The following is a 119822-nucleotide window of genomic DNA, read 5'->3' as shown; positions in this document are numbered from 1 at the left end:
ATATTGAAATGCTTGAAGATATGACAACCGATGCCTTCATCAATGCCTTGAGATGCTTTGTAGCTATCCGTGGAGCCGTTAGACATATAAGATCTGATCAAGGCACTAATTTTGTGGGAGCAAGAAATGAGATGGCAAAGGCGCTAAAAGAATTAAATCAAGAAAGATTAGCCTCCTACCTTGCAGACAAACGATGTGATTTTCAGATGAACACGCCACACTCTAGTCACACTGGCGGGGTATGGGAACGTCAAATCAGGACAGTGAGAAGTGTACTGAGCACTGTCTTGGCCCAAAGCGCTGGAAGGTTAAATGACTTCCCTAAGGACTTTCTTTTATGAAGCTATGTCCATTGTAAACAACCGGCCCTTAACTGTTGACAACATCAGTGATCCCACAAGTTTGGAACCTCTCACGCCAAATCATTTGATTACAATGAAGTCTTCTTTACCACTTCCCCGACCTGGCAAGTTAATCCAGGAAGATCTCTACGCCAAAAAACGGTGGAGAAGGATTCAATATCTTTCCGAACAATTCTGGCACAGGTGGAGGAAGGAATACCTTGCAAACCTTACCCTGAGGCAACGATGGCTTACACCAAGGCGCAACATGGTAGTTGGTGATGTTGTGATCATCAAAGAGGATGATGTCCCTCGCAACGAATGGAAACTTGCTAAGGTTATTGAAGCAAATCAAGATGATGACGGACTGGTGCGAAAAGTAACCGTACAGATAGGAGAACGAAAGTTAGGGAGAAAGGGAGAGCGCTTCAATAAGTCTTCTGTCGTTCAAAGAGCCGTACAGAAGTTAGTGGTTCTAGTTGAAGGCAACTAGGGAGAAAGCATCAGATGCTGTAAGTTAAGGTGTCAAATATTCAATCTAGAATAGGTCAATTTTTTGGAATATGTAAATTCCATTGTTTGTTTGAATGACATTAAATTTGTCTCGTTTAAGGACACATCAGAACAAGGGTGAAATTACTGTTGATTATTTTCAAGGGTGTAAAGTATTTTTTCATTTACAAATGTTACTCCAACAGTAATTTGGTGGGAGTGTAACTGGCGCCAAGACTGAGTTGTTGGTTGCCATGACAACAAAAATTAATTTATTTTAGGCTTGTTGTTTTGCTAAAGTATTTCATATTTCTATGTGAACTTTCATATTTGTTTTTTCCTTAAATCCTCTGAATATGTTATTCGGAATGTTTGTTAAAAATCACTTCCGGGTCAAGTGCCGTGTATAGCGAGGAATGAGAGAAAGATCGAGATGACAACGGGAGACAGAGAGAGTAGTGATGGGAATTCCGGCTCCTTTTGGAGAGCCGGCTCTTTTGGATCGGCTCCCTAAAAAGAGCCGGCTCTTTCGGCTCCCAAATGGCTCCCAATGGCTCCTCAGTTTTTTTGTTGCTTAAATTAATTTACTACCAAAAATAACGTAATATTATGTGTAAAATGAATTACTAATGCAAAAAATAGAGAGTATATCAAATATTTATTTATACTCAACATGGAGTACAACATGGAGTGCTGCAAAAATAAAAACAAAGTACAAAGACCCACCTCAAAACAAGGTCAACAAAAAGTTCCAATCTCTGAATATTTATATTTATAAGCTTTTAACTGTTTACAGTAAAACAACAAGTAAGCATTGAATACAACACAACAAATTATAACTTAAAATTTGTAAAACAAAAAGAAAAAAGCAGCATCCAGGTAAAAGTTTTAATATGTCTTTAGTGAAGATTGGCATTTAGAAAAACCAAGTGTCTCAGCTTTGAGGGGTTGATCCTGTTTCTCCTTTCTGTTAACATTTGCCCTGTTTTGGAAAAGATTCTTTCTGAGGGCACAGATGTTGCGACAACACACAGCCTCCGTGTCATCACATGTGTAAGACATGGGTACAGTGAATCCTTGGCCTCCCACCAGCTCAAAGGCTCTGCACTTCTCTGGAAAAGGGGCTCCTCAAGATAGGATCTCACTTCCAGAATTGCATCTGATGAAGGATTCCGTCTTGTAGTGCTTCCAGTTACTCGTTCTTCAAAGAACCTCCAAACAGCAGATGCTTGTGGCTCTTCTTGTTGTTGCTCTGCTCCCTCTTCGCCTCCTGGCAGTGCAGTTGTCTGGCTGGCTCTTGCTGCTGCTGCAGTTATTCTTTGAAGAGCTTCATCAACCGCTCTATTGTCAGTGAAGGCCAGCTTCTTGAATCTTGGGTCTAGAATGGTGGTTTCTGACAGAACAGTGTTCCATTCCATTCTGTGGAATTTTCTGTCCATGGATGCACAGAGAGCATCCACTAACTCTTTCACTTTCCCTGTGGTTACGCTGGTCTGATGCTCAGCTGTCACTTTCTGAAGACCCTTGCATGGATTGAGCTCTGGGTTGTACTTCTAGGCAGTTGTTGTGACATTGGAGCAGCAGCAACAGTTGCAGACACACTAGCACCTTCATTAACATCTGGTTCCCTTGCTTGTCTTTTCTCTCGCAATTGTACTGATGGGTGGACTTTTCTTATGTGCCTGTGCAGGTTATTTGTGGAGCCTGATTTATGGGATATTTTAACTTTGCAGAGTCTACACGCTGCCTTTGAACTATCAATAACATTGAAATGAGTCCAAATTTCACTGCGTTTTCTATCCATTTCTCACCTTTTCGCTTTCCACCGTGTTCTTTTTTTGCTAACTAGCTCTGTCGTCTCCTCGTCTGTCTCGTTCGCGCGCTGCTGTGTCTCTTCTCCTCTAACCCCTCCCCCCTCTCTAAACTGTAGCGCAGTTGTCACCAACATGGTGCCCGCGGGCACCAGGTAGCCCGTGAAGACCACTTGAGTAGCCCGCCAGTGCCTGGACATTGTGATTTGCTAGTAGAAATTATGATTTAAAAATGCAAACATTGGCAGTACTGTGAGACATTTCGAAACACGATCAAAGTCTGACAATTTAAATCATCAAGTATTAAAAATAACACATCCTCATATTATTGAAGGTATTTTGGACAAATATGTTATTTCAGACGTGTATCAATTTGGTAGCCCTTCACACAATCGGTACACATGAAGTTGCTCTCACCCTCAAAAATGTTGGTGACACCTGCTGTAGCGTGTGCGCGTGTGTGCGCGTGTGTGCGCGCGCGTGTGAGTGTGTGTGTGTGTGTGAACCCCCCCTCCCCCGTCTACCACAGATCTTGACCAATCACGTGCGGCTTTAACCGAAGGGGGGGGGGGGAAACAACTGGAGAAACAAAAATGGCGGCTCTAAGAGCCGGCTCGTTCACGAACGACACATCACTATAACCCTCCCGTTCCGGCTCCCGATGAGGTGGGAGCCGGCTCCCATCGTCACTTCAAAGAGCCGGCTCTGGGAGCCGGATCGTTAGCGAACGACACATCACTAAGAGAGAGAGAGTCGGAGAACTACGATGCCGTGTGATCTACGTGATTTATCGTAACTTGATCTACTTTCGGTTTACCAAGGTGCACACGGTATGTCATTTTATGTTATTTATTTAATGTCCTGTTCAAGATATTATAATTTTGATTGTTGTTCGAAATGTGTTTTAGTTTTCACGGTGTTCCATGATTAAACGTTTTGGACATCAGTACGAGGCGTCATCCTTGACCGGGGTAGATACAGTAGTTAAATAGGAAACAAAAAACAAAAACGTCGGTGCTCGTACAGTACATTGGGTTAAAGCTGAATATTTAAGTACACTTACATGTACAGTATATTTAAAAGTACAGTATAGTGATATAATCTGATTGTTAGTCAGACGACGGTGCCGTTAGCATTTGCCATCAACAATTTTTGTTGTTGTTTTAGCGATTCTGAATTCTTTAACTCACGCAAATGGAGTTACACAGTGTTTTGAAACACTTCTTATACTCAATTTGAATGAATATCAAGTTTTATAAAGGATCGTCGGAGATAGGCACTCAGAAATAACGACAAGACACTTCTGGCTAAAAACAATAGGCACTTTATTGGTCCCACACAGAAATGATAACACAGTTCAAACAAGTTGTATGAAGCTAAAGAACTCTTACCGTGTGCCAGTAGGGTGGAGAGCCAACACCCTCAGCAGAATGAGCTTCAATACGAGCTAGGCGTTCGTACGTAAACCCGTAGCCGACTCTGCTGAGGAGCATCGCTCCCCTCCTTTTATCCTCTAAAGTGTGTGCATCGGGAGAGGTGAGTGGCCATTCTCATCCCTCCCTACGCCACACTGTTTGTTGTGTAACCAAGTGGCACGGACTTGTAATTATTTACTTGCAATTATTCCAAAGCAGGTTCAAGAGTTTATCTCACTTGTGATCATTTAAAAGCATTCCAAAGGGTTTATCTCACTTGCAATCATTCCAAAGCAGGTTCAAGAGTTTACCTCTGAGAAGATATACATTGGTTAAAGAAAACATCACAAAATATCTTAATATACCATTCCACTCTTGGTGTTTACCTTAACCAATTTTATATAACAATAAAAATTATCAATTAGTTCTTCGGGCCAAGTCATTCTTAGCACTTCTCTCCAAACCATCCCCAATAACATTGTGATTTTCATTTTCATTCAATAATATGATACTTGTTTTATTTTCTTAAGTTCTTTCCGAATTCTTCGTACATAAAAACAAGATCCTACATTACACAGTGTTAGCACGCATATAGCAATTAGCACAATGATCAAGGGTGGCACAAAAACGGTACGCGCGGTTGAAGACATTCCCGAAAAAATATCCCACCAATGATGAGCCGAAGCCTGCTGTACCATTTTAGCAGCATGCACTACTTTCCCCTTTACCACCATGGTAGACACCATGAGACTGGAGATGTTAGACGTATGTGACTTAATGAGGTTTTGTATGTCCGTAGAACTTTCCAATGCGCATTTGAAACGTTCCAGAGACACTTTCCAGGGGGAGTGAAGCACTTCCCACTGCACCGTAGTTAACCTACGGGACTCGGTGTAATTGGTCAAACGATACGTTATGTTACCCCAGTGCCATATGTGTACGTTACCAAGGCATCCTACAAAAGGAACCGAAGGTACCTGCGAGTTATTTCGAGTTGTAGCCACACAGAGTGTGCGGTCCAACCTGCCACATCATCTCTCTGATTGGCTCCCTTGTCCAGTCGCAAAGTACGGCCTCTGAGTCGGTTAAACACGGGTTCGAATACGCATGTTGCAGTCTACAAGCCATCCCTTGATCTGTCATGTCGCACAAATTTGATTTAAAGGTCATGTTCGTTTTTGGTTCAAACCAGTCTCCATCCATATGGAGAAACCAGTAGCTATCCCGTGTTATGACGGGTAAAACTTGGTATTTACACACCGTTTTCATCGTGGCCACTTTATACTGGGTCCAATACCCTGTACACTTCGTTCGGTCACATTTGGTGTATTCTTGATGTAATTTAAGCCACAGGGAATCAGTTATATTCCAGATCTTACGCCACTCTTGAAAATTCCCTGAAGTTACCACTCTCAAAAAATATTCTTTTTGTGCCGCAGCATGTAGGGTTTGAATGCTGCATACCGTCCAACTGCTTTGTTTAGTCAAATTCTGCAACACGTTTTGTGCCTCTCCCCATAGGTTGATTTCCCAATTAAACACTGTTTTCCATAATTCCGCGTTTTCTTTTTGCCCCACCAAAGAAGTGGGAAGCCAAACCCCCACTTGATGTAATGCTCTAGCAGAGTGTTCCCCGGTGTTAGACAACATTGTTCTAATCACTTCGTTATCAGCCGCATTTGCAAATCCCAATACAGTCCCCGTTGCCCCTAACAAGGTGTCATACCACGCTCTTTTCTTTCGTCCACACTTCGGAATCGGGGGAAAGTGTATTGTCCAAAACACTCTCGTTTCGATTGTTGCCTGTGCAAGGTGTGTGCAGGTATCCAAAATGGGGGACAAGTGTGTCAAAGTTATGGTCGGCGGTAGCTTTCGAGGAATCACTTTCACCGGATACCCACGGGCATTGTGCCCAATAGGTTTTGCTGTCTCCGATGATGAAGTCTTCATCCGCCACTATTGTCCAGTTTGATCCCTGATGATTAGGGTCGCATTCGGCTTTTTCATCGTAGTACCAGTCCCCATCATGAAAGAACACCGTGGCATTCAGTTTACATGACATGTCCAGGGCGGTGACTGTCACCACGCTTCCCTTGATCACTTCAAGGATGTCGGGGTCGCACATCACTATCGGCTGATTACAGGTGATGTTTACCATGTTCGCCGAAAGGGATGTATATCGTTCAGGTCCCCTCCTGCAGGTTTGACCCTCGGTCATCCCCCAGGAGGGCTGGACCATGGCACCAACGGCAAGGAGGCAGATGACCCAGCAGACGACACCTCCAGTGTCTCGGCGCCCAATGAGGTCCATGGTCTCGTCCGGTTTTAGCAGGTCCCCCGATCAGCATCTCCCACCAAGGCATCAATTCTCCAAGCTGTAACAAATTTGGTTAAACACTAAATAACAAGAAAAAACATGATTACCGTATTTTCACGACTATAAGGCGCCATTAAAAGTCTTAAATTTTCTCCAAAATGGACAGGACGCCTTATGGTGCGGAGCGTCCTTTGTATGCACTGAGTTCCAAAATCTGACTGACAGCCGACACGCTGTTTATATAGAGAAAAGGCGGAAGTGACTGTGAAAGAAGTCGGCCAATCAGGGAAGGGTGGGCGTGTATATATACATATATGGAAGGGAGAGAGGGAGAGAGAGGACAGACAAGCTAGTCCGCCAATGGTGAAGGGTGGGCGTGTAAGTGGACGCCTCAAGCCAGTACCAACACTTGTATAGCGTGTGGCAATGTGCATTGTTGCAAAACAACTCCGGTTTTGGTTTCTAAGAACCCCTGAAAATAAATTCGACAAAAAGACACGCCTACGAAGCTCAGTTCAAACTTAAAGCCACCGGTTATGCTTTTGGCATGCGTGCCCATCTCACAGCAGCGGTGAAAAAACAAGTCAAGCAAATGAACTCTGAGCTTGCCGTTATTCCCGGAGGCTTGACTAAAGAACTCCAACCGCTGGACATTGGCATCAACCGGGCGTTCAAAGTAAAGTTGCAAACGGCATGGGAACAATGGATGATCGGTGGCAAACACAACTTTACAAAGAGTGAGAGGCAGCGCTTGGCAAGTTACGCCACAATACGCAACAACGAGAGGGAACGCGGCGTTTTTGATGGATTACGGTACTTGCACAATTGTTCAATTCTTTCTACACACACACGCGCTGCCACCATGTTTCGCTCTGTTCTTTACTTTCAAATGTGGGAAAGCTTCACACGAGAGAAATGTTGACTTTGCTGTTGCTACTCCTTCTTTCCGCTCGGCAATGCGTAGCAACTCACACTAGCATGTGATGCATTCAATGACAACTGAGATGTACAGTCCTCTGCTTCTGATACAGAGGATGAGGACTGTGATGGATTTCTGGGTGATGATTGATCGAAAAACGTGAGAACATTGTACGATGGCTAAATAAAATACACCCGAACTCAGTTCTGCTTTCGTTGCCTTTTTAAAAACGTGTTTTTATCTTATCTGTATGTCTTGGCATGCTACCGTATGCTTCAAGCTAACGTGTTAGAGTGCGCGCATGCATGCCGTATGTTTAAGCTGGCGTATGTTTTACCACTGTAAAACTGCGGCTATTGGTACGATGCGTCCTGTGTATGTGTAAAATACAGAAATGTCACGCATTAATGAGACTGCGGCCATTAGTACGATGCGTCGAATAGTCGTGAAAATACGGTAGTTCTCTCGCATATAGCATTTGTTTATGGGTACATTTACCCACTTTTCTTCTCCTTGGTATAGGACGCTGACCGTTGCGTCAGTTCCCTGGGCTATAATTTCCGCAGCCCTGGGAGGTCCGTTCTGTTGTTTTACCCAAACTTTGGCTACCTGGTTTATCTGTTGATCCAAACCCTCCATCACCTCGACTAGTTTGAAGTACAGGTTTGGGAATTTCCTGTACTGAAGTCATATTGCATGGTTTGATGACCAATTGTGCTATTTTAGCTCCTTTTTCCAAGACCAAGGGTTGGTCTGAGAGTAGTCTGCACACTACTCCCAGTTCTCCTTGATAGTCTGCATCTATCACTCCTGCCTGGATGGTCAGGCCTTTCAGTGACAGGCCACTCCGAGGAAGGATGTGACCGTAAGTGCCTTTCGGGCACTGCAGACCCAACCCTGTTTTAACCATTTGAATTTCATGAGGGAGGAGTGTTACAGGTGCCAAAGTTCGCAAATCAAGTACGGCAGAGCCAGGCGTGGCTCTGGCGGGAATTTCAGCCTCTGGGTCAATTTTCCACATTTTAATACTTTCTGTGACCATTACAGGTTCTTGATTTGAAATCATTCGAATCAAAGGAGTCACTCCTGACCCCACAGGTCGGTTGTTCAATTGTCCCACGGACAATTCCAAATAGTCCCTCCATTTGTTCAAAGTTCGATCGGAAGCGTTTTTCCGAAGCGTTTCTTTCAGCAAGCCATTCATTCTTTCAATCAATCCGGCTGCTTGTGGGTGGTATGGAATATGGTAAATCCATTCCACATGATTTTCTTTTGCCCATTCTTTCACCACATTCCCAGTGAAATGTGTTCCATTGTCTGATTGAATTTGGGAAAGTGGCATTGGTCCAACGAAATCGATTTGCCAAATTTGTCCTGAACTCTTTCCTCTATGCAGTTGTCCCTGCATATATTGTGGAACACCTCGTTTTTTATGCTGGCATTCCTCGCAATCCATGATTGCTGTTTTCACGTCGTCTAATTTTAAATCAATTCCGCGATCACGCGCCCATTGTATGGTTCCCTGAATTCCCCAATGTCCAGCCTTATAGTGTGCCCACCTTGCAAGGCCTGGACTTGATTCTCTTTTGTTTGTCATGATTTTTACCAGTGTGTCAGCTGCTTGATTGTACAATGCTTCCGTGTCTGTTCTGTTGGTGTGTGCATCGACATGTGATACAGTAATGGGAATTTCTTTTGCTTTCTCCCAAATCTGGTCTTTCCCCCACACCTCCTTTTTATGTATCATCCAATTGGTAGCATGCCATGTAGGCATCCAAGTCAACAATCCCTGAACCACTGTCCATGAATCAGAATACAGGTGAACTCCCATGGGTCCACTCTGCATTATTACCATGTGTACAGCTTTCAATTCTGCCGACTGAATGCTTTTTCCCTCTCCCATTTCTTCTATGGATTGTCCCACATGGGGATTGAATGCTCCTGCTTTCCATTTCCGTTTTCCGGCATGATACTGACAAGAGCCGTCACAGCAGCTCATAACTTTGCTGCTGTGAATTGGGAATTCTCCATTGTGAGACTAATAAAGGTTTTCTTATCTTATCTTAAACCAAACATTTTGTTTTTCGTCATCTGTCAACTCATCCCACCTCCTTCCGGCTTTCACCGGCGATTCCTCCAGAGGTTTCACCTCAAAATGAACTTCATCCTGTTCCGGGACTTCCACAACCTGTTCGTGTAGCATTGACAAACCTTTCAACACTGGTTTCACTCGCTCTGAAGTGTACCATTTCCATTTAATGACGCTAGCTTCCTGTGCTGTTCCTATCCTATGAGTGGTAGGATTGCTCATTACCCATGTCAATAAAGGAATGTGAGTCCTCATCATTACTTCATGACCGACCGCCTGTGCCTCAGTCTCCACCAAGGCCCAATAACAGGCAAGCAGTTGTTTTTCAAAGGGAGTGTATCTCACTCCGGCGTCTGTTAATTTCCTGGACCAGAATCCCAAAGGTTTTCTGGTTCTGTTGTGCATTTGCCACAGACTCCAGTTAGCATAGTCATTTAGGGCTGACACCTGTAATTCTACAGGGCCCGATTGCATTTTTCCTAAAGAGACGGCCTGTTGAATGGCCTCTTTAGCTAATTCGAAGGATGCCTGTTGTTCAGGTCCCCACTCAAAATTTTCTTTCTTTCGAGTGCATTTGTACAAAGGCTGGAGGATTTGTCCCAAATGAGGAATGTGGTGTCTCCAAAATCCAAACAAGCCGATGTATTTTTGGGCATCCTTTTTGTTATGTGGGACTGGGAAGTTCGCTACTTTTTCTTTAGCTTTTTCGGTGATTTCTCTTTCACCTTTATTCCAGATTACGCCCAAAAATTTGACAGTTTGGGCGGGTCCTTGAATTTTTGCCGGGTTAATTTCCCACCCGTGATCTTTCATGTGTTCCACAATTTTGTTTAACCACTCTTTCACTTCCTGCTCTGAGTTTCCTTGCACCATGATATCATCGATGTAATGTGACACCAACAAGTGTCTGGGTACCGGCAGTTCCACCAAGTGTTCAGCCACAATCCTGTGACATATGGTCGGGCTGTGCAAATACCCTTGAGGTAGACGAGTAAAAGTATACTCTCTCCCTTCCCACGTGAAAGCAAACTGCTCCATTCTGTTCTCAGGAATCGGTATGGTGAAGAAGGCGTTAGCCAAATCAATCACTCCATACCAAGTTCCACTGTGATGCTGCACCCTTTCGATGATGCTGACAGCATCTGGTACAGCAGAAGTCAAGGCTGGTGTCATTTTGTTCAATCGTCGGTAATCAACGGTCATTCGCCATGTATCGTCTGATTTCCTTACCGGCCACAAGGGGTTGTTCCACTTTGTGGTCACCGGCTTCAGCACACCTGCTTCCAAATATTCTTTGATGGTAGCAGTGATCTCTTCTTGTCCCCCCGGAATTCGATATTGTTTAAGGGAGACTGTTTCTGTGGCTTCAGGTATGGGAAATGGTGTCATTTTTACCTTTCCTACCAAAATCGTTCGTATCTCAGTTTCTGTTACTGTTCCGAATTGGAATTTTCCCATTTTCAAATGCAAAGTCATTCCAGCCAGAATGTTCATTCCAACTATCCACTCTGGGATAGGTGTCACAACAACCTCAAATTTTTGTATCGGCATCTTTCCGATTTTTAATGGGAGGACAACTGCTTTTCCTTTCACCACTTGTCCTCCCAATCCCCTTAAAGGAATTATTTCACCCTTCATTTTGTCAGGGTTTCCATGAATCAATGAGGCCTCCGCTCCTGTGTCAACCAGTGCCATCACTTTTTGTACCGAATTGTTCCAATAAATTTCAAGTTGGACGTGGGGTCGGATATCCCCTACTGACCAACGGTGGACGATTTGACTCTGTTTGGTTGACTGAGTTTGGCCTTCATTCTAGTTGAGGAGATTAAAAGTTTGTGATTTCCTGTCCTTATTCTTTCTCGTGTTTTTAGGCTTTGTTCGCCCTTTCTTTACTGCTGCGACAAAGCTGGGGCCTCTTACGTCCACCAGCATGTCTTCATCTGAGTCTGTACTTTCTTCCTCATCCTCTTCCTCTCTGTAAGTTTCAAGGGGAGGGGCTGTTGCCTGCACTCCCGGCGATACCATTTCTTTTAAGAGGGTCGCTAGTTGTGCTATGTCTGATTTTCTTTCTTTTTTATTTGTTCCCATACTCAAGCAGTTTACTTTCAATCCGCGTTGTTTACATTTCGCGGCTAGGGCACTAGTGGGTAGCCCGTCAATTTCGTCTGCCGGGACTCCCGCTGCTATCAGTGCCCTCCACATTTCCCGTCGGTTCCCTCCCCCTTCAGATGACTTTGTCTTTTTCTCCTCTTTTTCTGACCTATAATTTTTTGGTTCAGGTTGGGGAGGGCGTGTTGCGTCTCCCCAGTCTCCCAAAGTCGCCAATTCCATTAGGCGCGTTTTAACATCACTGAAACTGTTCTCAGCTGCTCCTAGCAAGATGGTGAGTACTGCTGATCTGTAATGAGAAGGAGCATCTCTAATCATTGCATCTCGCACCACTTCTGGTATGGGTGAGTCATCAATAAAAGCATGGCCTGCCCGTGAGATGGCTTCGCGAGTGCACAATCTTCCCATACGATGTATCGCATCACGCATAGTTGACCATTGGCCTTTGACCTCAGGCCAGTCATGCCAAGTGGGATACACCGCCTGCGCAGCCATTGCATACAGGGTAAACAGTGTCATTCGGTCTACGTCTCGCAATTCTCGGCCCAATGCTCGATATTCAGTGTTCAAGCGCGAGTCATTGTTAAGGCCACCGAAGCGCAAAGTCCCCTGCATGAAGCCCTACAGAATCTGCTCCTTCTTCAAACATTCGCCTTATCCAGGCGTCAGTAGGTTCTCCCTGTTTTTGTCTATATTTTGTTGTCAAATGAGCAATTTCTTCTTGTGAAAAATCCTCCATTGTTATTGTTATTCGCGGTGGGGGCTGTGGCTGCGGAGTTGCTCGCACAATGGGGTTTCCTTCCCCATCCACTATCACCACACCATTTGCATCTCTTTCTTCCTGAAATATAGGAGGAACAACCCGTTTCTCTTCCCGCCTGCGGGTGATGGGTTGTATTTTTACATGGTTCAAATTTGGATACAACTGCTGAGGTTTCATCTCGCCGCCGTATGTCATTTCTCCATCGCCATCTCCCCACAAGTCTCCGCTCCACCCTTCTGGTTCCCAACTCTCGGGCAACTCCATGGTAAAAGAGCGGACCTGTTTCGGGTGAGCGTGCCGTGGTTTTTTGTTACCTTTTTCCCGTGCCAATTGAGAAATGTAAGAAACTGATTTTTCTAACATTCCTTGCGCTTTTTCTCTGTCTGATTCAAGCGTTTTAATTTTTTCCTCTAATTCAGTTATCTTTTTATCTTTTAATAACTCTGAAGCACATTCTTTATTCAAAGCCTCTGATCTTTCTTTCCAAGCTTCAGCACAAATCCACAACATCTCACGAATCCCCTTCAGCGGGGCTTTCTCTTTTATCTCCACCTGGCTGAATATATCCTTAATCAGCGGTGGAGAAGCCACAGGAAATGCTCCCATCCACGGCTTGGGGCGTCCCCCGTACCGTCTGAGGAGTTTCCCTATTTCCCTAAACTCATTGCTTTCCCATCCGGAAACGCAATCCTCCTTAGGAGACACTTCCTCTCCTTTCACAGTTTTTCTAACAAAACAATCCTCCTTAGGAGACACTTCCTCTCCTTTCAAAGTTGTTCTAACAAAACAACAAGCCATTTCTGAATGTATTCTCCAGTGATCCTGCCGACAACGCCAAAAATGTTTTGAAACACTTCTGATACTCAATTTGAATGAATATCAAGTTTTATAAAGGATCGTCGGAGATAGGCACTCAGAAATAACGACAAGACACTTCTGGCTACCAACAATAGGCACTTTATTGGTCCCACACAGAAATGATAACACAGTTCAAACAAGTTGTACGAAGCTAAAGAACTCTTACCGTGTGCCAGTAGGGTGGAGAGCCAACACCCTCAGCAGAGTGAGCTTCAATACGAGCTAGGCGTTCGTACGTAAACCCGTAGCCGACTCTGCTGAGGAGCATCGCTCCCCTCCTTTTATCCTCTAAAGTGTGTGCATCGGGAGAGGTGAGTGGCCATTCTCATCCCTCCCTACGCCACACTGTTTGTTGTGTAACCAAGTGGCACGGACTTGTAATTATTTACTTGCAATTATTCCAAAGCAGGTTCAAGAGTTTATCTCACTTGTGATCATTTAAAAGCATTCCAAAGGGTTTATCTCACTTGCAATCATTCCAAAGCAGGTTCAAGAGTTTACCTCTGAGAAGATATACATTGGTTAAAGAAAACATCACAAAATATCTTAATATACCACACGGAATGCGACTTTGTCGAGTAGATCCTTTCCGATGTCACACAAGACACGAAAACAGAAACTCAGCTGAAACAATTACATTGGCGAACATTTCGAAAACACAACCGCCTCCGTTTTTGAACATAAACAAACTTCACCGTACTTCTGCTTAGAGTCTGCGAGCAACCAATCAGAAACGACTACAGTTGGTTAATTTAGGCTGATTCCAGAGTTTGTTTGGTAGGTAGATGCTCGCCTCCCGTTTCATGTCACTAGTTTAACCAGTTCACTTCTACGGATTAATGAATGTAGAAAATACTTTTACCAGACTCTAACGACGATGCAATGTCCAGCATATACTTGAGCCCAAAGTATGTCCGCTAAAGCACCGATGAGAGATGACAACCGTACAATACAATACAATACATTCATTCATTCATTCATTCATCTTCCTAACCGCTTGATCCTCACCAGGGTCGCGGGGGGTGCTGGAGCCTATCCCAGCTGTCTCCGGGCAGTAGGCGGGGGACACCCTGAATCGGTTGCCAGCCAATCGCAGGGCACACAGAGACGAACAACCATCCAAGCCCACACTCACACCTAGGGACAATTTAGAGTGTTCAATCAGCCTGCCATGCATATTTTTGGAATGCGGGAGGAAACCGGAGCACCCGGAGAAAACCCACGCAGGCCCGGGGAGAACACGCAAACTCCACACAGGGAGGCCGGAGCTGGAATCGAACCCGGTACCGCTGCACTGTGAAGCCGACGTGCTAACCACTGGACTACCGGGCCGCCCCAATACAATACATGCTGATTTATATAGCGCTTTCACAACAGCGGCAGCTGTAACAAAGCGCTTAACAAAAGAGTAAAGTAAAATAATAAACACAACACATAACATAAAACACGGACAGTCATGCAGTTCTAACCACTTTTCCATCACACGCTTTGTTGTTTGAAGCAGTTTGAGATGAAAGAGGAGAGGAGCAAAGTGTCTTTTAACCAGTGGATCAGAGACTTCATGCTCAAAATGTGCACACGTCGGCTACAAGCTAAGTTTCAAAGTCAACAAGAAGCCGTAGCATCCATTGACGAAAAAAGAGATTGGTTCACTTCTCCGTAGTTAAGATTCATATAGCTACACATCGTGAGTGAATGCTGCTATAAACTACTGTTGTGTCTTGAAATGACGAGGCACACACACGTGTTTTCTATAATGTATTCGACCGTCGAGTTGCACCATTAACCTCGTGGGGATTGGGGCTTAGACCTCCCAGGTAACATTTCACACATGCGCAGTAGATGGCAATACAAAGTACGGTAAGTCAATGCGTCCAAACAACATACAAATCTATGATGGTTAATACACCACATTACCTCCCCCCTTAGTTTAAAGATACATAACAAATTCACATCTCCTTATCCATCATACTGCATAACATTTCATCAATAATAAACAAGTGAACATCTTTCAATTACGACATCACAATCAATCCCTGTAACGTAAAGGGCGTTGTGCTTTACGTCCTGAACGTCTCAAAGCTACTGTCTCTGGCACAAGTGGTTCAGGCGGGTCTGGTGCAAAAGCTGGTGATGTAGGAATTGTGGACTCCAGTTCGTCAAAGTCTTTCTCCTGCTCAGCTGACTGAGTCACACTTTCAGGTCCAGGATCTAAAATGTCAGGTGGGTATTGAAGACGCAGCTGGTCTCCATGGCGCCTGTATACCTGATCAGTTTCACCTTGCACATGGTATGACACTGGTCCGGTCCGTTGTGTCACTACTCCAGGGATCCATTTGGGATGTTCTCCTGCTGTGTTGCGGAGATAAACGGGGTCATCCACATCAAACTGTCTTTCGGCAGCCTGACGATCATGTTCCTCCTTCTGTTAAACCGAGCATTAAACCGAGCATTAAACCGAGCATCTCAGAGATTAAGGAAATCCAGCCGTGTTCGTACATGTCTCTTTAAGAACTAGTCTGCTGGTGACTCTCCAGTTATACTATTTGGTGTTGTGCGATAACGCAGTAAAAAGTGTGAAATCTTATCCTCAACACTCAGGATCTCTTTTGCAAGCTTCTTCATGCCCGCCTTGAATGTTGCAATGCATCTCTCAGCGAGTCCGTTTGTAGCAGGATGCTTCGGTGCTCCAGTAGTGTGCAAGATTCCGTTCCTTTTCATGAAGAGTTGGAACTCATCCGACATGAAGGTTGTGGCGTTGTCAGTGACGATTTGTTCGGGTACTCCTTGTGCTGCAAACAGCCTTTTAAGCCTTGTGATGGTGGCTGCTGAGGTTATCTGTGACATCTTGAAGACCTCTAGCCACTTGGAGTACGCATCAACCACTATCATAAACATGTAACTCATGAATGGACCTGCAAAATCAATGTGAATCCTCCATACCCCTCCAGGAAACTCCCATGGGTGCAGTGGAACATGGCGTGGCATGCGTTGTTCTAGCTGGCACGTCTCACACTGCTTGCAGACCTTCTCGACGTCCATTTCAATATTTGGCCACCAAACATATTGTCGTGCAATTGTCTTCATTTTTACGACAATATGTCTGGATCCGTCGTGGATCTCTATTAACATTGCTCTTCTCATTTTCTTTGGCACCACTACTCTTGTTCCCCACGGAACACATCCCTGTTCTACAGAAAGTTCATCTTTCTGTGAAATACCCTGAAATTTTCGGGAATTTCAGTTGGCCACCCTAACTGGATGTATCTGTGTAGTAGTGAGAGCTCAGTGTCTTTGCGTGTAGCCTTTGATATTTGTTTTGCACTTAAGGGCGCCTCCTCCAGGTGCTCACAAATCAGTGCGTTGAGAGAAGCAGTTATTGTCTTTGTTCCATCGTCTATTGCAGGGGTGCCCAAACTTTTTGGACCGAAGATCTACTTTTCGATCAACTAACCTCCCGGGATCTACCCTTACCGGCACGCACGCGGACACACACGCACACATGCACGCCATGATGAGAAACAGCCTGAAACTGAGGCATGCGATGCACTTTTGCAGCCTGTTAACTATCGTAGCTCACACGTACAGTTTTAAAGTGCTTCCCTAGGCCCTCCTAGATTCCTATTCTTTGCCCATGCCCTCGGTGAATTGTACACGAAGCAAACTCTGAATGAGAATAATGACGATAAAAGATAGAGCGCAGCAGCTCTGATTACAAGCTGCAATTGCAGACTGCTGAGCGCAAACAACTTCCGGTGATGTAATCACGCGCCACCGTAAATTCAAGATTCACCTGGTTTATTTTATTTTTTATTTTTTTGTGAAAATGAGACTGATAGGATGATTAGGGTGCAATGTACATTAACACAAAAACATATATATTACTAACATGTACAAAGAGACACAAATGTTTTTTTTTTTTCCTCCTCGACACTCCTCGGCTCTACTTGGGACCCGTCTTAGATCTACCGGTAGATCAGGATCTACCTAATGGGCACCCCTGTTTTACTGGATTCCAATGCTCCACAGTTGGTTCACTGAAATGCTGAGATAGTTTGCTGACAACAGTTGATTTCAGGTCTTGTACATGTAGATAAGTACTGTATATTGAACTTCCCACTGTTTCCCTGTACTGTCTCGGCTGTTTTAGCTTTTACTTGTATTCTAGTTTTTGTTCACAAGGGGTCCGTCTTGGTTGACAGTTTTGCATTTCAAACCTTTCTAGAATCTTTTTCACATATCTTTCCTGTGACATTTTAATTCTTTCATCTATTTGTTCAAAATCGATTCCTAGGAAATGTCCTTCATTTAGAATCTCTGAGTGAGTATTTGTTTTACATCATCCATTACTTGTTCCCATTTTGCTGTCAGCATACAGGGAATAAACTGCTGTCACCACAACCTTGGTCAGCTCCTGTGATTTTGTTTCTGTGAAGATATTGTCACGTTTGCGTGCGAGCCGAAGCAGGTTTTGGATCCCAATAATCGCAGACGTCAACAAGATATCCGTGAAAAACAAAATAGTTTAATATTTACAATAAGAATGGCTAACAAAAAAAACGCTTGCATCCAAAAGGCAAGGGAACAGAAATAGAACGAGTATGCGAAAGCAAAACAACAACGTATCGGAAAACACGCGAGAAAAATCCAATGTTTAAAATAAAGGTCTGCCGAGCAGAGAAAATAGTACAGAGAAACTCGAACGAGAAACACGACGAGAACGATGGCAAATAACAGGTCAACGAGCGTGGCAGTGGCAACTGGCAAAACAGGGAGCCAGAGAAAGGAGAACGAGAACAGAGTGTAAAGTGCTTGCCAATTAAAAGCAGAGAATGGTTTTCGAGAACATAAAACAATAGAGGTTAGGACAATAAACAAAATCAGGTGCTAGTAATGGGTCCAGCGACACCGATGCATCGATGCATGCGCCGGGCTCACAGAGCAAACCACGTGTCGGTGCATGTGCCGCTTCATTACGTCACATGATTAATACATGAACTGCACCGGCGCAGTTTAGACTGCATCGGCTGCGTTGACACAGTCCCGGCTGCTAATTGACACATCGGCTGCGTTGACACAGTCCAAGCTGCTAATTGACACATCGGCTGCGTTGACACAGTCCAGGCTGCTAATTGACACGTGAACTGCATCGGTGCAGTTTAGACTGTTGGCACAGTCCAAGCTGCGGCACTTAGTCCAGGGGGCGTCGACTCAGTGCAGACGGCGTTGACGCAGCAAAAGCCTGCACAGTGTATCCTAAGGAAGTGCGTCTGGCGACACGATGCCGATTGCCGAAACAAGCTAGACCCCACCCTCGCTCGAATAAAAATATATGTTTGGGCAACACGGAAAACACACTGATTATCAGAAAAAATGTGTCCGTCTGACTTCTAGCGTCATGCCGGCTGTCATATAATAGGCTATTATTATATGAGAAGTGTTTTATGAACGTTTGTACTGTACATCATACTCCAGTTGATTGAGAGGTCTCGCCTCTAAGGGGGAGTTCCAGAAAGTGACTGCAAGTGAACACACCGCATGTTTGATGACTCTGCCACGTTGCTATTAAAAGTCACATAAAACGTAAACCTTGTCTGCTGACCATCATTACATCGGCTAGGCTAGTTTAGCTGTTGTCGTAGTTCAAAGCTTAATATGTGGCGTGGGTTGGGTCGGCGCCGCAAGTACGTGCTCGCGCGCACAGCTGAGAGCAGCAGACTATCAACTGCTGAGTGCTGAGACGCGCTTCACTCGAGTGACGTTGCTCCAGTACGTGCATATTATGGAGCAGCTTCCGGACAAATACAAATTGTCCGCTGCGTAGAGCCATTTTGATCTCCTTTTGGAGAAAAAGGTATTCATTAAAATCTCCTTGTCTCACCAAGTGCCTCTCGTATTTTTGACATGTCTTATTCCATTGTGTGTGTGTCTTCTCCACAACAGGGGGAATAGCATGCATTAAATGCAACAGACTGAAATGTAAAACACTGGAGCATCTTATTTTTCTAAATCAAAAATGGGGAAGACAAAGCCCACAAGCATCCTCATTCACATGATTTTCACATTATTGAAACACATTGAATGATACAATCTGAATGCATGGATGTGAATGATATTGTCAAGGGTCAATGTCATCTTTATTGTCAAATATGCTTTATGTATGACATGCAGCATAGATGAAATTTCTTCCTCTCAATCCTCAGTGCATACATGCATGTAAACATGCTGTGCATTAAACACACGCAGCTAAAAAAGGATAGCAGCTACACTATAAAAAAAGGCATGTAATCTGAACAGTATAGACAATATAAACGGCATAAACAACATCATAAGCAATGGCGCTTGTGGCTACACTGAGCTTTTAACTCATTCAGTACCAGTCATTGGGTAGAGTGAGGTGGTGCATTGTATACACGTCATCATCAAATCAGTTTGTTCAGTCTGTCAAGTGGGTTGACTGCAGGGATTTTGAAGGTCCAGCAGGTGGCAGTGGTCAGCAACACAGTATCGGTACAGTATCTACACAGTGTGTCGTTGTGTCGACACGCCTCATGAGGCCTCATGGACCCATCACTACCAGGTGCAATACCAAGACAAAGCAAATACTAGTGATGGGTCCAGCGACACCGATACATTGACACATGCGCCGGGCTCACAGAGCAAACCACGTGTCGATGCATGTGCTGGCTCATTACGTCACGTGATTGTCACGTGAACTGCGTTGACACAGTCCAGGCTTCTAATTGACACACCGGCTGCGTTGACACAGTCCAGGCTGCTAATTGACACATCGACTGTGTTGACACAGTCCAGGCTGCTAATTGACACGTGAACTGCACCTGCATCGGCTGCTTGGCACAGTACAGGCTGCGCCACTTAGTCCAGGGGGCGTCGACTCAGTGCAGAGGGCGTTGACGCAGCAAAAGCCCGCCACACAGTGTTTATAAGGAACACCTGCCGAAACAAGCCAGACCTCACTCACGCTCGCTTGTCGAAGCTCGTGTCAGTGCAGACTTCGTGTTTGTGCCTTGCCTTCCTTGCCGATTATGGAGCAGAGACGCAAATCATCCGCCGTGTGGGACCATTTTGATGTCCTGGAGAATAAGGTATTATTTATTTATTTATTCAAATCGCCTTCTGTCGCCGAGAGCCTCTCGGCGAGAGGCACTCGCCGAGTGCCTCTCAGATTATTGACGTGTTGTACCATTCTAATCCGAATACATTTCAAGGTAACTCTTAGTTACTTCTTATTCACATTTCATTACAGGTGAAATGTCGAATTTGCCAAGTCAATTCGCCAACAGAAGCACCTCCACCATGCTGAGGCATTATCGGGCCAAGCATGAGAATGAAGTTCGCGATACACCCGGTATTACGCCAGGTATACAAACGTTCACTCATCTTTTCACGGTTGCTATGTTGATGATTAATTGACAATCAGTAATTATTGGTTGACTCTCCACTCCATGTTTGACAATCAAGGTTCCAGGAAGCAGCTGTACTGGAAGGACCAACACACTTCTTTCCCAAACCTCTCCCACCTCGCAAAGGAGTTCCTTTGTACGCCAGCCACATCCATCCCTTGTGAGCGTGTGTTCTTCACAGCAGGAGAAATTGCTTGTAAAAGACGCAACAGGCTGAAGTTTAAAACATTGGAGCATCTTATTTTTCTCAATAAAAATGTGAAATCAAAGCCCACAAGCATCCTCATTCAAATGATCTTCACATTATTTGAACACATTGAATGTTGCAAAATGAATGAATGCATGGATGTGAATGATATTGTATACACTTCATCAAATCGATGAATGACCTTATGAAAATGTCTTGGAACAGTTGTAGATGCAAAACTGTGCTGGCAGCTACATAATAGATAATAAAAGAAAAATATCCCAAACCATAGGGATCCTCCCAAAACTAAGGATGTGCTGAATAAGAAATCCTTGTACACACTTTTATTACTTCCATATTTGACCTATTGTGTGGAAATATGGGGAAATGCCAGTAAAACACTGTTTTAAAACTACAATACAAAGCAATCAGAACAATCACTGGCTCCAAATAGACGGAACCCACAAATCCACTGTTTATCAAATTAAACAATGAAATCTCATGACCTGGTTGACTTCAAAATCGCCCAATCAATGTACAAAGCACACAATAACCTCCTTTGCCAAAACATCCAGAAGCTTTTTAAAATTCGAGAAAGTTGTCATAATTTAAGGGGTACTAACCTATACAGAAAAATCCAAAACACGAACAAACCTCACGCAAAGGAGTGTATCTGTAATAGGTGTAAATCTGTGGAATGATTCTGAAACGGACCAGTAAAATGAGTAACTCTCTTGCTGAGATTAAAAATGAATTTGAGAGTAGTACAAGACAACTACACAAATCAGAATTAAGCTTATAAATTCGATGAAATATAGAAATATAGAAATATAGCAATACATCAGGAATACATTGATGAGATTATTTAATATATTAATGAAATGTAGCATCCATTATGAATATGAGAAAATCGACATATACTTGTGCTCCAATGAGTATGTACTGTATATACAAACCTAAAGTTGTAAAAATGTATAAGTACAGCATACATAAGGGTAAAAGCATTTGTTGATATGTAGACTTTCTTTTCTATTTTGAAAAATGATCAATTCATATATAAGAAGGGGTAGGACTCTAGGGTTTTTTTTACTTCTTTCTACTCCTTTGAACACATATTTGTGATGATGACTATTTTCTTTTCCTTTTTTTATATCTTACCTTCACTTTTTGCCAATTTATTACCGAATTGTATATTATATTATATGTTCAATATACAAAAAAATTATCAGTCAGTTCAGTCTGTTGAGTGGGTTGGATGCAGGGATCTTGAAGGTCCAGCAGGTGGCAGTGGTCAGTGACACAGTATCAGCACAGTATCAACACAGTGTGTCAGTGTGTCGACACGCCTCATGAGGCCTCATGGACCCATCACTAGCAAATACTCACAAACCCAAACGACGAGTAGGGCGACTACAAGCATGAACGAGAAATAAAGCACATGGACAAAGCGGTGAACAAGAGCAATAGTCCAACGAAGGAGACAGATGGTCGGTGTCTTAAGTAGGCAGCACAGATTGCCTGATTCAGCACAGGTGCACCGCTCTAGAAATGAGGACATTTCTCTGGTGGGAGGGGGAAGAATGTAAGCTTTTGTTAATTATCATCATTTTATATTTAAGCATTATATTATTTTATGTTGGTTACCTTAATTATACTCTGTTTAATATGTCCTGAAATATTCTTATGGTGCTTACATGTGATTGGGGAAGAAAAGCAGGAAGGTGGGTCGTTACCGAAAGGGGGAGTGTTCGTTCGAGAGTTAGGAGGCAACAGTTGGGGGGGGGGGGGGGGGGGAAAGAAAGAAAGAAAGAGTGTGTTCAAACGAAGTCGTCCTCTCCTTTTTGCCCATTCTAAACGTAGAGCAATCCATCTAAAACCTACGAACCCCTCAACTTACAAAAGTATGCACGGAAGCTAGTCCCCCAACATCACCCCCTCCTTCATACATTCCCTTGTTTCACAGTCTTCATTGTTTATGTCTTGTGACCACTGTCATATGCCTGTGCGGGAGTTTTCTTGCCTAATTCAAATCATCCTCAAAATGAGGGTAGTTCGAGCGTGTTTTTTCTCCCCCTCTCCCTCCCTTGTGGTTTCTTTCTGACTTCTAGGTTGAGTGAACGCTGGCGCGTTTTGGCTGCCACTGCTCAACCCGTATAGTTTTGTGTTTTTTGTTATTGTAAAGTGTCCTTGTGTTTCCTGAAAGGCGCTTATTCATAAAATGTATGATTATTTACACGAACCGTGGCCATGAGCATGGCGTCTGCTGACTGAAAGCGGAAGTTTTGTTCATATGTACATCCGGCATGCCTCTCCACAACAAAAGCGAAGAGCAAGAGCGCTACACATAACATGAAACTCCGACACCCACAACGCTGTTAGCTCACTGGGCAAAACAACAAAATTGCATAACTACACATTCACATTTCAACTAGTGATGGGATTCCGGCTCCTTTTAGAGAGCCGACTTTTTGGTTCGGCTCCCTAAAAAGAGCCGGCTCATTCGGCTCCCAAATGGCTCCTCAGTTTTTTTTTTGTTGCTTAAATAAATTTAATACCAAAAATAACGTAATATTATGTGTAAAATGAATGACTAATGCAAAAAATAGACATTATATCAAATATTTATTATTTATATGGCTTTATTTATATTCTTCTGAACATACTCAACATGGACTGCTACAAAAATAAAAACAAAGTACAAAGACCCATCTCAAAACAAGGTCGTCAAAAAGTTCCAATCTCTTAATGTGTATATTTATAAGCTTTTAACTATTTACAGTAAAACAACATAAGTAAGCGTTGAATACCACACAACAAATTATAAATTAAAATTTGTAAAAGAAAAAAACGGCATCCAGGTAAAGGTTTTAGCTTGTCTTTAGCGAAGATTGGCATGAAGAAAAACCAAGTGCCTCAGCTTTGAGGGGTTCATCCTGTTTCTCCTGTCTGTTAATATTTGCCCTATTTTGGAGAAGATTCTCTCTGAGGGGACAGATGTTGCTACAACACACAGCCAACACAAAATGGCTGTATATCCCTTGCAATCATTTTATAAGATATCCTTTATTTGTCCCACACTGGGGAAATTTACAGTTCCTCGTCAATTGTGTTCTGTTTTGCTGGTTTTATAGCTTTTTGCATAAAGTGGCTCATAGAGCTCTGGGTTGTACATCTAGGCAGTTGTGACATTGCAGCTGCAGCAACAGTTGCAAACACACTAGCACCTTCATTAATAGCTGGTTCCCTTGCTTGTCTTTTCTCTTCAAATTGTACTGATGGGTGGACTTTTCTACGGAGCCCCGAAGGGGACATGGAGGGGAAAAAAAAACTTTGCGAGATCTCGCAAAGTAATGCGAGATCTTGCAAAGTAATGCGAGATCTCGCAATGAAAGATTGCGAGATCTCGCAAAGTAATGCGAGATCTCGCAAAGAAGGATTGCGAGATCTCGCATTACTTTGCGAGATCTCGCAAAGAAGGATTGCGAGATCTCGCAATACTTTATTTATTTATTTTTAATGGTCGTTGACTTGCTTCCGGGTCATCGTACGTGCTTCCGGGTCATCGTACGTGCTTTCGGGTCATCGTACGTGTAAACGCAGACAACAGTTATGGAGTGTGTTCTTTTCCTGCGCGTTGATCTACTTCCGGGTCAGCTTGGCGAATGTTGACTGTCGTGCGCGGCTAATTTGAGCGACTACACAAGACATCGGAGGGGGAGAGAATAATGGAGGAGGACTTGGAAAACTTCTTGCGATCAAGAAATGTCGCTCAGGTGGACATTACGCGCATGAAAAGCGACAAGGTGGGCATACACCCATACACTAACATAATAAGCGTAGCAATAGCAAAATGGACACTGGCTCCGACACGCTCACTTTCTCTACTGTTAATTTTCTGTTTTGTAAATACACTACTGTAGTGCAAACCGTTTGATTCTTTTGAGAAGTAAGAAAAGCATTACATAAATTCTATTATTATTAATCCTAGTAGTAGTCATCGTAGTAGTAATTTGTCATGCAGGCCTCCAAATACAGTGAGAAACTAACTTGGCGGGGAAAGTGAAGCTAGCATTTCAGGGAAAGTGAAGCTAGCATTTCTATATACTCTACCTGTACTGTTAATGTTCTTAGTTCTTACAATAATGACTTTATGTAACACAATTCTAAAAAGACATCACAGTTAGTAAATGTGCTGCTGCTTCCTGATGTATTATTATTATTATATTATGTAATATTGAATACAAATAATGATGACTGCTCTGTACCATCACTCATGTTACATTTGTTAAAAGTTATTATTAATCAAGTCAAAATTTCAAGTATTCATTCTCACAATTTATCTTTGCAGGTTGACATGGAGGTAATTTCTCTGATGACTGAAGAGCAAATGGGCAAATATATCACTTCCTATGGTGATCGAATAGCTGTCCTTTGCTTTTGTCAACAAAAAATGTCCAGGGGTGATAATGAAATGCTCCTCCAAAGATTGAGAGACAAAATAAGATCGATTAAAAAAGGTGTACTGGGTGGATCTCGAAATGTGCTCCAAAACCTTGATGAGAGAATGGCAAGATTTAAAAATTTTATTGGCTCTTGGCACTTTTGAGATGTAAAACATCTGGCATAGTTAACCACGTGAAGGGCAGTCTGCAATTGTTTTCCATTTGTGTATTGTGCATTATTAAAATGCAATCGATTCTGTGTTAGTTCTCCATTCCTTCCATTTTCTGCACCACTTATTCTCATGATGGTTTCAGGCAAGATGGGAGTTTTCAGTTTTACCCAAAGGTCTGAAGTTGTACATTCCATTTAAAATGTTGAGATTAATGTTTGTAAGATTTTGTCAATGTGAATAAAATTTGTTCCAAATCATTCTTAACAGTTTTTTTTAAACACAAGAAACCACCTGCTGACGAAAGTGAGGAGTGACAATTACGCAGTCATCATTTACATGCAGGTGAAAATTCAATTGGGATGATGTACAATTGTGTAGGAATACTCCCCAGCATCCACGTTGGTTAAGTATTTGTGAATAAAGTCAGGAACCAAGAAAGAATGTTTATTTACACCAATAATGCTTTGACAGACAAACATTTTATATTGTAGATCAAATATGTTGTCCTTATACTGTACAGGTATAAAAAACAGCAGATAAACAATGCTTTTAATTATGATGGGTATATATTATTTGTCATCAAAAGTGTTTCAATTATCCTTTGAAGGTGAAGTGATAAAAGAAATGACAATGGTCAAATTCAGGCTTCAATAAATGTTACTTCTCACACCAGTTGAGGAGCCGTAATATAGTTTGGTCCAAACACCAAGCAATACATAGATTGCTGTAATTTATAAAGTGTATGCAGAAAATTGGTGAAGATTGCACGGCTGTCTGTCCTATGTGTTGTGTTATTTTGACTTCAAAATGGCGCAGTGAGAGTGGCTGCCTTTCCAGCAGCCGTGAGAGTGGCCGCCTTTCCAGCAGCTCCTATATTTTGTATATTTTATATTCTTCCTTTCATAAATTTGCTGCTGTGAATTAGGAATTTCTCCATTGCGAGTCTAATAAAGGTTTTCTTATCTTAAAGAGTAGCGGTGAGGGCCTCTCTGAGGTGTAAATACAAGTTCACAGCCTGAAATGGATCTTTTGGTGGCATTAGATCGGACTGGGCCATTAAAAAAGCACACAATGCAAATACATCTGGATCACAAGGCATGGTCAAACGAAACACACACTGGCTTTTGCACAGTTGAACTTGTTCATTGTCAACCGGGGAGAGGAAGTCCGTTGTACCATAAAGTTCAGGTAACGTATACATCACGTTGGGCCGACCACTGGGGACATTCATGTTCTTTGAGGGCCTGATGAGATGGCTGTTCCAAACTAAGGCCGTGTCATCCAACTCATCCTGTTGAAAATAATATACAGCCAGATTAAATAAGAGTTGCACAGTCATATCGGCTTTTATGAGCAAGAACTTTTAGCGTGAAGCTGCTTTTTTGTCTCACTCCTCCCCTCTCATGTGTACCACATCTCCCCAACTTTTCCTTCACCACACACCATTATCCTCTTGGGTGTTCCTGTCCACTTTCCCATCAACTCACTCTCACATACAAAAATACACATTTAATTAACGAGTCTATCAGAATGTATGAACTCACCTGAATAAGTCCCATGCAACAAAATTGTAGGATGTTTTTGTCCAGAAATCCACCATCAAAGAAGCCATTGTCTCTGAGGTCTGTGAAGAGGGATAACCAGAACTCCATGCACTGGCTGCGAAGAAACCGCCACCAATATTCAATTCTTTGATTGGCGGTGCTGGCTCCATCCAAGTAACTGTCAAGAGTGCTGCCTGGCGGTATTGGCACGAGGAAACGCTGAAAGCCTTTGACGTGACCATTTTCAGTCCCAAGATCAGCTCGAACGATTCGAGGACAACCCCCCAAACGGTGCACAACGTCGATGTAGTAACCCCCAATCAACTTCGGGTCACTACTAGTTATGTAGGCATTGAGCCACATTATTTTCCTTGAAAAACCATCAATAGCCCCATTGATACAAATTCCAAATGGTTTCAGTTTGTCATAGGAGTCCATGTGCCATATAAAATTGGGCCCTTTGGAGAAGTAGTTTCGCCGTCTCAAACGTCTTGCTTGCCTTAACGACACTCCTCTCGGATCCAACTCTTTCAGGACCAGACGAACGTCCTCTTTCCTGACAAGAAGTCCATATTCTCTGCACTTACTGTACATCCACCTGTAACCGTGTAGTTGTCCGGAATGCTGCAATTGGTTGCGAATGAAGTCAACCAGGACTGCCAAGTCATTGAACGTTTTCCGACGAAATAGTCCTCTTTGGTTCAGCACTCGCTTCAAATGTCTTTCACTTATTTGGAAACCGTACTTAACATCAAGAACAGATTTAATGTCTTTGTATTTCAAGCCGATTTCAAAGTAAAATTCTATTAAACTCACGAACGGTTGAACACGCTCCATAACTGTTGTCTGCGTTTACACGTACGATGACCCGGAAGCACGTACGATGACCCGGAAGCAAGTCAACGACCATTAAAAATAAATAAATAAAGTATTGCGAGATCTCGCAATCCTTCTTTGCGAGATCTCGCAAAGTAATGCGAGATCTCGCAATCCTTCTTTGCGAGATCTCGCATTACTTTGCGAGATCTCGCAATCTTTCATTGCAAAGTAATGAGAGATCTCGCATTACTTTGCGAGATCTCGCATTACTTTGCGAGATCTCGCAAAGTTTTTTTTTTCCTTCCATGTCCCCTTAGGGGCTCCGTACTTTTCTGATGTGCCTGTGCAGGTTATTTATGGAGCCTGATCTATGGGATATTTTAACCTTGCACAGTCTACACGCTGCCTTTGAACTATGAATTAAATTGAAATGAGTCCATATTTCACAGCGTTTCCTATCCATTTTCTCACCTTTTCGCTTTCCACCATGTTGGTTTTTTTTCCACTAACTAGCTCTCTCGTCTAGTCTGTCTTGTTCGTGTGCTGCTGTGTGTGTCTCTTCTCTAACCCCTCCCCTTCTCTAAACTGCAGCGTGTGTGTGTGTGTGTGTGTGTGTGTGTGTGTGTGTGTGTGTGTGTGTGTGTGTGTGTGTGTGTGTGTGTGTATGCGTGTAACCCTCCCCTTCCGGCTCCCATCGTTCACTTCAAATAGCCAGCTCTAAAGAGCAAATGACACATCACTAATTTCTACTTTGATCACTTAATGTAGAATCCAGGTTACAACAAATTAACATTGCACAGGGGGGGTGGGGCATCAGAAACATACAATCACATCAGAACAAAGTCTTTGAAACGCGAAGGAAGTTGAACTTGCCGGTGGCCTGGGCGTGAAGAGGAACCGGTGTTTGAACCCAGTGCAGCAGGCAGAACGGTAGGCCTCTGGTCCACAGATGAGGGAACATGTAAGTCTGTATCAGTCGGCTGAGGCCTTTCCAATGGGCCAGACAAGGTGATAAAGGGCCAGGCAGGCATCTCCTAAGGGTCACTGAAGATCTGGAGGGCTGGAAAGGTAGAGCACCTGATAACGCTGATAGGGCCAGGGGTAGGTGAGGTGTGTGACCCACAGGTGCTGATGAAGTATCCAAAGGCACGGTCTTTACATCAGGGTGATAAGGACACAATCGGTTGTAGTGGACTGTTTGGACCTTATCAGGTGGATCCAACAGATACTTGATCTTGTAGGTCACACCAGATTCCTCTTCAGTCGATCCAAGACACTTCAGAACCACAAAAGGTCTCTTCCAGTGTGGAGACAGCTTTTGATGTGAAGTTGTAGGGTCACTCAACCATACATAATCCCCTGAGGTGTAAGGAGTGTGATGGACATGTTGGTCATAGTGATGTTTCTGTCGCACGTGAGCTTGATCCCTGTTCACAGTAGCAGACCTGAAGGCAGATTGCAGCTTTTGGGTTAGTTGTACTGCATAGCCAGCTGAAGTGCCGGGCGTGGAGATTGGAAACGGCACATCAGGGGGGAACAGGGCATTAACAGGCATCCGTGCCTCTCGACCATGGGTCAGGAAAAAGGGGGTGTATCCCGTAGAGGAGTTAGGGCTGGTGTTATAGGCCAAGGCCACCTGATTGAGGCAGTCGTCCCACTCACCAGACTGCTGGAGAAGAGTCTTAGCTAATTGGTCGTTGAGTGTCCGGTTAAATCGTTCCACCATACCGTCACATTGTGGATGATATGGGCTGGTCCTTGTCTTCTTCACTCCTAGTAGACCACAAAGATGTTTGACTTGGTCCGACTCGAACTGCCGTCCTTGGTCCGTGTGAAGACTCTCCGGGATTCCATGCTCTCTGATGAAGTTCTCAAAAATGCATTTGGCCACAGTTGTTGACCTTTGATCTGGAATGCCGTAGAGGTTGACATATTTAGAAAAGTAATCTTGAACCACCAGCACATAGTCAGCCATGGCTGGTGACTGGTAATTCCAAGATGTCAGCTGCCACTTTCTGGAATGGTGAGGTTGCAGTCACTGTCTTCATGGGTGCTCTCTGATGTGGGACAGGATTGCGTCGAGCATCACATGGCACACACTTCTTGCACCACTGACAAATATCCCGGGACATGAACGGCCAGTCGCACAATACCTGAGCATGTTGCAGAACCTTCTCCGCTGACAAATGGCCTGCCACCGGATTACCATGGAGCAGCTTGAAGACGTCTTCCTGCAACTCTTGAGGTATGATAACTTGATAGACTGCTGACTTGGATGTTCGGTTATGAACTTTCCTACAGAGCAGCTCATTGTGAAAGGTGAGCCTTCTGTATTCACGCCAGAGTGACTTCTCTGCAGCGGGTCTGTGTTTCATCCTCGAGAGTGGGGGTTTGTATCCTTTGGTCTTCCATCTGATGACCTCCGCCAGGATCGGGTCCTGCTGTTGCATCTCCTGCAGCTCCAATCCACTGGTGGAAAGCTGGAAAGTCGATGAGGGGCATCCTTCGGACTGGTTTGGAACCGGCTGATGGGGTATTGGTTCTGGTTCCGGCTGAAGATTGACGGTGCACACATAGCTGGGTTTTGTAATGACATGAAAAGGCAGTGGGATGACAGAAGGGTTTTCAGTGGTGGAAGGTGGACTTGTTACCTCTGGGCGCCTCGACAATGAGTCTGCATTATGATGCCGATATCCTTCTCTGTGGATCACAGTCCACTCAAATGGATCTTATTCCAGGGCCCAACGTGCACGCCGACCAGTCCTGTCGCTGTCGATGGGGATTCTTCTCAGGCCCAAGAGGGGTTTGTGATCTGTAATGATGACAAAAGGTTGCTTGTAGAGATAATGCCGAAAATGTCTGACAGATCAGACGATCGCCCACAGCTCTCTGTCATATGTCGACCATTTCCTCTCTGCTTTGGTGAGGACATGGCTGGCATAGGCAACGACCACTTCCCTCTCATCACGCTTCTGAGCTAACACTGCCCCAATGGCAGAGCAGGAGGTATCTGTGCATAGTTGAAACGGCTGGGTGAAGTTTGGGAAGGCCATTACAGGAGGACGTGATGGAGCTTGTTTCAAATAAGCGAATGCTTCTTCACAAGCTGGTGTCCACAGGAGTGGTGTATTCTTCTCTGTCAGTCCATACAAGGGTACTGCATGATGTGCAAAATTCTTAATGAACTTTCTGTAATAGGAACAAAGTCCGAGAAAGGCTCTCACTTCAGTTGGAGTGTGAAGGTGTGTGAAATCTTTCACACTTTGTACATTTTGGGGGTCCGGCTTCACACCGTCCTTTGAGACGATGTGCCCAAGAAAGAGTACATTGTCCTTGGCAAGGTAGCATTTGGCAGGATTTAACTTCAAACCGCTACACTGGAATCTGCAGAAGACCTCTTCCAAGATGTTCTTCAAAGGACCGGCTAAAGATCGGGACATCATCCAAATAGACGAGGCATGTCTGCCATGGGAGGCCATGGAGAACCATCTCCATCAGCCTGGGGCGTTGGTCAGTCCCATTGGCATCACTTTAAAGCAATAGACTCCACTCCCTGTCGTGAATGCGGTCTTCTCGCGATCTTCCTCTTTCATTTCCACCTGCCAATATCCGTGCTGGAGGTCCATGGTGGAAAACCAAGCGGAACCTGAGAGCGCATCCAAGGCATCGTCCACTCTTGGCAGAGGATGTGAGTCTTTGATGGTTACAGCGTTTTCTATAATCTAAACCAGGGGTGCCCATTAGGTCGATCCTGATCTACCGGTAGATCTGAGACAGGTCCCAAGTAGATCCGAGGAGTGTTCAGGAGAAAAAACAACAACAACCATTTGTGTATCTTTGTACATGTTAGTAGTATATTTTTTGTGTTAATGTACACTGCACCCCAATCATCTTATCAGTCTCATTTTCACCAAAGGTTTCAGGCTGTTTCTCATCAAGGTGTGCGTGTACGTGTGTGTGCCAGTGTGCGTGCGCGTGTGTGTGTGTGCACGCGTGCCAGTAAGAGTCGATCCCGGGAGGTTAGTTGATCGAAAAGTAGATCTTCGATCCAAAAAGTTTGGGCACCCCTGATCTAAACAGAAACGCCAAGATCCATTCTTCTTGCGTACCAGAACGACAGGCGCGGCCCAAGGACTGTAGCTCTCTTCGATAACGTCTGCTTTCAGAAGCTTGTCGACTGGGCGCTGGATTTCCTGTCGCTGGTCTGGTGTCACGGTACGCTCTCTGCTTGATTGGTGATGCATCACCTGTGCGAATGCAATGCTTGATGATACCTGTTCTACCTTGGTCGTCTTGGTGTTTGCTGAACACGACGGAGTACTTGGACAGTAAGGCTTTCAGTGACTGAGCTTGTGTTGGAGTCAGACAGGTTTCATCTATCTCAACAGGAGGCGCAGTCATATCAGAAACATGCGAAGCAGCACAGCTCTCAGACAGTTTGCTCTAAGTCATCTCTCTTGCCCAGACATGTGCATCTCTGAGTCGTTCCTGGTGTACGGTAAGCCAGTTGACTGTATCATCTTTGACTTGTTGCTCTTGGCCCAGTAAGGCATCCACAGGAAGGTGAGGATGGACGCCAAACAACAAGTAATGGGGTGAATGTCCCGTTGTTGAGTGTGGAGTCACATTATATGCATAGACCAATTCGGACAGGTGTTCCGGCCAACAGCGTTTCTTTTCAGGGGGAAGCGTACGCAGAAGATCATGTAGGGTTCGGTTGAACCTTTCACACTGTGGGTTGCCTTCGGGGTGATAGGGTGTGGTTCGGGTCTTCTTAACTCCTTAGAGCTTGCACAACTCAGCCACGACAGCACTTTCAAAATTCCGGCCTTGGTCTGAGTGCAGGCGTTCTGGCACCCCATACTTGAGAAACCACTTTCTCAGGATGACTTTTGCAGTAGTATCTGCCTTTTGATCTCGAACAGCAATTGCCTGACTGAACTTCGTGAATACATCCGTTATCACGAGAACACTTTCACACCCATCTGTTGCACATTCCAGTGTCGTGAAATCCACAACAATGGCCTCAAGTGGCCGAGTCGCCAAAAATGGAGTTTGAGGGGCCCGAATCTTTGGTTGTGGCATTTTGGTCAAAACACATCTCTGGCACTTCTTTATCCACTGCTCAACTTCTTCATGCATGCCTCCCCAGAAACACCTTTGCCGCAGCAGACCTAATGTTCGCTCTATACCCTGATGTCCCATCTGGTCATGGACGCTTCTGAGAACTTTATCTTTGAGACAGGCAGGTAGAACAACTGGTAGCATTCTCCCAGGTGAACATCGTTAATCACTCGGTGCAAGAGTCCATCTCTCTCTGAGGGGGCCACTGTTTTAGCAGAGCGTGCACTGGTTTTGAAAGGCCCCTTCTTTCTTAATAAGATGGTTGTCTCTAATGGCTCCAAAAATCTCGCACCACTTTGAGAGTCGGGTCGGCAGCCTGAAATCCTTGAAGTACTTATCCCGGCAGTGTGGGGGTTATTATCTTGAACCGTTTCATCATTTACTGTCTCATTGGCCTCTGACGCTTGCAGCTATCTGATCATATGGGTCTCAACTCCTGCCAAAACCAACTCTGGTTCTAAAACCGTCCCTGTCCTCAGTGAGCTACAAATTGCTACACTACCATCAAGCTCTGCATCTTCACTGGTCGGTTCTGGCTCATCATTCCGGTCGACGAGAAAGGGCATCAGCTACAGTATTACATCTGCCATGACGATACTTTAGATCAAAATCAAATATTGCTAACTTGGCCACCCAGTGCTGTTGAGTTGCTCCTAAGTCAGCATTATCTGTGAGGACTGTAAACTTGGACCCGAGCAGATAACTCCTACACACCGCCTACCACATTAGGCGACTGTTGGAGGGCTGAATTGAGAAGCTGTGAGAGAGCATGTGAAAATTTGCGCAATTCTTCTCCATCAAGTTGTCTGCGAGCATGAAAAGCGTGTAGGAATTGCAGTACAGTACGTTTTTCTCGAAATGCTTCACGCAAACAAGAAATCACATCACTGGGCGTCTTGGGTTGCCCTCGCATGCACAGTTTAACCTCCTCTAGGGCTGAACCTTTTAACAGTGAAAGAGTGAAGTCTACTTGGTCTTCCTCCTGTAGACCTCTCGTTCTTATTGCCCGTTGTACTTCCTCTATAAACTCATCAACAGTGTCAACATCGTCAATCTCACCAGAAAAATATGTTTTTCCCTTGGAATGTAAACAATTGATCTGGGCTGAACATTACCCAATTTTGCAAGGCTTGACATGACAGCCTCCTGTCTTCGACTGAGTTCGCTAATTTGCGACTGTAATGCGGTCACGCAGTTACCTTCATCACCCAAATGTAAGGAACTTGGGTCATCCTCGCTGTGGGTCCCTGCCAGGATGGCAGCTGCTTGCGCGTCGTCCGCTGACATTTTCAGGTCTCCGTTGCGATGTATTTAACGCAGCAGAGCGCAACAGTCACAAAAAGTCAATCCGTTTCTCTTCTGGCAGCTTTGAAGACTCCCTCGCGTCCAGTGATGCGTGTCGATGCGAGGCTGTTCCACATTCAGCCACACGAACCACAGGTTATACACGAAGGCCTTACTCCATCGACACTCCACACTATGGCGTCAGGACTGCTTCACTTCTCACCACTACTGTTGTCTATTATACTTAAACTCAAACTATCCACATAATCTCAGAATTTAATAGGGAATCCCACTTCTGACACCAAAATTGTGTAGCAGAGTCTCTGGAAGGACTAGACTGGACACAAAATAATTTTTATGTGGGCTTTATTCCAGACTGAACAATGAGAAATTGTACAGCTTTAAGATGAAAATCTGAGATGTAAACTGAATTTTAAAAGAGTTCGAAAAGGGATCTAAGAGATCAAAGAAAATCATCTAACAGATTAAAGACAATTACGCCACAATAGACAACAGCAGTGGCTTGTCGATATGTTCTGCTGTGTTGGGTGTGTACAAAGAACGTGGACAAACACAAATGATCTCCCCTGCTGTACAGCTGTTCACACGACTCACTAGTGGTAGAGTTCAAACTCCAAACCAAACCACTCCAGATATTGTGCTCTGGATATCGCCAGGGTTACGACGACGATCATGGGTGTATCAAGTTGGGACAAGCAGTGGACATACCGTATTTTCACGACTATAAGGCGCCATTAAAAGTCTTAAATTTTCTCCAAAATGGACAGTACGCCTTATGGTGCGGAGCGTCCTTTATATGCGCTGAGTTCCAAAATCTGACTGACAGCCGACACGCTGTTTATATAGAGAAAAGGCGGAAGTGACTGTGGCCAGGCATGCGGGAAAAAAGTCGGCCAATCAGGGAAGGGTGGGCGTGTATATATACATGTATGGAGAGGGAGAGAGAGAGAGAGAGAGAGAGAGAGAGAGGGAGAGAGAGGACAGGCGAGCTAGTCCGCCAATGGTGAAGGGTGGGCGTGTAAGTGGACGCCTCAAGCCAGTACCAACACTTGTATAGAGTGTGGCAATGTGCATTGTTGCAAAACAACTCCGGTTTTGGTTTCTAAGAACCCCTGAAAATAAATTCGACAAAAAGACACGCCTACGAAGCTCAGTTCAAACTTAAAGCCACCGGTTATGCTTTTGGCATGCGTGCCCATCTCACAGCAGCGGTGAAAAAAACAAGTCAAGCAAATGAACTCTGAGCTTGCCGTTATTCTCGGAGGGTTGACTAAAGAACTCCAACCGCTGGACATTGGCATCAACCGGGCGTTCAAAGTAAAGTTGCAAACGGCATGGGAACAATGGATGATCGGTGGCAAACACAACTTTACAAAGAGTGAGAGGCAGCGCTTGGCGAGTTACGCCACAATACGCAACAACGAGAGGGAACGCGGCGTTTTTGATGGATTACGGTACTTGCACAATTGTTCAATTCTTTCTACACACACACGCGCTGCCACCATGTTTCGCTCTGTTCTTTACTCTCAAATGTGGGAAAGCTTCACACGAGAGAAATGTTGACTTTGCTGTTGCTACTCCTTCTTTCCGCTCGGCAATGCGTAGCAACTCACACTAGCATGTGATGCATTCAATGACAACTGAGATGTGCAGTCCTCTGCTTCTGATACAGAGGATGAGGACTTTGATGGATTTCTGGGTGATGATTGATCGATAAACGTGAGAACATTGTACGATGGCTAAATAAAATACACCCGAACTCAGTTCTGCTTTCGTTGCCTTTTTAAAAACGTGTTTTTATCTTATCTGTATGTCTTGGCATGCTACCGTATGCTTCAAGCTAACGTGTTAGAGTGCGCGCATGCATGCCGTATGTTTAAGCTGGCGTATGTTTTACCACTGTAAAACTGCGGCCATGAGTACGATGCGTCCTGTGTATGTGTAAAATACAGAAATGTCACCCATTAATGAGACTGCGGCCATTAGTACGATGCGTCGAATAGTTGTGAAAATAGTTCAGCGACTACCCTCCTTCAGGTGCATTTCACCCTTACTGGTGTGATTCTCACACGCTGCATATGTTCCCGCGTGTTTTGATCTAGTGTGGCTCTTAATGTGACAGTGCTACATTTGTTAAACAAGGAAGCCTTCACTACAAGTAAGATTCACCTGGTTACATATGTCTCTTAGTGGCGTCGATCAACCAAATCCGTGATTTCAGTCAATATTTTAGCACGGGTTCCAGTTTCTCCAAGTTCTTGACCATCTTGCGGAGACACTCCAAAACCGCAACAGTTTGTGGTTGAGCACAGTCTGAGTCTGAGTGTTGGACATCCGCACTTTGCCATCCTTCGACCGGCAGCCTCTTCACTTCCAATAGAGCCGCTCCCTTCGGTTGTGTTACACCGTGCTGGCAAGTTGTTTTGGCAATAGAATAAATATGCCTGAACTGATCATCTAAACGTGTCTTATTATTACACGAGTTTACCGGCCATTCTTTGTGATTCGCACCTCCTTAACAACACACAGAAACGCCCGACTCATGTCTGCACTCGCAGTCTGCATGAACGCTGACTTGTCGCTGAGGGGGCGGGGCCGTTCTGAACAGTGACATTCACAATCACAATCAATCAAGTCGTGTATTGCTCTGATTGACGCCCACGTCGCAGCACCGCAGTGTGGTTCGTCATTATCTTGAATCCAACCAATTGACATATAATAAAGTAAATACATATTTAATCAGTACAACATTGTTGAACGCAATTTTATTGACATTTGTGGTGTGAAATAAATAAACAGAATTTAAAAGTAACATTTGTGTCCACACCGTTTAATTGAAGAACTCAAGCTGAAATAACTGCTTTGGAATACAGTAAAACTAAATCACCGTACATTTAAGGATAACTCAACAAACAATTTCACCCAAATAAAACGGCGCCCCAGGTCTGTCCAGCACCAGTCAATCGCGCCGACATTCCTCCCAATCAAAATCTGTGCTGGTACAAGCGTGCTGCCGAGAAGGCACAACCACCAAGCACAGATACTTCTCCTTTGACGAATGTTGTGGCCAAAAAAACGCTGAAAACAGTCCATATCAGGTCCACACGAAGAAACAACAAACAAAACACACAAAAAGACAAAAACAACAAAAAAGAACAAAATAGCAAGGCTCTTGAAGAGCACTTGCCGAAGGCTGCCTACTCGGGTGCCATCTTGGAAAAAAAAAAGTAACATCAGATCATCATGAAAGTACTGTACTGTGGGTAGATACTGGGTGGCATAGTATGCCCTAAATTTGGTCTGGCTGTGAAAAAACAAAATTTATTAATTCGTCAATTTATTTATTTTGAATGAGGTGACATTTTAGTGATTGATGGAGAGTTCACATTGCCTTTGTTTTCTGTTTCAACGTTAGAACACTTCTTGGTGCTATTCTGAGAGAGCTTTCATACTCTCAGGGTGAACTCGTCGTTACCTGAAGAAATTATTTGAAACATTTTTATTTTACAAGACTGTATATATTAAAACTCGCCACCCTAGGTGCAGCTACTAGTGGCACCCTTCTATTAAGTTGTCAGGGGAAAGAGTGTCAATTTATCAAATCTATTTGAGTTAGGGTGCACTACTTCAGGTCACAGTGAGATTGGCAAAAGCAGACTCTAGTTAGAGTCAAGTGGAAACCTCCAACAGGAAGAAAACACACTGAGTTTTTTTTTACAAAAAAATATATTGAGTAACTATTTACTCTGAACGAGAATACAAAAAGATGAACAAGGAAAAAAACACAAGTTAAATTGGTATCAGTTCTTATCAGTTGTTTTGGTATCAGATCTGATCCATGAAAAAACGACTGAGATCTCGGATTAAAAAAAATGCTGGTTTCGTCAGAAAAAAAAGGAAATCCTTTCTGTCCTACCACCCTCTAGGGGACGGGTGGCTTTGAAGTCCAAGATTTAAAACCACTTTCAAGCTCATAAACGGTCTGGTTTCTTCATATCAAAACTACAGTATTTGAAATCCAAACCACTCACGTGCATGCATAAATTTGGTGTGTTTTATTTTGAAGGTGGTCAACGGAGCTCTGTGTTGGGAGCTTTCCGTGTTGCAGAGTGTTCACAATCGCTGTCTTGTCCGCCAGCCAGGATTGATAAGCGAGGAGGGATCGACACTCTTGACTAAATTCTCCTTGATTTGTTGTTAACATGTTCAAACCTCCACTAGGGGCGTCCACCGTCATCTCGCTCGACCAAAACATCTTTCGTTGAAGTTTCGTGCCCGATTAAAGTCGTCCCGGTGGACATTGGTGTTTCTCGGCCTAGTTTAGCTTCGGTTAGCTTGCTCGCCGCAAACAAAGAGGCGCTCGTGCTCAACACATCGCTCTGCAGAAATCATAAACGTAAAATTGTTGTTGTAATTTCAGTGTGAACAATGTGCACAAGGACATCAGAATACGAAGATGAACGTTGTGGAGAAAAAGAGGACCACAAGGGACAACGTCAACTGCTGGACGCCATTGGCAGGATGCAGCCAAGAGTTCTTCACAGATTAGGTTTGGTCACAACGTTCGTTTCACTTGTCTTGTACTCGTTTTAAAAATGCTGTCCTGTCTTTCTTGTACGAAGTGAGGGTGTGTGCGTGTATATATATATATATATATATATATATATATATATAGGAGCTGATAAACGATAAAATATTTAATCTAATTAAAAATGCAACTGTCAAAATGAACTCAAATGAACTAAAAAATTAATCGTGATTACTCACACATTTTTTATCGTTTCTGAATTTCCTTTTACATTTTTTGTCCTATTTTTTCCCCATTTTAATGCTCTCATCAACTGGAAATCATGAATCAGTTTTCTATGTGCCAAATGCAAATATTTACTGAAATAATAATTTCAATTTTACATGAACATTTTTCACTTGGAGCAGTTATTCACACAATCTCTCACACAATATTACTCTCCATCAACAACAGTGAAAACAATATTTTGTCACAAAACGGCTGCTTTAACAGCTTTTTTAATGAAATCACAACAGAGCAATATAACATTATAAAGTGCACATCTAAGGTAAACTAGTACTCAGCCTATAGTGGATTTAAACCATGGTTGCATACTTCGTTTTTCTCAAGTTTGCTTGGAACACAGCAGTCAGGCTTTGTTGATTCTGTTGGTCCTTCTTGCACGCAAGTCTCTCTACAGTTTTGTGTAGATATTATTTCGGATGACTACAATTGGTTCGATGACAATCCTGGAGACGTTTTATTTTCAGTGTGGTCGCTACCACTGCACCGCTAAACTCTCGACGTGCATCAGCGCACAGTCAGTGTCAGACGAACACAGAGAAGCTCCACTCACTTTATTTATATGGACACTAGGGATGTGAATCTCAGCACTGAGGACGATTCGATACACATCTCGATGCGATACTTAAACGATACATGGAATTTTTTGGCGACACAATGCGATACGTTTCACCGTCTTCACGATGTGATACGACGCGATACACATTTAGTTCAAATCCATGCGACCCGATACGATACAGTGCAATTTGTGATATTGTGCAATTAAACATGATGCAAATATGTAAAGAAAAAAAGTTAAAAAAGATGGAATTCAGTATGGTATTGCAAAAAGTAGACCACTTTATTCCTTATAAACAGAAAAAAGTGTAAAACAACTTATTTAAGCCCTTTCACAATTGGGTTTTGTGCAAAGAAAATGTAAACAATTTGGCACCTGAGACTCATAGCTGTTGCTGTAGTGCAAACACAAACAGACTACTCACTGAGTATCTTATATAAAATATCCACCTCCATAGGACAGAAAAAAAAATACAATTGAAACAATGTGGCAGTCACAGCCTCAAGGCTGCTGTGTGTATTGTAGCGTACATAGACCACTCTCACTGATTGTCAAAATGAAAAGAGTCATCCATATATAGTTATTCCTTGCGCCGTCACAGTGAGCTGCAAGGGGACCCCCAAAATAAGAGGCGAATTTTTTTTTCTGACCCTGACCTGGTTTGCCAAGAGTTTCTCCGGTGTCCAACGAGGAACTAGACGGGGGGGCGGGAAACTTGTTGGTGATGTAGTGCCATCGTTTTAAGTGGTCTGCATATTTGTGGTGCTGCCGTTGTATGGCTTCGTAGTGCGACATTCTTTGCATATTACGGAGCTTTTATCAATCTTTCCGTCTTTCTTTTTGAAGCCATAGTATTTCCAAACATAAGTTCTGATTGTTGCGGAAGCATTAAATACAGTAGCTTCCTCACTGCTGCTGCTTGCGCAAACTTCCATAGTGTTTCGCTAGTTGTGTACTGGACTGTATGTGACGCACGGCCGTATTCAACACAAAACGCAAAACAATGATGGTGCATTCATTGCCCCTAGGAAAGGGCAGGTAGGTGACGTTTAACATGAATAAAACGGTGCTTGAATCGGATTTTACCGATACCCACCAATGCATCGCGATGAATCTCGATTTCACCCGTCAATCGCGTCGTACCCAGTGAATGAGCCGATGCACTCGCATCACGCGCGTGCGCATCGATGTATTGATTAATATTGATTATTTTCCACACCCTTAATGGACACAGAACACTGTAACCTTCCACTCAAAATGGTTCCAAACAAGTAGCAATCGCGTCAGTGCCATACATCAAACTCAATGTCATGCCTGCTCTTTATTCACCAGAGGCTCATCTACCTAGTCTCTTACTTCTCTCCCGAAATAGTGTCTTCTCCCGCTTAGTGTACCTTACTTAGCCTTCTCCGCTACGTACGATTTCTGTACACAGCTTGTAAAGTGGAGTTGTTAGATGCAATGCGGATGATTTCAGCTTGAGTCGAGCTGTGGACAATGTTGACAGCTTGCATGCAGTAGCCATACATTTAGCTATGGTTTCAGCAAATTAGTTTTTTGTCGTGTTATCCATTTTCTTCACTTTGAAATGATCCATTGCTGTCTGTCTGAGACGAGGGTGGAGTACTCACGTCAGCTGTGTGGCCATTAAGTGGTATTTCAGACTCGACGTGCTATGATGATAGCTCAGTTTACGACTGCAAAACATACAGGTAACTCTGGTCTTGTCAGTGGAACAATCTGGCAATTTATAGAGACACGTAATATCCGCTGAGACGTGTGCAGTGTTAATCTCACGAGAAAAAAATTAATAACGTTAAAATTCATTTAAATTAATGCCAACAAAAACGCGCTAAACTGACAGCTCTAATATATAATATATATATATATATATATATATATATATATATATAAATATACATGACTGCCTCTGAAAAATGTAAATTAACTATTACTGTACTTAAATGAAACAAAAATAATGCATCAGAACAGAAAATCAAGCGAGGAAATCACAAAATAAATTCTATATCCCCCGACAGAACTTATTTTGTGATTTTCTCGCTTGATTTTCTTTGTGATTTCATTGAATAAGAATTCATTTACGTTTTTCGTAGGTGGCCATGAACGCCTCTCGAGTGGAACGGAGGAAAGCACGGAGACGGACAAAGACGTACAGTACCGTATTTTCACGACTATAAGGCGCCATTAAAAGTCTTAAATTTTTCTCCAAAATGCCTTATGATGCGGAGCGTCTTTTGTATGCGCTGAGTTCCAAAATCTGACTGACGGCCTACACGCTGTTTATATAGAGAAAAGGCGGAAGTGACTGTGGACAGGCATGCGGGAAAGAAGTCGGCCAATCAGGGAAGGGTGGGCGTGTATATATACATATATGGAGAGGGAGAGAGAGAGAGAGAAGGCAGACGTGAGAGAGGAAAGGCATGCTGGGGAGCAGTCCGCCAATGGGTGAAGGGTGGGCGTGTAAGTGGACGCTAAAGTGATGCCGCAAGCAGGTACCAACACCTGTATAGAGTGTGACAATGTGCTTTGTTGCAAAACAACTTCGGTTTTGGTTTGTAAGAACCCCCGAAAATAACTTCGACAAAGAGACACGCCTACGAAGCTCAGTTCAAACTTCAAGCCATCGGTTATGCTTTTGGCATGCGTGCCCATCTCACAGCAGCGGTGAAAAACCAAGTCAAGCAAATGAACTCTGAGCTTGCCGTTATTCACGGAGGTCCTGACCAAAGAGCTCCAACCGCTCGCTGGACATCGGCATCAACCGGGCGTTCAAAGTAAAGTTGCAAACGGCATGGGAACAATGGATGATTGATGGCAAACACAACTTTACAAAGAGTGAGAGGCAGCGCTGGGCGAGTTACGCCACAATTTGCGAATGGATTGTGGCTGCTTGGACGAACGTGTCTGCTTGCACTGTTGTTCGAGTTTTTGGCAAAGCCAAGGCACATTTCTGTGGAGCCACATGGCAATGAGAGTGACTCTGACAACGAGAGGGAACGCGGCGTTTTTGATGGATTACGGTACTTGCACCATTGTTCAATTCTTTCTACACACACACGCGCTGCCACCATTTTTCGCTCTGTTCTTTACTTTCAAATGTGGGAAAGCTTCATACAAGAGAAATGTTGACTTTGCTGTTAATGCTTCTTCTTTCCGCTTGGCAATGCGTAGCAACTCACACTTTAGCATGTGATGCGTTCAATGACAACTGGGATGTGCAGTCCTCTGCTTCTGATACAGAGGATGAGGACTTTGATGGATTTCTGGGTGATGATTGATCGAAAAACGTGAGAACATTGTACTATGGCTAAATAAAATACACCCAAACTCAGTTCTGCTTTCGTTGCCTTTTTAAAAACTTGTTTTTCGCTTATATCTGTATGTCTTGGCATGCTACCGTATGCTTCAAGCTAAGGTGTTTTTAGCGTGCGCGCTTGCATGCCGTATGTTTATAAGGTGGCGTATGATTTACCACTTTAAAACTGCGGCAAATAATACAGTGCGGTTTGTCTGTGTGTAAAATACAAAAATGGCATCCATTAATGAGACTGCGCCCAACCGTACGGTGCGTCGAATGGTCGTGAAAATACGGTACCTGAACTTGCTGAGACTGTGAAAACCATTGATAAAATCTGCGTTTAAAAAAATAATAAAACCACAACCACAGCTCTCCTTTTTTTAACAAATACAGGTGAGTCTTTGTCTGTCTCCGTGCCTTCTCGTATTCCGTTCAACAGGAGATGCGTTCATAACCGCCTCCGAAAAACGCATTGGCATTTCCTGTATTGTAGCTCCACCAGTACGACCAGATAAGATAAGAAAACTTTTAATAGTCTCACAATGGAGAAATTCCCACTTCACAGCAGCAAAGTTATGAGAGGAAGAAGTAGAAAAACAAAATAGGAGCTGCTGGAAAGGCATCCACTCTCACGGCGCCATCTTGAAGTCAAAATAACACAACAAGATGTCAATTGTAGTTATTTATTCCTTTGTTGTGAATTCACAAATTATGAAATCACAATATAAATTCCTTGGGAGGGAGGGGGGGGGGCTGTAGAATTTATTGTGTGATATCCTCGCTTGCTTTTCAGTTTTGATTAAAATTTTCGTCATTTCATTGAAGTAATCGTTTGTTTACGTTTTTCGGGGGCGGTCTTGAACATCTCTCGAGTCGAATGGAAGAAGGCATGGAGACAGACAAAGACGTACCTGTATTTGTTGAGACTGAAAAAATTAACAACACAGCTCTCCTTTTTTCGGAGCTGCAACACAAACCTATTTAATAAAGTAGCGACACAGTTTACTGAACCAACAGCAAGTTATAACATTGGAAGCATAAGGTGCTCGGTGAGCTTTTAAGAATATGGAAGACTTTTTGGTGCGCTGTACAGTGCGGAAAATACGGTGTGTGTGTGTGTGTGTGTGTGTGTGTGTGTGTGTGTGTGTGTGTGTGTGTGTGTGTGTGTGTGTGTGTGTGTGTGTGTGTGTGTGTGTGTGTGTGTATACATATATATTAGAGCTGTCAAACGATTAAAATATTTAATCTACCGGTAATTAAAAATGCAACTGTCATAATTAACTCAAATGGACTAAAAATTAATTGTGATTACTCACACATTTGTTATCGTTTCTGAATTTCCCTTTACATTTTTTGTCCTATTTTCACCCCATTTTAATGCTCTCATCAACATGGAATCATGAATCAGTTTTCTATGTAGCAAATGCAAATATTTACTGAAATAACAATTTCGATTTTCAATTTTACCTGAACATTTTTCACTTGGAGCAGTTATTCACACAATCTCTCACACAATATTACTCTCCATCAACAACAGTGAAAACAATATTTTGTCACAAAACGGCTGCTTTAACAGCTTTTTTTATAAAATCAAAACAGAGCAATATAATATAATAAAGTTCACATCTAAGGTAAACTAGTACACAGCCAATAATGCATTTAAACCATGGTTGCATACTTTGTTTTTCTCAAGTTTGCTTTGAACACAGCAGTCTGTTTCTGTATGTTTGTTGAAGAATAACGAGACACCAGACACCAGTGTTCATTATGTGCCGCTGTATTCAAAACTGCCCGCAGTACAAAAAAGCGCACGCACTTCCCCTGTGCTGCTGGGGCATACCATTCTGAAAGAGGGGGGGTTTCACTCCCCCTAAGACAGTCAGGCTATGTTGATTGAGTTGGTCCTTTTGTGCGGAATTCTCTCTACGGTTATTGTGTAGACCTCATTTCGAATGACTACACTTGGTTCGATGACAACACTGGAGACCTTTTATTTTCGCTAGGTCGCTGCCACTGTCAGACAAACACAGAGAAGCTCCACCCGCTCTATTTATATGGACGCATAACACTGTAACCTTCCACACAAAATAGTTCCAAACAAGTAACAATCGTGTCAGTGGCATACATCGTATACCTGTATGATACAGAGGGAGAGAAGAACAGATAACTTTGGTCTTGTCAGTGGAGTAATCGGGCAACTTTTTAAAAGTAAACTTTCCATTCATAACCTCTTTAAGTATGCGTTTTCGATGTCTCGTGCTGCCGTGGCTGGCAAAATAGACATGGGCGTGCACTTCTGCAGTGCGCTTGTTGTTTTGTTCTGGTGTATTTATAGAGCAACGTAACATCCGCTTGTGACGTGTGCCGCGTGAATCTCGCAAGAAAATTTTTAATCCCGTTAAAATTCATTTAAATTAATGCCAATAAAAACGCACTAAACTGACAGCTCTAATATATATATACATACCGTATTTTCACGACTATTCGACGCATCGTACTAATGGCCGCAGTTTCATTAATGCGTGACATTTCTGTATTTTACACATACACAGGACGCATCGTACGAATAGCCGCAGTTTTACACTGGTAAAACATACGCCAGCTTAAACATACGGCATGCATGCGCGCACTCTAACACGTTAGCTTGAAGCATACGGTAGCATGCCAAAACATACAAATAAGATAAAAACACGTTTTTAAAAAGGCAACGAAAGCAGAACTGAGTTCGGGTGTACTTTATTTAGCCATCGTACAATGTTCTCACGTTTTTCGATCAATCATCACCTAGAAATCCATCAAAGTCCTCATCCTCTGTATCAGAAGCAGAGGACTGCACATCTCAGTTGTCATTGAATGCATCACATGCTAGTGTGAGTTGCTACGCATTGCCGAGCGGAAAGAAGGAGTAGCAACAGCAAAGTCAACATTTCTCTCGTGTGAAGCTTTCCCACATTTGAAAGTAAAGAACAGAGCGAAACATGGTGGCAGCGCGTGTGTGTAGAAAGAATTGAACAATTGTGCAAGTACCGTAATCCATCAAAAACGCCGCGTTCCCTCTCGTTGTTGCGTATTGTGGCGTAACTCGCCAAGCGCTGCCTCTCACTCTTTGTAAAGTTGTGTTTGCCACCGATCATCCATTGTTCCCATGCCGTTTGCAACTTTACTTTGAACGCCCGGTTGATGCCAATGTCCAGCGGTTGGAGTTCTTTAGTCAAGCCTCCGGGAATAACGGCAAGCTCAGAGTTCATTTGCTTGACTTTTTTTTTTCACCGCTGCTGTGAGATGGGCACGCATGCCAAAAGCATAACCGGTGGCTTTAAGTTTGAACTGAGCTTCGTAGGCGTGCGTGTCTTTTTGTCGAATTTATTTTCAGGGGGTCTTAGAAACCAAAACCGGAGTTGTTTTGCAACAAAGCACATTGCCACACTCTATACAAGTGTTGGTACTGGCTTGAGGCGTCCACTTACACGCCCACCCTTCACCATTGGCGGACTAGCTTGTCTGTCCTCTCTCTCCCTCTCTCTCTCTCTCTCTCTCCCTCTCCATATATGTATGTATACACGCCCACCCTTCCCTGATTGGCCGACTTCTTTCACAGTCACTTCCGCCTTTTCTCTATATAAACAGCGTGTCGGCAGTCAGTCAGATTTTGGAACTCAGCGCATATAAAGGACGCTCCGCACCATAAGGCGTACTGTCCATTTTGGAGAAAATTTAAGACTTTTAATGGCGCCTTATAGTCGTGAAAATACGGTACATTAGTGTTGTTTCCAAGGACCGGCAACCCAAGGCCAAGGACTTGACTCCGAGGCCAAGGACTTGGAAAATTTTCCGGGGCAAGGCCAAGGCGAAGGACCAAGGACTGATTTTGAAACTGAGGCCTAGACGAGGACATGTATAAAACAATGCTATCATACCACTTGGCAGGTCTTCATGATTTGCAACACCCCTCCATCATAACCCTTTGCACTCCCGAATGCTTGAATGAAGTGTTTTTATTCAAAGAGTAGAACAGTCAGGGTACGTGTTATTTATAAAGAGAAAAAAAATAAAATCACATGGTATACATTTATGAATGGATGTTTTAGTGCAGTTGTTTCTTAATATGAAGTAAATCAACACTCAACAGGCATGACAACACAAGTTGAGAAATTATTGCATAGAAGTCAATCACAGGCTGCAGAAAAAGCGGTGATCTCTGATAATTTTACAGTTTACCGGCAGCGAGTCCCAGGGACTCGTTGATCACTAAAGTATTAGTGCCATTATGGATTGAGAGTCCCAAATTTCAAATTCTGAAAGGGTCTACTTATTCAATTGCATATGATAATAACACAAACAACAACATATAAATACAATGATAAACAAATGCTGCAAAAACTTTAATAATTCAGGAGCGGGCCTGAGGATTTCTGAAATTCATGGTAACCATTTTTCGGTTCCGTCGGATTACTCAATGGGAAACCACGATAACAAATGTTGGGTTCTGTAAACATTCATCATGGGAACCCATTTTTCTATTTTGACTGACCGGCAATTTTGAGAATTCCGAAACTCAAAAGTATAATGCTTCATGGCTCAATGTTTGAAAACTGCATTAACAATGAATGAACATTACATCAGCAGCTGTGTACTCCAGGTTTATTCTAAAAAAATAAATGGATCAAAAACCGGTGTACTCATGTGGCATCATCAGAGTATTTTTTTCCAATCTCACACTGCAAAGATTAATTGACTGGTAATCATTAATACAGGTAAGTATTGATGTGGCTTGACATCCTCTTCCCAAAATGATGCATGTGTAATCTACGATAAATTTGACGAAATAATTTAACACGTCATCATTCGTTCTAGTCAAGTCAAGTCAAGTCAACAGTATTTATAGAGCACTTTCAAACAGCCATCGCTGCATACAAAGTGCTGTACAAGGAGCGATTTAACATATACAATAAACAGTAAGACGAATCAGTAATAAGTAATAAGTAATAAGGCGGTAGAAAGCACCAAGCAGTAAAATCAAGAGCAAATCTAAGTCATGCTGAGTCAAACGCCAAAGAATACAAGTGAGTTTTGAGGAGGGCTTTAAAGATGGGCAGCGAGGAGGCTTGCCGAATGTTCAGTGGGAGGTCATTCCAGAGAGATGGACCAGCAACAGAAAAGGCTCGATCCCCTCTGAGCCTCAGTTTAGTTCTTGGTACGTCTAGCAAAGACTGGTCCACAGACCTGAGGCGCCGGGCAGGGGTGTAGGGGCGTATGAGCTCAGAGAGGTAAGGTGGCGCGAGATTATTCAGAGATTTGAAAACAAAGAGGAGGATCTTAAAAATAATTCTAAAATGAATGGGGAGCCAGTGAAGGGATGCCAAAGTAGGAGTTATATGCTCCCTCTTACGAGTACCAGTCATGTTCTACCAACAGTTAACATTAGCATTACTACACCTTGTGACGAATATTTTATTCATAAAGTTACCATGCTACAACCAGTAAATTATAGAATAACCAATACTGATTCATAATATTTTTCACAGCGATTAGCCGACAATCTGTGCCAGCACAGATTTTGATTGGGAGGAATGTCGGCGTCATTGACTGTCGGTGCTGGACAGACCTGGAGTGCTTGTGTTTTTTCGTCTGTAATGGGGAGCATTTTTCACAACCCCGTTTTGTTCAGTGGCTGTGTCAGCGTTGTTGGACAGTCAGCGTTGTTGCGGCTGGATGGATGGCTGCTGAAGTCGAGGATGTGGAGAGAGGAGCGTTGGCGCAGGCGCAGAGCGCCGATGCGTATTTGGAACCGAGAGTTGCCGCTTGGAATTCAAATGGATTTCCATGGGACAGGAGAAGTGTACCAATCTCTTTTTTTGGTCAATGGATGCTACAGCTTCTTGTTGACTTTGACTTTGTTGACTTTGAAACTTAGCTTGTAGCCGACGTGTGCACATTTTGAGCATGATGTCTCTGATCCACTGGTTAAAGAACACTTTGATTCTCTCCTCTTTCATCTCAAACTGCTTCAAACAACAAAGCGTGTGACGGAAAAGTGGTTAGGACTGCACGACTGTCTGTGTTTTATGTTATGTGTTGTGTTTATTATTTTACTTTATGTTAACTGTTTTGTTAAGCCCTTTGTTACAGCCGCCGCTGTTGTGAAAGCGCTATATAAATCAGCATGTATTGTATTGTATTGTACAAATCTGATGACCAATTTGCCTTGTAATCGTGCCTCGCGTCGTATTTCGCTCTCGCGTTATGTGCATACGTCACAGGTGAGTTTAGTGATACGCCCTTTGGACGATTCATACGAAAAATCAGACAAGCATTCCCATTTCTTAAATATCGTAATTAGTAGACCTTGGTGAGTTTTTTTCGCCGCCAACTCAAACTTTCATCCGCGCGATTCCTCAGTTTGCGGACTAAAATAACAACCCGCATGCGCACTTAACGTCATCTGTTGTGTCCCCCCCCGGCCCCGAAAACAAAAAACAAAAGTAAATTAGAAGAAACACACTCACACACCACACCACATCACAAACACACATACAGGTGCAGTGAAATCGCGTGAATCACACAGTCAATTCAAGTGCGATGACTTTTAAATTTAAACAATTTTTTGGAAACGACTACCGGTAACGATTGTTACTTTGAAATCCTAAGGCTTTCCGTAGTTTTTTTTGTTCGTTTGTTTTGACTGTGAAATTTCTTTGCGTCCCAAAAATGCACATTGTCTGGAACTGTGCGTCCCGTGAGAAAATTATGCATCTAGGACGAGGGACGCAGAGGTAACGAGATGGTTGAATCTCGAACCATTCTCTGAGTAAGACTATTATTACCACTACCACTAATACTACATGAATTAATACCTTCAACTTCACAATAATAATAATAAATAATTAAATCAACCATGATTTTATACTATGTATTAGCAATATTCATTATTCCAAACATGAGAAAGCATTCAGGAAACAAAACTGGAATCAACCAAAAGGACTCCAAATCCCAACGGCCAAACCCGGAAGTGAACTGCTGACATTATTGACTCCAGCTGTAATGCAAATTACATGGTTCAAACAAACATTCTAGTGCAACTGCACAAACGTGACGACTATACAAAAATAACTAAATAAAAGACACCACTGTTACAGAAAGGCTTTACACGCTATTTAAACTGCCGAACACGAACGCAACAAACCGTGATTGAAACAAAGCGCCTACTGTTATCTGTCAGTGGCAGACCCGCCCCTCTTAAAGCGGCAGAGTTAATCCATCAATATGGGTTTCCTTGGAGGGGATTTAGTAGATTCCTTTGTAATTATTCGAGGCTCGAATCCCTCATTGTGTCCGAGGACCGGCAATCCGAGGCCAAGGCCAAGGACTTGACTCCCGAGGCCAAGGCCAAGGACCAAGGACTTGACTCCGAGGCCAAGGCCGAGGACCAAGGACCGCCCCCCGGTCCTCGAGCCGGTCCTCAAGGCCAAGGACCGGCTCAAGGAACACAAATCTGATATATATATATATATATATATATATATATATATATATATATACAGGGTGGCCCACTTAAAAGTAGCCCGGATTTTTTTTTTAATTAAAATATTTTTTTAATTTTTTTCAAAACATGTATTTAATTACGTGAATGTTACAAGTGACCTAAGGCTTTCCAAAACCTGTTTTTATTACTTACAGGTTACAAGAGATGCTGGAAGTGTCCCCCATTGACATCTATACATTTTTGAGCACGGCACAGGATGTTGGCTGATACTGACTGCAGCTCTGCTAAGGTGATGCTTCGGATAGTGTTGGTGATGTTCTGTTTGAGTTCGTTCAGGGTATGAGGATTATTTGCGTACACCTTTTCTTTTAAATTCCCCCATAGATAAAAATCGCATGAGGTCAGGTCCGGAGACCGTGGTGGCCATAACCCCTTGCTCACAGTTCGCTCTTCCGTAAAGACTTCATGAATGGATGCCAGTGACATGTGGGACGTGTGACATGTTGCACCATCTTGTTGGAAGAAGGAGTACATTCTTTCTTGTGGTGTTAGTTGCTCGTAAAACTGTTCCAAGATGCCCAGATAAACATCGGTATTCACTGTTGATTCAAAGAAAAATGGGCCCACTATCCGTGTTCCTGAAACTGCACACCAAACACCGATTTTCTGGTCATGTAGTGGTTTTTCGCGTGTCATGTGGGGATTCACAGAAGACCAGTACCGCGTATTCTGGGAATTTACGTATCCTGATAAGTGAAACCATGCTTCGTCCGACATAAAGTATAGCAGTGGGTCCAAAAGTCCGTCTGCAATGCTAGTCAGCAACCATGTACAGTAATTAATGCGTTTAGCTTTATCGGGCTGCTTTAGTTCCTGAACACATGAAATTCGGTATGGTTTCAGTTTCAGAGAATTCAGTACACGCTGACATGTCGTTCGTGATACACCAACTTGCTGGGATAGTCTCCGAGTTGACTTGTGAGGGCTATTTGTAATTCGCTGCTGAACATCACTGACAACTTCGGGCGTCCGGACTAATTTAGGTCTCTGCTTCTTCACGTTTGCGAGAGAGCCAGTGTCTCGCCATTTCTTAACCAGGCTCTGAACACAACGTTTAGCCGGTGGTTTTGTTTGTGGGTACTCGCGAGTGAAGGCCTCTTGTGTTTTCTTAATTGATCCGGTTCGCACATAGCCTTCCACAATCACTATTCTCTGCTGCAAGGAAAACACCATTTTCTTGAGGTATGGTACGCACCCGGAGAAGGTAGGAGCACTACTGTTCGTGTATAATCTAAAACAAACAAAAATTGGCTCAGCGCCAACGTGTATAACCGGAGCAGTTTTGGAACACTTCCAGCATCTCTTGTAACCTGTAAGTAATAAAAACAGGTTTTGGAAAGACTTGGGTCACTTGTAACATTCACGTAATTAAATACATGTTTTGAAAAAAATTAAAAAAATATTTTAATTTAAAAAAAAATCCGGGCTACTTTTAAGTGGGCCACCCTGTATATATATATATATATTAGAGCTGTCAGTTTAGTGTGTTTTTATTGGCATTAATTTAAATGAATTTTAACGGGATTAAAATTTTTCTTGCGCGATTAACGCGGCACACGTCACAAGCGGATGTTACGTTGCTCTATAAATACACCAGAAACAAAACAACAAGCGCGCTGCAGAAGTCCACGCCCATGTCTGTTTTGCCAGCCACGGCAGCGCGAGACACCAAAAACGGATACTTAAAGAGTTTATGAATGGGAAGTTTACTTTTAAAAAGTTGCCATATTGCTCCACTGACGAGACCAAAGTTATATGTTCTTCTCTCTCTCTCTGTATCATACAGGTATACGATGTATGCCACTGACGCGATTGTTACTTGTTTGGAACTATTTTGTGTGGAAGGTTACAGTGTTCTCATGTAAATAGAGCGGGTGGAGCTTCTCTGTGTTCGTCTGACAGTGACAGTGCGCTACAGTGGTAGCGACCTAGCGAAAGTAAAATGTCTCCAGTGTTGTCATCGAACCAAGTGTAGTCATTCGAAATGAGGTCTACACAAAACCGTAGAGAGACTTCCGCGCAAGAAGAACCAATACAATCAACATAGCCTGACTGTGTTAGGAGGAGTGAACCCATCCCCCCCCTTTCAGAATGGTTTGCCCCTGCACCACGGGGGAAGTGCGTGTGCTTGTTTGTACGGCCGGCAGTTTCCAATACAGCGGCACATAATGAACACTGGTGTCCGGTGTCTCGTTATTCTTCAACAAACATACAGAAACAGACTGCTGTGTCAAAGCAAACTTGAGAAAAATTAAGTATGCAACCATGGTTTAAATCATTTAAAATAAATAAATAAATGGTTTAAAAGGCTGAGTACTAGTGTGCCTTAATGTGCACTTTACAATGTTATATTACTCTGTTTTGATGTCTTAAAAAAAGCTGTTAAAGCAGCTGTTGTGTGACAAAATATTTTATTCACCGTTATTGATGGACAGTAATATTGTGTGAGAGATTATGTATGAATAAATGCTTATGTAAAATTGAAATATTTGCATTTGGCACATAGAAAACTGATTCATGATTCCATGTTGATTAGAGCATTAAAATGGGGAAAAAATAGGACAAAAATGTAAAAGGAAATTCAGAAACGATAAAAAATGTGTGAGTAACTACGATGAATTTTTTAGTTGATTTGAGTTAATTATGACAGTTGCATTTTTAATTAGATTAAATATTTTAATCGTTTGACAGCTCTAATATATATATATATATATATATATATATATATATATATATATATATATATATATATATATATATATATATATATATATATATACTAGCTGCTTCGCCGCCCTCCGGGCGTTCCTGCGGAAGGCTGGTAAGGTGGTGGTTCGCCGCCCTCCGGACGGCTCATCAGCTAGTTCCTGCGGAAGGCTGGTAAGGTGGGCCTTCGGCCCACAAAAGTGTTGTTGCTTGGTTCAACTTTTTGTTCATCTTCATTGCTTATCGCGAAAATAAAGAGATGTTTAGCTCTACTAAATAACTAACAATTTTATTGCAATGCTTGTGGGTAGACAACATTTTTTCGCTAAGATGCCCACGCGATCGTAGTGAGCCACTGCCTGAGCGGCGCAGTGGCGGCGCGGTGAAGAGGTACGTTTTGAAAAGGGACAGACGGAAGGACAGACCGCGTGCGGGACGACGCGCAATATATAATATATATATACCGTATTTTCACGACTATTCGACGCACCGTACTAATGGCCGCAGTCTCATTAATGGCATTTTACACATACACAGGACGCACCGTACTAATGGCCGCAGTTTTACAGTGGTAAAACATACGCTTAAACATACGGCATGCATGCATGCTAACACGTTCGCTAACACGTTAGCTTGAAGCACACACTGAAGCTCGAAGCTAAAACACGTTTTTAAAAAGGCAACGAACTGAGTTCGGGTGTATTTTATTTACAAGGTACTCACGTTTTTTGCTCAATCATCACTCAGAAAGCCATCAAAGTCGTCATCTTCTGTGTCCGAATTAAACAATTGTGCAAGTATCGGTAATCCATCCAAACCGCCGGGTTCCCTCTCGTTGTCAGAGTCACTCTCGTCGTCATGTGGCTCCACAGAAATGATGCCGGCTTTGCCAAAAGCTCGAATAACTGTACTAGCAGATACGTTCGTCCAGGCAGCTACAATCCATTCGCAGATTGTGGCGTAACTCGCCCGGCGCTGCCTCCCACTCTTCGTGAAGCTGTGTTCGCAATCGATCATCCATTTTTCCCATGCCGCTCGCAACTTCACTTTGAACGCCCGGTTGATGCCGATGTCCAGCGGTTGGAGTTCTTTAGTCAAGCCTCCGGGAATGACGGCAAGCTCGGAGTTCATTTGCTTGACTTTGTTTTTCACCGCTGGTGTGAGATGGGCACGCATGGAGTTGCAAATCAAGAGTGACGGCGAGGCATGGAAAAGCCATCCGGTCTCTTAACATACACCTCACTTAGCCACTCTCTCATCTTCTCCTCGTCCATCCAGCCCTTTTGGTTTGCTTTCACGATGACGCCGGCTGGAAACTTTTCTTTCGGCAGCTGTCCGTTGGCATGACAACCAAGAACGACAGTAAAAGCTGACTTCTCGTGCCCCGTTGTGCGTATCGCAACCGTGCTGGTCCCCTTCTTCTCCACAGTGTGGTTCACCGGGATGTCGAAAGTCAGCGGGACCTCGTCCATGTTGGTAATGTGGTTAGGCTGGATGCGTTTGTCGACAATCTTTTTACTGCAGTAAGTGCGGAAAACGGCCAGCTTTTCTTTGTGGTCCGCTGGAAGTTGCTGAGCCACGGTCGTCTTCACTCTCACGGATAGATGGCGCCGTTTCATAAAGCGAAAGCACCAAGACGGACCTCCTTGAAAATGTTCAATTTTCAATTCTTCGGCTAACGTTTTCGCCCTTAGTCGAAAGGTGACCGTGGAGACGCTTCTGCCGGCTGCTCTTTGATCAAGAATCCACCGCTCCAGTTGGTCTTCCAACTCGGGCCACCTCGCCTTTATTTCCACGGAAACTCCGCTTCGTCTTTTTGACTTGGCGAAGCTCGTTCTCCTGCTTCCTCCATTTGCGAACCATGGATTCGTTGACATTAAATTCTCTGACGGCTGCTCGATTCCCATGTTTCACTGCATAACCGATGGCTTGGAGTTTGAATTGCGCTTCGTAGGCGTGCCTCTTTGTGGAACTCATTTTCGGGGGTTCTTGGAAAACAAAACCGAAGTTGTTTTGCAATAATGCACATACTCACATTTTATACAGGTGCTGGTACCTGCTAGAGGCGTGCCTTTAGCGTCCACTTACATATGCGTGCGTGTCGTCACTCACGTACACATTTTCTCTCTCTCCAAATTTACATATAAGTGTGCGGACGCGCTTCACTGATTGGCCGACCTCTTCCCCGCACTTCACTGATTGGCCGACCTCACTTCCGCCTTTTCTCTATATAAACAGCGTGTCAGGTCTCAGCCAGATTTTGGAACTCAGCTCATATAAAAGAAGCATCGCATTATAAGGCGTCCTGTCCATTTTGGAGAAAATTTTAGACTTTTAATGGCGCCTTATAGTCGTGAAAATACGGTATATATAAATCCTCGTCTCACCCCTCGGGTGGTGTCCGTCCCTCATTCAGCTGAGGTCCTCTACCAAAGGCCAGGAAGCTTGAGGGTTCTGCGCAGTATCCTTGCTGTTCCCAGCACTGCACATTTCTGGACTGAGATGTCCGATGTTGTTCCCGGGATCTGTTGCAACCACTCATTTAGTTCGGGGGTCACTGCCCCGAATGCTCAGAACACCAAGGCACGACTCTTACCTTTACCTTCCAGGCTCTCTCCAGCTCCTCTCTGAGCCCTTGGTATTTCTCGAGTTTCTCGTGTTCCTTCTTTCTGATGTTTCCATCATTGGGGCCGCTACATCCACTACAACGGCTTTCTTCTGCCCTTTATCTATGATCACGATATCTGGTTGGTTCGCCATTACCATCTTGTCAGTCTGGATCTGGAAGTCCCACAGGATCTTCGCTCTGTCATTCTCCACCACCTTCTGAGGTATTTCCCATTTTGACCTTGGGGTTTCCAGTCCATACTCCGCACAGATGTTTCGGTAGACTATGCCAGCCACCTGGTTATGGCGTTCCATGTAGGCTTCCCAGCCAGATCTTACAACCTGCAGTTATGTGTTGGATCGTCTCAGGTGCCTCTTTGCACAACCTACACCTTGGGTCTTGTCTGGTGTAGTATAGCTGGGCCTCAATGGCTCTGGTGCTCGGGGCCTGCTCCTGAGCAGCCAGGATGAGAGCCTCTGTGCTGTCCTTCAGTGCGGACTACCTTTACTCTCGTAGTCACCATCCGACTACATTTCTCAAGCTCAAATGACATCCCGATGTCGCTGCTGTAGATCCTGGTTGTGTGGATCAGGGAGTCTATGTCCCTTTCGCTCTTAGCATACAGCTTTATGTCATCCATGTAGAGGAGGTGACTGATCGTAGCTCCATTTCTGAGGCGGTATCCATAGCCTGTCTGGTGATTACTTGGCTTTGGGGGTTCACTCCTATGCAGGACAGCAATGGGGAGAATGCATCGCCTTGGTATATGCCACATTTGATGGACACTTGGGTCAGTGGCTTGCCATTGGGTTCAAGTGTGGTTTTCCACATCCTCATTGAATTTGCAAAGAAGGCTCTTAGGGTTCTGTTCACCTGATACAACTCCGAGCATTCAGTGATCCATGTATGTGGCATCGAGTCATAGGCTTTCTTGTAATCAATACAGGCTGTGCACAGGTTGGTATGTCGGGACCTGCAGTCTTATGTGACTGTTCCGTGAACCCAGAGCTGTTGTTTGGCTCCTCTGGCATCTCCACCAATGCCCTTCTGTGCTTCGCTCATGTATTGATCCATGTGTCCACTTATCTTAGCCGCAATGATGCCTGACATGAGCTTCCATGTTGTGGAGAGAGAGGTTATTGGCCGATAGTTGGATGGGACTGCACCCTTTGAAGGATAGTTCGCCCTTCAGTTAGCCATCCTGGGTGAGTCCCATCCTTCAGCAGCTGGTTCATTTGTGCTAATAGGCGCTCATGGAGTGCTGAGTTTCTTTGGCCAGTAGGTGTGGACCATTTCCGGGGCTGGTGCCGTCCAGTTCCTCATATCTGAGACTCTTTCCTGTATGTCTGCCACTGTTATGTTAATTGGGTTCTGTTCAGGTAGGTTGCTGTGCTCCTCTCTCAGGGTCACAAGCCATTGAGCACTGCTGTTATGTGCAACCTCCTTCTCCCATATGCCTTTCCAGTACCTTTCAGTTTCCAGTCTTGGTGGGTCAGCTCTGTTGTTAGGACCCTGCCACTGAGCGTACACTTTGGCAGGTTGTGTTGCAAACAGCCTGTTTATTCGTCTGGCCTCATTCTCTTTCATGTACCGCTTTAGGCGGCTGGACAAGGAAGGCTTGGAGCCTTTGTTTGGCAGTTTCGAGTGCTTCAGGTATGGTCATCTGGATGTACCTCTCGGGTATCTGCCTTTTCATCACACCTCTCTGGGCCTCTGCCAGTTGACTCACATCTTTCCGCCTTAATCTTAGCCTCCAACCGTCTTTTCCATGGTAACCTGGTATGGCCTCCTTCTCTGATCTGGCAGCCTGGGGCCCTTCACCATGGAACCTGCGTTGTACCTCATCAATCTCGAGTTGTGACAGCAGTTGCTGTTTGTGGATGTTGGAACACTGAGCTACTAGTTGTTTTGTGGTCAACCGTGACTGTGGATTCCGAAGTAACCATTTAGCCCACATTCTCTGCATGTAACCCCTCTGACTAGGGTTGCTTGAGTAGTAGCATTCCAACAGAGCCATGTTATCGCATCTCGCCCATCTCCGCTTTGTTCCAGTAGCCCATTTTTCATCAAGGTGCTCTGACGCAGACCTTGTTTGGCCGGACGTCTGGAATGTCATTCGTTTTATTGACTCTCATCATTGTATTAGCGTAAAGGATCTTGCCCAAGGACCCACACTGGATGGTGGTATGTGCTAATTTTTTGCCCCAAGCGGGATTCGAACCATCGTCTCCCGTACGCCAAACCGATGCCTTACCAACTGAGGTATCCAGCCATATATATATAATATATGAATGAAGCACAGAAGGGCATTGGTAGAGATACCAGAGGAGCCAAACATCAGCTCCTGGTTGACAGAACAGTCGCACAAGACTGCAGGTCTCGACGTACCAACCTGTGCACAGCTTGGATTGATTACAAGAAAGCCTATGACTCGATGTCACATACATGGATCACTGAATGCTTGGAGGTGTATAAGGTGAACAGGACCCTAAGAGCCTTCGTTGCGAACTTGATGAGGATGTGGAAAACCACACTTAAAGGCAATGGCAAGCCACTGACCCAAGTGTCCATCAAATGTGGCATATACCAAGGTGATGCACTCTCCCCATTGCTGTTCTGCATAGGACTGAACCCCCTAAGCCAAGTAATCACCAAGACAGGCTATGGATACCGCCTCAGAAATGGAGCTACAATCAGTCACCTCCTCTAAATGGATGACATAAAGCTGTATGCTAAGATCGAAAGGGACATAGATTCCCTGATCCACACAACCAGGATCTACAGCAGCAACATTGGGATGTCATTCGGGCTTGAGCAATGTAGTCGGATGGTGACTAAGAGAGGAAAGGTATTCCGCACTGAAGGGGTCTCACTCCCTGAAGGAACAATAGCAGACATTGAGGACAGCTACAAGTACCTTGGCATACCACAAGCCAATGGCAACCTCGAACTGGCAACAAGGAAAGCGTCTACGGCCAAATACCTCCAGCGAGTGAGGCAAGTCCTAAGAAGCCAGCTCAATGGCAAGAATAAGACCCGGGCAATAAACAGCTATGCCCTGCCAGTGATCAGATACCCTGCAGTAATAATAAGGTGGCCAAAGGAAGAGATTCAGACCACGGACGTTAAGACCCGAAAGCTCCTAACCATGCATGGAGGGTTCCATCCCAAATCCAGCACCCTGAGACTGTACGCAAGCCGATATACATATATATATATATATATATATATATATATATATATATATATATATATATATATACATATATACACACACACACACATATATATTAGAGCTGTCAAACGATTAAAATTCATTCATTCATCTTCCTAACCGCTTGATCCTCACTAGGGTCGCGGGGGGTGCTGGAGCCTATCCCAGCTGTCTTCGGGCAGTAGGCGGGGGACACCCTGAATCGGTTGCCAGCCAATCGCAGGGCACACAGAAGCGAACAACCATTCGCACTCACACTCACACCTAGGGACAATTTAGAGTGTTCAATCAGCCTGCCAAGCATATTTTTGGAATGTGGGAGGAAACCGGAGCACCCGGAGAAAACCCACGCAGGCCCGGGGAGAACATGCAAACTCCACACAGGGAGGCCGGAGCTGGATTCGAACCCGGTACCTCTGCACTGTGAAGTCGACGTGCTAACCACTGGACTACCGGGCCGCCCAACGATTAAAATATTAAATCTAATTAAAAATGGAACTGTCATAATTAACTCAAATGAACTAAAACATTAATCGTGATTACTCACACATTTTTTATAATTTCTGAATTTCCTTTTACATTTACAGGCTCATTTCCCAAATTCCTCATTTGGGAAATGAGCATGATGTATGTCCTTTTTGAACCTGCAGTTATGTTGACAAAATGCACGTGTAACAACCCAATCAATAAAATGTAAAAATACTGTATACTGTCCAAAAACTGTTTATATCACAAAAACTGCAATACAGCTGTATCCAAAAAAATCACAACATTACAATACGTACAGTATTTTAATGTTTTTTTTTCTGTCTTGGGAAAAAATGCGTCTATTCTGGATTGTTTTGTTGGATGCATTCTTTGGTTTATGACAATGTTTGCCTGCGTGTCATAGAGTTTTCTTACTAGTTGCAAGTAACTGTCCCGTTGATCACCGCTGTGGACCAGACATTATCAGAAGTACCAAGAACTAAACTGAGGCTCAGAGGGGATCGAACCTTTTCTGTTGCTGGTCCCTCTCTCTGGAACGACCTCCCACTGAACATTCGGCAAGCCTCGTCGCTGACCATCTTTAAAACCCGCCTCAAAACTCACTTGTACTCTTTGGCAATATACTCAGCATGACTTAGATTTGTTCTTGGTTTTGCTGTTCGGTGCTTTCTACCATCTTTACGGATTTGCTTTACTGTTGTATATGTTAATTTCTCCATGTACAGCACTTTGCATGCAGCGATGGCTGTTTGAAAGTGCTCTATAAATACAGTTGAGTTGAGTTTCGTAGATTTGCCTCTTTCCGACTCCAGCCTCGCTCAAACGGATGCATTTCACTCGCTCCGCTGCAGTCATTACAGTTCTGTTTCAATGCCAAGATCTCCAGGACGCAAGTGAATAAAGTTAAAATCTTTCGCAATTACAGTAAAACGCACGCATATATAAACTTACTTACACGTCGTCGTTTCAGATCTGATCATAGAAAAAGGCGAAGTGAAAACGTGTCTTCTGTCGTGTCTTTCCATCGCATCGGGTGGGCTTTGCGTGTATTTAAGCTGGCTGCGGCCTTCCGTCTCCATCCGGGTTATGGCTCGTGGAGTAAGTTCCCATAACATGTAATATCGTAGTCAAAATGTTCATGCATAGGTTTTTATTCCGGGTGAAGGAAATTCCTTTTCATAGAATTCCGGGGATGGGAATGTTTACTGTACTTTTTGTCAAACACAAAATGTGTTTGTCTTGAAATGCTGGTGGCATTTTATTTATAAGACTCTTATTAACACGTTAAAGTCTGTGTGCATTGGCATCTGGTGATATGTATCTGTGTATGTTGTGGAGGGAGGAGAAGGGTCCTCCTTTTGTGTTGTAAATTTTTTTTTTTTAATTGCACTTTTCAGTTGCACTTTTATGTTTGAAAAGTGCTATCCAAATTCACTTTGATTGATTAATCTGGCTCTTCTAATAGCCTTCGTTCTAAATCTAAACCATAATTCTAAGATAAGATACCGTATTTTCACGACCATTCGCTGCACTGTATGGTTCGGCGCAGTCTCATTAATGGGTGCTATTTCTGTATTTTACACATAGACAAAATGCACTGTATTATTGGCCGCAGTTTTAAAGTGGTAAAACATACGCCAGCTTAAACGTACGGCATGCATGCGCGCACGCTAAAAACACGTTAGCTTGAAGCATACGGTAGCATGCCAAGACATACAGATACAAGCTAAAAAACGTTTTTAAAAAGGCAACAGAAGCAAAACTGAGTTCCGTTGTATTTAGCCATCGTACAATATACTCACGTTTTTTGATCAATCATCACCCAGAAATCCATCAAAGTCCTCATCCTCTGTATCAGACTCGAACAATTGTGCAAGTACCGGTAATCAATCAAAAACGGCGTGTTCCCTCTTGTTGTCAGAGTCACTCTCATTGCCATGTGGCTCCACAGAAATGTGCTGGCTTTGCCAAAAACTCGAACAACAGTGCAAGCAGACACGTTCGTCCAAGCAGCCACAATCCATTCGCAAATTGTGGCGTAACTCGCCCAGCGCTGCCTCTCACTCTTTGTAAAGTTGTTTGCCATCGATCATCCATTGTTCCCATGCCGTTCGCAACTTTACTTTGAACGCCCGGTTGATGCCGATGTCCAGCGAGCGGTTGGAGTTCTTTAGTCAAGCGTCCGGGAATAACAGCAAGCTCAGAGTTCATTTGCTTGACTTGGTTTTTCACCGCTGCTGTGAGATGGGCACGCATGCCAAAAGCATAACCGGTGGCTTGAAGTTTGAACTGAGGTTCGTAGGCGTGTCTCTTTGTAGAATTTATTTTCGGGGGTTCTTAGAAACCAAAACCGAAGTTGTTTTGCAACAATGCACATTGCCACACTCTATACAGGTGTTGGTACCTGCTTGGGGCGTCCCTTTAGCGTCCACTTACACGCCCACCCTTCACTCTCATTGGCGGTTTTCTCCCCCGCATGCCTTTCCTTTCTCACGTCTGCCTTCTCTCTCTCTCTCTCTCCCTCTCCATATATGTATATATACACGCCCACCCTTCACTGATTGGCCGACTTTTTTGCCGCATACCTGTCCACAGTCACTTCCGCCTTTTCTCTATATAAACAGCGTGTCGGCTGTCAGTCAGATTTTGGAACTCAGCGCATACACAAGACGCTCCGCATCATAAGGCGTCCTGTCCATTTTGGAGAAAATTTAAGACTTTTAATGACGCCTTATAGTCGTGAATATACGGTAACCTTTATTTGTCCCACACTGGGGAAATTTGCAGTCTGAAGTACTGTACATAGTTCAATATAAGTGTTATATAAAATATAGCATTAGCAATATATTTGTAGAATAAATGTGATAAATTAGCAATACCATAGAAAACACTGCATAAGGTGGGTGTGCTATTTAAAGTGGTTACAGGTTTCCATGTACCGTATTTTCACGACTATAAGGCGCCATTAAAAGTCTAAAATTTTCTCCAAAATGGACAGGACGCCTTATAATGCGATGCGTCTTTTATATGAGCTGAATTCCAAAATCTGACTGACGGCCTACACGCTGTTTATATAGAGAAAAGGCGGAAGTGAGGTCGGCCAATCAGTGAAGTGCGGAGAAGAGGTCGGCCAATCAGTGAAGCGCGTCCGCGCACTTATATGTAAATTATGGAGAGAGAGAAAATGTGTACGTGAGTGACGACACGCACGCATGCGGAGAAGAGGTCGGCCAATCAGTGAAGTGCGCAGAAGAGGTCGGCCAATCAGTGAAGCGCGTCCGTTCACTTATATGTAAAAGTGAGTATATGTAAAACTTATATGTAAAAGTTCGCAACTTCACAAAGTGAAGTTGTTTGTGAAGTTGCGAGCGGCATGGGAAAAATGCATGATCGATGGCGAACACAGCTTCACGAACAGTGGGAGGCAGCGCCGGGCTAGTTACGCCACAATCTGTGAATGGATTGTGGCTGCTTGGACGAACGTATCTGCTAGTACAGTTTTGGCAATCACAGTACAGTTTTCGGCATCATTTCTGTGGAGCCACATGACGACGAGAGTGACTCTGACAACGAGAGGGAACCCGGCGGTTTGGATGGATTACCGATACTTGCACAATTGTTCAATTCGGACACAGAAGATGACGACTTTGATGGCTTTCTGAGTGATGATTGAGCAAAAAACGTGAGTACCTTGTAAATAAAATGCACCCGAACTCAGTTCTGCTTTCATTGCCTTTTTAAAAACGTGTTTTAGCTTCGAGCGTCAGTGTGTGCTTCAAGCTAACGTGTTAGCGAACGTGTTAGCATGCATGCATGCCGTATGTTTAAGCGTATGTTTTACCACTGTAAAACTGCGGCCATTAGTACGGTGCGTCCTGTGTATGGGTAAAATACAGAAATGTCACCCATTAATGAGACTGCGCCCAACCGTACAGTACGTCGAATAGTCGTGAAAATACGGTATGTTTATTCAGCAGCCTGACAGCAGTCGGTAAGCATCAGCGGCGGGATCTCTCCTTCTTGCAGCACTGGTGTAGCAGTCACTGGCTGAAGGAGCTATGCAGTGCTGTCAGGGCGGGCTGGAGGGTGTGGGAGGGACTGTCCATCATAGCTTTTAGCTTAGCGAGCATCCTCCTGTTGCCCACCTCCTCCAGCCGCTCCCGTCGGTTGAATTTTGCGATAGAACAGAAAGCTGCTAATACCAAACAGCAGCATACCTGTTATCAGAAGGCCGATAATGTAGATGTCTTACACATCCTCAACGGACAGTATTGACAGGCACACCATTCTTCACTTTCTCCCTGGATCAAGGGCGTGTCCGGCAGCAAATGTCCCCGAGGGGCAAGCAGGCTCCCCACTGCCTGCTCTTTTCGTCGAAAAAATTTTGTCGATTGCATCAAGTGACCAGCCAACTAATTTCATGGTTAGTTCTTCGGATGAAAATAGGGTAGGAGGTTAGGAAAAGTTAGACAAAGACAGCACAAAGACTAAGTGGCGAGCAAGGGCAGGGTGGGGTTGAGGGCAGGAGCAGGAGCCTTCGTCAAGAGCCAAGCAGAAAAGAGGAAGAGGAGAAAAAAGAGGTATCCTACTTGAAAGAGGAAGTGTAGCAGCAGGCCCATTACATTAAAGAGGAGGAGCTCGAGCACCCTTGCACAAAAGCGGAGGTGGAGGAGCCTGGAGGTAAAATCTAAAGCCTGAGCCCGACTCGAGTTTAGGGCCTAAAATGTCCGTCATTGCTTCAGGTTGGGTCGGGCCTGGCTTCTCTCTCACTGACTTTAAAAAAAAAAATATATCACTGTGATGTTGCTTCCCAAACAACACAGTGCGCTGAGGCGTTTCGAGGCCGTGAATAGTTTTGGCCACGAGAGACTGTGTTTTGCAAAAAAACAGAAGTCACCTCATCACAACACGGACTGTATTCTTACAATGGCAATTCAAAGAACTCCTTCCTGTCTCTGTGATGGGCGTCATGAAGCGTGTTGACACAATGACACACTCTGTTGATCCTGTGTCGCTGACCACTGACACCTGCTGGACTTTCAAAATCCCTGAAGGCAACTGTTGGGGGAAGAGTGGCCTCCTCTTCCCCGTGTATTCATTGAATTTCGGATGAGGTGAATGTTGGTTCTTCATATAAAGTCTGGAATCGATGAACAGTTTCTTCAAAGCTTTTAATGACAGAATATTCCGGGGACCCGCGGTTACAGACAATGGCTGCGATGGTCACGAGTGCGAAGCAGGAAGAGAATCACATCATTTTTATATCAGAAGGGCGTTACCGGGATGCAAGGTGTGATATCATAACTTTCGTTTCTCCTAAACCGATTCTCAGCTTGGTTGCATTCCAAAGTTTGTGCGTCTTCAGCAGGAAGTATTCCAATTCTAGGTGAGGATTGTTACAAGTACGCCAAGCTGCACTGCGGGCATGTGAAAGTTATACAGCATGGCTAAATATGTGCAGAGTACAGACTAAATATGAGCAGAATACAGACTTCACAACCCACTTGACATACTGAACTGACTGATTTGAAAATGAAGAGTATACAATATCATTCACACCTATGCATTCATATTGTGTTGTTCAATATGTTTGAATAATGTGAAATGATGTAAATGAGGATGCTTGTGGGCTTTGTCTTCAATTTTTTATTCAGAAAAATAATTGCTCCAGTGTTTTGAATTTCAGTCTGTTGCATTTATTGCATGCTATTTCCCCTGCTGTGGAGAACACAAACTCGCATGGTAGTGGTGATGCCGGCGTACAGAGAAACTGCTTTGCGAGGTTGGAGAGGTTTGGAAAAGTCGTGTGTTGGTTCTTCGATGACAATAGAGGGTCTTAACTGAGTGCAATTTTCCCTCTGCCAGGTATCGCATCTGCTGTTGCACTTCTTCGCAGTCTCCCTACCTCATCATCCAAATGTTACCACAGGTCATCTAATAAACCAAACCTAACAACATTGGCATTTTGAACAGTTTCCAAAAAAAAACTAACTCATGGTGAGTAACATGCCAGATGTAGTTGCAGAGATGCTTTTGTTGGTATATGATATTTTTGTATGGCAAATTCAACATTACACCTGCGCCTCAGCAGTCGATAGTCAGCTGCTCTCTGCTGTGCGCGGGTGAGCGCGAGGACATACTCACCTGGTTCAACCAATCAGCGCCAACTCAAACTATGTCACATATCAAAGTAGCTTTGAACCACGACAACAGCTAAGATTGCCTAGCCGACACGACGCTGGAAGTCAGACGGACACGTTTTTCAGATAATCTGTATGTTTTCCTTTTTGCCCAAATATATGCAGTATTTTTGTTCGAGCGAGGGTGAGATCTGGCTTGCTTCGGCAGGCGGCATGGCATCGCTCGATGCACTTCCTTAGAAACACAGTTTGGCGGGCTTTTGCGCTATCGACTCCCGCTGGATTGAGTCGACGCACTTCATGTATTGGTGACGTGATCGTCTTGAAGTAGAACGTGCACCGAACCAGGGATTGCTCTGTAAGCTCGACCCGTGCGTCGACGCATCCGTGTTGCGGGAGCCATCACTACAAGACGGCCATCATTGCTTTATTGGACTGTAACATCAATATCTCAAGCTTCGGAGCCGAATTGAGCTGACTTCGCTCAACTTACTTGGCCTCGCTTGCTCGCCGCTGCGTTGCAAAACAGATCACGTGAGAATGTAAAGTGTTGTGATTTTTCCCTAAAAATGTGCACAACAAGAGTAAGGGTGGAGTACGAGGAGCAACTTTGTAGGGCAAAAGAGGACAGCGGGGCTGTTTTCAACAAGTCTTGATCTCGATTTGGCTCACGCAGAGCAGGTTTGGTCATTACTAGTTCTTTATCTGGAGGTCACGACCAACTTTTCTTCCTGTCATTATTAACCATTTTACGCGACGTCTTTGATACACTGGTGAAAGGACACTTTGATTCTTTCCTTTTACATCTCAAACTGCTTTAAACAATAAAGCGTGTGAGGGAAAAGTGGTTAGGATTGCACAACTGTCCGTGTTTTATGTGTTGTCTGTTATCTTACTTTATGTTAACTGTTTTGTTAGGCGCTTCGTTACAGCTGTTGTGAAAGTGCGATATAAATCAGCATGTATTGTATTCTGTCAAAAGCATTTAAGAGAGCCAAACTGACTTTTTATTTATTTTCTCCCAGTTGTCTTTCCTGAACTTGAGGACTGCGTTCTTACTTTTTGGAAACTATTTTATTTTTTTCTAGGAAGGGGCGTTGATTTGACGGACACGTCAGCTAGCTCCCATTGGTTGCTCTTCTCCTCGTGGTTCTTGAAGCCATCATTTATCTATTTGCATGTTTCGCTTGAACTACCATATTTTCACGACTATAAGGCGCCACTAAAAGTCTTAAATTTTCTCCAAAATGGACAGGACGCCTTATAATGCGAAGCGTCTCGTGTATGAGCCGAGTTTCAAAGCATGACTGAGAGCGCTTCTGGCCGACACGCTGTTTATATAGAGAACAGGCGGAGTGAGTGACGACAGGCATGCGGAAGTCCGCCAATGACTGAAGGGTGTGCGTGTAAGAGGACGCTAAAGGCACGCCCCGAGTACCAGTCGCCAATGAGTGAAGGGTGAAGGCGAAGAGAAATACGTGAGTACATTGTAAAGTGGCTAAATAAAGTACAACCGAACTCAGTATTGCTTCCGTTGCCTTTTTAGAAACATATTTTTGGCATGCGTGCATGCATGCCGTATGTTTAAGCTGGCATATGTTTTACCATGCCTGGCTGCGCCCAATAATATAGTGTGTTTTGTGTATGTGTCAAACACAGAAATAGCACCCGTTACGGTATATCAGAATTTGTTATCCGCAGGACAAAATCGGGGGATAGTCCTTATCGACTCCCCTGACTCACGGGCCCGAACCCCCGTTTACGTCTCGCCCCCTCCTCGCGGTAACGCGGGACGACTGGGGAGACGGGGGTTCTTTATTTCATGCGAGTCAATTATGAAAGAGATGCGGCTAGGTTACTGACCGCTTTTGATTTCACGAAGCCAACCCGAATCCGCCTACACTTATTTGAACTCTAATAAGTAACCGACAATTAAAGGTTAATAAGTGACCGTTTCGCATTAACGACGGCTCTCTTTCGATTTTTGTACTTCTGTAGCAAGTGGTACAGACCTAGTATTGATTTAATAATCCCGGTCAGGATCGTTCTGATTTGTTTCGTTACGCTGTAGTAAACTATTTTAATTAACTATTCAGTTTTCGAGACAGATCAAGCGGCCCGTTGTGAGCGAGGACACAACCTTTGATTAATCTACAAAGGTTGAATGGTGATAGGAATTAAATCATAAAAACAACTGTGGCAGATAGTGATGGGTCCATGAGGCCTCATGAGGCGTGTCGACACAATGACACACTGTGTTGATACTGTACCGATACTGTGTCGCTGACCACTGCCACCTGATGGACCTTCAAAATCCCTGCAGCCAACCCACTTGACAGACTGAACAAACTGATTTGATGATGACGTGTATACAATCCACTCCCCAATGACTGGTACTGAATGAGTTAAAGCTCAGTGTAGCCACAAGCGCCATTGTTTATGTTGTTGTTCATGCTGTTTATATTGTCTATACTGTTCAGATTACATGTCTTTTTTTATATAGTGTAGCTGCTATCCTTTCTTAGCTGTGTGTGTTTAATCCACAGCATGTTTACATGCATGGATGCACTGAGGATTGAGAGGAAGAAATTTCATCTATGCTGCATGTCATACATAAAGCATGTTTGACAATAAAGATGACATTGACCCTTGACAATATCATTCACATCCATGCATTCATATTGTATCATTCAATGCGTTTGTCAATAATGTGAAATTCATGTGAATGAGGATGCTTGTGGGCTTTGTCTTCACAATTTTTGATTTAGAAAAATAAGGTGCTCCAGTGTTTTAAATTTCAGTCTGTTGCATTTAATGCATGCTATTTCCTCTGTTGTGGAGAAGACACACACACAATGGAATAAGACATGTCAAAAATCCGATAGGCACTTGGTGAGACAAGGAGATTTTAATGAATACCTTATTCTCCAAAAGGAGATCAAAATGGCTCTACGCGGCGGACAATTTGTATTTGTCCGGAAGCTGCTCCATAATATGCACGTACTGTAGCAACGTCACTCGAGTGAAGCGCGTCTCAGCACTCAGCAGTCGATAGTCTGCTGCTCTCAGCTGTGCGCGCGAGCACGTACTTGCGGCGTCGACCCAAACCACGCCACATATATGACAGCCGGCATGTCGCTAGAAGTCAGACGGACAAGTTTTTTCTGATAATCAGTGTGTTTTCCTTGTTGCCCAAACATATATTTTTATTTGAGCGAGGGTGGGGTCTAGCTTGTTTTGGCAATCGGCATCGTGTCGCCAGACGCACTTCCTTAGGATACACTGTGTGTGCACTGAGTCGACGGCCCCTGGACTAAGTGCCGCAGCTTGGACTGTGCCAAGCAGTCTAAACTGCACCGGTGCAGTTCACGTGTCAATTAGCAGTCTGGACTGTGTCAACGCAGCCGATGTGTCAATTAGCAGCCGGGACTGTGTCAACGCAGCCGATGCAGTCTAAACTGCGCCGGTGCAGTTCATGTGTTAATCATGTGACGTTATGAAGCGGCACATGCACCGACACGTGGTTTGCTCTGTGAGCCCGGCGCATGCATCAATGCATCGGTGTCGCTGGACCCATCACAAGTGGCAGACGATATAATTAATTTTGACACATTTATTAATATGACAATTGTGAAACATGCATTCATCAACCATTGTAACCGCAAGACGCGGAATACTATTGCGGAATACAAGAAAACCATTGTTTAAATGATATTTTTCGACTTAATATCAAATGAGAATTATGTAACAACACAGTGATTATAATGAGAATAAAAGGAGAGTAAGGTAAAAAAGATTACAAATGAATACGAGTAAAAATGATAAGAATAAAAATGAATAAATGAAATAAGCACCTGTCTATCATCATTGAGGGAGTCAAGATTGGTCAGGTCTTAAACGCCCCGTGATTTTACTTATTATTATCATAATATTTTAGTACCATTTCTATACTTCCTATTTTTACATAATCAGGACAACAATTTTGGGTGATAGACATTTAATACATACGGTTGGCTCGTTTCGTCCGACACGCATATTGTTTATGTCTCCTGTCAGGTTGGTCCAATTTGACACTCAGGAATAACCAAAAGGAGGAGACAGGAGACTCGATTCTGGTACCAGGAGTGAACGAGGAGAAGCGTTCGGTTTCAGTTCTCGGCACGTAACCCTAACGATCTCCCCCTTCACCTCCTCATTTATTGGGAAAGCTACTACATAGGTGTGTCCAACCTAAAGGGTGGGGGCTGTTGAACACACACTCAACTTGTTTGACTATGTGTGTGTATGTGAGTGCAATTTACGTACATGTGTGCAAATGTCACATAAACATCACGTTGCAGCTGGTGTTGTTGTCTCCATTCACTGTTCACCCTTGCTCACTGTTTAGTCTTAACAGTTATCTCTTCCCAACCACGTCCTCGGAAAGGTGGTTGCGACCCTAACCTTTCACACAGTACAGCAAGTAAAAGTGATCATATAATGAAGAATATATAATGATTATAGATGTGAGTAAATAATAAAGGATATATCTTTATTGAAAGCATAAGCGTTCTTCATTGCAGGCAAAACCAACTAATGATTGCAAGCATAAGCGTTCTTCTTTGCAAGCAAAATCAAACTATCATGACAGGCAGAAGCATTCTTCTTTGCGAGCATAAATTGACGATCGAATAATACGCGAATGTATGATTACTAAAAAATAATAAATCCAACATCTCCTTACAGACACAACGGCTAACTAAGGGCAGTTGGAATAAAAAAGAGTGTTAGAGAAAATCCACCCTGTATTCAAGTTCTGCCATTTGATTGTAATATTGTTGATAACCCTATTTCTGGTCCCGGAAGTTTGTCCTGGGGGGATCAGGGCTTTGCCCTGATTCGTCCACCCGCGCGCCACTGGACTGCGGGTTTTATAGCCATGAATAGGCTACTGTGGTTATGTCAACCTACGGCTGGTCTGGTTTCTGCAAATGATGTTTTTTCTGTTCACAGCTGTTTTTCCCTTCAAAGGGTGAGGCGGCTTCTTTCACTTTCTAGCTGATCAGAAATTTCCACTGCTGTGCAGTCAGGCGTCCTATCACACCCTCACAGCTCTTCTATTTGAATTTGATACTTTCCGGTCTATCTTTTTTTTTCTTCATTTCGTTTGTTTATTGAAAATAAAAAATATACAGTAATAATTTGACGGAAAGTAAGGTAAGTAAAACAGTAAAAAGGATCATTCAACACTTATTTTGTTCAAGGGAGTAGGAAGAAGTAAACTAATCTTTCGCGCTTTAACCCGAAATCTTCCCTCAAATCAATGATAGTCATTGTGCACATACTTGAATGAAAATCACGTCAAAATCACATCTATGCATCTTAAAAAGGATATCATGTTTACACAATTCATATTGATTCATTATCTTCCATGCAATCAACAGGTTTTTGATCTTGTCTGGTTCTTCATCAGGAGGCACCATTTGGGAGTAAATAACGTTCTGTAGCAATAATGTTGACACCAAGCAGTTTCAAAGCGTTTCTCACAGCACACAACTATTCTAAATTAAATGAATAATACCATGTTGTTATTTCATGACGACACTCAAAAAGAAGAAAGAAAAACAATGTGGCATGCTTACGTCTGTCCAAGCGAAAACAAAGCGATTGACGTAAAAATCGCGTGAAATGCATGTATACACATTAGGTTTACGATGCATTCAAAAATATGAATTATAAAGGGTCTCTAGGGTGCAAAATATGTAAATTGTGAAGATTAATGTATCAAAACGTTTTTTTATTATTGCTGCAATGCCTGAGAATTATCAGCCGGTGACGTCATGAAATTTAGGCCATTTTAGAACCCCTCCATAAGTTTCAGCTCTCTCGTGTTTTTCTGAATGCCTTTGCCTTTGATTCAAAGACATCATTTTACATTTATCGCAAGCGGTGCACTACGAGGGTTAAGGCGTATTTTAAAGGCATAGACTTTGGGATGTTTGATTTAACCATATTTAATTTATATACCGTACTCTGTAAATGGACCTTTTGCGAGCTGGCGAGATCTCAGTGGACAATTTGTTCTGATGTTATCTCGTGGTCAAATTGGATAATGCATCCTTAGGCTGAATTTGAGTCTAGTTTTTAGGTCAATCTCATATTTAACTATCAATCGTACCATCACTCCTACCATGAAATGGCGCGCCTTCCATCAACGACTGATCGCAGACAGACAAACTTTGACGAAAGCATGACCTTACTCTGAACCTTGCAACATGACCACCACTTGAACCTTAGGATGTAACCTTGACTTCAACTGTCTTAGCAACGAAAAATAATATTAACACCTTTTGCAGGCATCGACCAGATGACCCTGTCAGTGCATCATTTGGCTAGATTGCGGTTTCCTGCTTGCAGTTGTGTTCCAACCAAAAGTAGAGGGCCTCCGAGCAATTAGGGTTTTCGTGGAAGCCAGCATTAAGATGACTCCTAAAAAAATGTTGTGTAACATTAGAGCACCTGTCATCATGTTATATGAAAACAAATGTCTTTCAAAATCAAAAGCATTGGATTAAGAAGAAAGATTAAGAAATGAAAAGAAGCCGAAAACATAAGAATGATGGAACGGTCATCCAGAAACAGACAGGATGATGTCCATTACAGAAAGGATGTTATCCATTAGGAGTTACGCCCCGCTTAGCATATATAAGACTTGCATAGAGATGTTGCCTTTGCGCATTTGTGCCTTGACCACAACAATTGCTTGTATCACACTTGTGTCCTGAATATTCAGTAAAGCCTCTTGCAAGAACTTCTCCATTTCCAGCCTCTGATTTCACACCTCACCTCAGCCTGAATCAAACGAACACACGGAGGACCTGGGGGGAGCAGAGGACGGTGAAAGGATCCCGCCGTGTCCACAACAACCTCTCCCTCCCCCGCCTCCAACATTTTCTGTGCCTTGCCATGTCTTTTTTTTATGTAGTTCATCAGGTTGTGCGTGTGTGTGTGTGTTTGTGTGTGCGCACATGCAGCACGTGCTCATAGGTATCTTGGGATATGTGATATGTATCTGTGTTGATTGGGCTCTTTTAATAACCGTCATTCTAAATTTAAACCATAATTCCACACATGTTTGTCTTCTTGTGTCTTTCAGACACCAGCAAAGATGTTTGTCCTGAGCGGCTGGATGCAGAGTCTTCTCACATGAATGAGAAAGAGGAGAAAAAAGAGATCTCCCACTTAAAAGAGGAAGTGGAGCAGCAGGGCCAATATATTAAAGAGCAGGAGCTACAGTACCGTTGCACGAAAGTGGAGGTGGATGATCCCCCTGACATCAAAGAAGAGGACGATGAGGAGGTTATCTGCAAGGTGCCATTTACTGGTGTCCTTCAGAAGAGCATAAATGAGGCAGACAGAGAGGCTCCAAGCACCAGCTCATGTCAACACATGACAACAAAAGGTGTTGGAAACCACCAGGAAGAATCAAAAGTAAATGGCATCTTAGCTCCACGATCAGAAAGTGACAACATGTCATTAAATGCAGATGAGGATGAGGAGGATGAAGATGACTCTGAAGGTGATCTGACATGTAACGCAGACAACAAACCCTGTAAATGTTCTCACTGTGGGAAAATGTGTGCTTGTAAAAGTGCGTTGGAATTCCAAATCAGAACACATACTGGTGCAAAACCGTTCACCTGTTCAAACTGTGTCCAGAAATTCTCTTATAAGACAAGCTTAAAAAGTCACAAAAGAACCCACACTGGTGAGAAACCGTTTACCTGCGCAATTTGTGGCCGAAGATTCTCTCGTAAGGAAAACTTAACACGTCACACAAGAACCCACACTGGTGAGAAACCTTTTACTTGCACAGTTTGTGGGCAAAGATTTTCTGAGAAGAGAGACTTAACAAACCACATAAGAACCCACACTGGTGAGAAACCTTTTGCTTGCACAGTTTGTGGGCAAAGATTTTCTGAGAAGAGACACTTAACAAACCACGTCAGAACCCACACTGGTGAGAAACCTTTTGCCTGCGCAGTTTGTGGCCAAACATTCTCTCAGAAGGGACACTTAAACTGTCACACAAAAACCCACACTGGTGAGAAACCTTTTGCCTGCGCAGTTTGTGGCCAAAGATTCTCTCAAAAGGGAAACTTAAAAAGTCACAAAAGAACCCACACTGGTGAGAAACCTTTTGCTTGCACAGTTTGTGGGCAAAGATTTTCTGAGAAAAGACACTTAACAAACCACGTAAGAACCCACACTGGTGAGAAACCTTTTGCCTGCGCAGTTTGTGGCCAAAGATTTTCTGAGAAGGCAAGCTTAAAAATACACACAAGAATACACACTGGTGAGAAACCTTTTGCCTGCGCAGTTTGTGGCCAAACATTCTCTCGAAAGGGAAACTTAAAAATACACACAAGAACCCACACTGGTGAGAAACCTTTTGCCTGCGCAGTTTGTGGCCAAAAATTCTCTCAAAAGGGAAACTTAAAAAAACACACAAGAACCCACACTGGTGAGAAACCTTTTGCCTGCGCAGTTTGTGGCCAAAGATTCTCATGGAAGCATCAGATTAAGAATCACAAGTGCGATGATGAGACAAGCAGTCATCATTGAAGTTTTCACTTCTCACCTGAGAAGGTTTCAGGTTTGCATGCACCAAGGCTGATTGTATTTTATCCACCTTCTTACTGGGATGCTGACGTTTTCCTTGAGTGCAGACGTGCGATAATGTGAAAATCAGTATTATTGTTTCAGAGAAAAACGGACCGCCTCAATGGCAGTAATGGAGTTTGTGGAAGCAATAGCCACTAATATAGACAACAAGAACAGAATTCACTGTTGGGATTTTTAGAGATCTAAAAAAAGCTTTTGATACAATAGATCATTGTATATTATTGAATAAATTAGAGAGATATGGTATTAGAGGCATAGCATATCAATGGGTTGAAAGTTATTTAGAAAACAGATATCAGTATGTGCAGTGCAATAACAAAAAATCTAACTTACTGAAGATTACTGATGGAGTTCCTCAGGGATCAGTGCTTGGACCAAAACTATTCATCTTATATATAAATTATATCTGTTGTGTCTCAAATCAATTCAAATGTGTCCTATTCGCGATGATACAACCTTCTACCGCTCTGGAGAAAATATGAAACAACTGCTGAAAACTGTGAAAATGAATTAAACAAATTTTAAAAAACTGGTTCGACAGAAATAAACTATCACTAAATTTGACAAAATCAAAGTTTTTGTTTTTGGCACGAGACCAGTTAAACACCAAATTAAAATAAAGATAAACTCAATTGAAATAGAAGGAATTGATGAAAATAAGTTTCTTGGACGAGAATATCCTGGAAGCCACGATAACGTTAAAAGAAAACTATCCAAAACTATAGGGATCCTCCACAAAACTAAGGATGTGTTGAATAAGAGTTAATAATAATAATAATAATAATGCATTTTATTTAATAGCGCCTTTCATGCCACCCAAGGACACTGTACAAACAATAAGAAAATACACTTGAAAGTGGAAAGAGGTGTGCAGTTTTGGAGGTCCAGAGGTAGGTTGTTCCAGAGCTTTGGAGCAGCGTGACTGAAGGCTCTGGCTCCCATGGTGATCAGTTGGGTAGGGGGCACTGACAGGCGGAGGGAGGACGAGGATCTGAGGGAGCGAGAGGGGATATACACCTGGAGAAGGTCAGATAGGTAAGGAGGGGCCAGGTTGTGGATGCCCATATATGTATATAGAAGCAGTTTGTAGTTGATTCGATGTTGAACAGGGAGCCAGTGGAGCTGTTGGAGAACGGGGGTGATGTGCTGGTGGGAAGATGTTTTTGTGATGATACGAGCACAGGCGTTCTGAACCAGCTGGATTTTATGAAGGGACTTTTGAGGTAGACTGAAGAGGAGAGCGTTGCAGTAATCAAGGCGGGATGTGACAAGACTGTGGACAAGGATAGCAGTGGTGCGGGGGGTGAGGGAAGGGCGAAGTCTGGTAATATTGCAGAGGTGGAAATAAGCAGTGCGGGTGATGGTGTTGATATGTGAGTGGAAGGTGAGCATACTATCCAGGATGACACCCAGACTCTTAACCTGGGGGAGGGGGACACGAGGGAACTGTCAATGTTGAAGGAAAAACTGTTTACTTTGGATAAAGTGGATTTGGTGCCAAGAAGGAGGACTTCAGTTTTATTAGCATTTAATTTAAGAAAGTTTGTTGTGAACCATGTTTTGAGTTCGGAGAGGCAAGAGGTGAGGGAGGGAGGTGGGAGTATGGAGTTTGGCTCGCAGGAGAGGTAGCGCTGGGTGTCATCAGCAAAGCAGTGAAAGTGGATGTTAAATTTGCGGAGGATATGGCCAAGAGGCAGGAGGTAGATGATGAAGAGAAGTGGACCTAGGACAGATCCCTGTGGTACACCTGTGGTGACTGGGGAGGCCTTTGAGGTGAATGATTTGAGCTGGACAAACTGTGTGCGGCCAGTGAGGTAGGAGTGGAACCAACTGAGGGGAGTGTGGGAGAGACCAATGGAGGAAAGTCTATTGAGGAGGATAGGGTGAGAGATTGTGTCAAAGGCAGCGCTCAAGTCTAAGAGGATGAGGATGGAGACTAAACCTGAGTCAGATACTATGAGGAGATCATTTACAATACGGATTAGGGCAGTCTCTGTGCTGTGGCGGGGGCGGAAACCGGACTGAAAGGGTTCATAGAGAGAGTGAAGGGACAGGTGGGAGTGGAGTTGAGCAGCAACAGTTTTTTCAAGGATTTTTGAGATAAATGGAAGGTTGGAGATGGGGCGGAGGTTATCAAAGTTGTTGGGGTCAGAGCCATGTTTTTTCAGTGTGGGGGTGATAGCAGCGGTTTTGAGGAGTGATGGGACAATACCAGAAGAGAGTCCATCCATCCATCCATCCATCATCTCTTACCGCTTATCCGGGGCCGGGTCGCGGGGGCAACAGCTTTAGCAGGGAAGTCCAGACTTCCCTCTCCCTAGCTACTTCTTCCAGCTCTCCCCGGGGGATCCCGAGTCGTTCCCAGGCAAGCTGGGTGACATAGTCTCTCCAGCGTGTCCTGGGTCTTCCTCGGGGTCTCCTCCCGGTGGGACATGACCGGAACACCTCACCGGGGAGGCGCTCAGGAGGCATCCGAATCAGATGCCCAAGCCACCTCATCTGGCTCCTCTCGATGTGGAGGAGAAGCGGCTCGACTCTGAGCCCCTCCCGGATGACTGAGCTTCTCACCTTATCTCTAAGGGAGAGCCCGGACACCCTGCGGAGAAAACTCATTTTAGCCGCTTGTATCCGGGATCTCGTTCTTTCGGTCACGACCCATAGCTCGTCACCATAGGTGAGGGTTGGGACGTAGATCGACCGGTAAATTGAGAGCTTCGCCTTTTGGCTCAGCTCATTTTTCACCACGACAGACCGATACAACGTCCGCATCACAGCAGACGCTGCACCGATCCGCCTGTCGATCTCCCGCTCTCTCCTACCCCCACTCGTGAACAAGACCCCAAGATACTTGAACTCCTCCACTTGGGGTAAGATCTCCTCCCCGACCCGGAGGGGGCACTCCACCCTTTTCCGACTGAGGACCATGGTTTCAGATTTGGAGGTGCTGATTTTCATCCCAACCGCTTCACACTCGGCTGCGAAACATTCCAGTGAGAGTTGGAGAGCCCCGTTTCAAGGAGCCAACAGCACCACATCATCTGCAAAAAGCAGGGATGCAATACTGAGGCCCCCAAAACGGACCCCCTCAACGCTTCGGCTGCGCCTAGAAATTCTGTCCATAAAGGTTATAAACAGAATCGGCGACAAAGGGCAGCCTTGGCGGAGTCCTACCTCCACTGGAAACGATTCCGACTTACTGCCGGCAATGCGAACCAAACTCTGACTTCGGTGGTATAGTGACCGAACAGCCCGTATCAGGGGGTTCGGTACCCCATACCCACGAAGCACCCCCCACAGAACTCCCCGAGGGACACGGTCAAACGCCTTCTCCAAGTCCACAAAACACATGTAGACTGGTTGGGCGAATTCCCACATACCCTCAAGGACCCTGCTAAGGGTGTAGAGCTGGTCCACTGTTCCACGGCCGGGACGAAAACCACACTGCTCCTCCTCAATCTGAGGCTCGACTTCCTGACGGACCCTCCTCTCCAGCACCCCTGAATAGACCTTACCAGGGAGGCTGAGGAGTGTGATCCCTCTGTAGTTGGAACACACCCTCCGGTCCCCCTTTTTAAAAAGAGGGACTACCACCCCGGTCTGCCAATCCAGAGGCACTCTCCCCGTTGACCACGCGATGTTGCAGAGGCGTGTCAACCAGGACAGCCCCACAACATCCAGAACCTTGAGGATCTCTGGGCGGATCTCATCCACCCCTGGGGCCTTGCCACCGAGGAGCTTTTTAACCACATCGGTGACTTCAACCACAGAGATAGGAGAGCCCACCTCAGAGTCCCCAGGCTCTGCTTCCTCCAAGGAAGGCATGTTGGTGGAGTTGAGGAGGTCTTCGAAGTACTCTGCCCACCGGTTCACAACGTCCCGAGTCGAAGTCAGCAGCGCCCCATCCCCACTGTACACAGTGTTCGTGGTGCACTGCTTCCCCCTCCTGAGACGTCGGATGGTGGACCAGAATTTCCTCGAAGCCGTCCGGAAGTCGGCTTCCATGGCCTCACCGAACTCTTCCCATGCTCGGGTTTTTGCCTCGGCGACCACCGAAGCTGCGTTCCGCTTGGCCAGTCGGTACCCGTCAGCTGCCTCTGGGGTCCCACAGGCCATAAAGGCTCAATAGGACTCCTTCTTCAGCTTGACGGCATCCCTTACTGCTGGTGTCCACCAGCGAGTACGAGGGTTGCCGCCACGACAGGTACCAACCACCTTACGGCCACAACTCAGATTGGCCGCCTCAACAATAGAGGCACGGAACATGGTCCACTCGGACTCAACGTCCCCCGTCTCCCCCGGAACATGGGAAAAGCTCTGTCGGAGGTGGGAGTTGAAACTCCTTCTGACAGGGGATTCCGCCAGACCCCTTTGACCCCTCCCACGGGTGGTGAGACCATGAGAAGGGGGACCCACGTTGCCTCTTCGGGCTGAGCCCGGCCGGGCCCCATGGGTGTAGGCCCGGCCACCAGGCGCTCGCCAACGACCCCCACCTCCAGGCCTGGCTCCAGAGGGGGGCCCCGGTGACCCACGTCCGGGCAAGGGAAACTGGATACCATCGATTTTATTTGTCATTAAGGGGCTTTGTGAGCCGTGCTTTGTCTGGTCCCTCACCTAGGACCTGTTTGCCATGGGTGACCCTGCCAGGGGCATAAAGCCCCAGACAACTTAGCTCCTAGGATCATTGGGACACACAAACCCCTCCACCACGGTAAGGTGACGGCTCACGGAGAGGCTCCCTATTCTCAAACTACAAAAAAAAGCAATTCGAATTATTAATAGATCAAAATATACGGAACCCACAAATCCACTATTTATCAAATTAAATACGATGAAATTTTATGACCTGGTTGACTTTAAAATCGCCCAATTAATGTACAAAGCACACAATAACCTGCTCTGCCAAAACATTCAGAGGTTTTTTGAAATTCGAGAAAGCAACTATGAATTAAGAGGTACCAACTTATTCAAAAAACTCAAAACAAGAACAAACATCAAGCAAAGAAGTGGATCTAGCAAAGGTGTTAATCTGTGGAATAATCTCGAAACGGACCTAAAAATGAATAAATCGCTTGCTGAGTTCAAAAACAAATTCAGAAAAATAGTACAAACAACCTACATCAATCAGAGTTAAAATGATAAATTCTAAACATTAAATATAATGATAAATCAGAACTAAGTTGATAAATAGAGAAAGGTATTGAAATAACCATTATGAATACAAGAGAAAATTGACACAAGAGTGCCAGGGTGAGGATGTATATAATCCCGATACAAACCAAAAGTTGTAAAAATATCACGGTTAAGGGTAAAGTATGAGCCTTAATGGAGACTTCTTCTTACTTTTTCTTTTCTGATTGATATAAAAATGATTTAGTAGATATAAACACATAACGGGGTAGGACTAGATACGTTTTTTACTTCATCCTACTCCCTTGAACATAATAACTGTGTTGAATGAAGACTGATTTCTTTCTTTTTACTTTTTTTTATCGACCTTATTTTCTGTCAAATTATTTCTGGATATGTTTTATGTTCAATAAACAATTACGATTTCACCCGATTTCGCGATGTAAGCTCATGTTATCATATTAATTACTTTTAGTCATTATTAATCATTTTATGTTGGAGCATCATATTATTTCATGTTAAGCATACCGAAATTATATTCTGTTGTTTAATAATTGCTTCGACATGTTTTTTGTTGATAGCATCTGATTGGCTGAAGAAAAGCAGGAAGTGTTTTTGTTGCGCGTGTTTCCCATCGTGCTGCGGTGCAAACGTTGTTTTTTTTCTCCCTTAAATAAAACTGCGTTCAAATGGAATCCATCTCTCCTTTTGCCGTTCATAAAGTAGACCCATCCATGAAAAACAACAAACCCCTCAATTTACACGCGCCCACGCGCACGCACACTAGGGATGTGAATCTCAGCACTGAGGACGATTCGATACACATCTCGATCCACTACCAGCGATGCGATACTTAAACGATACATGGAAATTTCTGGCGACACGATGCGATACGTTTCACCGTCGTCACGATGCGATACGATGCGATACACATTAAGTTCAAATCAATGCGATCCGATACGATACAATGCAATTTGTTGCGATATTGTGCAATTAAATATGATGCAAATCAGCAAAGAAAAAATGTTTTAAAAAAGATGGGATTCAGTATGGTAATACAAAAAGGATACCACTTTATTCCTTATAAACAGTAGAACTTATGAAACAACTTATTTAAGACCTTTCACAATTGGGTTTTGTACAACGAAAATGTAAACAATTTGGCACCTGAGACTCACAGCTGTTGCTATAGTGTAAAAAAAAAAAGAACTACTCTAACCGAGTGTCTTATGTAAAATATCTATATCCATAGGACAGAAAATAAAATACAATTTAAACCACATGGCAGTCAGAGGCTCAAAGCTGCTGTGTGTATTGTAGCGTAGACAGACCCCTAAGTGTCTCAAAATGAAATGTCCAAATGAGTCAAAAAAAGAAAACAGATCTTTCTGTAAATGCCACTCTCATTATCAACATCTCACTTCATATAGCACTGCTTCAGGTTTTTTTTTCAGGAAGATTAGTTGGTCCACATGTTCAGGAAGAAGCCGACTGCGCTCTGCTGTTATAATGTCACCTGCTGTGCTGAACACTCGTTCAGAGGGAACACTTGTTGCAGGGACGGACAAATAGCTCCTGGCCAATTTTGAAAGCAGTGGAAGAGCTACTTGTTTTTTCCACCACTGCAACACGTCACCATTGACATCTAACCCATCCCTCCTCCTGTATTTTGTTATTTCTTCCATAGCTCTCTCCCTTATGGTCTTCTCTGGTGCTCTAGGAGCAAGGAAACCTCCAAGCAACTGGTCCATAGCGGACTTCTTCTTGGGAGGCTCTGTCTCATCATCTGGAGTAGACAAGACAAAGCAAGACAGGACAAAAGAAACATGAGTCAAAACAATATGTCTACAATACTATCGAACACCAACAACAACAAAAACAGTATAATGCACATCCTCCTGGTGCTGATACAGGAACAGGAATCATAAACAATAGTGCAGCCTCCTAACTCACTTGGCAATGCTCCAAATTAATTCACACACAGTTGTGCAAACCAATAATATCAGCATATTAAACTAGTTATTAGTTAAATACCATATGACTGCATTACAATACCATCATCACACCTCTTTTCAAATCAATGAACTATTATAGATAACATAACCAATTCCCAAAACAAACCTCTCTCATCTTCCTCCATCTCCTCCACATCATTTTCATTGTCCTCCTCCTCCCTGTGGCCTCTCCCATCAACTTCTGCCTTAGCTACCTGGCTCTCATCATCCAGCATACCATCAGCCCTTGCCTGACAATCAGCAGAGCAGAGAGCAGATGAAATTATCATCATCATCATCATCCTCTAGAAAAGCCAACCTGGACAAGTGTTGAAAACTAGCATCAGTGTTGATTTATTTTCCATGTGAAAAAATACATATAATGTCATTAGAACTAAAAAAGAAAACCCTTAAGTGAGATGGAAAATACTAAGAGTAAAACTAACTGCTGGTAATACTGTATTGTATTTCTTACCATATCCTCCACTTGTTGTGCTATCTTCAGGAATATCACATCCTTTGCAGTGTTGTCAGCATCCATGAAGTGCAGGTCCTTGAAGCGAGGATCAAGGGCTGAAGCATTGTCGAGGAAGTCTTGGATGTAGTTGTAACGAGAATCAAAGTCCTGTCTGAAATGTTCTTTCATCTTGCCAATTGCGGCTAGATCTCTGTGGTTTTCTCCAAATTCTGACCGTAGTTTGGCCAGTAGTGGGGAAACGATGGAGATAGTGGGGGTCTTTTCCTCACTGAGGAGCTTGGTTGCCAATTTCAGGGGGGACATCAGTTTCACAATTTCTGGGATTACTTTCGTCTCATCATCTGAGAGGGGAGGCAGTGGTTCTCCCCTTGGCTTAATTTTCCTTAATGCTGCCGCCACAGCAGCCTTCTGTTCCCAGTAACGCTCCAACATATCAAGGGAACTATTCCACCTTGTGGAAACATCATGGATTAGCTTGTGGTGTGCCAGATCAAAGTTGTGCTGCTGATCACGGAGAGCATCGGATGCTTTGGTACTTCTGTGAAAAAATGTAACGACTCTCCTTATTTTCACCAGGATATGTTTCACCTGGTCTACTGCAAATGTTTTTTGGGAGGACAAATTAAGTGTGTGTGCTATGCATCGCACATGCGGCTTCATTTCTGCGCCAGACCCCGCCAGTATCATGTTAGTGGCATTATCCGTGACTAACGCTGGCTTCTTATCGCCAATGTTCCACTCGCGGCAAATATAACTCCGCAAGGTTTGCTCCGGTGTGCGACTCACGGAAAACTCTGGTCTGAAGAATGAAGTTTTGCATTTCCTACTCGTTGTCAACGTGGTGTGCTGTCACTGTTATATATGAATCAGTAGCGCAAGATGTCCACCCATCCACTGTAAGTGCAACTCTTTGCGCACTGTTCAGCGACACAGAAATCTCACTTCTCACTTTGTTGTACAGATCGGGAATATGTTTGTGAGTGAACACAGACCTGTCTGGTATTTTATACCTGGGTTCCAAAACTGTCTGAAACCCTCGTTCTCCACCACTCTGTAAGGCTGGAGGTCTTTGCATATGAAATAAGCAGTGGCCGTAGTTATAGCCATTGCGCGGTCACAGTGAGTTGCAAGGGGACTCCCAAAATAAGAGGCTATTTTCTTCTGTTCCTGACCTGGTTTGCTATGAGTTTCTCCGGTGTCCAACGAGGAACTGGGCGGGGAAGCGGGGGAGCGGGCGGGAAACTTTTCGGTGATGTGGTGCCATCGTTTTAAGTGGGTCTGCATATTGGTGGTGTTGCCGTTGTATGGCTTCTTAGTGCGGCATTCCTTGCAAATTACGAAGGTTTTATCAAGCTTTCCGTCTTTTTTTTCAAAGCCGATGTATTTCCGAACATAGGATTTGAATGTTGCGGGTGCATTAAATACAATAGTTTCCTCGCTGCTGCTTGCGCTAACTTCCATGTTTCGCTAGTTGTGTACCGTCCGTATTCAACACAAAATGCAAAACAATGATGGTGCATTCATTGCGCCTAGGAAAGGGCAAATATGTGACGTTTAACATGAATAAAACGGCGCTTGAATCGGATTTTACCGATACCCACCAAATGCATCGTGATGAATCGCGATTTCACCCGTCAATCGCGTCGTACCCAGTGAATGAGCCTATGCACTCGCATCGCGCACCTGCGCATCGATGTATCGATTAATATCGATTATTTTCCACAACCCTAACGCACACGCAATCCCGGAGCGAGACCAGAACTCGGGCACAGACCGCCACCTGGGGTATCCAAGCAGTGCTTGGCCTCATGAGGCGTGTCGACACAATGACACACTGTGTTGATACTGTACCGATACTGTGTCACTGACCACTGCCACCTGCTGGACCTTCAAAATCCCTGCAGCCAACCCACTTGACAGACTGAACAAACTGATTTGATGATGACGTGTATACAATGCACTACCCAATGACTGGTACTGAATGAGTTAAAAGCTCAGTGTAGCCACAAGCGCCATTGTTTATGTTGTTGTTTATGCTGTTTATATTGTCTATACTGTTCAGATTACATGTCTTTTTTTTATATAGTGTAGCTGCTATCCTTTCTTAGCTGTGTGTGTTTAATGCACAGCATGTTTACATGCATGTATGCACTGAGGATTGATAGGAAGAAATTTCATCTATGCTGCATGTCATACATAAAGCATATTTGACAATAAAGATGACATTGACCCTTGACAATATAATTCACATCCATGCATTCATATTGTATCATTCAATGTGTTTTAATAATGTGAAATTCATGTGAATGAGGATGCTTGTGGGCTTTGTCTTCACAATTTTTGATTTAGAAAAATAAGATGCGCCAGTGTTTTAAATTTCAGTCTGTTGCATTTAATGCATGATATTTCCTCTGTTGTGGAGAAGACACACACACAATGGAATAAGACATGTCAAAAATCCGAGAGGCACTTGGTGAGACAAGGAGATTTTAATGAATACCTTATTCTCCAAAAGGAGATCAAAACGGCTCTTTGCGGCGGCCAATTTGTATTTGTCCGGAAGCTGCTCCATAATATGCACGTACTGTAGCAACGTCACTCGAGTGAAGCCCCCCGAGGGTTTTCTTGCCTCCACCACCTCGTAAAAGTCCTTGAAGGGTGTCAAGTGCCCTCGAAGAGGAATCCCAATCTCAAGGTTTGTGGCCAGCATGTACTTTGTCATCATGTCAAGATTGAACTTTGCTTGTCTTTCTTTGTTTCTGATTTTTACATAAGGGGAAGGACTGCCCCCCCCCCCCCTCATTACCATAGTATGCTTATATAAACGTGTGACTGTATTTTGTCGGGGCTTCCTGATGAAATCTAAGACTCACAGGAGCCCGAATCGATTCGTGTTGCGTTGTGATAAAGAAAAGACGACGTGGTGTTGGGTCTTCTTCCACCTTATAGACAGATAAAAGAACCTGTGTCCAAGGAGGGCCAAAAGCAAATTGACAGCTCCCATTCCTCAACACAATGCAACAAAAACCCGTACAATGGTTTACCGCGCATGCGCACATCATGCTTTGTCAATCCGACGGTATGCGGCGATGAAAAAAAAATACGATTGAGGATTACTTTTGCTGGCTTGCTGTGACAATAGTAGCGATCAACGACGGCATTGTCTTTGGTGACCAGCAGGTTCGACGATCTGGATTTGAGCCAAAATGGTCTTTGTGAGATCGGTTCACAATTGTTTCCCCCCCCACCCCCTATAAAAGTTTTAATACGCCGTACATGATTTGAAATGACGGGGAAAACGTACAAGTTGACAGGTATGAGATCCAGATAGAGACCTGAACAAAAATATTTTTCTGACCTCCATATCTTGTTGAAGACAATCCATATTGCAATGGAAAATAATATATTAGCACACACCAGTTTATTGTGGCCACTTGCTTTTGAACAAAGAACCTTTCACTGAATATTCTCTGTGAAACCAGAACAAAATCACCTTGGCTAAGAAGAGACCAAAAGACAATGTCCTTTTCACAGTTTTATTGCCTCGCCGAACTGCTGAAAACTCCACGACAATTTTCAGATCATACAATAATTTTTGTGCAATATTAATCCTGAAAATTTCATGTACAGTATCTGTAATTATAGGCGTAAATAATAACATAATTTAGAAAATATTTGTACCCTAGTTCAAAACTTTATTTCACTGCAGAATCCCTGGATATTTTGTCTTGTATTTCTGAATACAGAAATGCTTCAATATGTACGAGGAACTAAAGGCCAAGTGAAAGTTTCAGATGACCAACCATGTTTATTTGTTAATTGTTGTACCATTAATTATTATGATTTTTTTCTGATTATTTTTATTAATTTGGGTATTTGGTGCCAACTAAAATTTTCTTATTTAAAAAATCATGACAAATGTATTTGTCTTTTCGGACTTTACTTTTGCAGTCGTGCAATCAGTTTTTTTATTTGCTTGTGTATGCAAAATAATGCAAAAAAATGGTTCTTGATGTTTTATTTCAATTCTGCTCATGTATATAGAATACTGTGCAGTGGTACCTCTACTTAGGAACATCTCTTTATCTGAAATTTTCAAGTTATGAAACACCTCAACAGGAAAATGAAAGAAATTTCAAGATATAAAAAAAAATCTTCCAGAACCAATTAATTTCCCAAGTAGAAGGTACAGGTAGTTCAGGAGGAGTCCTTTGGTACTGCGGTCAAGCCAGTCTCCACTCGCAAAATTGAAGTCAAGTGAGCTGCCACTGCGATTGCCAGTGCTCTGCATTACGGTAGTGTGCCGCCAACCGTAATGCACAGTATTGACAATCGCAGTAGCGGCTCACTTGACTTCGATTTTGCGAGTGGAGACTGGCTTGACCGCAGTGATTCAGCGCCACCAGTGTTGAATGGGGCACTTGCCATGCTTTTCGGGAGATGGTAGCTCCAAATCTACTCCTTGTATAACTTCATGGCGAGGATGGCTTGACGACAGTGAGGGGCTCCAACGTGCACCTGAAGGAAAAGAAGGTATGACGTAAGATATTTTAGTGTAGACAAATAGTGAGGGACATCTGAGTACATTTCAAAAACATTCTGGAAAATGCTGAGCAGCGGGTGTAAGCAGGCGAGTCGAGAGGACGTCAGCGGAGAATCTATGGCAATGCCACTTGGACAAACCTTATGTCGAACGCGAATAGCCGTGTAAGAGGCGATATTCTTGAGTGTGGTTATTTGCATAGTATCTGAATAACGAATCCACTGTTTACAGTACTATTTAAGCGCACGCATGCGTATTTAATTCCTAAACGTCTTTGTGTTGCGACAAAGTTTGTCCTAAACGATTTGCCGTATATCGGTGCTGAAGCCTGTGAATTAGCAGAATAAACTACTGATACGCACGATACAAAAAGAAAAAAAAGGATTGAAACCTTGGAAATCCCATTCTCTCTTCTTAATTACAACCGAATTCACCGCAGCCTCGATGCAGTAGGTCCATCATTTCCTACTGGACGATAAATTCGCTCGAGCTTTTTTTGACTAACTTACTTAGCCTCGCTTGCTAACCGCTAAACAAAGAGACGCGTTTCGTCGTCCAGCACAGTTCAAGATTGAATGAGAATGGTTGCAATCAATCGTTTGATAATGTTGTACAGGAGGACAGCATATTACGAGGATGATTTCTTCGGAGGAAAAGAGGACAACGACGCTGTTTTGGAGAAGTCCCGAGTTGGCTGGACTAGAGCAGGTTTGGTCACCAACGATTTTGAAAGTGAGAGCTCATTTTTGGTCGCCGATCGACGCGATGGGCTACCACTTTATACACAATTCTGAAATAACACATTTGCTCAGATTATGGTTTAATAATGTTTCATTGATGTCTCGTCATATCTAAAATGTAACCAATATGGCTGCTGGTTCGACACTCCGCTGCGAGCTCTTCCAATCCGACAAAATATCATGAAAAGAATTTGTCATTCAAGGTCCTTGAGAGTTTGTTTAACTAAACAAGAAAGAAGAGCATCACTTTGCAGGTAATTTTATGCTATTTTTGAAAATTTAAGCACTTTTCATGACAACCAGCAACACTGGATTGACTGAAATCACGGCAAAATAGCGCTTTTATTCCCTCTGCTTGGAGAGGGATTTTCTGTTTACATGTGTGTGTGAGTGTGTGTGTGTATATGTGTGTGGGGTGTTTTCAAGTGTAAAGATTGTTCAGCAGTTTCGGCAAAAAAATTACATTTGGATTACATTACAGTGTCTTGACATCTGTTTTTGACAATATGATGGAATTTGTTTCTTTTGAAATTATGGTGAAAAGAGCAAAAAAAATGTTGGTCAATTGCATGTGTAGAACATCCTTGTAAAACCATTTCTGAGTTATATCCAAATCACTATGACGTGGTGATTTTTGCCGTAAATATTGATTTGTTGAAATCTAATCATAAATGGAGCACTCTTTATTTGATTTATACAATATTCAGATTGTTTCAATCCTTTAATTTTAAACCCAAGCAGAATAATTAAGGAGAGTGAACATTGATTGACAATATTTGTGTTAATGTAAGTAACCCATAATTTGACTGATTTTTAACAATGATTGTGTAATAAATAAATAAATAACACTATTACTATCAATATCACATTATTTCTAGACCACTTCCTGCTACGCAAAAAAGAAGCAAAGTGTGGCCACTTTTATCCTGTCTGGAGGAAATCAAGACCTGGATGTCACATAATTTCTTGAATTTCAATGAAAAGTAGACAGAAGTAATAATAATAATAATAATAATACATAACATTTGTAAGCGCCTTTCATAACACTCAAGGACACTGTACAACCAAGAGCAATAGTAAAACACAGATAAAATAATAAATAAAGAAAGAAAGATTTAAGGCGGGTAGGCAAGTCTGAATAGGTGGGTTTTGAGCTGGGTTTTGAATATGGAAAGAGAGTCAATATTACGAATGTTGGGAGGAAGTGAGTTCCAGAGTTTGGGGGCAGAGCGACTGAAGGATCTGCACCCCATTGTACTGAGACGGGCAGATGGTAGAAAAAGGTGGAGGGAGGATGAGGACCTGAGTGAGCGAGAGGGAATGGAGATTTGAAGAGGATCTGACAGATAGGGGGGCGCAAGGTTATGGATGGCTTTGAATCACAATGTGATCACAATTAATATTGTGATCACAACATTTCGGTGTCAAACTCCGTCGTCAAAGCGGAACCACCAATTCTGTCTTGTGCAAAGCATCATCAAACAAACTACAGCCGGAAATAACAGCTTCAGCGAAGCCTGCCACCAGTGCCCACATTAGTAGAGAAATAGAGACCAAAATAACCAGTATAATCGGGAAGATATGTTATTAGTTCTGGGCCCCCTGAGAACTTTGTCTTGGTTTCACGTCCAGTCGTCCTTCCGAAGGTCACTTTTAAAGTTGGAGACGCTTCTTGGGGCTGACGCATTCCTTCCCAGTAGACGGCATGATGGGTCCTTTGTGTCACTCTGCGTGGTCCCATTCATCTCGGCTGGTGCCACTTCCGCTGTAGGACCCCCAGATACACATGCTCGGGATACGTCTGTGGTTTCATGGGGTGTTCACCCTGGAGTCTCGTCCGCTCCTGAAAATAGGAGATGAGAACACTCAATGACTCCTTGTCTGCTTCATGGGGAATCGTTTGTTGAAGAGCCCCCGGGTCCATGGATTGCCATGGAGCGGGGAACTCCTGGTCACGTCCCATCTTAAAAGGTGTGAGACCCGTGGTGGACTTAACGGTGGACCTCTTGGTGAAAGCGCAAGTGGTAGCGTCTCATCCCAATCCGATTTCTCTGAGGTCATCACCATCGGAGTGTTTGATACAAGCCTCTGATTCGTTGGTTCAAGCTTACCTTGAATTGCAGATAAAAAAACCCATGCCTCCCGAATTGGAGTCTTCAATTTAGTTGCCGACAGGACTGGACGTCCATCAATTTCATGCCGATACAAACCAGTCTCATCCCTGGCCACCCGGTTAGTTCTTCTCCTCCGGGATACCCTCTCTTGGTCTGAAATAAGGTTGTTAGTTTCGAAAACATACAATTTCCCATTTTTGATTCCACTTCCATCACTAAAGATCATGTCGTCTTCTGCTGTCTCTTTAGTCATCTAGTCTGCTTTGTCATTTCCTACTTTTATGTGGGAAAAATCCTTCTCATATGTGCCCTGCATTTAATAACTACTTCTTTTGGTTTTAGCAGAGCCTCTCTAAGTTTTTGTTATTTTTTATTATTATTTTTTTTTTTTCATGCTATGTTGAATCGATGTTCCTGTGGCAGTTTTTTTTAAATTGTAAAGTTTTGTCTCATGCTGCCGCATATCTGATGCATGCTGAATGTTTTTGTTCAATTGGGTCCAATTGCATGCTGACGTATGTCAAAATTCATCAAAATTAGTATTTTACTTCCCTGTTGTTCACGCTCCTGCCATTCACATTCCCCTCTCTTTTCTGAAAAAGAACTACAGAAACAGAACCTTCTTTTTCAGAAACATCTAAGTAAATCAGCTAGACCAGGCTGCACAAAAGAAACCGGCATCGCTGTACCTTCTGATGTGTTCAGTCTCCCCAAAAATATAAAGGCAGTGCGCATTGTAATTTTCACATGCGATAGTTTGAAACCGCAAAAAGCCAAACGTCAAAGGAGCCACCACATGGCATCCAAACAACAAATCTTAGATGATGCATTACTATACCGAATAAGCACAACGCCATCCGTAGGTCGGAAAGAGTAGAGTAGCTGTTTAAGCACTTGGATAAAAATTCCAGAAGACAAAATCGAATATGTGGGGTAACCGAGTGTAGTAAAATTTAACTCCAAGGTGAGAGAATGAGAAAATTCCCTATACGATTCTGAAAGTGGTATATGGAAAAAACCTTCGCTAAATCGATTACAAAAAAGGTGTACGAATGAGAATTTTTGGATATTTGAGTAGACGGCAAAAAAGTATGAGCGGCGCGGCCATGTCAGGCCTCGATACCAGTCAATGAGATGAGATCCTCTGACAGGTCCACTCTGGCTGCCACACCCTTCAGGACCTACAATAATTGAGGAGGAGGGAACATTAAATAAATTGCCTTGTGTTTCACCCAACCGGGCCATGCGATAAATTTCAATCTCTAGTTTGTCAAAAGCATTGTGCAGTGGGAAGGACCGATCAGCGGATGGTAAAGTCATATGGAGGAAGTCTAAGGAGACCAAAGCCGATACTGTTGGAAGACAGAGTTCAGTGGTGGGTCATCGGCTGACTTTAGCAACAGTCAGCCTTGTATCAGCAGGCATTGGGAGCAACTGTGGTCCAGCATGTTCAAGTTCATGACAGTCTTTCAGTGAGGCCAGCAGTGATCCCTATTGTTGGGGATTCGGGTACCCATGGAACAGATGGGTATTGTCCATTTGGGGGTGCCGTATCCTGTCATTGTTGTTGGTTTTGCGGAGGAGGAGTCGGAGCTTGTTGATCATAGCCTGATTGATGAACAGGTGGGTGCCGGCGGTGCGGGCATTTCCGTGTCCAATGATTCACATCACCACAAATGAAACAGCCAGCTTGGCTCCCGTGACTTCCTCGTCCACGCCCACCTTCCCGTCTCGAACCTCCCCCCCAGCCATGCGTCTCGGCCCTGCCTTGTGTGCCGGCCGTAATGTTGAGGTGTGGCTTGGAGCTGCGGTGTGGGTGTGATCAGCCGTGGTGGAGCCTGTTGAGAGACACTGATTGACATTTGATTAGATCTCCCAAGTTTCTCTCTTTTGCATGCATTACTGGAGGCTCTCTTAGCCCCTTGTACTTGTGGATTCAAAAAGTCGTTTTGTAGCTTGGATGTTTTCTCAGTCTCTTCCTCGGCTCTCATTCGAGATTGCTACACATGATATAGGAAATGAGTTCGCCAGTTCACGTCATCTAAAGTGGGGAGAGTGGGAGAGTTAGTCGTCATTTTCTGCACATCAGACGGACAACCCCCCAGCACTGCTTGCCTGAACAAAGCTTGATTCAATGGATGACTATTGGGGTCCTGTCCTGTGACAGTCACCCAAGCATCCATACAATTAACCAAATAAGTCATTGGGTGTACCTCAGATAGCAATTCAAACGCCAATTGTGAAGGACCCAATGTTGTTGGATAAAGGGAACTCGGCGCGTCTGATTTTCTATTATTCAACCTAGTCAATTTGCAAGAGGCTATTCCCTCTAAAAGGTCCATAATCTCTTTGGGTAAATACTTACCGTATTTTCACGACTATTCGACGCATCGTACTAATGGCCGCAGTCTCATTAATGGGTGACATTTCTGTATTTTACACATACACAGGACGCATCGTACTAATGGCCGCAGTTTTACAGTGGTAAAACATACGCCAGCTTAAATATACGGCATGCATGCGCGCACTCTAACACGTTAGCTTGCAGCATACGGTAGCATGCCAAGACATACAGATAAGATAAAAACACGTTTTTAAAAAGGCAACGAAAGCAGAACTGAGTTCGGGTGTATTTTATTTAGCCATCATACAATGTTCTCACGTTTATCGATCAATCATCACCCAGAAATCCATCAAAGTCCTCATCCTCTGTATCAGAAGCAGAGGACTGCACATCTCAGTTGTCATTGAATGCATCACATGCTAGTGTGAGTTGCTACGCATTGCCAAGCGGAAAGAAGGAGTAGCAACAGCAAAGTCAACATTTCTCTCGTGTGAAGCTTTCCCACATTTGAAAGTAAAGAACAGAGCGAAACATGGTGGCAGCGCGTGTGTGTGTAGAAAGAATTGAACAATTGTGCAAGTACCGTAATCCATCAAAAACGCTGCGTTCCCTCTCGTTGTTGCGTATTGTGGCGTAACTCGCCAAGTGCTGCCTCTCACTCTTTGTAAAGTTGTGTTTGCCACCGATCATCCATTGTTCCCATGCCGTTTCCAACTTTACTTTGAACGCCCGGTTGATGCCAATGTCCAGCGGTTGGAGTTCTTTAGTCAACCCTCCGGGAATAACGGCAAGCTCAGAGTTCATTTGCTTGACTTGTTTTTTTCACCGCTGCTGTGAGATGGGCACGCATGCCAAAAGCATAACCGGTGGCTTTAAGTTTGAACTGAGCTTCGTAGGCGTGTCTTTTTGTCGAATTTATTTTCAGGGGTTCTTAGAAACCAAAACCGGAGTTGTTTTGCAACAATGCACATTGCCACACGCTATACAAGTGTTGGTACTGGCTTGAGGCGTCCACTTACACGCCCACCCTTCACCATTGGCGGACTAGCTTGCCTGTCCTCTCTCTCCCTCTCTCTCTCTCTCTCCCTCTCCATATATGTATATATACACGCCCACCCTTCCCTGATTGGCCGACTTCTTTCCCGCATGGCTGGCCACAGTCACTTCCGCCTTTTCTCTATATAAACAGCGTGTCGGCTGTCAGTCAGATTTTGGAACTCAGCGCATATAAAGGACGCTCCGCACCATAAGGCGTCCTGCCCATTTTGGAGAAAATTTAAGACTTTTAATGGCGCCTTATAGTCGTGAAAATACGGTACTCTTAAGCCAGTCTATTGCCCACAACTGTATGTCATAGTCAATTTTAGGCAAATCCAGCAACATTTGCCTCGTCAATTCAGTCTCCTTAGTTACAAAAGTGGTCGCATCCCAAACACTCATGCTCTCATTATCCTGTTTAATTTTCGTACATTTTTCTACTTTTACCAATTGTTTATGAACCACCCTGGGCAGATCAGGGGGAAGCTTGGCACACAAGGGATTCGGGTGGGGGCCAGTGAAATGGCTAGTATGTGTTATCCCCCTTCCTGTAGGTTTGTGCTGACAAACCTGCCTGTGGAGCCTACACAATGATTAAAGTGCCCCTCTGTTAAGACGTTTATAATTTTTTTTTTAATTCACTCAATATCTTTAACCCTCACAACAGTGTCTGCGATTGTGATGAATATAGACACATTTTCGTGTGTCTGGTGAGCTCAGGTCTCTCTGCCTGCAGATTGACCATCCACTCCAATTTCTTCTGCCTTGTCTATGTACAAGTGCCCACTCGGCGCTTGTAGCGGGGTCATAATTTTAGCGCTCCTCACCCCATGCGGTGAAGGAGGCATCATCGCTGCCTTGATTATCATAACTTTGTCTGAGTTACTTTGGTTATATTTTTCTTTTTCCAATGTCGAAGGCAGTGGTCAAACTGCCCATGAAATGCAATATATAGAAGAACCTCTACTTGTCAACATGACCCTTTCTTTTCCCCTCGCATATCAAGCACATCATATTAGCATCTTAGAAACATCCACCGGCTCCGCTCTTTTCGTTATACCGACTCATTAACGCATTACAAGTCCAGCCTCAAAACACATCTGTTCAGGATTATTCACTCGGACCATAAAGCCATTATTTTTTTGTTGCTGTATTTTTCTTATTTTATTTGATGTTGTTTTTAACATTGTATTCGTGATTTTAACTGCTTGTTGTAAGGTGTCCTTGAGTTCCTAGAAAGACGCCCACAAATAGAAATATTATAATATTATATTATTATTATAGCTCAAAATTGAATACACTTAGTTTTTTTTTTTAGTTTTTTTCTTTTTATATTTCAAACTATTGTCTTATTCTTACAATTTATTCTTAAAACCTTGTTTTCTCGCTTTACTTACCCCTCTGCGCAGTGCATTCGCCCTTTTCTCTCTGCGCAATGCATTCGCCTTCCTTTCTTTCCTACTTACCACCAGAAGGTATTTTAACCGTTTTCTTGCCTTCAGGCGTTCCGTCCATCTTACAGTTCACCATGTTTTTATCATACTCACCGTCCAATATACTCCCTTATGGACCGTGTGACGTCACGTAATTCTCCAATTGTAACAATGGAGCTGTCCCTAACATGCCCTAAATATACAGCTGTTTACTCAGACCCCGATCTCCAGTCGTCAGTCCTACACTTTAACAGGATCCAGAATAATAAAAATTACCTGGACCTGCCTCAGCAATTAACCACTAATTTTTTAATTGCCTACGAACTCAGTATGGTCTTTGCTCGTCAGCTACTAGCCAAACCTACGACTCAGCGGTTCTACCTAATTTAAACCGCCTACTTGGTGAATCAATAACTGTGCCAATTCAGTTATCTACTACTCAGTGCCAAATTTTAGACGGTATATTGTTTCGAATATACCTCACACCAACTCTTTAATTCCTTTTTCCTGTACAGTACTTCATTTTCCATAGTCATATAAATCCCTTAAAACTCATTATCAATTTGGTATTTGCCACCTACAGAAATCCAATCACTATACTTGGTTCAACACATTCAGGTTCAGAGCAGTTTGATTTGATCGGTCCTTATTGGACATAAGCCGAATCTTGACACTTTGCCCGTAATAACAGGAACAGGTGTGTCTTACCTGGTTATAGTGGAGCGCTCCTTGGTTACTGCCTGAGTCTGAAGGTCCTGAAACCGGTGTCGGTCTTTTTCCAGAGAGATCCTGTTCGTGACGCCATTTGTTGAGGAATGGGAACTGTCAATTTGCTCTTGGCCCTTCCTTGGTTACAGGTTCTTTTATCTCTCTATAAGGTGGAAGAAGACCCAACACCACGTAGTCTTTTCTTCAGTTTATCACAACGCAACACGAATCGATTCGGGCTCCTGTGAGTCTCAGATTTCATCAGGAAGCCCCGAGCAACTTCAGTCACACGTACATATAGGCATAGTATGTTAATTATGTTAATTAGGGGCGGGCAGTCCTTCCCCTTATGTAAAAATCTGAAACAAAGAAAGTCATTAAAGTTCGATCTTGGCATTTTGACAAAGTACAGAGAATATCTGCTGGTCCACAAATCTTGAGATTAGGTTTCCTCTTCGAAAGGAACTTGACAGCCTTCAGGGACTTCAACAAGGGGTGTTGGTGATGCCTATGGTAGAGAGTCTGTTGAGGAGGATGGGGTGAGAGATTGTGTCGAAGGCTGCACTCAGGTCAAGGAGGATGAGGATGGAGATTAGGCCAGAGTCTGCTGCCATGAGAAGATCGTTTGTGATTTTTATGAGGGCTGTTTCAGTACTGTGACCTGGACGGAAGCCGGACTGGAATTGTTCATAAAGACTATTGTCGGTGAGGTGGAAGTGGAGCTCAGAGGCGACAGTTTTCTCCAGAATTTTCTAAATGAAGGAAAGATGGGAAATGGAGCGTAGGTTATTGAAGTCATTGGGATCAGAACCTGTTTTTTTCAGGATTGGGGTAACAGCTGCAATTTTGAAGAGCACAGGAACAATTCCAGTCAACAGAGAGGAATGGATAATGGCCGAGATGAAGGGAAGCACAGAGGGTAGGCAGGATTTGACCAGAACTGTGGGGAGGGGATCGAGCTGACAGGAGGAAGTCTTGGATTTAATGATGAGGTCTGAAATGAATGACAGATGGGGGAGTTCAAAAGAAGAGAACAGTTTGCAAGGGGTGAGAAGGTCAGAGGAGGGGAAAGGTACAGAGGAGCCCAGATGCTGGTGGATTCTGTTGATTTTTTTCATTGAAAAAGATGAGAAGCGCGTTGCAGGTGTCACGAGAATAAAAGTGAGGTGGTAGGGAGTCAGGGCGTTGAGTGATTCTGTTCCAAAGGGAAAAGAGAGTCTTTGTATTTCCAGCATTGGAGCAGATGAGTCCAGAGTAGTAATATGATTTTGCTTGAGAGATGGAATCCTTGTAGAAGGATAGTTGAGCTGCACAGATGTCCTTGTGAGCAGTGAGACCGGTTTTCCTATAAAGTCTCTCAAGCTGCCGGGTTTGGGATTTCAAGGAACGGAGATGAGGGGTGAACCAAGGGGCAGACAGAGTAAAAAGGACAGAGCGGGAGTTGTCAGGGGCGAGCGTATTGAGGATGCTGATGAGACCACAGTTATATCGGAAAACCAAATCATCAGGAGTGGAATCAATGTCCGGAGGCAGGGTGGTCAGCCATGCAATGAAGGGAGTCAATGGTAATGTCTTTAATATTACGGTAAACAATGGTCCGAGGTGATTTGGCAGTTGAGAGCTGGAGCGTAATGTTGAATGAGGTATGGAAGCGGTCCGTTATTGAATGTTCGTCAGCAGTACAGTTGGAGGGGGAAATACCAGAGCAGCAGATCAGATCCAGGGTGTGACCTTTGATGTGTGTGGGAAAATCTACAAATTGATCAAAACCAAAACTGTTAAGTGAAGAAGTGAAGTCAATGGTGAGAGGAAGAGCAGTGTTGTCCATATGTATATTAAAACCTCCCAGGATTATTACATTTGGTGACATAGAGGAGAGATGGGTGAGGACAGCAGATACTTCATTTAAGAAGTCGCGGTGGGGTTTGGGGGAGCGGTACACTGTGGCAATAATCATGGGAATGGATCTGGATATTTGACAGGCAAAGTGCTGTACATGGAGCGATTTAACATACATAATAAACAGTAAGACGAAATGGTAATAAAGGCGGTAGAAAGCACCAAGCAGTAAAATCATGCTGAGTCGAACACCAAAGAATACAAGTGGGTTTTGAGGAGGGCTTTAAAGATGGGCAGCGAGGCGGCTTGCCGAATGTTCAGTGGGAGGTCATTCCAGAGAGAGGGACCAGCAACAGAAAAGGCGCGATCCCCTCTGAGCCTCAGTTTAGTTCTCTGTACTTCTAACAAAGACTGGTCCACAGACCTGAGGCGCCGGGCAGGTGTGTAGGGGCGGATGAGCTCAGAGAGGTAAGGTGGCGCGAGATTATTTAGAGATTTGAAAACAAAGAGGAGGATCTTGAAAATAACTCTAAAATGAATGGGGAGCCAATGAAGGGATGCCAGAGTAGGAGTTATATGCTCCCTCTTACGAGTACCAGTCAAGAGGCGAGCAGCGGCATTCTGGACCAGCTGAAGGCGCTTAATGGAGGACTGGCTGACTCCGAAGTACAGGGCATTACAGTAATCGAGCCGGGATGTGACAAAGGCATGGATTACTGTCTCAAAGTGTTCATGTGAGAGGAAAGGTTTTATTTTGGCCAGCTGTCTAAGGTGAAAGAAGCTGGATTTAACAACGGCACCAATTTGCCGATCGAGTTTGAAATCACTGACCAGTTTAAGGCCCAAGTTTGAGACCGTTGATTTCAAATAAGGAGACGGGGGGGGGGGGGGCAAGTCTGCAGGATGGAATGTACAAGGGCCACTGGGACCAAACAATATCACCTCTGTCTTCTTTTCGTTGAATTTCAAGAAATTCTGTGCCATCCAGGTTTTGATTTCTTCCAGACAGGATAGGAGTGGCCTTAATGAGAAGGCGTCTTTCTTGCTCAATGGGACATAGATCTGGCAGTCATCTACATAGCAGTGGAAGGGAATACCATGTTTCCTTTAGATGGAACCCAATGGGAGAAGATACAGCGAGAATAGCAGAGGCCCCAGAATTGAGCCCTGTGGAACACCACATGACAGGGGAGCAGTGCGTGACTCAGAGCAGCCAAGGCTGACACAAAAGGTCCTGTCAGCTAGATAAGACCTAAACCACTCAAGAGCACTGCAGCCAATGCCCACAAAGTGCTGCAAACGAGTCAGCAGAATACTTTGATCCACTGTATCAAATGCTGCATTTAAGTCCAATAAGACGAGACACACGTGGTCTCCAGAGTCATTTGCCAGGAGGATGTCATTAGAAACGCGTAACAGGGCTGACTCCGTGCTATGCATCGTCTTGAAACCTGACTGGAAGACCTCCAAGATGTTATGTTCATCCAAGAAAAGTTTCAACTGCATGTGCACCACTTTTTCCAGAATTTTGGAAATGAAAGGCAGTTTTGAAATGGGCCTGTAACTTGACAGCACATCTGGATCAAGACCAGGTTTCTTGATCAAGGGTTGGACCACAGCAGTTTAAACTGTTGGGGAACTACACCAGAAGAAAGGCTGCTGTTGATGATATCCAAGACCGATGCACCAACACTCGGGAGAACCTCCTGAAAGAAGCGTGGGGGAAGAGAGTCGCAAGGGGAGCCAAATGGCTTCGTCTGGCGAACTACATCCTCCAAAAGCGCCAAGGACACAGTATCAAAAGAATTAAGTACAGCTGAACATGGAACATGGACAGAGGGTTCAGATGCGGTATTTGAGACCGGAGTCCTAGCTGTAGAGACCTTATCAATGAAAAACTCAAGGAATCTGTTGCACATCTCGGGTGAAGAATCCAAGCAAGTAGGCAGAGGGGGGTTGAGTACAGAATCTATCGTTTTAAATAGTGCGCGTGGGTTGTGACGGTTAGCTAGAATAAGGTCCGACAGATATTCTCTTTTGGCCTCTTTTACTGTGAGCTGGTAGTTACGCCAGCAGTCTTTCCAAATTTGATAAGAGACATGCAATTTGTCTTTTTTCCACTTGCGTTCAGCTTTGCGACACTCCTGCCTAGCTGCGCGCGTAATGTCGTTAAACCATGGCTCGGGTTTAGGCTTTGGGAGCACAATTTTTGAAGGAGCCACCAAATCCAGGATGGCACGGCATGACAAGTCGAACCAAGAGGTGAGTTCCTCTGTGTTAGACGAGGGTACGCAAAGTTTATTAAAGGCATCAGAGAAACGACTAGCAGTGCGAGGGTTAAAAATTCGGCGTTTACAGCTAGGAGCGCCAGATTTCACAGCAACATGCGATAAGACTACGTCAAATAAAACTGCCATGTGATCAGAAATCCCATTTTCAAGGACTTCCAGATTTGACACCGGTAGACCATGAGCAAGGACAAGGTCTAAAATATGTCCTTGTTCATGTGTCGGGCTGGTCACATACTGCACAAAATTAAGAGTCAATAAGTCTTAAGAAGTCTTTTGCTAGCGGTTTTTCCGGACAGCACACATGGATATTAAAATCCCCCATTAGGAGGATATGATCATATCTCAGCCTGATTTCCGCAAGAAAGGTTGAAAAGACTTAAAAAGTCTTTGTTGTATTTAGGAGGACGGTAAATGACAACACAAAGCACCGGAAAAGCACGACCAACTTCAAAGAAGGTTGCTTAAAGCTGTTGGCCAATGTGGTGAATGTGCACCGTTTACATTTGAAATTGTTCTTAAAGATGCTTACCGCACCTCCACCACGTCCTGATGTCCTCGGGGTATCGAGGAAACCACAGTTAGGTGGTAACAATTCAATCAAAGCGTTGTACTCACCAGTACCTGCCCAAGTCTCCGTCAGACACAGAAAATCCAAGTCATTGGAAAGGAAATACTCCCTCAGAATATGGGTCTTGTTCGTCAGCGACCGGGCGTTTAACAACGCGATCCTCGTGGAAGTAGCAACGGGAGGGATTGCCTCTGTCGATCGCCGAGCCCGGGGGAATTCCCTCAAAAGGTTTCGCTGGACTCCTCCCCGAGAAAGGCGCGCAGGGTAGAAATGTTGTGGCGCGTTGGGAGCGCCAACGACTGTTAGCAAGCACGAGGCGACGGGGTCGAGGGCACACCACGCCGGAGCGATCGAAGTGCGTCTCAGATCCCGTTTCAGCGTCACGAGCTGACCACTGCGTTTGCCACGGCTGCGGCGGCGGCGCTTCTGTGAAGGGAGCGAGCGAACGCAGAAGAGATCAGCCGGCAGGTTAGCCAAGAACGGAGGTAGCGTCTTTTCACCACAGTCATGCCAAAACGCGGCCGAATCTCCGACATGTTGTTGAATCAATAACAACGATCGGCGATCATAAACCAACCGAGAAGCTGTTAGGGAGGTAACAAGCATTGCGAAAAGTAAAAAAACCCGAAATGGCAGGAGCGTCGCCGAACACACTGGCGCACAAGCGGCCGTCTTAGGTCATCTCTTCGTCAGTAAGCGAACTGATGTTAAGTAGCCCGAAGTTGACGGCGGCAGTCTCGCTGCTGCGGGGACTGTTAGCCGACCTAGCCAAGCCGGTTAACGCACGATGGTCGATGGATCGGCCGGCGTTTCTGGATGGCCGACGGGAGGAAGACCAGAAGGAGGTCCCTTGACCTCGACAGGTCGATGGAGGCGTGACAGGTTGACAGGTAGGACGCTGAGACGCCGGGACGAAACAGTCGAAGATGGTTGAGAGTGCGAGGGAGGCGTGGATGGGGGCTGGAGTGGAATGACTGTGAGATGATGATAGTGATTACGTGCGAAACAGTAAAACAATCGAGCGTAAAAACACCGTAAAACACAAAAGTTTGTGGGAGAGCAGCGGGAGCCAAAACACGCCAGTGTTCACTCAACCCGGAAGTCCCACAATGCCAGAGATTTGTTGCTTTCCTGTTGTACATGTTAGTTGCTCCATGTACAGCCCTTTGTATGCAGCGATGGCTGTTTGAAAGTGCTCTATAAATACAATTGAGTTGAGTTGAGAGACATTCCTTCCAATCAAAATCAGCACTGGCACACGCGTGCTGACGAGAAGACGCTACCACCTCTCCTTTGACGAATGACGTGGCCAAAAATATTAAAAACAGTCCACATCGGGTCCACACGAAGTAACAACAAACACCATGTGAGAAAAAAAAAAGAAAAACAGCAAAAAAAGTAAAGCTCTTGAAGTACATTTGCCGGCGACTGCCAACTAGGACGCCATCTTGGTCTTTTCCGTCTACTTCTGTTGATATCGCGCTTCCATAGTCGCACTGTTCTGCAAATGCATTTAAAATACAAAGCTGCAGCAGAGCTGGAGCTCCACGCTGTGTTGAGTGATCTCAATCAATCTGGCTGGGGGTGGCCGCAATCCAATTTTGAATGCAGGAACAACGCTGAACACCTTTTTACCCATTTATTGTAAGAGCTTCAAACACCAATAAACCGTTGGTATAAATATAAAGAATCATGCGCATATCTAAAGTTTAAACATGAAAATTGACATGACCAACCCTTTTGTGTTTATCTTCATGGGTCTTGAAGACGCTGGTCCCAGGCAGCAGGAGACAGAGTACCCCCACATTAAGGAAGAAGTGGAGGAGGAACAGCGTCCTTGCATTCAAGAAAAGGAGGATGAAGGGCACACTCACATTAAAGAAGAGGAGGAAGAGCACCTACGCACCAAGGAGGATGAAGGAAAGCCTCCGTACATCAAAGAGGAGGAGAAGGAGTACATTTGCAAGTTGTTATCGACTGGTATCCCTTTAAAAATTGAAGATGAGGGGCAAAGTGAACCGAGCAGAGGGGCTCTAAGCAGCAGAATTTCAAGTCAACACACGACAACAAAAGGTGATGGAGGCCACTGTGAAGGGTCACAAGTGAACAGCGTCTTAGGTATGCTTCCACCACATCGCACAGCACCATTGGGGAAGATGGTGAAATTGGCTCCACCACAAATTATTCATGGCTATACATGATAAAATCAACACCACATTGTTAAAAATAGAGCCATCCAGAGGGAATAACCTCAAAAAAACGCAAAACTCAATTGTAAGTCTGATCCTCGGTCAAATTTTCAATGAACACATTTGTCATCTCGATAAAGTTTTGTGGCCACACGGTCGAAGACTGGTTAACGTGTCCGCCTCACAATGCAGAGGTGCAGGCTTTGATTCCGACTCCAGCCTTCCTTTGTGGAGTTTGCATGTTCTCTTCTTCACTGAACTATATTTATAGAGGACATTAAAACAACCCTTGCTGTATACAATGTGCTGTACCTGGAACAAAAATAATTTAGACAACAGCAAAGACAGACAAACAATGCTTCTGGGAGCAAAAATGGCAGTGGATGCCCCTTTTGATCGCCAAGCGAAGGGAAATTCCGTCAAAATCTGAAGATGGACCCCTCGTCAAAGGTGGCGTGGATGGCAATAATGCCGCGGCGTTACGCAGGGAGCTAACGACTGGTATCGGGCATGGGTCTACAGGGTCCATGGCCACGCCACGACTGAGTAATTCCTTGCATTCGGAAATGAGCGGAGCTGAAAGCGTGTTTTGGTTCCTATTTTAGCTTGACCAGCTGACCGCTGCGTATGCCGCCACGGTGCTTCCATGAAGGGCATGTGTGAATGTGGAAGAGGTCAGCCAGTGTGTATGCCAGAAATGGAGGCAACGTCCTCTCACCGCCGTCATGAACCTTCGATGTATTGTTGAAAAACTAACAAGAATTATCTCCCACACCACGGACTGTATATTAAGGGTGTGGAAAATAATCGATATTAATCGATACATCGATGCGCACGTCCGCGATCCGAGTGCATCGGCTCATTCACTGGGTACGACGCGATTGACGGGTGAAATCGCGATTCATCACGATGCATTGATGGGTATCGGTGAAATCGCGATTCATCACGATGCATTGATGGGTATCGGTAAAATCCGATTCAATTGCCATTTTATTCATGTTAAACGTCACATATCTGCCCTTTCCTAGGCGCAATGAATGCACCATCATTGCTTTGCGTTTTGTGTTGAATACGGACGGTAGCCTTGCGTCACATACAGTCCAGTACACAACGAGCGAAACATTATGGAGCATTATGCAGCAGCAAGGAAACTACTATATTTAATGCAGCCGCAACATTCAAATCTTATGTTTGGAAATACTACGGCTTCGAAAAGAAATACGGAAAGCTTGATAAAACCTCCGTAATTTGCAAGGAATGTCGCACTAAGAAGCCATACAACGGCAGCACCACAAATATGCAGACCCACTTAAACCGATGGCACCAGATCACCGACAAGTTTCCCTCCCGCTTCCCCGCCCAGTTCCTCGTCGGACACCGGAAACTCTTGGTAAACCAGGTCAGGATCAGAAAAAAATTGCCTCTTATTTTGGGAGTCCCCTTGCAACTCACTGTGACCGCGCAATGGCTATAACTAAGGCCACTGCTTATTTCATATGCAAAGACCTCCAGCCTTAGCGTGGTGGACAACGAGGGTTTCAGACAGCTCGTGCACGTTTTGGAACCCAGGTATAAAATACCAGACAGGTCTGTGTTCACTTACAAACATATTCCCGATGTGTGCAACAAAGTGAGAAGTGAGATTACTGTGTCGCTGAAGAGTGCGCAAAGAGTTGCACTTACAGTGGATGGGTGGACATCTTGCGCTATAGATTCATATATATATATATATATATATATATATATATATATATATGAATATTTCATATAAGACACTCAGTGAGAGTCTGTTTGTGTTTACACTATAGCAACAGCTGTGAGTCTCAGGTGCCAAATTGTTTACATTTTCTTTGCACAAAACCCAATTGTGAAAGGGCTTAAATAAGTTGTTTTACAAATTCTACTCTTTATAAGGAATAAAGTGGTATCCTTTTTGTATACCATACTGAATTCCATCTTTTTAAAAGCTTTTTTTCTTTGCTTATTTGCATCATGTTTAATTGCACAATATCGCAACAAATTGCATTGTATCGGATCGCATTGATTTGAACTTAACGTGTATCGAATCGTATCGCATCGTGACGACGGTGAAACGTATCGCATCGTATCGCCAGAAAATTCCATGTATCGTTTAAGTATCGCATCGCTGGCAGTGGATCGTGATGTGTATCGAATCGTCCTCAGTGCTGAGATTCACATCCCTACTGTATATGTGTGATCCACCATGTGTGCCCTGTGACTAGTTCAGGGTGTACCCACAATCCATCCGAAGTTATTTGGGATAGGCTCCAGCATACCTACAGCACTTGTGAGATGAGCAGATTAGTAAATGGATGGATGGAAAAGGTTTTGTCCCTGGTCTTTCAATAACATTTGTTTTTGTCTCAACATGGCCAAATTAAATCACATCAGCTGGCTAATAAACGACACAAGTCTAATTACCTTTTTCATTGCAATAACCTTAAATTACAATAAACCACAATACAAATATAAACAATAATCTGTCATGTAGAGCTACACCATGAGAATTCACTTTGGCAAACCTTTTTTCTCTATTTTCTTGTCTTGAAGATCTCAGTAAAAATGTTTGTACTGGGTGGCAGGAGCCAGAGTCCCCCCACATTAAGAAGGAAGTGGATGATGAAGAGCACCCCTGCATTCAAGAAAAGGAGGAGACAGATCCCCTTCTTATTAAAAAGGAGTACAAAGGACACACTCGCATCAAAGAGAAGGAAGAGCTCCTCCAAACCAAGGGAGATGAAGAAAAGCTTCTCTACATCAAAGCGGAGGATGAGGAACAGAATGTATGCAAGTTGTCTTTGACTGCTATCCCTTTAAAAAGTGAAGATGAGGGCCAAAGTGAAGCGAGCAGAGGGGTGGGGCCTCCAGGCAGCAGCTCATGTCATCACGTGACATCAGAAAGTGATGGAGGATCATTTGCAGATGGTCTCTCAGCTCCACCATCCGGTGGTGAAGACATGACTCCATGCTCTACTGAGACTGATGCTAAAGCCTATGAAGGTGATATGACATGTGAAACTGACAAACGCTGGAAATGTTCCCAGTGTGGGAAAACCTATGCTTGTGCCAGCAGTTTGAAGAGGCATGTGATTTGCCATTGTATTGAGAAACCTTATCCATGCTCATTATGTGGCCGAAGATTCTCTCAGAAGGGAACCTTAAAAATTCATATGAAAACACACACGAGTGAGAAATCTTTTGCATGTTCAGTTTGTAACCAAATATTCTTTGATAAGGGGCAGTTAAAAATACACACAAGAACCCACACTGGTGAGAAACCTTTTGCCTGTTCTGTTTGTGGCCAAAGATTTTCTCGTAAGGGACACTTAAAAATACACTCAAGAATCCATACTGGGGAAAAACCCTTTCCTTGCTCCGTTTGTGGTCAAAGATTCTCAGAGAAGGGAGTCTTAAAATCACACACAAGAACACATACTGGTGAGAAACCTTTTACCTGCTTAGTTTGTGGACAAAGATTTTCTCAGAGGGGAAGCTTAAAAGTGCACACAAGAACTCACACTGGTGAGAAACCCTTTACCTGCTCAGTTTGTGGACAAAGATTCTCGCAGAAGGGAGGCTTAACAATACACACAAGAACACACACTGGTGAGAAACCTTTTACCTGCTCAGTTTGTGGACAAAGATTCTCGAAGAAGGAAACCCTTACTATACACACAAGAACTCACACTGGTGAGATACACTTTGCCTGCTCAGTTTGTGGCCAAACATTCGCTCAGAAGGGAACCCTAACTATACACACAAGAACTCACACTGGTAAGAAACCTTTTACCTGCTCAGTTTGTGGACAAATATTCTCGAAGAAGGGAGGCTTAACAATACACACAAGAACTCACACTGGTGAGAAACCTTTTGCCTGCTCAGTTTGTGGCCAAACATTCGCTCAGAAGGGAACCCTAACTAAACACACAAAAACTCACAGTGGCGAGAAACCTTTTACCTGCTCAGTTTGTGGACGAAGATTCTCGCAGAAGGGAAGCTTAAAATTGCACACCAGAACACACACTGGTGAGAAACCCTTTACCTGCTCAGTTTGTGGACAAAGATTCTCGCAGAAGGGAGGCTTAACAATACACACAAGAACACACACTGGTGAGAAACCCTTTGCCTGCTCAGTTTGTGGCCAAAGATTCTCTTGGAAACAACACTTAAAACGTCATATAAACACACACACTGACGAGAAACCTTTTCCGTGCTCAGTCTGTGATAAAAGATTCTCCCTGAAGGGATATTTGACAGCACACTTCAGAACGCACACTGGTGAGAAACCTTTTGTCTGCTCAGTTTGTAACAAAAGGTACTTGACAAAGGAACAATTGACTGAACACACAAGAACACACCCTGATGAGAAGCCTTTTTCCTGCACAGTTTGTGGTCAAAGATTCTCTGAGAAGGGAAGCTTAAAAAGACACACAAGAACCCACACTGGTGAGAAACCTTTTGCCTGCACAGTGTGTGACAAAAGATTCTCTCTGAGGCGAAGCTTAAAAATACACACAAGAACCCACACTGGTCAGAAACCTTTTCCTGCACAGTCTGTAGCCAAAGATTCCCTCACGCAATATCTTTAAAGCGGCACAAAAAAAGACACATCGGTGAGAAACCCTTTTCCTGCTCAATTTGCGGCCAAAGCTTCTCGTGGAAGTATCGGGTTAAGAATCACAAGTGTGTTGGTGAGATAAGCAGTCATCAATGAAGTTTTGGCTTCTCATCTGAGCAGACTTAATCAGTTCATGCTCCAAGGATGGCTGAATTCAATGCAGCGTCTTACAAGGTTGCTCGAATTCAGTTTTTCTTTGTTGGAGTGAAATAACAAGTGAAAATGTTGTGAGTTGTCGTCTTGTTAATAATCTCTTTTTTGTTGTTTGTTCTGGTTTTGACATTTTGTTTTACTTAAGTTAATGTGTTGGCTAAGATATATACATTTTTAATATATGAAAAATGTCTTTCTTTTCGCATTATTGTATTTCATTGTGTTGAAAAATGTCACGTTGTGGATGAGTAGATTCATTTTCATTTGTACGTTTTTAATTTGCTTTATTGCATTTTTTTTTTGTTTTCACAATATAATGACTTTTGTGTCAGTGCTTTCTTATATAATCATGTCTCAGGTAACAGTTTAAAATGTATGATGGCAAATAATGATGTGTTTCTGAGTCTCACTAAGTATCTGTTTTTGGTGAGTGTCCATGAGGAAGTGAGAGAGAAAAGGCCGACACGGTGCAGAGAGCAGAAGATCGCATCGACACATCATAAGCGCCTACAGTCAAGGTTTTGCATTTAGCGTGATGATGCACACATCAGATTGCTCAGTGGACAGATAAAAATAAAAACAACATAGACTAAGTGAAATTCAAGAATCGCTGTGTTTAAACTTATTCACGGACCAGCAGTATCATAATGTCACGCATGATTAGCAACCTGTACGAATGTGCCCATTCGATTGAGAATTTTTGCCATGAAAGTGCAATAAAACAATTGCAACTTACATGTTTTTCCCAGGTACACTTAACCATTCCTACCACCAGATGTGTTCACAATTAGCCCTTGCCTTTAATCATTAGAGCAATACATTCCCTTTGTCCAATGTTTAGTCATCCATCTATTCTCCAATCGCCTGCATGCACACCAAATCTGTGTTGAACCTTCCGCCTCGGTTGATTCATGATGGTGTCATGCTCAATGATGTGAATTCGTACAGACCAAAATACCATGAGCTATGCCAACCCCCTCATTCACCAAAATCGACCAAATGAGTGATGGATGGAGCATGCACACTTCCAGACGCTCCAAACATGTCATCCACCATGCATCCGCATCCCATCGCATCAACTGCATTGACTTTAATTTTGATCGCACCACCAGAAATGCTTGCAACTGATTTGGTGTGCACATACAAAGGTCGTGGTTCGCACTGGAGCGGATCCCACCCACTGGCTGACAGCCAATCGTAGGGCACACAGACGAACAATGTCACCGAGTGACAATTTAAACGCAAGGGTCAAATGAGTTTGACACCCCTGACACACATTTCAACATGTATTTAGTTCAGGATGACCTCCTGGAGCCCAAATGACCATTATTTTGATCACACAACTCATTCCCATGAAGATACATTCAAACTCAGAAAACGTGCTCAGCTCGGCCTGAAAATGCATTTAAAGCAATCAAAACTCAAATTGAGCATCACGCCTAAAAGATTAAGATATCCTTTTTTTGTCCAGCAATGGGGAAATTACAATCAGAATTCAGAAAGGAAAAACGCTAGGTAGGGAGAGGGGGAAAAAAACACGCTCGAACTATCCTCTTCCGAGGATAATTTAAGTCCAGGATAAAATAAGACCCTAGCACATGACAGCATATGACAGGGCCCTAGACTCCATGCGTATTTCCATCCAGGGGAAAGGCCAGATAGCGTTGTTTGTTTTGGAGAGATGACTGCCAACAATTCCAGACAGCCTTGAGTTCTTGGTCTGTATCTCCTCACTGGCGCCGATCAGTCGAATAAGAAAATTCTTTCCGCAGCGTGGATTCCAACGTCTCCATGGTATTTTCAATCGCGCGGAGTCGCTCCAAAACCGCAACAATATTGTGGTTGAGCTCACCGCTTGAGTCTGAGTGTTGGACATTCGCGCCAAGCCATCCAGAGTGACCGGCAGCTTCTTCACTTCCAAAAGAGCCGCTCCCGTCGGTTGAATTTTGCGATAGAACAGCAAGCTGCCAACACCAAACAGCAGCATACGTGTTATCAAAAGGCCAATAATGTAGATGTCTTCCACATCCTCCACGGACAGTACTGTCAGGCACAGGTCTCCACTTTCTCCATGGATCCAGGGCGTATCCGGCAGCAAGTGTACCCGGAGGGCGAGCAGGCTCCCCACTCCCCGCTCTTTTCGTCGAAAATTTTTTGTCGATTACATCGAGAGACCAGCCACTAATTCCATGGTTAGTTCTTCGGATGAAAACAGGGTAGGAGGCTCGGAGAAAAAAAAAAGTTAGACAAAGACAGCACAAAAGACTAAGTGGCGAGCAGGGAAAAAAAAGGTGGGAGGGCAGGGGAGCTGTGCAAAAAGCGTCCGCCTTCGTCGAGAGCCAAGAAGAAGCAGAAAATTATGCACACATTAATAAGCAGAAATTATATATCATCATATCATATATATCATACGGCTGGATAGCTCAGTTGATAAGGCATCGGTACGGGAGACGGTGGTTCGAATCCTGCTTGGGGCAAAAAAAAGAGCACATCCCATCCCAACCAGAGCACCTTGATGAAAAATGGGCTACTGGAACAAAGCGGAGATGGGCGAGATGCGATAACATGGCTCTATTGGAATGCTACTACTCAAGCAACCCTAGTCAGAGGGGTTACATGCAGACAATGTGGGCTAAATGGTTACATCGAAACCCACAGTCACGGTTGACCACGAAACAACTCATTGCTCAGTGTTCCAACATCCACAAACGGCAACTGCTGTCACAACTTGAGATTGATGAGGTACACCGCAGGTTCCATGATGAAGGGCCCCAGGCTGCCAGATCAGAGGAGGAGGTCATACCAGAGATTGGGAGGCCAGCCCCAATGAATGAAATGCTGAGCGAGGAAGCAACTGACCTGAAAGCTCAGATCATGGCGAGAATGAAAGCTGGGCAACCTACCGTAAAGATCACGGAAACCAATGAGCTGATATACGCTTCAGCATCAGTGTTCCTAGAGATGCTTGGCTATAAGAGCAACCATGGAAGCCATACTTTACCCACCATGGAAAGCTGGAGGCTCAGATAAAGGCGGCTCGGAAAGATGTGAGTAAATTGACGGAGGCCCAGAGAGGTGTGATGAAAAGGCCGATACCCGAGAGGTACATCCAGATGACCATACCTGAATCACTCGAAACTGCCAAACAAAGGCTCCAAGCCTTGTCCAGTCGCCTAAAGCGGTACACGAAAGAGAATGAGGCCAGACGAATAAACAGGCAGTTCGCAACACAACCTGCAAAAGTGTACGCTCAGTGGCAGGGTCCTAACAACAGAGCTGACCCACCAAGACTGGAAACTGAAAGGTACTGGAAAGGCATATGGGAGAAGGAGGTTGCACATAACAGCATTGCACAATGGCTGGTGACCCTGAGAGAGGAGCACAGCAACCTCCCTGAACAGAACCCAGTTACCATAACAGTGGCAGACATACATGAAAGAGTCTCAGATATGAAGAACTGGACAGCACCAGGCCCAGACATGGTCCACACCTACTAGCTAAAGAAACTCACAGCACTCCATGAGCGCCTAGCAGCACAAATGAACCAGCTGCTGAGGGATGGGACTCACCCAGAATGGCTAAACCAAAGGGCGAACGATCCTGATCATGAAGGATCCCTCGAAGGGTGCAGCCCCATCCAACTATCGGCCAATAACCTGTCTCTCCACAACATGGAAGCTCATGTCAGGCATCATTGCGGCTAAGATAAGTGGACACATGGATCAATACATGAACGAAGCACAGAAGGGCATTGGTAGAGATACCAGAGGAGCCAAACATCAGCTCCTGGTTGACAGAACAGTCGCACAAGACTGCAGGTCCCGACGTACCAACCTGTGCACAGCCTGGATTGATTACAAGAAAGCCTATGACTCGATGCCACATACATGGATCACTGAATGCTTGGAGTTGTATAAGGTGAACAGGACCCTCAGAGCCTTCGTTGCGAACTCGATGAGGATGTGGAAAACCACACTTGAAGCCAATGGCAAGCCACTTACCCAAGTGTCCATCAAATGTGGCATATACCAAGGTGATGCACTCTCCCCACTGCTGTTCTGCATAGGACTGAACCCCCTAAGCCAAGTAATCACCAAGACAGGCTATGGATACCGCCTCAGAAATGGAGCTACAATCAGTCACCTCCTCTACATGGATGACATAAAGCTGTATGCTAAGAGCGAAAGGGACATAGATTCCCTGATCCACACAACCAGGATCTACAGCAGCGACATCGGGATGTCATTCGGGCTTGAGAAATGTAGTCGGATGGTGACTAAGAGAGGAAGGGTAGTCCGCACTGAAGGGGTCTCACTCCCTGAAGGAACAATAACAGACATTGAGGACAGCTACAAGTACCTTGGTATACCACAAGCCAATGGCAACCTCGAACTGGCAACAAGGAAAGCGGCTACGGCCAAATACCTCCAGCGAGTGAGGCAAGTCCTAAGAAGCCAGCTCAATGGCAAGAATAAGACCCGGGCAATAAACAGCTATGCCCTGCCAGTGATCAGATACCCTGCAGGAAAAATAAGGTGGCCAAAGGAAGAGATTCAGACCACGGACGTTAAGACCCGAAAGCTCCTAACCATGCATGGAGGGTTCCATCCCAAATCCAGCACGCTGAGACTGTACGCAAGCCGAAAGGAAGGAGGCCGGGGACTAGTGAGTGTGAGAGCCACTGTCCAGGATGAAACATCCAAGCTCCATGAATACATCAAGGAGAAGGCTCAAACGGATGACGTACTCAGAGAATGTCTCAGACAATGGGGAACAGAAGATGAGGCGCTGGAAGAGGGACCATCATGGGAGGACAAGCCCCTACACGGGATGTACCACCGGACCATAACTGAAGTGGCTGATCTAAAGAAGTCCTATCAGTGGCTAGAGAGGGCTGGCCTGAAGGACAGCACAGAGGCACTCATCCTGGCTGCTCAGGAGCAGGCCTTGAGCACCAGAGCCATCGAGGCCCAGATACACCACACCAGACAAGACCCAAGGTGTAGGTTGTGCAAAGAGGCACCTGAGACAATCCAACACATAACTGCAGGGTGTAAGATGCTGGCAGGGAAAGCCTACATGGAACGCCATAACCAGGTGGCTGGCATAGTCTACCGAAACATCTGTGCGGAGTATGGACTGGAAACCCCAAGGTCAAAATGGGAAACACCTCCGAAGGTGGTGGAGAATGACAGAGCGAAGATCCTGTGGGACTTCCAGATCCAGACTGACAAGATGGTAATGGCGAACCAACCAGATATCGTGATCATAGATAAAGAGCAGAGGAAAGCCGTTGTAGTGGATGTAGCGGTCCCAAGTGATGGAAACATCAGGAAGAAGGAACATGAGAAACTCGAGAAATACCAAGGGCTCAGAGAGGAGCTGGAGAGAGCCTGGAAGGTAAAGGTGACAGTCGTGCCTGTGGTGGTCGGAGCACTCGGGGCAGTGACCCCCAAACTAGATGAGTGGTTGCAACAGATCCCGGGAACAACGTCGGACATCTCAGTCCAGAAATGTGCAGTGCTGGGAACAGCAAGGATACTGCGCAGAACCCTCAAGCTTCCTGGCCTCTGGTAGAGGACCCGAGCTGAATGAGGGACGGACACCACCCGAGGGGTGAGATGAGGATTTTTATATATATATATATATATATATATATATATATATATATATATATATATATATATATATATATATATATATATATATATATGTATATATATATATATATATATATATATATATATATATATATATATATAGGGCGGCCCGGTAGTCCAGTGGTTAGCACGTCGGCTTCACAGTGCAGAGGTACCGGGTTCGATTCCAGCTCCGGCCTCCCTGTGTGGAGTTTGCATGTTCTCCCCGGGCCTGCGTGGGTTTTCTCCGGGTGCTCCGGTTTCCTCCCACATTCCAAAAACATGCGTGGCAGGCTGATTGAACACTCTAAATTGTCCCTAGGTGTGAGTGTGAGTGCGGATGGTTGTTCGTCTCTGTGCGCCCTGCGATTGGCTGGCAACCGATTCAGGGTGTCCCCCGCCTACTGCCCGGAGACAGCTGGGATAGGCTCCGGCACCCCCTGCCGCGACCCTAGTGAGGATCAAGCGGTTCGGAAGATGAATGAATGAATGAATATATATATATATATATATATATATATATATATATATATATATATATATATATATATATATATATATATATATATAATAAATAATGTAAAACATGTCGTTTAATATCACATAAAAAATCTGAGTCGGCTGACCTTGGAAATACACGAAAGAGCCTCCTTCAAAGGACTTGGATACTGTGTCCATATTTCGACTTCCTGAATGGAGCGGGTCGGAGTGAATGTTTGTCAATGTATGCATGAACTTAAAAATGTTGTTTGTGCCTGGTGTGGGCCAGCCAATGAAAGAAATGTGCAATTGCTCACGCGCACAGCTTAGAGGGAACATTCCTCATCATTCATGAATCTCATTTCTTGTCCAGGGAAGCCAAGACATCGAAATTATTTATAAAAGAATGATGAGATTTATTTGAGGATGAATAAAAACATTCCAAAACGGACTCGCCTGGCTGGCGACGTGGGTGACGCAGCTGATGCGAGCTGGTTAGATCAGTGACCTCGCTGCCCACAGTTGTTGTCTTTGGGGTCTGGATGGTCATAATTTTGGAAGGGGCGTTGTTGATGTGGTCATTTATGTAGGCCACCAGGGGGCACCGGGGAACGAGGGACCACCGCCGCAAGTTCATCTTGATGATGATGGGGAGATGCCAACTGAGCCAAGGGCAGGTCAGCCTGAAGTGAAACAGTTTGACAGCGTTGAAGATTGACATCAGATATTTCTCCCACTTCCCGTTGGTGTTCCATTCTGGTCATCGCAGAAAGGTCCTGATGTCTGGGATTCCTGTCCACCACTACTGCTATCTTGGAGAACCCTTCAGATTTGAGATGCAGCAGGTGTAGTTTGCGGCACTCACCACCAGTTGGTCGCCATGCTCAACAGAAAGCCCCCAGGGCCGTAGCCATCGCTTGACCTCCCTCTCCTGGGGGTGGCCAATCTTTCGCGTCCATGTTGCGCAGCATTAAGACTGAAGTCCCATTTGGTCCTGTGAATTTGATCGTGTCCCTGTGTAATGCACATGCAACTCACCAAACTGTTGCCCTGACCTCGTGTGGCGTGGAGAGTTCATCATAGCTGTCATCACCAGTCTTATCAATACCAGAAATTAGATAAAATAAAATACAATTAATGCACTCGACGAAATTCAAGGTCGAAACAAACAAAAAAAGACTCAACGATAAGAATTAGATTAATAATAAAGCCCCTCCGTGAGCCGTCACCTTACCGTGGTGGAGGTGTTTGTGTGCCCCCATGATTCTAGGAGCTCACTTGTCTGGGGCTTTGTGCCCCAGGCAAGGTCACCCATGGCAAACAGGTCCGAGGTGAGGGACCAGACAAAGCACGGCTCAAGAAGCCCTTATGACGAATAAAATAAATGAAACTCAGTTTCCCTTGCCTGGATGCGGGTCACCGGGGACTGTTGAGGAATGGGAGCTGTCAATTTGCTCTTGGCCCTTCCTTGGTTACAGATTATTTTATCTCTCTATAAGGTGGAAGAAGACCCAACACCACGTAGTCTTTTCTTCAGTTTATCGCAACGCAACACGAATCGATTCGGGCTCCTGTGAGTCTCAGATTTAATCAGGAAGCCCCGAAGAAACACATTCATGAGATTATATAGAGACAATAGAAGCCAGGAGCGGTGAGGTGAGACCAGACCACCACTACCCCCCATTTGGTGCGATGGCAGGAACACAGATACCTGAGATAACAGCTCCTCTAAAACATGTCCCGTGGAGGGGGGCCCCAGAAGTGGTGGGGGTCGAGGGCACTAAAGTTGATTGTAATAACATTGAGCAGGAAATACCTTCAACCGCATTGTACATTGTTTCTTTCAGTGTCTGAACAAACACAACCAACAGGAAGGAACAACACCATAACCAAGTAAAAAGCAGAGATAAGGAAGATCAAGCAAAGTTCGATCTTGATATGATGACAAAGTATAGACCACTGTTGCTGGTCACAGATCTTGAGATTAGGGTTCCTCTTTGAGGGCACTTGATAGCCTTGAGGGACTTTTATGAGGTGGTGGAGGCAAGAAAACCCTTGGGGGGCTGTTTATTAACCAAAGGGAAATGGGCTCTAAACTTCACAGTACATTCTTTGTTTTAACACTTCAGCAGATTTTCAGGAGAGAGACTAGTGTCAATAGTTCTCATACCAAGATGAAATTCAACAATGTTCTACTACTACTTCTAGCGGAATAATTCCTTAACAGGACCCACTCTGGAGCCAGGCCTGGAGATGGGGCTTGTTGGTGAGCGCCTGGTGCAGAGATTAATGTGGACTTTCCTGAAAATTCCGGAAATATACAGTACATAAATATATGTACACCCACGTGCGCGCGCGCACACAGACCTGGCCGATCACGCATGAATTAGTTCACACAAAACACTATTCAAATACTCAACATTCATTGATTATTTTGTGTGCACACGTGCACCCTTTGTTGCTTCTGTTCTTGTCGAAATTTCGAAATCTCAGAGATTTGGCGAGGCGAGGGTATGACTGTTGTGGCGACACCACTCAAGCTAAGTGTGCCTCAGCAGTAGATAGTCCGCTGTTCTCTGCTGTGCGTGCGTCAGCGCGAACGTGTATGCAAGCGCGTCTTTTGATTTCAACCAATCAGCGCCGACGCAACCGACGTCACACACGACAACAACTAAGCTAAGCTAGCCGAGACGACACTCAAAGTAGGACGGACAAGTTTTTTTCTGCCAATCTGTGTGTTTCCCTTTTTGTCCAAATATATTTTTATGACAACTGTCTTGTTCATGGCATCTTTTATTCTTTGAGTAAGTCTGTTTCTAAAGAGACGAAAATCTCTTTACTGTTACTAGTGTTAGTGCCTCAACATAGCAACGCTCGTGCAAGCAAAACAACGAACTCAAACGCGTGTTCGTTCAATGTTGTCAACTGATATCCGGATTAATTTTAGGCAACTTTTCCTCAATTCTCCAGAGAAATTTCCATTAAAATTTGAAAATCCGGAATTCCGGGAAAATCCAGAGGACTTTCATCTCTGCTGGTGGCCGGGCCTACACCCATGGGGCCGATCCTCGGCTACAGAAGCTGACTCTAGGGACATGGAATGTCACCTCTCTTGCAGGGATGGAGCCCGAGCTGGTGTGCAAGGTAAAGAAGTTCCAACTGGATATAGTCGGACTTGCCTCCACACACAACCTGTGTTCTGACTCTCTTCCACTCTGGAGTTGCACACAGTCAGAGGCACAGAGCAGGTGTGGGCAAACTCATTGCCCCCCGGCTCAGTGCCTATACATTGGGGTTCACACCAGTAGACGAGAGGGTTGGCTCCCTCCGGCTTCGAGTGGGAGGACGGGTCCTAACCATTGTTTGTGCAAATGCACCAAACAGCAGCTCAGTGTACCCACCCTTTGTGGAGTCCTTGGACGGTTTGCTGGAGAGTATTCCGGCGGGGGACTACCTTGTTCTGCTGGGGGACTTCAATGCTCACGTGGGCAATGACAGTGAGACCTGGAATGTCCATGTGTGAACTTGGCACCAGGACACCCTTGGCTGCAGTTCAATGATTGACTTTGTGGTTGTATCATCGGATTTGCGGCCGCATGTTTTGGACACTTGGGTTAAGAGAGGGTCAGAGCTGTCAACTGATTACCACCTGGTGGTGAGTAGGCTCCGATGGTGGGGGAAGATGCCGGTCCGACCTGGCAGACCCAAACGTATCGAATCCCCTGAAATAAGGAGTTTCAACTCCCACCTCCGACAGAGCTTTTCCCACGTTCCGGGAGAGGGGGGGTGGGGGGGGGGACATTGAGTCAGAGTGGACCATGATCCGCGCCTCTATTGTTGAGGCGGCCAATCTGAGTTGTGGCCGTAAGGTGGTTGGTTCTTGTCGTGGCAGCAACCCCCGTACTTGCTGGGTTTTTTTCTTTGTTTTTTTGTGAAGAAAGTTTCACAGTCCAATTTTTGTCCGTCCTCTCCTCAAGCAACTATTTGAGGTCCCATCTGGGGTGCCAGATTGTCTTGTCCAGGCAAGCTATGACAATGAAATACACAGAATGCAGTCGAATGCATGAGCAGGCAACTTTGCTCATTTGCCAAGTAACTGGAAAGCATTCAATAGTACAAACAGTTTCTTCCATTTTACGCTTCTTATTCTTATTCTTATTCATCCCATGGCCTAAGATGCCGTCGGGGTGCCATGGTGGAGGTCTGGGCAGTTAGGGATCTCCAGCACTCTCGGTCCTTAGCTGTTCGTAGCAGGGTCTGGAAGCTGCAGTTAGTCCATTCCTTAATGTTGTCCATCCAGCACTTTCTCTGTCTGCCTCTTCTCCGTTTCCCTTCCACTGTCCCCTGTAGGATGGTTTTGGATAGCGAGGTATGCCTTGTAACGTGGCCATACCAGGCCATTTTGCGACGTTTTACCGTTGACAGTACGGGGTCCTGTTCTCCAGCGAGGGTGGTGACTAGCTGTCTGACATAGTCATTTGTCCGGTGTTCTCTATAAGTCATATGGAGCTTCCTTCTGTAGCTCTTGTTCTCAAAGGACTGAATCCTGCGTTCCGTGTCTGCTGTGAGTGTCCAAGTCTCACAGCCGTATAGTAAGGTGGAGAGTACCAGGGACTTGTACAGCCTGACCTTCACCGTGAAGCTGATGGTATTGCTCCTCCAAATTCTGGCCAGTCTTGTCATGGCTGATGTTGCGATGCCTATTCTTGCTTTAATCTCCTTTGTGGAGCTGCCATCCTCACTCACAAAGGACCCAAGGTATTTGAAGTCCTTAACCACTTCCAGGGTTTGCCTGTTCAATGTGATGCTTGTTGGTGTTGTTTTACTGTGGCTATTGACCAGTATCTTGCTTTTCTCTGCACTTATCTCCATGCCATAAGCCCTCGCTACCTCTTCCAGTCTGGTGGTAAGATCCTGGAGTTCAGCTTCGCTTTTTCCCATAAGGTCTATGTCATCAGCGAACCGGAGGTTGCAGATGGGTCTTCCTCCGATGGATATGGAGGTGTGGAACTCTTAAAGGGCCTCGTCCATGATGTTTTCCAGAAAGACATTGAATAGGACAGGGGACAGAAGACATCCTTGGCGGACACCGATCGATGTTTTAAAAAGTTCTCCCATAGTGTTGTTAATGAGAACTGCGCTACTTGAATTTGTGTAGAGTGATTGGATGACCTGGATGAGATTATTGTTGAAGTTGTAGTTTCGGAGCACCTGCCACAGCCCCTCATGCCACACACGGTCAAAGGCTTTTTTAAAGTCGATGAAGTTGTGGTAAATGTCATGTTGATGCTGGAGGTGTTTCTCGATGAGTAATCTGATGTTAAAGATCTGCTCCGTGGTACTCCTTTTTGGTCGGAATCCTGCTTGTTCTTCTGAAATGATTTCCTCTGCCCTGCTCTTTAGTCTATTCAGGATGATCCGTAGTAGCACCTTGCTTGCATGGCAGATCAGGCTGATGGTCCTGTAGTTCTGACACTGCCTTGAGTTCCCTTTCTTAGGGATGGGAATAACGAGAGATTGTGTCCATTTTTGGGGCCATTGCTTGGTTACCCAGATATTTTGACAGATTTGTGTGAGTACTTTTGTTGTCTCATGCCCTCCATGTTTCCAAAGCTCTGCAGGAATGTTGTCGATGCCAGGTGATTTGCCAATTTGCAGGCTCCTTACTGCCTCCTCCACTTCAGCCTGGAGTATTGGCACGTCGGCATCTTCGCTGGTAGTCTTTGTGGCGTCGGTGATTATGTTATGGTTGGGTTTTATTGTGAAATTGTAGAGTTCCTGGCAGTACTCTGTCCATCTTCTGGTTACTGCTGTCTTTTCAGTTAGCAGAGTACCGTCCCCATCTTCTATTATTGTTGCTGTATGTTGCCGTGTCTTTGTCAGTGTCTTCAATGTGGCGTATGCTGCTTTACTGTTGCCCTGTCGTATCCCTGCATCTATGTTTTCACACTGCTCTGTGATCCACTTCTCCTTCGCTTCCCTCATCCTTTTCCCGATATTTTTGTTCACCAGAGTGTGCTGTTCTGCTGCCTCGGGGTCATCCTTCTTGGTCCTTTTTAATGTCCTTCTATGGTCACACAAATCAAGGATGTCATCTGTGACCCACGGATTCTTTTTCTTTCTAAACTTCCCCAATACTTCTGTCACTGTTTCCATGAGTATGCTCTCCATAGTGTCTGTCAATGAGTCTATGTCTTGCAGTAGGTTAAGTGTTGCAAATTTTCCTCCTATGCTTGCCTCAAATATTCCTGCAACTTGTGGGTCTTTCAGTTTGTCTAAGTTGAACCTGATGCGTGGTGTACTGTGTTGCTTTTGTGTTTTAAGTTTGAGTCTGAGCGTCAGCAGTACCATATCGTGGTCACTTCCCACGTCCGCACCAGGAAACGTTCTGGTTTGGGCTTTGTTGATGCTTGACTTGAATCTTTGTGGGGTGAATATGTAGTCGATTTGATTGTGTGTCACACCATTTGGTGAATGCCATGTCGTTCTGCGGGAGATTTTATGTGGAAACAGTGTGTTGGCTGCGGTGAGCTTGTGGCTCCTTGCGAATTCCAGAAGTCTTAGCCCTCTGTCATTCGTTTCTCCTAGCCCAAAACGTCCTGCTGTCCCTTCCCAGTGCTCATGTGCGTCTGTGCCTATTTTGGCATTCCAGTCTCCCTGGACAATGAGAAAGTCCTTCTTGGGTGTTGCCTTGATGGTGTTTTCTAACTCCTCATAAAAAGTTTCTACTGCATCATCATCATAATCCATCGTTGGGGCATACACTTGTATGATGGTAATATTCATGGGCCGCGCAGCGATCCGGATGCTGATGAGCCTGCTGGATATAGGCGTGCAGCTGATGACTGAGTTAATTTTGCTGTTGTTGACAATAAAGCCAACTCCATGTTGGTGTCTAGATTCCTCTCCACTATACCATATCTTGTGACCCTCTTCTGTGGTGGTCTCACCACAGCTGGTCCACCTAACCTCAGCCATTCCCAAGACGTCCCACCTGTATCTGTCTAGTTCATGGGTCAGCTCTTTCACTTTCCCACAGGCATACAGTGTGCGGACATTCCATGTACCAATGACGGTATCACTCCTTGGGAGGCTGTGATGACTTGATGGTGTTCTTGTCCCAGTAGTAAACTTGTCGTCCCCACCCTGGGGCAAATCAGTGGGTAGCGCGGTTGTTGTTTTTCCGGGCCTCGACCGATCCGGCATGTGTGATCCTGACTGTTTATTCCTCATGACATTTTACGCTATTGTATGTCAAATTACAAATACACTCACAAATATTGTGCCGGTGAGATTGAAAAAGACTGTGCTAATACAAGCT

The 119822-nt window shown here is 44.2% G+C and overlaps 3 protein-coding genes and 4 long non-coding RNA genes across 7 annotated transcripts; 4 read left to right on the top strand and 3 right to left on the bottom strand.

The window, feature by feature from the left end:
- The first annotated feature begins 19847 nt into the window (after positions 1 to 19847).
- LOC127593767 (uncharacterized) lies at positions 19848 to 20893 on the top strand. The gene is made up of 3 exons (XR_007960494.1): positions 19848 to 20220; positions 20382 to 20495; positions 20597 to 20893. It is a non-coding gene; the product is annotated as an uncharacterized LOC127593767 (long non-coding RNA).
- Positions 20894 to 24363: 3470 nt separating this feature from the next.
- On the top strand, positions 24364 to 26457 carry LOC127593759 (uncharacterized). Its single transcript, XR_007960485.1, has 3 exons — positions 24364 to 24528; positions 25074 to 26012; positions 26313 to 26457. It is a non-coding gene; the product is annotated as an uncharacterized LOC127593759 (long non-coding RNA).
- LOC127593747 (uncharacterized) lies at positions 25770 to 27819 on the bottom strand. Its single transcript, XM_052055401.1, has 3 exons — positions 26885 to 27819; positions 26313 to 26631; positions 25770 to 26012 (listed from the first exon to the last, which is right to left on the bottom strand). The coding sequence occupies exons 1-3, from the start codon at positions 27719 to 27721 to the stop codon at positions 26005 to 26007; spliced, it is 1164 nt and encodes a 387-aa protein (XP_051911361.1). The 5' UTR covers positions 27722 to 27819; the 3' UTR covers positions 25770 to 26004.
- Positions 27820 to 38212: 10393 nt separating this feature from the next.
- LOC127594073 (sal-like protein 1) lies at positions 38213 to 74124 on the top strand. The gene is made up of 4 exons (XM_052055979.1): positions 38213 to 38461; positions 38553 to 38681; positions 72656 to 73267; positions 74048 to 74124. The coding sequence occupies exons 2-4, from the start codon at positions 38561 to 38563 to the stop codon at positions 74122 to 74124; spliced, it is 810 nt and encodes a 269-aa protein (XP_051911939.1). The 5' UTR covers positions 38213 to 38461; positions 38553 to 38560.
- LOC127593779 (uncharacterized) lies at positions 67630 to 69548 on the bottom strand. Its single transcript, XR_007960506.1, has 2 exons — positions 69101 to 69548; positions 67630 to 67714 (listed from the first exon to the last, which is right to left on the bottom strand). It is a non-coding gene; the product is annotated as an uncharacterized LOC127593779 (long non-coding RNA).
- A 12450-nt stretch (positions 74125 to 86574) lies between the features above and the next one.
- LOC127594072 (zinc finger protein 771-like) lies at positions 86575 to 105193 on the top strand. The gene is made up of 4 exons (XM_052055978.1): positions 86575 to 86775; positions 86943 to 87058; positions 104162 to 105111; positions 105158 to 105193. The coding sequence occupies exons 1-4, from the start codon at positions 86771 to 86773 to the stop codon at positions 105191 to 105193; spliced, it is 1107 nt and encodes a 368-aa protein (XP_051911938.1). The 5' UTR covers positions 86575 to 86770.
- Positions 105194 to 105913: 720 nt separating this feature from the next.
- LOC127593777 (uncharacterized) lies at positions 105914 to 106327 on the bottom strand. The gene is made up of 2 exons (XR_007960504.1): positions 106234 to 106327; positions 105914 to 106066 (listed from the first exon to the last, which is right to left on the bottom strand). It is a non-coding gene; the product is annotated as an uncharacterized LOC127593777 (long non-coding RNA).
- Positions 106328 to 119822: the final 13495 nt, after the last annotated feature.

The sequence above is a fragment of the Hippocampus zosterae genome, chromosome 21 (assembly GCF_025434085.1).
Source record: "Hippocampus zosterae strain Florida chromosome 21, ASM2543408v3, whole genome shotgun sequence".
Classification (NCBI taxonomy): domain Eukaryota; kingdom Metazoa; phylum Chordata; class Actinopteri; order Syngnathiformes; family Syngnathidae; genus Hippocampus; species Hippocampus zosterae.
The sequence above is the reverse complement of the archived record's forward strand: the minus strand, read 5'-3'. Positions and strand labels throughout refer to the sequence as shown.

Bases quoted from the DNA above. Each gene is read 5' to 3' on its own strand.
- LOC127593747 (XM_052055401.1), bottom strand. From the start codon at position 27,721: ATGGAGCGTGTTCAACCGTTCGTGAGTTTAATAGAATTTTACTTTGAA. The intron at 26,632-26,884 runs GTGAGTTCATAC...TATTTTCAACAG, and splicing joins GTTGCATGGGACTTATTCAG to GATGAGTTGGATGACACGGC.
- LOC127594073 (XM_052055979.1), top strand. From the start codon at position 38,561: ATGTGCACAAGGACATCAGAATACGAAGATGAACGTTGTGGAGAAAAA. The intron at 38,682-72,655 runs GTTTGGTCACAA...TGTGTCTTTCAG, and splicing joins AAGAGTTCTTCACAGATTAG to ACACCAGCAAAGATGTTTGT. The intron at 73,268-74,047 runs GTGAGAAACCGT...TTGCCTGCGCAG, and splicing joins TCACAAAAGAACCCACACTG to TTTGTGGCCAAAGATTCTCA.
- LOC127594072 (XM_052055978.1), top strand. The intron at 87,059-104,161 runs GTGAGAGCTCAT...CTTGTCTTGAAG, and splicing joins GGTCACCAACGATTTTGAAA to ATCTCAGTAAAAATGTTTGT. The intron at 105,112-105,157 runs GTGCACACAAGA...TTACCTGCTCAG, and splicing joins CTCAGAGGGGAAGCTTAAAA to TTTGTGGACAAAGATTCTCG.